At 37.5% G+C, this 121,189-nt stretch overlaps 5 protein-coding genes across 8 annotated transcripts in view; 1 reads left to right on the forward strand and 4 right to left on the reverse strand.

Moving 5' to 3' along the window:
* The window catches only part of npas1 (neuronal PAS domain protein 1), a 37,464-nt gene extending 3,437 nt beyond the window's left edge, over positions 1-34,027 (forward strand). The window contains exons 2-12 of the mRNA XM_027148075.2: positions 5,510-5,682; positions 9,336-9,574; positions 20,686-20,753; positions 22,330-22,419; positions 26,039-26,213; positions 26,426-26,538; positions 27,296-27,492; positions 29,260-29,366; positions 29,838-29,985; positions 30,775-30,887; positions 31,638-34,027. Of these exons, the coding sequence (XP_027003876.1) occupies positions 5,588-5,682; positions 9,336-9,574; positions 20,686-20,753; positions 22,330-22,419; positions 26,039-26,213; positions 26,426-26,538; positions 27,296-27,492; positions 29,260-29,366; positions 29,838-29,985; positions 30,775-30,887; positions 31,638-32,596 (2,304 nt within the window). The 5' untranslated portion in view covers positions 5,510-5,587 and the 3' untranslated portion in view covers positions 32,597-34,027. The remainder of the gene's footprint in view (positions 1-5,509; positions 5,683-9,335; positions 9,575-20,685; positions 20,754-22,329; positions 22,420-26,038; positions 26,214-26,425; positions 26,539-27,295; positions 27,493-29,259; positions 29,367-29,837; positions 29,986-30,774; positions 30,888-31,637) is intronic.
* A 5,751-nt stretch (positions 34,028-39,778) lies between these two features.
* Positions 39,779-46,678, reverse strand: tmem160 (transmembrane protein 160). Of its 2 annotated transcripts, XM_027148139.2 has the most exons (5): positions 46,419-46,678; positions 46,263-46,277; positions 43,346-43,370; positions 42,333-42,425; positions 39,779-41,873 (listed from the first exon to the last, which is right to left on the reverse strand). In XM_027148139.2, exons 1-5 carry the CDS (start codon positions 46,623-46,625, stop codon positions 41,572-41,574), a joined length of 642 nt encoding a protein of 213 aa, XP_027003940.1. In that variant the 5' UTR covers positions 46,626-46,678; the 3' UTR covers positions 39,779-41,571. The 2 variants fall into 2 exon arrangements, with proteins under 2 accessions (XP_027003940.1, XP_027003941.1); XM_027148140.2 differs by lacking the exon at positions 46,263-46,277 and having other exon boundaries at positions 46,419-46,674.
* A 6,856-nt stretch (positions 46,679-53,534) lies between these two features.
* egln2 (egl-9 family hypoxia-inducible factor 2) lies at positions 53,535-79,303 on the reverse strand. Of its 2 annotated transcripts, none has more exons than XM_027147885.2 (6): positions 79,079-79,303; positions 77,308-78,517; positions 58,521-58,640; positions 58,198-58,334; positions 55,618-55,685; positions 53,535-54,595 (listed from the first exon to the last, which is right to left on the reverse strand). In XM_027147885.2, exons 2-6 carry the CDS (start codon positions 78,376-78,378, stop codon positions 54,543-54,545), a joined length of 1,449 nt encoding a protein of 482 aa, XP_027003686.1. In that variant the 5' UTR covers positions 78,379-78,517; positions 79,079-79,303; the 3' UTR covers positions 53,535-54,542. The 2 variants fall into 2 exon arrangements, with proteins under 2 accessions (XP_027003686.1, XP_027003687.1); XM_027147886.2 differs by lacking the exon at positions 79,079-79,303 and adding an exon at positions 78,831-79,036.
* Positions 79,304-88,891: 9,588 nt separating this feature from the next.
* Positions 88,892-97,110, reverse strand: pitpnaa (phosphatidylinositol transfer protein, alpha a). The gene is made up of 12 exons (XM_027147139.2): positions 96,953-97,110; positions 95,360-95,390; positions 94,496-94,644; positions 94,289-94,380; positions 94,064-94,071; positions 93,785-93,859; positions 93,499-93,582; positions 92,400-92,477; positions 92,168-92,278; positions 91,826-91,948; positions 91,438-91,506; positions 88,892-89,879 (listed from the first exon to the last, which is right to left on the reverse strand). Exons 1-11 carry the CDS (start codon positions 96,967-96,969, stop codon positions 91,459-91,461), a joined length of 816 nt encoding a protein of 271 aa, XP_027002940.1. The 5' UTR covers positions 96,970-97,110; the 3' UTR covers positions 88,892-89,879; positions 91,438-91,458.
* A 2,291-nt stretch (positions 97,111-99,401) lies between these two features.
* Positions 99,402-120,678, reverse strand: slc43a2a (solute carrier family 43 member 2a). 2 transcript variants are annotated; one of them, XM_027147120.2, is made up of 15 exons: positions 120,520-120,678; positions 117,788-118,017; positions 114,084-114,312; positions 113,916-113,971; positions 113,724-113,800; positions 109,094-109,186; positions 108,682-108,815; positions 108,248-108,450; positions 106,511-106,654; positions 106,083-106,100; positions 105,690-105,816; positions 104,705-104,837; positions 104,309-104,382; positions 104,093-104,216; positions 99,402-103,164 (listed from the first exon to the last, which is right to left on the reverse strand). In XM_027147120.2, exons 2-15 carry the CDS (start codon positions 117,945-117,947, stop codon positions 103,003-103,005), a joined length of 1,734 nt encoding a protein of 577 aa, XP_027002921.1. In that variant the 5' UTR covers positions 117,948-118,017; positions 120,520-120,678; the 3' UTR covers positions 99,402-103,002. The 2 variants fall into 2 exon arrangements, with proteins under 2 accessions (XP_027002921.1, XP_027002929.1); XM_027147128.2 differs by lacking the exon at positions 106,083-106,100.
* Between the last annotated feature and the right edge of the window lie 511 nt (positions 120,679-121,189).

The raw sequence follows: 121,189 nt of genomic DNA on the forward strand, positions 1-121,189 counted from the left end.
GTGTGTGTGTGTGTGTGTGTGTGTGTGTGTGTGTGTGTGTGTGTGTGTGCATCTGTCTGTTCTTTTACTTTTTATCGTGGCTATGTTTATTATAATGATGTATATGAAATGTGTTTATAAACTGACCTACTAAATATTCCTTAATGCCTTAAGGAATATGAAGATTTCCACTGAATGAGTTTCCATTCATGAAAAAAGAAAGAAAGAAAGAAAGAAAGAAAGAAAGCTTTAAAAGGCTCAAGAGCATTGAATATCAACAGTGTTAGGCAAAGTTTGAAAACATCTGCTTTTCTTTTCCTCTTCCACCCATAAATATCCGCAAATATAAGGCTGCAAATGTTTTTTTTTTCCACTTGTGCGAGTTACTGTTTATTCACTGTGAGGGGAAAAAGACAAGATCAGGAGCTCAACATGCTGATTGGTCTCACTCACTGTCCATTGCATCACCCTCATCATATCTGCAGCTGGTCAGGGGCGGGGCAGGGTCATTTTGATCTAATCGAACTGTGTATTGATTCCATTAGATAATTAATGGTGTAGGAAAAGCAAAGCCGTGAGCTCCAGCCCTGGAGAGATGAGGGGAACCTTGGAGAGGGGAATGATTGCGAAGCGCCAAGGTCGGGCATGAAAAAACATAGGAGTTTGCTCAGAAAGACAAGAGGACAGACTACTTAAAAGAGCGAGATAGTAAGATGGACAGTGCTGACTGATCAGTAGTCAGAAAATATAAGATCCCACCTGACTTTTAATGTATTTTAGATGAGAAGAATAATTATCATTAGATATTTTTCATATCATAAAGGGATTTACTATTTACTACTATGTTGCATCATTTTAAATGTGATGGACAAGTCATGGATCTTGGCAGCTTTGTGAAGGAGCTTTACTTTGGAGGCTTTACTTAAATTTTCTTCTTCTAGGCTCTTAAAGAAGAAGACATTATATAATAATGAGTAAAGATTTCGATTCAAAAAATACTTTTCACCGTACAAAATAAGTTTTTTTTAAATAAATATGTTTTGAAGGTGATTAATCTGGTGTACAAACCGTTGATTGGTAATACATATTGTATGTGCCATATATCTTAAAGAAACAGGATTGTTTCCATCTTCAGATTTATACTAAATTTCTGTTTCCATTTCTGATATGCGTTTCTCTTCCCATAGTCTGACCGTACTTAGCTTATCACCTAGCTGGATAAAAAAACTATGGCATATGTTGTGTCTTCTGTTTATCTATTCTCACAGCATTGAAACCCAGCTACCCAAATTCATAAAACATAATGTTAGTGTAAAGCGTCCAGTTAAATAGTGAAGGAACAGACAGCACACAAGAAAGAGATGAGAGGAAAGTGAAATAGGAAGCATGCGCCTGAAAGAGAATTGAGGATTTGTGATAGGTTGATTGAGTATGATCCAGCTAACAGGGGAAAGTTTTGTTAAGAGTAGTGATGTGAATGGAAACAGATGGGGAATCTTTCTACTACATCTAAAAACATTTAGTAGTCACTCAGCATAGGTTTAATATAGCATTTGGTACCAGTCAGTAAACCAAATCCTATATTAAACCTTTGCTGAGTGACTAATAAATGTTTTTTTATCGGCCACAGTGGACTGTAAGCTCACTTCAAACCATAGTGACCTGTTTACATCTAGTTCAATGAACAACAGCAGTAGATCAAGATGAGTTTTATTACAATTTAGCATAAGCACCACTGTTGTTACATTCTTTCGATGCTTTCGAAGTCTTCAGTAAAGTGCAAAGAGAAGAGAGTGTGGAGAAAGATTTAACAAGTGCTTTATTTTACATGATCTGACTGTACTCAATCAGCTAAAAGTGAAATGACCACCTGAAGGTCAAGGTCCTGAAAAAGTTTCCACAGCTGGCTGAAAATCTGGTGGTCATCTCCATACAAGTGTGTGTGACATTTAAAAAACAAAATGGCAACGTAACATCTGGCATGTAAATATGGGGTGAATAACATTGGGATTTGTTTGTGTGTGTGTGTGTGTGTGTGTGTGTGTGTGTGTGTGTGTGTGTGTGTGTGTGTGTGTGTGTGTGTGTGTGTGTGTGTGATTGAAGCTGGATTGCTGCATTGTGTTCGTGCGAAGTGGCTTTAATGTGTTCATTTCCTTGTTTGGCCTCTCTGAGGGGTGGGGCGGAGCATGCTAACGAAGCTCTGACAGCTGGAGGCCCTAATTAATGATCCCTTCTGAAAACAAACAGACCAAGCTCTGCCAGACATAAACCCTGGCCTCATCCCCAACCGTTGCCCCGTCCTCAGTGTGCTTCTGTGTTTCAGCCACAGTGAGAACCCACCGGCCACAGAACCTGCCATTACTGCTCTCAGGGCCAAGAGTTTAAGGCACAGTGGACATTTTAATCTTCAGAAAAAAAAAAAAAAAAATAGAACAGCTTTACTCATTATTTGACAAATATCAAAAGAATAGGAGCAAAACCAAATTATACAGTGGTGGCAGTTTTGACCTAGATGTATAAAATACACTCAGACTCAGAGGTGCTGGTAAAAACAAAGAAGTAAAGATAATAATGTATTTTTCTGCACAAAAAGGCATCTTCCATACAGTCTACACAGTGAAGAAGCAAATTCTAGTGTTTCCGCTCACCCTTTTCTACCCCAGGTGTGGGTGTGTTCATGTTCATGCACCCTCCTTGGTTTCTGAAGATGTTTCTCTTTGAGTTATCATCTCAGACAGTCAGGCAAGGCCACAGTCCATTTTCAGTTCTTATCAAGCACATGCACACACACTCCCAACACTGGAACAGAAAGTTTCCATCTTTCCAGCATGTACACAGGCAATAGCTGGAACAAGGGCCTCTTGTTCTTTCTCCCCAGTCTGACACACGGAATTTACTCTAAAAGCACATAACAATTATCATATACAAACACTCATGACATTTAAAGTTTCTACCACTACTGTATATATATAGTGTAATCTGGATCACACTGGTGCACATCAAATTTAGGCTTTTACATGCATAAATGTTATTATTATTATTATTATTATTATTATTATTATTATTATTATTATTATTATTATTATTATTATTATTTAATACCCATAAATCAACCATAGACATGTGCAGGATGGACAGAATTATACATTATAAAAATAGCAAGTTATAAGATAAGAAAAGTTATAATGAAAATCATTTTCAAACTAGATTTAAAACAAAAATAATTTTACAAGATACACAAAACGGTGTTTAATCACATCATGTCAGGATTTTATTCTAAATAAATTTTTGCCTGTCTAAATATTCTTACCCCAGAGGATAGAATTTAAAAGGCTATAATTGAGCACATGTTTTTGAGTGAAAAAAGGCAAGTGTGACTTTGTAATTTATCCATGAAAAGAAAGAATTCCAAGTTGCAAAAAAAAGAAGAAGAAGAAGTAGCAGGATTGTATTGCTACATAACGATACAGCAAACACAAACCGAAGACATAATCGACTGAAAAAGTATTAAAAGATCATTTAAGGACCCTTTCACGATTTAAAGAAGACAGAAAGAGCCATAGCATAGACATACACGTAATAAAGGAATACTTGAATGTATTTTATCCAATTTCTGTATCATTCTGGGTGTCATATTAGTATCCCATCCGAACAAGTGTTTATATTGCTTGTATGTAAATGACACTTTTGACATTATGTTTGTCTTATCTTTGGTGATCAGCTGCTTCAATGTTTGCTCATGGGTACGTCTTTGGGTGCGTCCATTTGTATAGAATATGCATAGTGACACAACCAGCTACGAGGTTATAAAGTTAATTAAATGATTATGGAGGAAGGCACCTCCGCTATGTCTAAAGTATTAGTAAGGGTGGAGAGAAAGATTTTGATGATTAGATGGAGGAAGAGATAGACTAAATTCCAGAGAGGACTTTGATAGGGTTGATAACGAGAGAGAGTCGGAGAGAGAGAGAGAGAGAGAGAGAGAGAGAGAGAGAGAGAGAGAGAGAGAGAGAGAGAGAGAGAGAGAGAGAGAGCATTTATATTATCTTACTTTGATCCTATCAACATTCACAAAAGAGAGATGTCATAGCTGATATTTTCATAGCTTATGCCTTTGTAGTTTCAGTGACTTTTTCAGTGAAAAACAGCAGTCAGATATGGCTAGTAAAAAGCTGTAAATTACACAGGTTTAGGCAACACTTTAATACACGTTTGTTCAATTGTATCAAAAAGACACTTTCTTCACTTATGACATGAGTTCAAGCTTGACTTTGCCTCATTATATATTCACTAATTGTAATTATCTCAGCAGTTGTTTGCAAATTAGCTAACTACGTACCTTAGTCTTAGTAATTTGAATAAGAGCACTAAATGTGTTTACCACACAGGAAATTTAGTTACATGTCTAGAATGTTGCTTGAAGGTGTGATGCTAGCAAGCTATAATGAACTAGATTGGTATCTCACTAGCTACAGCTAGCATAGTCAATCCTTTTCTTTGTAGCTAAGCCACTTTGTGAAGTAAATGCAGGGTCACATTTGAAATTGTACTTTTGTCTGATAGATATGTATTTCTTCAGATTGCATTTGCTGTCTGCTCCCACAAGTTCGGTTTCACACGCAGATTCAATCAGGTGCAAAAATTCCTCATCCACAAAGATTCAGTGGTCCCCAGGCAACTCACCAGTAAAAACCTCTGGTCTGTCCTCTATCTGAGGCAGTGTATGAGCTACTTAGATCATTAACCACATCATTTCAAACCACATCATGTATATGTTCTTATTTAGTCTTTAAGCTTTTCCCAGTCACGATGAAGCAGATAGTCCAACGTTAAGCAGCTGCTAATGCAGGTTTAGCTGGGTTGAATGTCAGGTCATAGATTTCATCGACTCACACCAGAGGTCACACGGATGTCTGTGTGTGTCTATGCGTGTGCCAGGTAAGGTCAGAGAGGTGATGTAAGTCCAGGGCTTTATGCCAGAGTGGTTTAGATCAACGATAGTGCTGAGTGGCACCCAGGGCTGGCCAGAGGGTAGCGAACACTGGTGGGGTGACACCAGGCTGCTGGAGGGCAAGCCAGCCCTTTAAATGTCATACAGACTAGCCAAACACTGGGGATTCCACTGAAATGGCACTAGAAACTCTGGAAGCTGGACCAGATGAGTACGTATGGGTGTATTTGCATTATTCGGTGAGATATTTTGAGGGTTGCTGATGTTAAATAATTCATACGTGTATTGCAGGCATTATGTATTAAGATCATTTTGAGAAAAAGGTCTTTATTAGATCTCACACTTGTGCATGTCATGTACAGTAAACCCTGTAAAGGAGTTTTGTGTGTCTGTTTCTATAAATATTATTTCTGTTCCAAACAGATAAAATATATCATATAAAGTAATATAAATAAATTTTTTATAGAAAGTTTTGGACAAACAGCCATTTTGAACTAGTAAACAAAAAAATATGGTTGTGACTTGATCCGCTAACCCTTCTCTTCATCCCTCTTGTCTTCCATCTCCTCATTTGTTCAGCCCCTCTGCGGGAGATCTGGGTCTGACATAGCCTCGGACGATCGCAGCCTGCATTAGCGGCGGCGCGCGTAGGACAGGATGGCGGCCATGCCGTTCGTCAGTGAGGGAAAGTGTGTTAGTGTGGAGTGGGATTTCCTGCAAGGACTCCTCGCCAAGCCGCCCACCCTACCCTGGTGAGACAGCGTGTTATATATTTATTAATCATGCATGAATAGAAATTATGCATATGCATTTCTAAATATTTCTGCATCATTTCTGTTTGCAGTTACAGTTTAATCTATTGGTAAGTCCAATAAATATGAATGTAAACTTTATATACACACAAATTACAACTGGTCCTATAAATGATCCTTCAACCGGTGAGATCAGAAGCATATACAAAAGATAGAAACTAAACTGCTTAAAGATTGAGATGTTCATATGAATTGTTATGAATTTAGAAGCCTGAATTTTAATCAGTCCAATAATATTAATAAGAAGGTGAAATAAAAAAATCACACCTCATCAAAACCAGAGAGACAACAGCAAGACATGTCAAATAAATGCTCCATTTATATATATATATATATATATCTATATATATATATATATATATATATATATATATACATATATATATATACATATATATATGTATATATATATATATATATATATATATATAAAAACATTTGACCACAAAATGCACTTAAATTAATAATCAGGTTTTACTGCCAGTTCTCTGGGGTAAGTTACATTCAGAACCCCAGATCTAACAACACAACACAGTCAGGCCAAAATACAATGAGATATAGTGCATGTGCATGGATAAACTTCCCTCTGTACATGACAGACTGTGTTTCGTTCCATTTGTGAGACATTAAAGAAATTTCTGTGGAATTATTAACGTCGCCTCGTCTGTAGGTGGATATAAAACTCAGCGTAATCGATGGTGCTGTATTGATTGTGCCTCTCCAGAGACGTTCTGGTGTAATAACGAGATGTTTTAAAGGGCTCTTTCACACAGAACGCTTCTGTTTTAAAGGCAGTGAGAGAACACAGCACAACTGTTGTTAGTAAACAGAGACAAGAGACAAATGTACAGATTAATAGACACATATTCTTACTCACACACAAATATGCACACAACATGACATTTTTTGTTCCCTTAGTTCTTGGATTCTGTCTAATGTATACAATTGATCAGTGTCAGTCTTAAATTAAACTAAATTTTAACACATTCTTTTGTCACAATACGTTATCTGGTATTTAGACTACTATTCAGCTATCATGAAGTTATAATAAAATAATATAAGCCTTATAAAATAATCCCTGTCAGCGGTGCTCTGATCTCTAATCACCACTGAGAGGATTATTGTTCATGTGCACTTTATATAAGGAATAAAACTGTTTATTGGAATCAAATCATTCGCAAGCTGATGAGTCAATATTACCGCTATGAGCAAACTTTAAATGAATAGGCTAATTTTTCTTTTTTAGACCTTAGTTCTGTGTTGTCTTACAGTATGTACATCTGTGGCTTTATGTAGCACCAGGGTCCCGGAGGAACGTTGTTTAATTTCACTATATGCTGCCTCACGATGTGCTATATGTGGTGGAAATGACAAAAAAAACCTTCTTGACTCTTGACTTGACTTGACATCCTGAAGCGTTTTATTCCTCTTATACAGCAGCAGTTTGCCAGTGCTGAAAATGTATTTATTTAAAAAAACGACAGGTCATACCTTTTATTGCTTTATAGTTAAAGCAATAGCTGTCACTCCTTCCAAAAACACTAGATAAACACTTTATTTCATGTTTATATCTGTATTTATGAACAAATTCCTTTACCATAACTCTTGTTATGATAGAAGAATTAACACATTAGAAACATGTGAAGTTAAACAAGTTAAAACAAAGTGTATTTATCTAAAACTTGCAGCCGGAGCTGCTGTTTAACAAATCAGCATTTTGCACCACTGTGGTATCAACAGACACTGAGATTCATATTCAACATTCAGATTCGACATATTGTTTTAAGTCAATTGTAGCATTTTAGTATTTTGGCCCTGACTAATAAACTATCAAGAAGGTATAAAGTACAGTATACTCTGCACCAGGAAGGCCTTTATCCTGTAGGCAATTAGCACATACCTCTCTTTAGTGTGCTTTACCCATCCTTTGTTACACAATGCTATAAAATCTGGACACTCTACTAGAGGAAGAATAAATAACCTTTCACAATCCAGTCAAATCCAGATGACTTAATCAAAAATCTAACCTATCATTTCTTCCTGCCTGAATAACCTTACAGATCACACATATTCTGTAGCTAAGCTCCTAGCCACTATTTACAAATGAAGCTTTTTTGAAGGCTCATTTATTTTTCCTTTCTTCTCTATACTCATACTGTGAGACACACGCATGCACGCACACTTCTTTTCTCTTTGAATTCCTCCCCTTTCTCTTTGCTGTTACATATCTACAGCCCCCCCAGAATGAGAATCAATGTCACAGACATGGGGTGTGTGGAGGGGGGGGCATGTCGGCTCTTTCTTCCAGCACAGACACAAATTGTGGAGTCGCCGTGACAACATAATTCCCCCCACTCAGGCCCCACTGTGGGCAGGTCGATACCCAATCAGAGTGACAGGCTACCTGGCCTACCTCTCAGATGCTCCTTCTTCTCCATTGATCCCTCAATCAAGACTTGAGGTTTGCTACCCAGGAGGCAGGCTGTGAAAAGAGCTCAATGTCTGTATTCTTTCAAAAAATTAACCCCTAGAACTGATCCAAGACCAGCCTTTTCTGCAGCTTCCTGGTGTAACATCAGCAAGCCTTAACTGACGAGACCGATCTCAGTTTAGTGCAGGGCTGGAACAAGGCACAGCTAATGGAAACAGGCAGAGAACAGGCTGATCGCTCCCTCGCTGCCACTGTAGGTTAGCTCTGCTTTCTCAGCCTCGACCTGCTCCTGAGTGCTGAAGTATAGAGGAATTGTAGTGGTGTGAATTCAAAGCACTCTCAAAACAAAGGCTGAGACAAAAGCAGCAACAGCTGGGGAGCAGGAAATGTGTACATTTTGATACCACCTTCATTCATTTTTGTTGTTATTGTTGTCATTGATCTCACTTAGTGACCCTTGAGTCATTTAGAAATAAATCCAAGTATTTCTATGAGCAACAAGCTTCCAAATTTCTAAATGGGAAATATACAGTCCAGGGTTCATGTCATGTGGAAAAAAGAGATTATATTTCCCTTAAATCAATCTAAAACAAAATAAAACATTATCAGAATTCTCAATGAAGTACTTAACAAGATCCAAGAAAGTAATATTGTAGAATTCATGTTAAATTTTTCATCATGTAATAATGTTAACATCAATGTAATAATGGTTTGTTTCAGAATGTTGGTTAGAAAAGAAACCAAAACTGTTGTAACAAATCTTGTAGGAACACTCAAAAACCTTAGAAATGTTAAGTGTTCTTAAAACTCAATAGTTGCTAACACTATGTGATTTAAAGAATGTAACTAGCAGGTTTTCTCATTTAATGGGCTGTGACATCAGTTTGTTTGTTTACTTTTACAATTTATAAAATCTGAGCTGAATAAAGGTATATGAACCATTTTAACTTAATCTTAAACGCCATCTAAAGCACATCTAATCACAACTAAGATTTGTTCATTCTTGGTTAAATCATAGAATATGTTGTGTTTTTTTTCCAGAAATTAATTCAAATCTAGCTTCTAACATTTGTTTAGAAAAAAAAATGCCTGATTTTATTCTGCTGCCCACAGAAATCACAAACTAATTATATCCTGACTTCCACTTTCTCCAATCTCTCAGTTTACAAAACCTGCGGAAAGAGAAGTCCCGCAATGCAGCTCGTTCTCGTCGTGGTAAAGAAAACTTTGAGTTTTTTGAGCTGGCCAAAATGCTGCCTCTTCCCGGTGCCATCACCAGCCAGCTGGACAAGGCTTCGGTTATCCGACTGACCATCAGCTACCTGCACATGAGGCATTTTGCCAGTCAGGGAGACCCGCCCTGGAGCCCCCTGCTGGAGGGGGACAATAACTGCAACAAGGGTGAGCACTGACTACAACTCACAGCTCTGATTTTCATAATTAGGAAATTTGCGGTGTAAAGGGAAAAAAAACGAAAGTTATAGAACTAGACAGTTTTTCTAATAAAATATGTTTTGAAGTTTTATACACATTTTTCTTATATTAAAATGAATACAATTAATAAACATTTTTTTACAAAGGTATACTGAAACCTGATTTATTTATTTATTTTAGACTTTATGATGTAATGCCACTTGCTAGTTTCATAATCAATTAAAACTTTTCTGAGATTTTCAGCTCCATGTAAATTTAATCTTCCTTAATAGAGCTTCATTTCTCAACGACTTCTACATCCAAGCTTGATCATTAATCTCATTTCATACCAATTTTTATATATTTATTTTTAACTCACTGGCAGCAAATGCTGTTTTTTTACACAAACAACTACCTGCTCAAACAACCAGAAGTCACGTTCAGACACATTTCATTCACTTGCATCAATGCAGCTGATTTCTGTCAGTCTGAAACTCCATCATCCATCCATCATCCTCAGTGATCATAAACTGTCTATGAGCCATTTTTGAAGTATAATAAGGAATCTATATTTTGTCTTTTATCTTTTATTTTTTAGAGAATAAAAGGTAATGAATCATTTGTATGTGCTGCTTTGCATTAACATGAAGAAAAACTGCTTTCAGTAAAATATACATTTAATGCGGATATTTGCATTAAAAAGTCTCTCCATGTGCCAGCATGTAGTGAAAGAAAGTGAAATGTAAATATTTCAGTGGAATTATTAACGGAAAATACAAACAGAATTTCAAAATATCTTTGAAATTGCCATGTGTATGAGGCCCTTATTGACAATAGCATCAATCAGAGAGCCATTCACATACAAGAGCGCTATTAACAGCGGAGGTGGCTGAGAGCAAGCTGCAGCCAAACTCAATTCTAACATGACAGTGGCAGGCCGTCGATGAATACAAATGCGTTATTAATTTAAATTATGAATTTAAATGGAATAGGCTATTATTGTCTTATAGGTCGCCTGTGTATGTCACTGGGGATACTTTCACTTTAAAAATTGCAGAGATTGTAGAGTAGGGAGATGGAGTTCAGGCACACACACACACACACACACACACACACACACACACACACACACACAGTAAGAAAAGTAATTGAGATTGCGCCACAGGAGTAATCACTTGCAGTCATGCGGAGCTAAATACGGCTCATCTAAAATAATGCATTTACTGGTTGACTCGCAACTTTAGGTGGCAGAAAAATATACATCTAAATCTGTTTTTTTTTTTTTTTGGAACAAAAACTACAGTCACTTTCATGTACTGTTTTTTGTGTGTGAGGAATCATTTTTGAGACCATTTGGCATCATGGTCTCATCCTATTCAACTTATTGTTCATTTCATGCTCTGTAAACCTCATCACAAATGTGAATTGAACAATGGATCTGAGAGCCAATTAGCTGCTTCCTGTGGGCAGATATTTCTCAGAGCCGGCCGAGCTGGACAAAAGAGGGAGAGTCTTTGCTGAAGCTTGTTAACAAGTGGCCGGACCAAAGGAGTCTATTTATGTGCAACATCTCTGTTTTACTCTGTGTGTGATCCTCATTATGTCTGTCGCATTAAAGTTCCACACAGCTGCTACAATGGCCAGACGTTGCTTTCTCCCTCTGTCTCTCTTTCTCCCATGCATCCTATCTATGCAAACAAAATGACTGGTGAAAAAGAGACTGCACTCCAAAGGAGGAGGAAATTATCTGTGCAATTTGTAATTACGGGCATTAACTATGTAACGAGCAGAGCATAATTACAAGGGTTGCTTAATTGCTATTATTACAGAGGTGTAACAGCTTAGCTGCAATTAGCAGTCCGCTTGCATGGTTGTCTATTCCAGTGTTTCTGAAAGAGCGAAACCCGACTGTGAGACTCTCTCTGTGTGTCTGTGTATGTATGTTTGTGCGTGTGTGTGTGTGTGTGTGTGTGTGTGTGTGTGTGTGTGTGTGTGTGTGTGTGTGTGTGTGTGTGTGTGTGGACGACTGACTAAAATCACAATGTAAGCTAACAGTGGTGGCTCACTTATCCTCATTATCACATACCTACCAACACTTGATCTCACAGAAAAAGGAAGCCGTGCTTAAAGAGGCAAAACCAGGACCGCATGTGCTCAGTCACTATTAACGCATGCTGTGCTTCATGTAGATGCAGGGACAGAGGGACAGTTCCAGCACATAGGGGGCAAAATTTCAGCACCATGCATACTGTCATATCCGCACACCACTTGGACCATTTTAGTTATTCAGTTGAACAACCAGTAAAATGGCTTTTTATACCCTGCCACAACACCAAACATGTTTTCCCCTGTTGCTGTCTAGCTGAAACACAGACTCATACATAACAGATTCAAGGTCTAGAAAAAGCCAATCATTAAACAGCTGAAAAGATGTGTTCTTGCTTGTCAATCACATTTTTCATATTACTTATACATAATAATCCTATAACTATAATGACACAAAGGTCATTATGACTTGTCTGTACTAAAAACAATTGTCATCCCATAGACAATATGACAAACTGGTCCAGATGCAGAGCCAGAAGTATTTCAGCAGACTGAACCGAGTATTTGGAAGATGACTGTTTGGAAGATCTCCACAGCGTTACACATTTTCTTAATATGAACCATCGGCTGAAGCCGATTCTGTGTTTTGGCTGTTTTTGTAAATTATTTATCTAAAGACAGCTACAAGGCTTGGGGCATTAGGTCTTTCTATCTCTTTAGAGAGTTTACACAGACTTCCGTTGATATTTCATTCTATTTACCCTTTCTGGTCTGATTAGTGAACTGACTGTGAGGCTTATTTTAAAAAAAGTTGACGATGAAAATCTGACCAATCTGAAGCACCACAATGAAACAAAATGTCTAATCTATAGCCATAAATTAATCATTTAAACCAGTTAAATGCTGCCCAGTCATGTTATTTGTTTATGTGGTCTTTAGTAAGAAAGGAAACTGGACCTGAACGATTTTTGGCATGCAGTTTAACCTTCATTTGTTAAAGCTGTATTACATTTTACATTTAAACCTGTGCTTCATTTGCATATTGGAGCATGATAGGTTTTTTATTTTATGATGTAATAACCCTTTTTGGCAGCACATTATTTTAGTATTTTCTAATGATGATGGCATATCTACCTATTTCACTAATACTATTTTATGATATTAATTCCATAGAGTTGAGGAGACACCACCTAGGACTGCAGCGAGAAAAAGGGAATAGGATTTAAGCCGATATGACCTTTACCCCACGCTGTTACGTGCACTTAGGTACTTGCACTCTGTGGTGATGTATTGTGATGTAGTGCATGGGTTTGCCAGCAGTGTAGTGTAGGAGTGTTATAACAAATGGGACACTCCTGATGCATTCTTTTTATGCTCTCACCATCTCAGTTTGATAAATTAATGCAATCTGTCTATTGGTTTCTGATACAAATTAGACGTTTAGTTATCAACAGTGTAATATATACACAATATTGTATCGTGCAAGAAAACCACAAATAAGAGAATGATGATAGAATGATAGGTCTAGATTTTGGACTGTTAAACACATAAGGTGTTTCTATGGTATGATTGTTTGGTATGAAATCTCACATAGACCGGTCAGCAGAATGCAGATAAGATTATGAATTATGGTTGTCAGTAAATCATAAGTAGGGAAAAAGTAAACCAAAAGTAGGGAGTGTTTTCCTCACAGGAAACATTCCAGGAACAATTTCCAGCATGTTCCATTGAAGGACGTTGGACCAATTTTAATTTCTGGGCTATAGTTACTAGAAATGTACAGCTCCAGAATAGACACTTTTCTCTAAAGCATTTGTGTAGAGCTTTCTATATCAAACGTTGCTCAAAATGGCCAATTCTCCAAAACTCGAACTAAAGTTTTTTTCAATATCTCAGGCAGGACAGAACAACCAACAGTTTCGAACATTTCTTCAGTGCTTTGCTTGAAGCAGTAGGTTAAAACCATAGCAGATGTATATCTGGTTTAAATAAGGAGTAAAACATAACAGGACATGCTGCTGTGAGAAAATAATCAACAAGTTGTTTAATGAATCTTATGGATAACTTTGTTAGACCAGTGTACTCCTGCTCTTTCCTGCAGTTCCTTCATCCAGGACCAGGAAAAAGACCAGGAGATGTTTTAAATGTTAATTTATTTATAGATCTATTTATTTTTACAATCTTCAGATGTTTCGAACTTTTTGCTGAGTCTGTGCCCACTGTAAGCTCAGATTCTTGTTCTTGGCTAACAGGAGTGGAACTCTGTCTTCTGCTGTCATAAGTTACCCAGCTCAAGGTTTGTTGTGCAGTGGATTGTGAGATATTTTTCTGCTTACCACTATTGTAAAAAAAATATTTGAGTTAACAAAGCTGTTATCAACTTTAACTAGTCTGACCATTTTCTTATGATCTCTCTCACTAGCAATGAATTTATGCCTGGTGAACATCTGCTGTTTTATTTTGTGCATAATTCTGTTTAAACTTAGAGAAGGTCCTAGGTATAAAAATGTGGTTTAGCTGCAATATTATTTCTAAATAGTATTTCTACAATACTCAAGCTTGCCCCTCTGGCACCAAATCCATGCCTGGGTCAAAGCCACTGAAATCAAATGTTTGATGTAAATATTAATTGAAGCTTTTGGCCTGTATCTGCATGAGTTTGGATAAGTGATGAGCAGGTACACCGGTGTTTCTATTGAAGTGCTGGTGATGAAAATCTAGAATGTAGTGACACTCTATTATATATATATATTTCATTCTAAACAACATCCTACACAATAAAGAACAACTCTATTCACAGGCAGTTATATATTTGTTTAGTTGCTGTTTGTGTTGTTTAATTAAACTGTGATTATAGTTCCTGCTATATCTTCAGCAAACCAGAAACTCCTCCAGTAACATTCTAGTTCTTATTTAGAACTCTCTTATCTTAAAAGGTTTAGGGATATTTATAGAAATTCGCCTTTTCAATGATGTTTAGCTTTAGTAATTTTGGGTGAGGTTTTTCTTTAATTTAGCCCATAAATGTGTAATTGGTCTTTCCTCATGGCCTGACACAGTGGAGAACCATGACAAAGCACAGCTGAGAGGGGACTGAGCGTGATGCATGGCTGTAATTCCACTGCAGGAATGTGGAATCGGGTGCAGCATAGCCCCGGTTGTCCCCTGGGGCATGATGTGTGTAGTGGTATCCCCCATCAACCTCACCACACCATGCACACACAAATGCACACTGGTGAGGTGGGAGGAGGCAGAAAGAGTGCAGAGGCAAAGAGGGGGAGGCGGGCTTAGGATCGGCTTTTGTCTGCTTCCCACGTTTCAAAGCCAGTCTTGAAAAATGAATAGACAGAGGAAAATCAATTGCATGACCTTCACACGAAGTGAGAGAAAGAGCATAAGAGAGAGAGAGAGAGAGAGAAAGAGAGAGAGGGGACTGTGAAAAGATAGTTAATGGCGAGATTGGAGGCGGTTGAGGGGTGCAATTGATGAGGAAGATAAGAGGGAAAATATTGTCTAAGATGTATAGAATTCTCTTTGTGTGTGTGTGTGTGTGTGTGTGTGTGTGTGTGTGTGTGTGTGTGTGTGTGTGTGTGTGTGTGTGTGTACACACAATGTATAAACATACTGTACCTAAATCATATATATATATATATATATATGTGTGTGTGTGTGTGTGTGTGTGTGTGTGTGTGTGTGTGTATATATATATATATATATATACAGAGAGATAACATAAATATATGTCTAGATGATAAGCTTCAGTGTCAGGATCCTGAAATTTGGGAAATTCCTGAAATTTGTATACATCACAAGAAATGGTCTCCAGGAAAAAGATTTCTGGCTGTCATTCTCAAATTATAGCTGATCACATGATTAACTCATGTCACCCTGACAGAGGACACCCCTCCAACTCTTCCTCTTACTTCCTCCATTCTTTTAAATCCACCTTTATCTTAAGTTTAATCTCGCTACTGACTTTACATTATACAGCAGTTAACGAGGTAACCTATTACCTGTTGCCTGGTAACCTGATAATTGGAAAAGCGAAAAAAATAAAAATCAGTCCTGATTTTCAGTTATATCCCTCTTTAGTCCCAAAAGGTTTACCTGGAAATTTGCACAAAAGTACACAGAAGAGAATGCTTAAAAAAGCCTCAAATGAAAGTAAGCTGCAGTGAAACCAACAGCCTTATTTTAATCTTAACTGATCACACTTTTGCTCTGAATATCTGCTGACAAGGTGACAAGCTGTAACTCAATTTATGTTCTATGCTAATGTGTAATATCCTTTTCATGTCAATCAATATAATATGCAGATTGGAAAATATGTCAAACCCATTAACAATCTGATTTCTGATACTTGTACCTATTTAATCATTTGTATTATTAGCTTAAAGGCACTTCAACTTTTTTCCACCAAAGTCACAAGCTGCTTTGGATAAAAGTGTGGCACTCTAGGAAAACCCATCGACTGTTACAGTGACTGAATTCTGGCAAACAGCCAAAAAATACAAAAAACCATGTGCCGTAGTGAAACTGACACAAGCCTAATCAATTCAGCTTGTAATTAGGTACTGGGTGTCAAAATGTTTGCTATGCTCCTGTGTCTCAATTAAAATGGAATCTTCAAATGCATTTTTCTCCCGTTTACAATGTTATGACATCAGATATGATACAGACTTTACTATACTTATAGACACTATAAGTTCAAACATTAACGTACACCTGACCAATCGATTCAGTTCAATGTATTTGTTTAGCACTTTTAACAATTCACATAGTCTCAAAGCAGCTTTACAGAAGAATAGAAAAAGAATAGAAATAGATAAATAAATCCATAAAATTAAAGATAAAAATTAATTTAAAAATATTCATTTAAAATACTACAAATCTGTAACATATATCTCTAATGAGCAAGCCAGACATGATGGTGGCATGAAAAAACTCCATGAGATGATATGTGGAATAAACCTTGAGAGGAACCAGACTCAGAAGGAGCCCATCCTCATTTGGGTGACACTGGACAGTAAATAATGTAAATGTAAATAATGTCCTTTCTACAACAGTTTATAATAGTGCAACCAAGAGCCCCTTACGAAATAATGTGTCAGCGCAAACTCTGAGTTCACCATGTACCCAACATTAATTAAAAGATTGTTGATAATCACGATCACATCCCATTCCAGATTTAGTCTGGCTTTGCTGTTATAATAACCTCAACTCTGCTTGGAAGGCTTTTCACTAGATGTTTGAGTGTGGCTCTGGGGATTTGTGATCATTCAGCACCAAAAACCTTAATGAGATCAGGAACGGATGTTGGGTGAAAGGCTGAGAGGAGCAGTCACTGTTCCAGTTCATCACAATGGTGTTCGGTGAGGGTTGAGGTCAGGGTTCTGTGAAGGCCACTTGTGTTCTTCCACTCCACCCTTGGCACACCATGTCTTCACGGATCTCACTTTGTGTGAAACGATGTTGTCATGCTGGAATAGGTCCTCCAATATTCCCAGTGATGAGAAATTGTAATGCTATAACAAATAGCCATTCTATAACAAGTCATTCTAAACAATTGCATGATTCCAACTTTGTGACACTTGTTTGAGGATGTATGTATGGGTGTTGGTTCAGTGTCCACAAATTTCTGTCCTTAAAATTCTGTAGAAAAGCCTGTAGTAGAAAAAAATCTAAGAGGCCGACTCCACTTTGAATGATTACTTCTCTGCTATATGAAAGGTTTGTCATTTATTAAAAAGGACTCATTTATCACGGCCAACTATAGCACCATGTATCCTTGTGAAGTTTCTTCACACACAGGCCTGAAGCTGTAGAAGATACAGATATTGTGGAATGTTGAATGTGGGTTTGATTTTTTTAATCTCACTTTGCTCCTTGAATGGACTTTCCCTCTCAGTCTCTGTGCTGTTACTGACTTTCATCCAGTCCCTTCTCCACATCCCCCAACACACACAAGCACACACGCTTTAGATGCCCATCTTCCCTAATGCTCAGCGTTTAAAGTGGCAAAGGCTTTTAAGGGACGTTAATTGCACTCAAATTATGTTCGACCGCATAAGGACTGAGTTTACGATGGAGAGAGAGAGAAAGCGGGGAGGGCACGAAGGGTGGCTGAATGAAAGCATAATTGCGCCAGAGAAGGACGTTGTGACTAGAGTCTCCCTCTCTCTTCCCCTTTCTCTCTCTGTCAGTCTCTTTTGGTCCCTATAGTGGGGGTGGGTTAGGGAGGGAAGTGGTGGTGATGGTTAGGGCATAATGAGCACCTCCCTGTAAAGAAGTTGCCAGGGGATCAGCCTGCGATTCCTATCAGCCAACTAGATTGAGCAAACTTAAGTGAAATAAAAGGCCAGTGTCACAGTTCCCATAGTAACCTCCTAACTTGGTTAATAGGATCTGGGCTAGAGGAAGGGTGAGAGAGAGAAGACAAAGTCATATGAAACAGAAGGAATGAAAGAAAAGAAAGAAGCATAAGAGGGAAAAGAAAATTTGCCATAGTTTTCTAGAACTTTAAGATAAGTTGTTACATATTTAACAAAGATATTGTCTTATTTGATCAAATTTCTAACAGTTTTTTAAAAGCATGGCATATTTTAATATTTATAATGACTGTAATGGTATTCTAATGACACTACCACAATATTTGTATTGATTAAAAAATATGGTTTCATATTGAATCTATCTTTGATATCAAAGAAAGTCAAAACAATATTTTTTTTTACAGTTACTATTGCCTGGTTGTATAAAAAAGAAAAGTTACATAAAATCTTGTTAATTATTTATGTGATGTTGGGTTTGGAATTAAGTAAATCACAAAAACTTATTTAGTGTGTTGTGAATGACCATAGCTGTGATACATTATACATTTCAAACTTCATAAACTGTATGATGGAACCTTTCTCCATCTTCACCCATATTTGATTAGAGTTTTGTTGGTTTTCTCTAAAAACAAATCTGTTTTCTTTTTTATTTAAAAATTATTTTTATTCAAATTTCAATTCAGACAATTCTCCTTTGAAATAGACTCATTCTAATCCTCTTCCTCCTCCTCATCATGTTGATTTACATAATAATCATTGCTCTGTTTTTAGTTGTCTTTTGGTAAACAGAAACTCACCCATCAGACAACTTTCATGACTTATGCTCACCTCTTTATTTGTTATGTTAAGGCAGCATTGCTCATAGCCACAGCCCAAACTGTGTATTTAGATTGAGGGTGCCTGAGAGCCAGAATGGGAACAAGTAGTGCTCTGTATAGCACAGCCCTCTGTACACACATCGAGGTGATCCTGGCCTGGGTGTGAAGCCCCTTTTGAGGCCACTGAAAGGACCAGACTCATTGATATTCCTGTTCTCAGTTTAGGAGGGGGACATCCCACTCTGACACTATGGCTTTGTCCGACAGTTGCTCCTGTGCTGGATTTAAGAGTATGAATGTGCATCTCTGTGTGTGTGTGTGTGTGTGTGTGTGTGTGTGTGTGTGTGTGTGTGTGTGTGTGTGTGTGTGTGTGTGTGTGTGTGTGTGTGTGTGTGTGTGTGTGTGTGTGTGTGTGTGTGTGTGTGTGTGTGTGTGTGTGTGTGTGTGTGTGTGTGTGTGTGTGCATTAGACATCCTATCTTGTAGCAAGAAAATATAATAAATGTCAGAGGTATCAAGGAAACAGCAACATTGTCACACTACAGAAGCACACTGTCATCCTGTACTTTGGAATAGACACACACACACACACACACACACACACACACACACACGTCTCATTACACCACCTACTGTGAAGACAGAAGCAAAGACAGAGCTAACACTTTGTAAATGAAAGGAGATGCTTGCTCGTAAATGTTACTTGTCGGATTTTCCAATTTGTTTGCAGTGTCATGACAGACACCCCACTGAAGCAGGAAGCTGAATAAGCATGTGGGTTTGTCATCTCAGTTAACCGTACTGACTCTGAAATACATTATCATTGCTTTCCCACTGTGTCTACATGACATGCAATAGAGTTGCTCTGTTATCTAGAACAGTGGTCCTGTTATCTAGAAAGTGCGAATCGAGACACCCCAGGAGTCTATGACATATAGACAGGGGTTTTGTCATATTATTATTACTTTTTATTATTTTAAATAATTCTACACCAGTGGACATTTAGTATAGTTATAGATGACATTTAGATATTAGAGTTTTAATCTTAATTCGGTTAATGCTGTTTAGTTGACACAAATGCTTGGAATCTACACTTTATTCCATTTTGTTTGATTTCTGCTGCTGAAAAGTTCAGGAATAAAATGTTCTGAGGGAAAATTGAAAGAAATACTTTCATGCATTTAAACTTATTTTGTTTTTTAATGACCTATAATAGTTCTTACACGTTTAGAAAAGTTTTTTTTTTCTAAATTATGTTGAGTTTCTAAATATCTATACAATACTGGAGTTTTTCTTTCATTTGCTGTTGACTTTTATTTGCTGCATTTCTGAAGAAAATCTTTACTTTCACTTTAATCTTAAAACACTACATAATTCTATAACCATACAGTATATTTGTAGCTATAATGTGACTTTTCAGCATCAGGTATCATGAATGAGATCTAAATCTCTTTCTTGCTGTAAATGTACACTTGTTTGTAGTTTTCCTATGCTAGCTAACATTTCTGAGATCCGTAAATCCGTTAGTAAGTTTTAGCTTCCTTGGAGAAAGGAGCTCTAATTTACCATCAGTAAATGAAATCAGCTTGTGATTTGAGGCAGATGTTTTTTTCATAATGAACCTTTCTTTTGAACCTTTTAGTTTCAGTGTAAGTTAAGAATTTCTACTTCAGTTATTTATCTTAAGTAAATTTGAAAATGTAATTTAGTGTTTTAGTTTAGTAATATAGAATAGATTAGAATAGATTAGATTAGATTAGATTAGATTCAGGTTATCTGTTATTTTAGGCGTTAAGTCTGTAACTGCGATGACATGTGATGATAAATTTAGTTCATAATTTTATGCAGCTCTGCTTATTTCTGTGTCTAGTTTTTGTTCTGATCTTTGTGTCTGTCCTGCTGTGTAGTGCGAAGAAACAGTCACTCACTGGCCACTGATATATTTGAGCAGCACCTGGGAGCACATCTATTACAGGTAAACTCTCAACATGTCTGAATCTACTGATGTTTCTATTTGGTTTCATTTACCACCTTTTAAAACCCCTTGGTAGCAAGTCATCAATCTTTATTTTTACTTTGAAGGTCAAGAATTTACTAGGACCACTAAGTGTTATGTACAGTACTAACACACACATTTATAGTTATTGCTGTGACAGCAGGGAATATTAATATGTCTAATAACTGTAAGCCCCAATATCAAAGCAAACAGTAGAGTGCTGTATTAGATACAGTTCACAATTTATATAAAAGAAACTTTAAAGAAAGCTACATTAAATACCAATGATATTTTTAAACGAATAAAAGATCCATACAGTCTTCTTGTTTAAACTGGTATTATAGTAAGTCAGAATTTCGACAGACTATTTAAAAATTCTGTGATAAATCAAGAATTTAAATTATATTGATATAACTCAATATTTGACTATTTGAATATTTATTTTAATATTTTGACTTATAATTTTTTTTTTAGATAAGTCAAGAATTTAGATAATAAGTCAAAATTCTGAGATTATAAGTCAATATTTTAATATTCTACCTTTTTTTATTTAATTTTTTTTATTTTTCTACTTGGTGCATTTTTCATTAAATGCAGGCTTTTAAAAATGTGTAGGCTTTTCTCATATTGTTGGATGTACTGCACTTTCGAATATTTTATTTCACATAATTAATGATGTGACAAATTCTGTTTGGCTTATCAAAAAAATTCAACAGACTATATCATCAAACATAGAAACATAGATTTCAATTTCTCTTAAACATCACCCAAACCTTCACTTATGTTTAAAGCTAAAACTGAAATAAATAACCTGTAGTTTAAAGAACCTCCAAAAAAATGTGTTGAAAGGAAACAAAAGCATAACGTCTGCAAAAGGACATGAAGCAGAGACCCCACAGAAATCAAATTAACGCTTCAGGGAGCAAAAAAAAGTGTGTCTCTTCCTTTCTCCTCCTTGTCCTCTGTCACTAATAACTACATAATTGCTCTTTATTTTTTTATCGTGTGGTTCAAGGCAGCTCGCCTATCCCACAATTCCTGACCACTCTCATTTGCATAGCGAACGAGTCCTATGCATAAATTACCGCCACTTCAAGAGTCGCCGCCAAAACAGCAGTCATTCTCCAACAAAGTGGCCACCTTCCTTGCTCACTTGTGGATGCTTGTTATTACGATTAATATTATTCTTTGAAGGAGTCTCTTAATGGGGTGGCTGTATACCTTTCAGTTTTATTTTATTTATTTATTTATTTTTATTTGAGTCGCACACCACTGTGCTTACTGCCACTTCTCTGAGCAGATTGCAGTGGGGGGATTAGTGTCTGATGATTAGTCTGACAAATGAATCAGAAATATGTGCCCCTGGCGTTTTCCTTTAAAGATTATTATATAATATTTAATTGTAAAACTGTCTCTATCTTTATTTGTATATTCAAAGGAAATAATTAGTTGTAGTAAGAAACGTTTGGTTTTGTATTTCTTCCTGAATTGTATTGTGTGTGTATCAGGGTACATTTCGGTGTCTGGAAATCTTCCTCTTGTTTTCTTTCTGCAGTCTCTGGATGGGTTTGTGTTCGTGGTCAGTCAAGAAGGACGTTTCCTCTACATTTCTGAGACTGTGTCAATTTACTTGGGTCTCTCACAGGTTAGACACACATACATGCACACACATACACACACACACACACACACACACACACACACACACACACACACACACACACACACACACACAAATGGTTGTCTTAACACTTACCCTGTGAGTTCTGTCTGTAGACAGGTATCTGTTATTCATGGGGTTTTGTGCAAAAGAGAAAAAGAACTAAACCTTAAGGAATCTCTCTCTCTCTCTCTCTCTCTCTCTCTCTCTCTCTCTCTCTCTCTCTCTCTCTCTCTCTCTCTCTCTCTCTCTCTCTCTCTCTCTCTCTCTCTCTCTCTCTCTCTCTCTCTCTATCTCTCTATCTCTCTCTCTCTCTCTATCTCTCTATCTCTGTTATATGCTCATTCACCAGGTGCTCACCTCCTTTGATTGCCTGTGGCCTCTTGTACAGGGAATGTTAAGTCCTGCCATTTCGCCCAGATGCATAAATAATAACAGTAATTACTCGCACAGCAATCAAAGTGTTGCCCTAGCGAGCCGGGGTCTGTCTCGGGAGCAAATCGATAGGCATCTTAAAAGCTGCATTGATTGTAAGATGTAGAAACACACACACACACACACACACAGTCTGTGAGGGGGATGGGAAGACAGATAGTGAGAAATGTGGAGAGCCAGCGAGGGAAAACAGATATGTTTAGGAGGAGGGATTGAATAGCGTAGAGGGGAAAGAAAATAAGTGATTGCTCAGAGTGAACTTATTGAGTGGGCGTAAAAGGAGGAATGGCTCACTGATTTGGCTTTTCTCCTGTGCTTTTGTTTTAGTAATATGTGTAGGTCATCCATTTGATAGCAGATTACTCAGATAGGTTTTAGGACCATGGCAGTTTATAGCTTTGCCATGCTTTGGCTCATTTGGTTATGTTTCAGACAGCACAGTGAGTCTGGACATCTGCGAGAGCAGAATGCATTAATAGAATAAGCTTTTTTTCCCTATTATCCATGTGCAGATGGCTCAAAATAAATGCGCCACTCTTCTCAAACATGGCAATCCCTCATCGGTATTTTCGCCTTACACGTTGGGTTGAGACAGAATGACAAACATGCTCAGACATCAATTAATGTAGGATCTGTTTGAGTTCGAGATCGAAATTGATCATCAGTAAGCCTGAAATCTTGTATACTCCCCCTACTCATGGTTAATCCCTGTTGACCTTTTACTAGCCCATAGGGTTCCTTAGGCAGATTAGGCCGGGTCAGGCACCTTCAGCTCTGGGCCATGTCCTCTGCTGCCTGTGGAGATAATTTGGCTGCACTCGGAGCTCAAAGAATGAGGTGCAGAGGTGGATGAGCTCCAAGAAAGAGCTTCAGCGGTAGTGGGGGAGGTGGAGGTCTGGGGCTGAGCTGCTGCTCTTTTCGCATCTCCTCTCAGCCATGCCAGGGAGGTGGAGCAGCCTGGACAGGGTGGGGAATTGATCCGGGCCTGGTTAGTATGCGGCACCTTCTCCCTCTTCTCCACTCCTCTTCCTCTCCTCTTCCTCTCTACTCTCTCTCACTCCCTGTCTTTCTATCTCTCTCACCCTCCATCTCTCCCCCATCAGTCAGCGCCAAACTGAAAGTGTGTTGTGGACGACTGCCCGGACGCCTCATACATATTAAAGACACTGCTATTATTTATATCATGTCCCCCCCATTCTAACCCAACCCCATCACCACCGCCGCCTTCTCTTTTCTCTCCTTATTCCTCTTACACTAACTAAAGTCTTTTCTCTCATCCTTTATTTCCTATTGTATCTGTTACACCACCCAGTTTTCCTCTCATCCTAACTCATTCTCTGTTGCTCCATTTGCGAACGGCAGACTTTTTAAGGTGGAACCTTCTAGAATCTACACCTAAACCACCTTCTCAAAGGCTGAGCAGGACAGATTAAGTCCTCCAAGTCAGCTCTCTCATGCCCACTGTCTCTATGAAGTACCTCCACCGTTTTACCTCTCAATTAGTGAACACACGCTTCCACAACTGTTATCCCTCTCAGACGCCCACTCCTCCATCACTTTTTTCTCTCTCTTTCTTTCTTTTTCCTTGTCCGATTTCACCCAACCGGCTCCTTTTTTTCGTGGGCATTAGTGTCCTTGAAGGCCGGCGGAAAATCCTATAAAATCCTTCAGTAAATGGATCTAATCCTGTAATAAATGGGTATGTCCCGCAGACAAGGGTGTAAGGGAGAGACTGGCTTTTTATCAAGATGGAATGAAATCTGACCCATGCCATTATTATTTTTTTTTTTTTGATCCAGAAAGGAAAAGGGATCAAGAAAAGTATGACTTTTATCATAATCTTACTCTTATCTTAAACTTTTGAAGCATTGCACTTTGCAATAGACAGAAAAAGGATGGGAGAATGCTTTAGATTTTATTTCAGGTGTTGGCTTTAATTCAATTCTTTCGAGCTGCTGTTATAGGAAATGTGCCAGGAGGTTCTATAACCCTGAGTTATTATGCGCTTTGACTTTCCTTATACATTTTGTAATGTACAGCAAATAGAATATTACATGGAGGTCATGCGATGGTGTGGTTAATGATTTATGTGAGAGGTTTCTTTTATCTCTGATGTTAGTTGTCACTCCAACTTAAAAATTGTGAGTGTGTGTGTGTGTGTGTGTGCCTGTGTGTGTTAGCTTGTGTGTGTATATACATGTGAGTCTGTGTACTTTAATGAGAAGTTCAGAATTGTAGGTCAGTTCTGAAAACAATATAAACCATGATGCAATCCTATGTCTTTTTAAAAATGTACTGTTTTATATAAAAGAACATCAAACAAACAAAACATGTTAAAGCTTCGTATACATATACAAGAGAAGACATTTTATAAAAACTTTTTTTTAGACGAGACACTGTACCTTGGCAAATGAGTAAGATTTGTGTGCCTCGGAATGGTGTGTGAGAGTCTGTGCCAGGTGCCATGGTCTGCGGTTATTAAGAACAGCAAAACTGATGGGATTTTCAGACTCAGCAGTCTCTCATACTCTTACCTAAAATATAAAATGCAACAACTTCAGCAAGAGTTCAGAAGAAATCCAGCCAATGCAGGACAGGTCGCTGATAAATGGAGTAAAAGACGACTGACATTAATTGACAGAAAAGAAGTGTACATTAAAAGGCTGGAAATGTGAGCATATACACTGCTCTGACATTAAATTAAATACCACCTGTCCCCTTGTGCTGCCAAAACAGCTCTGACCCCGACTCCATAAGATCTCAGCAGGTGTTCTGTGGTATCTGTTACTGAGATGTTAGCAGTCCTGTAAGTTGCACAGTGGAACCTCCATAGATTAGACTTGTTTGTCCAGCACATATTCAGAAACCCCACAAGACCTGCTGGTTCAGAGATGCCCTGAACCGGTTGTCTAGCCGTTTCAGTTGGCCCTTGTCAAAGTCGTTCACATTCTTACACCTGCTCATTTTCCTGCTTTCAACACATCAACTTCAGGAACAAACTGTCCACATAGTGCCTAAAATATCTCACCCCTTGACAGGTGCCTTTGGTGACAGTGTAATGAAGATTATTGATGTTATTTACTTCACCTGTCAGTTGTTTTACTGTTATGGTTGATTGGTGTAATATTTTAAAACTCTGTAAACTCACTGTGTGTGTTTGTGTTTTTAGGTGGAATTAACAGGCAGCAGTGTTTTCGACTACATCCATCCTGCAGACCATGTGGAGATGGCAGAGCGGTTGGGAATTAAGCCACACCTCCGCTCAGAGGCAGGCTGTCAGACTACCCAGGAAAGTGCTTCAAGTTCCGCCTCCACGTCCTCATTGGCTGGCACACCTGAACCAGGTAAGCTTTCAATTAGTGAATTAGTATTGTTTTAGTTTGTTTCTCTTTACTGATTTTTTTGCCCTACACTCTCTTTATGTGTTAAATTGTTGTTTGTATATTTACAAGTAGACACATTATAGTAAATATCTCAGGAAAGCTGCCAGACAGACATGTCGTGCAAATGTGGTATTTATGTGTGTGATGATATATTCTTGTCATTTCTCCTCCAGCCCCCTCCAGTCCTCTGTCATCCGGAGATGAACCAGCAGAGCGAGGTTTCTTTGTCCGGATGAAATCCACTCTTACTAAGCGCGGCCTACATGTCAAATCCTCTGGTTATAAGGTGAGTATAAGCTCTCATACATCCCCAGTTTCCCAAATTCACTGTAGCCTGAAGATCATTTAATTGCCTTAACTCACAGTGGCTCTCTGTATAAGTTATGAGAAGGATATATGTTGCTCTTTATGTGTTTTCGTTAAAAAAGAAACTCATAGTTGAACTCATCGGGTAATAATTCAATCATTCATATGTCAGGTGCATCAGGACTGACAGGGAAAACCATGTATACTGATTGTGTGGATAACTTAAATACATAAATTAAATCATAGAATCGATTTAAAGATTCTTTTAAATCCATCAAAATAAGTATCTATGTTTAGTTATAATATCTAGATTTATAGCAGAGCATTATTGAATTCCTCAATATGATTGGTGCTTAATTTTCTGTAACAGTAGCTCTGTCAGGTTTATATTAATGAACGTTCTCTGATACATTATTGTTTCTATGGAAACTGCTCATTCACAAAGACTTGTATGGCTTGTATTGTTTAATGAATAATAATCGCATTTGCTATTGTTGAACAAAGAAATACATATAATTATTGATACGGTGAATCAATGTTTAAAGGAGTTGATTATTTAACATTTATGGAAGGAGTCTCCAGTGTCAGCTGCCTAGTAACAGACAAACTATTAAACCAATAAAAAATATCAAATATTCAATATTCTCATACTCTGCTTTTTGTTCTTTTGTGGTTGTGTCCTCAACTTTGATATATTTAGTTATATTAACTGTGGTTCTCAATTAACTTCCTGTCAGGTGATCCATGTTACTGGGCGGATTCGCTGTCGGCCAGCACTGGTTCCAGGCTCTTCACGCTCACTCCATCGGCCATTGGGATTGGTGGCTCTTGCACACACCCTTCCGCCATCCACTCTTAATGAGGTGCGCATGGAGAGTCAGATGTTTGTGTTTCGTGTCAACATGGACCTCCAGATCACCTACTGTGAGAACAGGTAAGAACACTGATCTGTCTTTGTTTTAAATGGCTGTGAAATATGAGATTAGATAAATGCTGTACATCTAATGTATTGATTTTTCTTTAGAATTGCAAAGTCAACTAAAATCAACTAAAATCATGCCCTAAATTAGCAAAACAAACACTGATTTTTTTTTGCGCATTTGGGTGCAAAAACACTGAAAATACCCATGAGGTACATATCCTTAACCTCGCCAACTTATTCATTTCTCACCAGTTCAACTTAATCAAATTTATTTCCCAGTACTATATTTATTATGTTACAATAAATGCACAAGGAAGTTTTGTGGCAAACCTAAACCTACCAGCCTTCTTATACCCAAGGATTCCTATATATTTATTCCTTTATGTTTATTTATTTATTAAAACAATAACACCTACAACCAGTTTCTCCGTTTTAAACATTCTGCACCATGTAAAATGGAAATTTCAGGGAAATTCAAATTGACAAAATAGCTTGTTATTAAGTTATATGGCTTTCGTTCTTATAAGAAACTGAATCATACAACTAAAAAAACAGTAGGTAAAAATTATTTTAACCTTAATCTAAAGACTTTTAAGATTAGGGTTTCATATTAAAAGGGTAATCCAACATAAGGACTGTGATCTAAAAGCTTTGAGAAACCATTTTGTAGAGATTGTAGTTAGTGAAGATAGATAGTGTACAGTAGACAGTAAAATTGAAAGAAAATTCTTAAAGAAAATAATAAAACTGAAGACCTCTTGATGTATATTATGCATCCAGGGGGGTTCCTGGACCCTGCTGGTAGAACTGCTGACATAGAATGTTAATAAAAGTCATCCTGCAGAAAACACACTTTTAGAGTTAATTCAACACCTGCGATTTTGCTGTGTGGACGACTAACATTGAATCAGCTTGGATCTAACCACAATTTTGCCTAGGGAGTAGAGATTAGTAAGTTGCTAGATGGCTAAAATTTGATTATTCTTTGCTTGGACCAAGCCTTTGTCCTTAAGGCATGTGTTACAAATACAGATGGCTGACATATTAAAAGGAAGACCAACATAGTGACTTAGTTAGGTGTTTGAGCTATATTGAGCAGTGTGCCTTGGCATATTTTGTACACACCTCTGGAAGTGAACTGGAGGGATGATCAGCATACTTCTAAAAGATATCCCCTCAGTTAGTGTTCTGATTATGATGCCATTTAACACCCCACACCAAAATCTCCTGTAATAGTTCATATGGCTTCAGATCTGTTGACTGTGAAGCACAGTGGTAGCTCAAGTGGTTAAGGGTCTGGGTTGTTGATTGGAGAATTGGGTATCAAGTCGCTGCACTGCCGCTGTTGGGCCCTTGAGCATGGCCCTTAACCCTCTCTGCTCCAGGGGTCTGACCAGAACCTCCAATGTTGGAATATGTGAAGAAAGAATTTCACTGTGCTGTTGTAGATGTGACAAAATAAAGACTTCTATTCCATAGTATAGTCTTTAAATCATTTATGTGCCCATGAAACCATTAGTGAACTTTGTGTCCTGTGGATGGTGGAAGGTTCGTCCTGAAAGTGACCACAGAAATGTTTCAGTTCACTTTTCAATAGAAAGGACATAAGTCAGAAGAACTTTGCATTGATTTGCAGTTACTGTAAAGAGAGAAGTTGACCCAAACCTTGGCAGCAAAACAAAATGCCACCAAAGGATTCAATTCACACCCTTGTGTTGCCCCACCCATTTATGCCTGGTTTTCTTTCATTTGTCATCTGTTTTTATGTTTTTAATGCAGGATCTCAGAATATATGGACTTGAGCCCAGCTGAGGTGGTGGGACACACCTGCTACCACTTCATCTATGTAGAAGACGTAGATATCATCCGACAAAGCCATGAAGACCGTGAGCCTTTCTTTCTTTCTTTTCTTTTTTTTTGTCCCCCCCCCCCCTTTTTTTCTTTTTTGTCTTTTGTACATTTGCCTGAGTCTCAACAGCTTATAATTAGAAACTAATAAAAATACACGGAAAGCAGATAGCAAACACAAAGACCAGCGATAGTCTTTGTAAGACCAGACGTGGGATTTAACAGATGGGAAACAAAAGTTATTACAGCAGCGCAAAAAAAAAAAGAAATATCAGAGAAGATGACGAAAATACTGACAGTTTGATTATACAAAGGCCAGATGCTCTCGGTCTCACTCGTTATCCAAAGCAATGCAAAGAAAAGCATGAAAGAGTCCACAAGCAGTTTTGTCAACAGCGCCCCCTAGCCATTATGAGTTGCATGTTAATTTCAGTGAGGTGCCTGAATTCTGTAATCCTGGGATGATTTTTGTGCCCATACCCTTTTTGTTAATGTGTGTGTTTTATCAGTGCTGAGGAAGGGTCAGGTTGTGACTGGTTACTACCGCTGGCTGCAAAGGAGAGGCGGGTATTTGTGGGTTCAGTCATGTGGCACTGTGTCCATCAACCACAAAGCACCCCATGAACGCAACGTCATCTGGGTCAACTACATACTCAGGTCAGCTCTCTAATGGCTTAATGGGAGATTTTTGTCTGCCACTGCGTCTATTTTATTTAAGAAGAGGGTCATTGATTGCCCTCTTATTGAGTTTGCACTTGTGTGTGTGTGTGTGTGTGTGTGTGTGTGTGTGTGTGTGTGTGTGTGTGTGTGTGTGTGTGTGTGTGTGTGTGTCTTTGGGTAGGTGTGTACGTGGGTATGCTTGAATATGTAAAAAAAAATGCTAATAAGCTCAAACAACACTTAGTCAGTTGTGAGTGTATGTGTGTATCACAAACGTGCACACACACACATAAAGCAGACAATAACCAGACGAGCAGGCTGAATTACAATGATAATTGGGCTGGCGATATATAATTACACCAAATGGATGTCAAGATTTTCTGACTGAATGGTGTTTTAGTTAATTAACACTGTAATTATGAGAGCTAATTAACTTCTACAGCACCCTGTTGGAGCAGCACTCTTAACAAGGGCTTTAAGTGTATTTCTGCATGGAAAGGAGGTGTGTGTACAGTGTGCATGAGAGACAGGGTGGGGGAGTAACGTGATTTAAGCCTCTCTGTCATTTGTGTATACTGTGGAGAAAAATACATGTTGTCTATTAATTGCTCATATCTCTAATGAGTCATTTAAGCATATTTAATCATGGGAGCAAAAATGGCACCAGTAATGTAACCTGATGTTCATAACTAACAAAATAATAATTTAAACAGACTATAAACAAGTTTTCAAAATGTATTTTGAACTTGGAATATAATCTTTTTGTTTATTTTACTTCTCGCTCAGTCGGACAGAGATGCCCGACACGCCACTGGATTTAATACAACTCCCAGAAAGCCTGAAAGCCGAGCGTCTTCGGGCAAGCTCTTCCACTCGAGAGATCTCTCCAAAGGCACATGGTATGGCATGTAATTACAAATATGTGCATATACATGAACTCCACTACCGGACTGAACCATTTTTCTACAACTTTCCTACCAGTTTTAAAACTTATACCTAATACTAGAATTAATTTCTCTGAGCTTTCTATGTCAAGTTGTTGGCAGATTTTGTGCAACCCATTTACTTGTGTAAACATGTAATTGCTGTCTTTACTTCTAAAACACCTAATATTGTTAAATTACCAACATTTAATAATCTAAATTACAAACATTAACATCTTTTGGAATTATAATTTTTTTGAATTTGTAATTCTATCTATTGATACTGTAGTTCAAACCTACTGAAGCAAAAAAGGATCAATAAATTAATTATTTATTTGTTTAGTTATTTGTTTATTTTACACATCTTGAGCAGTATTTTTGTGTAAACTTTATAAACACATATGTACAAATATTAACAAAGTTAACTTATTTTTGTCAAAGCAATGCACATATATTGAAAATATTTAGTAAAACAGCCTAGGTCTATGTTATATCTTAGTAAAAAAGTTGCCATCCTCAATGGTTTTGAGATGAAATAGATGAAAACAAACCTCTACTTTACAGTTTATGTACAAAAACATAGAATTCCATGAAGGATAATATTGTAGAGCGAAAGATGATGAAGCAGTTTATTTCATTACTGTTTATTTCACCACTGTATAAATCATTGCAGTTTGTTATAAAATAGTTGAAGTTAAAATGATGTTCACTCTCTCTGCTTTGCAGGCCCGAATGGTGCCCACCCGACCAAGGGGGGAGCTGGACGAAATGAGTCTGAACGCAAAGGGAGAGACTCTTACACTCACACTACTTCTAACCAGTCAGAAAACAGGAGGAAGAGGCCTCACCACTCCAGCCCTGAAAATACACCTCCACAAACTAGAAGACAACTCGAGGTGTTCCGCCATAGAGAGGACAGCCTGTCAGGCTCCTCAGACTCAGCCAGTGACAGTGAAGCTGAAGAAGAGGAAGAGGAGGACAAGGAAGAGGAGTGGGAGCACAACGGCAACAGCAAGAGAGTAAAGACTGAAGTGGTAGCTTCTAAGAAGAGCAGCGAGTTGGGGAAAGTCCGTAACGGTCGTGCTGTAATCCAGCAGCTGAAGAGCGTCGTGAACAGCACTGCCAACTCTAGCATTAAATCTGAGCAGGAACTGTTGAATGTTGGAATTTGCTCAGCCACTGGAGGGCGTTGGAGCAACACTCAGTCCACTAGGGGTATAAACGGCAGCAGCCCCCCATCCCAAGATTCCGAGTCAGTCACCACAGAATCTCCAGCTAAGGGTCTCTTCAGCCCTCCATCGCCCATCTCAGCTTCACCCCTGCCTAGGGAAGATCGTTCCCTCCACGGAGGCCGTACTCCTGATTACGAGCTTCTTCAGAGACTAGCTGCGGGTGGAGCAGCCGGGCGTGTACTGTTCCACCCTCTTGCTCTCGGCCCTCCAGGGCCTCAGAGCCTTTACGCTCCGAGCACCATCCGCTACGCCCCTCCAGAGCTGCCCACCAGCCATGCTGAAGGGCCACGCCTGGACATCGCACCCAAATCACCTACTTTCTTTCCACACCTGCAGAGAATCGCCGCTCTACCACCCTTCAGCGGCTTCTCTCCTTCAGAGAATCCCTTCGCTCCATCTCTTCCCTTCTGCATGAACGGACTGAGAGGAGCAGCAGGGACAGATGAAGACTGAGAAAAACAGACTGTAAATAAGAGAGAGAAGAAAGAGATAGGTAGCACAACACTGAAAAAAAAATACTAAAGGAAATGATAGGGAAGGGCTGCAGGCTTGTCATAGTCTTCCCAGCATCCTTTCCAGGTAGCTCATGCATTTGCACAGGTCTTCCTCTCTCTGGATATGCAGGAAAAGCCATACTGTACAAATGGAGCTCATCATACAGACAGACACGTTCATCTAAGGGAATATTTACAGGAATCAAAAGAAATGGACTGTGGAGTCCAACAGAATATCAGGACAATTGCCAAACAAGAAAAAAATCCTAGGCTTAAATACGAAAGCACAGTCCCTTCATGGACTAATCACAACTAAGCCTCTTTTACAGATTTAAACACTAGTGTTTTTTTTTCTACAAAACATGCAGTATTAGTCACTTATTCTCATGAGCATACAGGAAATAAATAACTCCAGACAGTGTAACCATGTTTAAACTATTTGATATTTAAAGACTGCATACATGCAAGGCTCCAAAGCCCTATACACATATTGTGAACAAATTTACTGTCATGAACTTTAACTAACCTCTTATAGGGATTTAGGGTCATTTGGGTGGGAGGGTAAAAACACTGTCTTTCATGATCATCTATCATGTCCAAGCACTTACGTTCAAGCGTCTGGCTTTGAATATATAGCACTTCATTAATGACCACACTTTCCATTTTTCTGTAGTGTATGAAAAAAAAAACAGTTGATATGACTGTGGTCAATAAAAAATACTTTTTATAATAAAATGGAAAAAAATAAATAAATAAAGAACACAGATGTGATCACTGAAAAGGGAACGTACCCAAGTGGTCAAAACATTAAGATAAAGGCATACTACACTGCTCAACTGATATTCTGTGTGCAGATTCTTTGTTAGCAAAAAGGGATTAATCCTACCATTTTTATGTCTGTGCCAAAAGATTCATTTTTAAATGTAAATGGCCATAAGTTTTCACTCTAAATGATAAGCCTTTTGTGTTTTACTTATTAGTGCACATATGTTGTGAGGGAGTGAGTGAATGAGTCAGTGAATCACTGATTGAAAAAGTGAGTGAGTGATTCAGTGAATCAGTGAGTCAGTGAGTGAGCGATTGAATTACTGAGAATATAAGTGAATCAGTGAGTCAATGAGTGATTGAATGACTGAGTGAGTCTGTGTGTGTGTGTGTGTGTGTGTGTGTGTGTGTGTGTGTGTGTGTGTGTGTGTGTGTGTGTGTGTACCTTATTGGAAGGACACACACACGTTTGTTCTATGTTTCATGAGATTGTGGTCTCTTTAACTTTTTCCATCACTGTGAATCTAACCTTTTTATGTTGAAATGTTTGTGAAAACACAATGGTATCAACAATAAATGAAAATAAAAATCTGTAAAGATTATTGTAATGATAATACAGATGACAGATAATAAACTCTATTCCTTTACTGGAGTGTTTTTTACCTTATGTTTCAATAAGTCTATAGCATTTATTCACATACGAATAAACTCCAGCTTTTAGGAATTATGTTTTTATAATATATAGATATTTGCCAATAATTATCTTCATGCTTTACTTACCTTACAGGAAAAGAAAGTATATCTAATGAACAGGTGTTCTTAGGTAGTAACACAAAACACCTAATCATTATAAATCTACTGTATTATTAAATACTGTTTCACCCTGTACTTTGTCAACACATCCAGCCAGAACTTGAATACACGTTAGTCCTGCTGGGGTCAAACACTCTATACTTTATTTACCACAACAAAGATTCCAATTCACACAAATCTTAAGCCGGGGGGTGCACACTGAGATTTTGGCCGTGATTTGGTCGTCTGAGACGAATTTTGAAAATCCTAAAAGATTTCTAGAATCCTAAGGTAAAATCTGTAGTCTTCGATCGCTGGTTTTGACCATCACCGACAGCCGATTAATGGCCCTTACGATCAGTTGTTTGCTCTGAATAAGTTCTGGCAGTGTCAGAAGATTTCCGCTACTTACCTGCAGATGACGCACTTAACGTGAAAACTTCAAACCACCTCAGGGAAGCTGTCGAAAGAGTCAGAAATATGAACAGCACTAAGAGAAGCACCCTGTATAATACTGCTTCCCCATCCCGTTCCCTCTCCCATTCATTGAATTGACTTTTCTACCCTGAACATTTTCTTCAACCTTAATCCGATTTTTGCTTTATTTGAGAAAGCAGAAGTGTATTTTTTTTAAGGTGGCAACCCTATTGCCCTAGCAACAGCTCAGACGGTTACAGCTACAGATAAACCACACATGCAGACAGGTCACAAATTAAAGGTAAAACCTGAATAAATTTGTGGAGAAACATAAGAGAGTTTAGATGTTTTTGGAATTTCTTCTGCTGCCGTGGATCGAGTCCGCTTAGAATGAAGGATGACCGCGAATCAACCCAAAGTTCCTCTGACTGATCACCTTTATCCCATTTATCCTGATGGGAGTGGTCTCTCGCAGGATGACTTCACCCCAATCCACGGACATGGAAGATCTTTAAATGTTTGATTAGAATGAAAATGATACCATATGTGTGCTATGGCCTTTACAGTCACAGGATCCTGCAGAATATGTGTCAAGTTTTTTTTGTCACGTCTATGTGTCAGGTTTTAGGATTTCTGGATCATACAAATGAAGAGCTCAATTTATAAATACTAATGACTGAAGAATTCTTGAGCGTTCTTCGTGTTTATCGACTGTCCTTATGACTGCCTTTAGGTAATCAAATTGATAGTAAATAGGTTTTTGTACGTTTTGCAATACAAGAATAATCACACCTACACTATAGATTTGCTAGAAATTGTTGGAAAAAAAATATCATCCTGGACTTGTCAAGATGGCAGAACACAGAACATCAAAACAAAGAACATGGTAGTTAATTGAATGTAGAGTCAGAGAACTAAAGTGGCCAGTCTAACTCCAGTCACACAGCTCTAGTGTCTGTCATTTCATCATCCTCTACATGAGTACAGTGATCTGAACAGCACTGGTGTTAATCTACATATAGATTTATAACTCTCAGCTTTGAAGCTTACTCGGTTAGAAGCCCGCTGTCAAAGGAACGGGCCGCAGGGTCGAGACAAAAGGCGGACAGAGTGATTGAAACGCGAGGCATGCGAGTTATGGCAGTACTGTTGTGTTGTTTCAAGCAACCCCAGGGAGGGGCTATGACATTGAAGACGGGTTAAGTCCTGTTTTACATTCAAGTGGCAGGCCCCAGTTCATTAGTGTGAGGATCATTCCCTCCTGACGACTAAAGGAATTGCATACTAAAGAAGTAGAGTTGTTGGGTAGAAAAGGCGAACGACGTGTCACGCTCAGTGTGTGTGTGTGTGTGTTTGGGTGTGTGTGGGTGTGTGTGCACGCATACAATAGCCAGTGTCAGTGAATTCCTTTAGAAGAACATCCTCTTCACTCACATGGTGACAATCCACAATTGTCTTGATCAATAGGGTAAAGATGTCTGTTCTGTGATTGTCTCATTTTGTCCTCTCAAAGTTTCAAAGTGAGCCTTAATTTCTCTCTTCATTTTTTTTTTTAACCAGGCTCCAGATGCAGACCCTCATCTTTTATGAACTCTGGTCAGGTACAGCTGGGAGTGTGCGGTCTGGCCAGAGCGCGTGTTTGGGTGCTTTGCCCTTTAGCCGTGCGGAGGCCCCCGCAGACTCTCTGCATGTCAAACAGAGCTGCGCAGTCAGATGCAGCCAAGGGAGGGGTGAAAAGAGAGAGGGAGATATAAGAAGACAAGGCTGCGGGCCCAATGCTGCACTGAGACACTCCCAGAATCAGTAACGAACCAACTGCGCCAAAAGCAAGAAGTGGGACTTATAGGAGTTCTCAAATAGGGAAAGAGGCAAGAAGTGCAGAAGATTGAAATGAGGTCTGGAAAGCAGAACTGCTGCTGTAGTGATGCTACAGGATCCTGATGTGATAGGGTTCAGAAGATGAGGTTTGCAGTATACTCTTTGCCAAGCAATGTTGGGTTTCAATTTTTTGTTTTGTTTCTCTGTTTTTCCAGACAATGATTAAAAAAAAAAAAGAACTAGAACTAAGGAAAGAACTAAGGAAAGAGCAAACTCCAAATTCCCTAATACGTTCATACGAAACAAAGCATCAACAATGTTTTCTCTCATGCTAATCTTCTGTCATTTCCACTTTAACAGGTCGCCCAAAATGATGAGACCATCACACTTGCTCTGTTCACTCTATAGTCCTGTTTATGTACATATTCATAGCCTCATTATGTAAAGCAAATAGCACTGAAGGTCATGCATCACCAGCTTGTAATCCCATGATAACCAGCACACACAAAAAAACACAATGAATGTCATTTGGCAATCCATTTTTTTTTTGTTTTTAATAAGAGCTGCAATTTCTATTCTTTTACATTCTGCTGTTAATAAACCGCTTTTCTAAGTGATTGCTGGTGTGAAAAAAAAGTTAACTATAAGCCGTTTCAGTGCTGTGTGTATGAATGTACGCTACACGACGAGCAAAATAAATGTATAAATATGCAGTCCCATTTCTGGCTACACAAATAGCCTCATATATGTGACAAATTAAAAAAAAATAATAAATGCTACAATTATGCAGAGGTCAATCTTTCTGCTGTGACACAAACGTCAAGATGTCCGAGAAAGATTTCACTTCCATCATTGGCTAAATCCTAATGGGGGGGGTTCACTTTACACTACCGGCAGTATCTAATACTCCTCTTAATCTTAAAGAGCATCCTGAAATGTGGAACAGGGCAGTATAAGTAATAACAAGATGTCTAAAATACTATGAATATACTGTGTCTAACTACAGAAAACTAAACAAAGGGAAAAGAACATTTCCAAAGAATAAGAATCAAGAATCAATGGTTTTTAAATGATCACTGATCAACTGTCAAGCAAGTGGAAGAATGTTTCCCTGATTGAATAGCATCTGTACAACATGCACTAGAGCACAATAAGTACTCATACTCTGGAGTAATCATACATGTGATTATAAACAAAGTATGTAGACATGGTGTGCTGTCAGTGTTACCAGGCCCGGCAGAAAGGTAATGAAGCTACATACAAACTGTGCGAGTAATTACTCTAGCTTGACTATAAAAAAAAAAAGAAGTACAACAATGTGGTAATATATTCTATAAAGATTGATTCTAAGCCCACGCTTATAAAAGACTGACAAAAAGGTCTGACCACTGTGTTTTGTCAGAGCAGGCTGTGTCACCTCCATTAACATACAGCTAATTGAATTAAATAAGTTCAGCTCGGAGGAATTGAATTAAATGTTTTAAAGAACGTGTGTAGAAACGTACGGGTGAGCGTCAAATACGAGGTCTGCTTCACCTGAATACGGCTGCTTAAACAGAACAGAGGAAAAAACTTCAGTTAACACGATCGAGCTTTGAGATGAAACAACACAGCGTTTCATTTCTCTGCATCCGTCTTGTGTTTTTAATAACGTCTGGAGTGATGAATCAAAATGCTCACGAATAAAAGAATGTGTACAGTTAACAGGTTAAAACTGGAAACACACGAATGAAACCACACGCGTGCAAAATACATCTGTGTTTATACACACACAAAACCGTGTTAACTTATACATTTTAAAGACTACGCTTAAATGATCCACCATGTCTAACCTCATCTGGTGATGGAAACAACACTACGTCCACACTCGAAATAATCTTGCTTCGATCACCGGCATCATCTTCATCATCCTCATCGGCCATCGGTCTCATCACCTGAGGTACAATCACTCAATTGTAGATTTGTACATCATCATCATCTTCTTCATCAGGGAAAAGATCACCGATTAATCTGGTCTGTCCTGTTAAAGTGAAAATTCTCTTCTCTTCTGTTAGTCCAAAATGCAGCTGCTATTGTTCTCACTAAGACAAGAAAGTATGACCATATAACCCCAATTTTATCATCTCTACACTGGCTACCTGTTAAGTTTAGAATTGACTACAAACTGCTGCTACTTACGTACAAGGCTCTTAATGGTTTAGCTCCCGTGTATCTAACTAGTCTTCTAACACGTTACAATCCTTCACGCTCTCTGAGATCACAAAACTCAGGACTTTTGGTAGTTCCCAGAATATCTAAGTCTACTAAAGGTGGTAGAGCGTTTTCTTATTTAGCTCCCAAACTTTGGAATAGTCTTCCTGATAGTGTTCGGGGCTCAGACACACTTTCCCAGTTTAAACGTAGATTAAAAACTCATCTCTTTAGTCAGGCGTACACATAATACATCCTATAGTATCATGCACCAGTACATCAGACCAGCCAATTTTTATGAACAGCAGATATGTCAATCCCTCTCCACTGCTTCTCTCTTGTACCCATCCCGAGGCATCCAGACATTGTACCAGCTCCCAACGTCCTCTGTGGGATGAAGCCTTTGGACGTCCACTGAGCCGAGGCCGACTCTAAGAATCCTGAGACATCTCCAGTTAGACTCTGTGATACTAAGGAGATCAGAAGTCCATGATCCTTACACCAATACAACATTTAACTGACTGTATATTACAATCACACCCCCAGTGTCACCCATATGAGGATGGGTCCCCCTTGAGTCCGGTTCCTCTCAAGGTTTCTTCCTTTACCAATTTAAGGGAGTTTTTCCTTGCCACTGCTGCCTGAGTCACCTCAGACTTGCTCATAGGGGAATAAATACATACACACTGTGAACTATATACAACTAATAATAATCTAGAATTTTTATTCTGTTAATTCTTATTTCTTTTATTATTCGTTATTTCCTTTATCATTAATTATGTTTACCATCTGCTCTATGTTTATGTTCTGTAAAGCTGCTTTGAGACAATGTCTATTGTAGAAAGCGCTATACAAATAAACTTGACTTGAATTGAATTGAATTTGGATGCAGTGAGAGCACAGGGGCATCACAGACAACTTGACAGCTGGTATCGGATTACAGAGTAAAACTAAGATTAGACTCAGTCTCACTGTGGCATGTAGCTAAACAACAACTTGATCGTGTTACTTTAGTTTTAGTTTACTTTATATAATCTTTAAGCAGACTGACTCTATTTCTCTCTTCCAGCTTGTTAAACCGGGGCTTCACCTGACATGCAGAACTAAAAGATCTCAGCAAGCTTGTAAACAATCCTGAATACAAACATTTCCAAATCACTTCTGGAAAACTGTTTAATTGTTTTCTTAACTTTGAGATATTACAAGCTTAAAAACACCATTTTGGTCATACAGCAATTTTTTTTTATAACTTGTGATTGTTTCCCAGAATATATGTACACTATATGGCCAAAGGTTTGTGGACATCTCACCATCACACCATATGTGCTTTTCTTTATTTTTTTTCCTATTGCAGATTTGTTTCCATTTCTTTCCCTCCTCTAATACCCTCTACTAGTCTAGGAAGGATTTAACTAGATTTGTGGGGATTTGTGATCTTTCAGCCACAAGAGCATTAATGAGTTTAGGCACTGATGTCAGTTGAGGACGTCTGGGGTGTTCGGCGTCAGACTTAATCTCAAAAACGTTCAGGGGGGGTTGAGTTCAAGGCTCTGTGCATTACACAGACTCAAGTTCTTCTATTCCAACCTTGGCAAACTACGTCCTCATGGAGCTCACTTTGTGCACAGACGCACTGTCATGATGGAACATGATAGCGCCTCTTAGTTTAAGTTAAGAAAAATGTTAATATTACAGCATACAAAAACATCCTATATAATTGTGTGCTTCCAAATTTCTGGCAGCAGTTTGAAGAAGAATCAAACATGGATACGCTGGTGGGGTGTCCACAAACTTTTGGACATATAGTATAGCTGCAAAGTAGCTGACTATGGAAGGGATAATGTTTTATTATTAAAGTCAAAGCCCATAAAAGCAACAACAGAAACTCTACAGACTAAAGCAGGCAGCCATTAGACGCACTTTACAAACTACACTCTTAGAAAACAATTGTCCCTAAAGGTTTTTTTTATAGTTACATGTTCTACATAGAAGTGTCTGTAAAAGGAAAACACTCTGAAGAAGGCTTCTATAGAAAACATATGAGTTTGAAAAAGGACTTTAAGGACTCCAGATTTACCCTTTTTTCCATAACAGTGTAAACCAAAGCAAATAATAAAAGTTAAGTATCACCAGTGCTTCTTAATTATGTGTAAATCCTTTGTCACTGATTGAGAAATATTTTGTGTGATTTTATAATTTATTCTATTATGTAGATATCACTAAACTTTTACAGCCCACTTCAAAACTTGTGGAAGTCATGCCGATGTCTTGAATGTCAAGTTCTTTTAAAGTTGCTGTATGTAATTTTAAGTGCTTCTCTACATGTTAGCATGCGACAGTTTCATCACTTCATGCTTCGGTCTACATTTTTTTCCAGCCCAGATATTAGCTCTGACTCGTGACAGACATCACTACTGCGCTGCACATATTCCTTAAAAGGGAACCGACAGGTCAGGCAGACGGGAGCGGGAAGTCTGTGTCTGTGCTTCACAGCAGCTGCAATATCCAAATCAGCCAGTAGAGTTCTCTAAAAATGACAAACTGCTCCTTTAAGGTTGTTGTTGTTTTTTTTTAAATCAATTAAGCAACAATAACAATGCACCTGCCTTAGAAACTGGAACCACAATGAAATTATTGAATATTCCTTTAAGTTATAAGTTTTAAGTGCTTCACATAGATATAAAACACCTTAGAATATGTATATACACACGCACACATACACACTGATTTATCTATATTGCAAAGAAAAGAATACTCATGACCTTGTTCCTTGTAAACTCACACCAGGACAAAGACCAGTTTATAGTATAACCACAAACGTCCATGTTCTCCTCAACATTAAAACAGACTCTACTGAAACTTAAGGTATGTTTCATCTTTCAATATTTACTGACAGGATCAGAGCTCGGATCCTAATGCAGAACTCCAGGGAGTACTGTAGGAGTGTCTTCATTACTTCTCTTGGCCTCTCTCATTCATGTGGCGCCGGTCTCGCCGAGCCTTACATTCTGCACAATCGCCTCCATCGTTACCACCTTCCTCCTCCTCGTCCTCGTCATGGATAATTTCTACTTCCAGGCGGCCGATGTAGAGAGAGACGGCACACAGCCAGAAGAGGGCAGAGCTGGACACCACGGCGGTGTGAAGCAGCACGGAAGGCAGAGAGAGCAGCATGATTCTCCTCAGCGACAACAAACTGGCTATGTAGGATCCTCCGCCGAACGACACACACACTCCGCCCAGGATGAAAAAAGCTTTAAAATAAAAAAAATGATATAATACAAATACAAAATATTAATATAGTTTTTCTTTATTTTTGACGCAAGTTATGCAATATAATAACAATTCAATACGAATCTTAAGTATCCAGCCATGTCGAATTCTTAAATATTTACATCTACTGTGTGACAGACTCAAATTAACATCCACCACGCGTCACTGAGATTTAACAAAGAAAATAATAAGTGTTGATACGGCCGAGGCTTTCTCCAAGGAGATGTTTATTTAACATTCATGGAATAAATTTCCAGTGTCAGCGCTTTGTAATACTCTGCAAGTCTTTCCTCTTATGCCCTAGAAGAAGGCTTTTCAATTCCCCAATAGCATGACAAGCTGATTTTTTTTTTGTCTTATTAAACTTAACAGAGAGAAAACAAGGTCAGTAGTAGGAAAGAAAGGGAAATAAGATGAATAGGAGAAGTAATAAGTCGTACCATATCCTGCTTCTCTTCCTACGTCACTCTGCACAAAGGCAATAACTCCGATCCCGGTAGCAAGCAAACCGTTTCGGAACCAGGACAGAAATCCTGAAATAAAACCCAAACTTTTAAATGCACTTCATACATACGATTCCAAGACTACTTTTTAAGGTGAGACAAAAAAAAAAAACACAGCTAGGTTTATTCAGTCTCATAAAATTGAGCTGCTATTATTATTATTATTATTAATAACCATGACTTGAAACAAATGTGTTCTGCTCAACATACTTGAGATCGATTGCTAATTAACTCTTGTTTTTGTTGCGGTTTTGCTGTAAATGTAAATGGTTTGTAAATGGACCTAATTACCAAGATGTTTGTAACTATCCAAATCCAATCCAGTAACATGCCATTACTGAGAATCTCTATTTTTCCTGAGGTATAGAAAACTTGTAGGATTATTTCTAACAGCGGGCAAAACACCAACAGCACCAAAGACTCCAATTATTAAGCCAGTAAATAAATGCTGAGCCAGTCGGTGTAAAGTGGGTTCAAATAAATAGGAACCCATTTCAGGACATGGGAGGAATCTGTACATGACAGAATTTGGTGCATATCCGAATGAACAGAATAGAAGCCTTTATTTTTGTCACATATGCATTACAGTGCAGTGAAATTCTTTCTTCACATATCTTTGGAGGTTGGGGTCAGAGCACAAGGTCAGTGCCATGATACAGCACCGCTGGAGCAGAGAGAGTTAGGGGCCTTTCTCAAGGGCCCAACAGTGGCAGCACTGAGGCTTGAACCCTGATCCTCTGATCAACAACCCAGACCCTTAACCACTTGAGCCCCCACAGCCCACTACTAGAAATGTCTACTAGATTTATTTAAAAAAAAAAAAAAAAAAAAAAAAAAAAAAATTAAGAATCTTCATTTTATTGAAACTCTTTTAAAGAATACAAACTGTATTGTTAAAACAACGCTGGTTATGAGACTGCCAAGTGCTCATGTTAGACAGGTTCACTCACCAGTTTCATGTGACTTCCTCAGTATCTGTGAAAAAAAATCATAACAAAAAAAAGAAAAACAGAACATAAGACAGGGCCAATGCAGGTATAAATGATGAGCATCTTATTGAAGTGTAAGTGCAAACAATGACAATATAATACACTACACTACAGGACAGACACATAAAATAGTGCTGATGTGTAGCTTTCTGTATCTAAAGTATAAAACCGATCTTAACGAAACTTAATGAAAACAAACACACGATATCCTACAGTACTTTCAGCGGTCACTCATCAAAGCCGGAAATCTATATGCGTGTGTGTTCTTAATATTTCCGGTTTGAACGATGCTTTTAGAAATCACTTTGAGTAAGAAATCTTATACGATATGATTTATAAAAGCATTACTATTGAATATGCAAATAACAAGTAATAACATGATAAATAATAACTAATAACAATTGACACGATTACTCACCTGTACTTTACACTTCACCCACTTTACCAATGCCATGTTTATAAACCTTTTAAATGCTAAGTACAATAAATTCTGTACTCGTGCATACATTTCAGTAATAAAAAAACAACAAGCAAACCTATGAGCTGTGTGCTGCATGTTGACTTACTTACAATGCAAGTCATATTTGTTCGTCGGATATTTTTTATCCTTTTATTCCTTCATTCATAAACTGTAATCTGTTTTGATAGATGAGGTTCTAATTTCACTCCACATTATAAAGATGCTAGAGAACATCACTGAACATAATTTCTCCCCATTTGTCTATAGTCTTCATTACTGAGTACTGTATTTTTTTACCAGCTTCTATTCCCACAAATCTCAAATGTAATATATGCATAAATTTGACTCCGGATGGTGGCACAGCAGGGTGTGTTTCCACCTGACAGATCAAGGCTTCTTGTTTTGATCTGAATCTCAGGTTACAGTACGTGTAGAATTTCTCATGTTATCTCAGTGTCCATGAAGTCTTCATTGGGTTCTCCGGTTCCTTACAGAAACATGTCAGTGGGTGGATGTCCTACAGCAATGTGACTTTAGGGGTGAATACAGTGCCCTGTGATGGACTGCAGTAATATTCAGTGGATAAACTCCACAATGCATCCACCCTGAATCAAGTGAATGAATCAGAACCCTGCTACATTTTCAGGATTTTGCAGACAGTGACTTAAATTTTTACCTCATTGTATACAACTGAGCATCTAAGAGTCAGCGGCCCAGCAATGTTTTTGTGTATTGTCTTGTGTGTATTCTCTTGCATTTTTTTGTACTGCACTGTCTTTCTGTATTTTGTCCTGCACTGTCTTTTGTCCTGCACTATCTTTCTGTATTTTGTCCTGAACTGTCTTTTGTCCTGCAATGTATTTTCTTCTGCACTGTCTTTCTGTCTTGTTGTCTTTTGTCCTGCACTGTCTTCCTGTATTTTGTCCTGCACTGTCATCCTGTATTTTGTCTTGCATGGTCTTCCTGTCTTTTGTCCTGCACTGTCTTCCTGTCTTTTGTCCTGCACTGTCTTCCTGTCTTTTGTCCTGCACTGTCTTCCTGTCTTTCGTCCTGCACCGTCTTTCGTCCTGCACCGCCTTTCTGTCTTTTGTCCTGCACTGAATTTTTCTGTCTTTTGTCCTGCACTGAATTTTACTGTCTTGTCCTTCACTGTCTTGTCTGTCTTGTCCTGCACTGTCTTGTCCGTCTTGTCCTGCACTGTCTTGTCCGTCTTGTGCTGCACTGTCTTGTGCTGCACTGTCTTGTCCGTCTTGTGCTGCACTGTCTTGTCCGTCTTGTGCTGCACTGTCTTGTCCGTCTTGTGCTGCACTGTCTTGTCCGTCTTGTGCTGCACTGTCTTGTCCGTCTTGTGCTGCACTGTCTTGTCCGTCTTGTGCTGCACTGTCTTGTCCGTCTTGTGCTGCACTGTCTTGTCCGTCTTGTGCTGCACTGTCTTGTCCGTCTTGTGCTGCACTGTCTTGGCTGTCTTGTGCTGCACTGTCTTGGCTGTCTTGTGCTGCACTGTCTTGTCTGTCTTGTGCTGCACTGTCTTGTCCGTCTTGTGCTGCACTGTCTTGTGCTGCACTGTCTTGTCTGTCTTGTGCTGCACTGTCTTGTCTGTCTTGTGCTGCACTGTCTTGTCTGTCTTGTGCTGCACTGTCTTGTCCGTCTTGTGCTGCACTGTCTTGTCCGTCTTGTGCTGCACTGTCTTGTCTGTCTTGTGCTGCACTGTCTTGTCCGTCTTGTGCTGCACTGTCTTGTCCGTCTTGTGCTGCACTGTCTTGTCTGTCTTGTGCTGCACTGTCTTGTCTGTCTTGTGCTGCACTGTCTTGTCCGTCTTGTGCTGCACTGTCTTGTCCGTCTTGTGCTGCACTGTCTTGTCTGTCTTGTGCTGCACTGTCTTGTCTGTCTTGTGCTGCACTGTCTTGTCCGTCTTGTGCTGCACTGTCTTGTCTGTCTTGTGCTGCACTGTCTTGTCTGTCTTGTGCTGCACTGTCTTGTGCTGCACTGTCTTGTGCTGCACTGTCTTGTGCTGCACTGTCTTGTGCTGCACTGTCTTGTGCTGCACTGTCTTGTGCTGCACTGTCTTGTGCTGCACTGTCTTGTGCTGCACTGTCTTGTGCTGCACTGTCTTGTGCTGCACTGTCTTGTGCTGCACTGTCTTGTGCTGCACTGTCTTGTCTGTCTTGTGCTGCACTGTCTTGTCTGTCTTGTGCTGCACTGTCTTGGCTGTCTTGTGCTGCACTGTCTTGGCTGTCTTGTGCTGCACTGTCTTGTCTGTCTTGTGCTGCACTGTCTTGTCTGTCTTGTGCTGCACTGTCTTGTCTGTCTTGTGCTGCACTGTCTTGTCTGTCTTGTGCTGCACTGTCTTGTCTGTCTTGTGCTGCACTGTGTACACCAGGTCACACAGATGTACTTTATGTATTTAAGGCTACTTACTGAGACACACGGACCCTAGAAACCAAAAGGTTTTAAGTAAACACTATTAGATATGAATGTGGGACAAACAGATAAGCCGTTATATTACTGTAATGTTACTACATGTGAAAGCGGACGTATATTAATGCAGTGTATTTATATAACGCTGTATATTACCAGCGCATCCGCCTTGTCTAGCTCGGTCACTTGTTGTTGTGTTTTTCCCCAAACTCCTTTCTCCGTCATCCAGCGACTCGGTGCTCGGTGGATCCGCCGCCCGGGACTCATCATACACCGCGGTCCGGTGACCGTCATCATCCTGCTGCACAGCGGAGACACGCTGCGATACAAACGTCCGCACAACCACCAGCTCAGAGACGCCATGACTGACCACAACAACACCTTTCTTTCACCTCTGACCTTTTCGCCTTCCAACGAATCCGTGCAAGAGGCGCGCGCTGTGTTAAAGTCAACAGAAAAACAAACAGCGCCATCTACAGGCCACGTGTTTATCTGGGTGTTTTTAATGCTCAAGTAGCTTAAACATTTATAATTCCTCAATACACACAGTCTAAACTGTCTATTATTGGTATAAATATATATAATTGGTCGACATTTGACAGACATTTTCTCCATATTTCAAATCAGAAGCCTGTTTCCTAAAAAGTTCCTGTTTTAATGGGATTCTGTTGTATAATTCCAAACTATCTTAGCCTTCAATTGTGTGTATTTATAATGGGGGGAAACATATCTGCATTCAATGTGACTTTTCCCATAATTATTTGTAATTCATTGCATTCAATTTTTGTTTAAATAAATAGGTTTTTAATGCAAATTAAGGAATAATGGACAATGATATTAATATTGATATTGGGCTATTATTATTATTATTATTATTATTAATATTAATATTATTATTGCTTTTACTGTTTTTGTTGTTGTTGTTGTCTTGATAAACAATACAAAATAATATTTTTACATATTTTCATTATTATCGTATGAATCGTGCACAATTTGAAGGAAGAAAAATAAAATAGAAAATAAACAACTGTTGACACTGTTTACTTCTGGTACTTCTTGGACTGAATAGCAGTTTTCTATCTTTTTTAGACCTTTTGATTTTTGGATTATAGGCCAATCAAAAATCATCAGAGTGGTGCTTTATCGTTGTTAAGTATTGACTGTTCAGGTTATCACCCGGTCACATTCCTCTCTGAACACTACATTTGACCCTGGATAAGAACAAAAACACAAAGATTAGACAGTGGCTATTTTGGAAGCATACGTGTTGATTATTTTCAAAAATTGAAAGGTCACTGGGAATGTTTGTGTCACTGTTAACCTTTAGATCTGTTGACCTGTTCGTAAGACTGTGTATCTGTGCATGCTTTAAAAACAATGTCTTGTGTAGTGGGAGAAAGTATTAGATGCATTCAAGGTTTTGGTTATATAGATAGATTTTTTTTTAATTTTCCATATACCCCAAAATCTGAACCACCAGCTCAAAGCCCAACCACCTATACAAATAAACTCGAATAGAATTGAATAAATATTGTAATGTTTATGATGTATAACTGCCGTTATATTATATGTATTATATATGGTTTCAAATGTTTTTGATAGTATTTCCTATCATTAAATAAATTTTGATTAACAAATTGAATTTTTGGTTATGATCTTAAACGGTTTTGTATCTTTCAAAACTTTGACCATATACACTCAACATATAATCTCTGAGTGAGCAGTTCTGTGGGTGGAAATGCCTCGTTGATAAGGCAAAAATGGACAGATTGTTTTGAGCTGTCAGGAAGGATATAGCAATTTAATCATCAGTCTTTATAACAGTGTTGAGCAGAAAAGCATCTCAACTTGCACAAAACATTGGCCCAATAGAGAATGGGCTACAGCAGCAGAATACCACATCAGGTTTCACTTCTGTTAGCCATGAACTGAGATCTGAGGCTGTCATGGACACAGACTCACCCAAACTGGACAGTTAAAAATTAGAAGAAGAAAAAACAAAATCAACAGGTATATTTTCCTTTCAACTTTCCTTTCAGTTTTAAACTGCCCTGATTCTGAACTGCATAAAAGCAGTGTACAGTTGTTCCTATTAAAATGAGTCATGCTAAAAGACAGAACTACAAAGAGTTCAAAATCAGAATGTCGTAATAAAACTATATGCCCACAAGATGGTAATGTTTACCAGCTAAACCAAATAAGCATCTGCAAAGAAATATACTGTATGCTTGTGTAGTTTAGCTGTAAAACTTACTAAAGTTTTCTGCTAAATAAACAAATAGCATATTAATAAAGAGATATAGTATAGCTTTAAATCAGTCCTCAGACTGATTTAAAGCTATAATTTATTTCCAGTCAATATAACATGGATCTCTTTTACCCATAACATTATTTAACATTCTATCTGTTACTATATGATATTTGTCTAAAATTAAACCTAACAGGTTTTTCACAAATTCACAAGAATATCATTTTTATTTGTCATTTCTTCAAACAAATTGTTATCAATATAAGGCCAGTGACTATATTTTTCTTTTGTCATGGCATTCACTTCTGTTATCCTGAAAGCTTGAGGCAGAAAATTGCACCTTCAATCCACAGAAAACTACTAATTGAAAATATTTCTCTTAAACTACAGTAATAAAAATACTTGAAACTTGAAAATAAATTAAACTTCACAATGTTTCACAATTATTCCCTTATGGCCACTGAAACTTACCTGTTTTCCTGTAGATCAATTAAGATATACACATTTGTATATAATATGCAAAATTGTCATTATAAACTTTATAAACCTGACTAATTACAGTAAAATCACATTAATGAGTGAAAATGATTTAATGTGTGTTTTAAGATGATCTGCATTTATGAAATTTCACATGTCACTCCTATCCTAATATTTAGATATTACAAAGGAATTTCCTGATGTCTTGATTACGGTTAAATTTACAATAGATTTTATTTAGAGCTTCCTTTTAAGGTATTATCACGATGAAAGAATAAATCATTAATATTTCCTCACATACAAGATCTTCTACTGAAGGTGTCATAACAGTTAAATAAGTATTTGATTTCTAAAAACATCACAAGTCAAGGTTTATGGTTTTATTAATTATGTAAAATGTTTAATTATATAAAGCATGTACATTTGGAAATAATAAAATCAATAAAAGATTTAAATATGTAATAAGTAAGAATATCAACAGAAATAATATAACAAACATATTATATTATATTATATTATATTATATTATATTATATTATATTATATTATATTATATTATATTATATAGGTCAATCAAAAATCATCAGAGTGATGCTTTATCATTGATAAGTATTGACTGTTCAGGTTATCACCTGGTCACATTTCTCTCTGAAGACCAAATAAGATAAGAACAAAAACACGAAGATTAGGCAGGGGCTATTTTGGAAGCATACGTGTTGATTATTTTCTAAAATTGAAAGGTCACAGGGAATGCTTGTGTCACTGTTAACCTTTAGATCTGTAAGACTTTGTGTCTCTGTATGCTTTAAAAACATTTAAAGTCTTGTGTAGCTCTGTGTGTGTGTGTGTGTGTGTGTGTGTGTGTGTGTGTGTGTGTGTGTGTGTGTGAGAGAGAGAGAGAGAGAGAGAGAGAGAGAGAGAGAGAGAGAGAGAGAGAGAGAGAGAGAGACCCTACATGTGTGTTTGTATAGTTTTTTTTTGTAAGTGTGTGACTTCTTCCTGCCTGCCTCTCTGTACTGGAGTCCTTTGTCTCTGTCTGCTTTTTGGCACTCTTTGGCCCCCACTCCTGTCCTACCTGATGATCCTTTAGCGTGAGGAGTGCAGGGAGGAAGTCAGGGAGTCATGGGAAAACAGCAAGTGTGTGTGTGTGAAGGAAAAGAATACACATCTTTGATGTGTATACTGTGTAACTCCCAAGTCGTATTCCACATTGTCACGCCACTGTGCAGGCCAATCACAGAGCACACAATGTATAGTCTTTGGACTCTCTTCTTATGTAACTAATACACGGTATTAAAAAAATCTGACTTTTAAATTTTTTTAAACCATGGTCTTGATTTTGCCCATGAATTTTAATATAATATAATATAATGTAATATAATATAATATAATATAATATAATATAATATAATATAATATAATATAATATAATATAATTGTTGCTCATTTGTTGGTGCATTGAGTCCAAAGTCAATTGTTTTCTCTTGTTCACAGACAACCCAATTCTGGGATAATAAGAAAAGAACAGAAGCTTGACATTACACTGAAACTGTTTTCGCATCTCAGCTGGTTAGGACACTACGATCGATTAAGATACAGCAGCCCTGCAGCATATAGAGATAAGGGCCTTGCTCAATGCCCAACTGTGGCAGTTTGAAGTTATTGGAGCTTGAAGCCTTAATCTTCCAGACTGTAACCCAGAGCCTTAACCACTGAGCCGATGCTCTTCTGCCTGAACGACGTGGACCAGCAGTAGAGTATTTACACAGTAATTTCAGCCTTTAATCTTTTATTAATGTGGACAACGGAGCAGTATGGATGGTGTGGATGGAAGCTGAATGACGAGGCACTTATTCTGGTCTTAAGAACAGTATGTGACTGCACTTGTAACACGTCATTAGCTTCTCTCTAGTCCTCTGCCTCTCTTCGAGCTCTCTCCGGGTTTCTCTGGGTCTGCACATGCCCTTCCTGTTACTTGGGTAACCAACACATAGCTGGTGCATTAGGGGGAAAATATGGACATTATACTAATTCACTACAATCTGTTATTGTAAATTTGAATGTTACGGATGTTACACAGCCACTGAGGCCGTCGCTGATTTGCTGTTTTTTTCTTCCAAACTACGTGTTCACCTGGTCCTTCTCATGCATATTCAATATGTTTGAGGGTAGCTTGGAATAACTTTTCCAGTAAAACCTGGGAAATTACCTTGAGAGAGCAGGCAAGGCCAACACACACAGAGACACACATACTCACAGAGACACACTCAAACACACACACACACTCACACAGAGACACACATACTCACACACACACTCACAGAGACACACATTCTCTCTATCTCTCTCTCTCTCTCACACACACACACACTCACACAGAGACACACATGCTCACTCACAGAGACACACTCAAACACACACACACACACACTCACACAGAGACACACATGCTCACTCACAGAGACACACTCAAACACACACACACAGAGACACACACACACACACACACACAGAGACACACATTCTCACACACACACACACACACACACACACACACACACACACACACACACACACACACACACACACACACACACACACACACACACACAGAGTCAGCATGATGAAGGACCAGGAAATTTCCACTCACTGTCAGTGCTCACACCGGATAAGGAAAAACACTTCCTGTTTGTTGACACATTCCAGAAGCCGAACCTCCTGCGGCATGCTACGGCTAAGACAAGCAGCATTTCACTCATTTGGAACTATCTCTCTAAATGTTTAATCATTATAAGAGTTACAAAACCTCTGTCAGCTTGCTTACAACGGCAGCAAGGAATCTTTCCTCTCATTTCCATGAGGCAAAGCGCCTAGTGGTTCACTTGCTGAGCGCTGCAGATAGTATTTATGAATTTTATGCCTCTTAATGCTATGCCTCTAATGTCATGTACAGGACTTTCCTGTACCCATACTGTGTAAGTCTTTTCTAAACACTAGCACTGTTTACTGAGTCCAGCATCTTTGAATTTAAATTTTTGAAAGTCTTGAGAAATTTTCATTTTTTTCACATTTGGAATGTTAAAAGAAAGCTCCTGAAAAACAATCAGTGTATTGTCTCACTGATGAAAACACTAGCTCTTAAATTCCTCTAAGGTTTATCTCAAGTTCATCTCTGCTCGTCTACGTCTTATCTTCTGAGGGTTAAACAGCACTCCAAACAAAACAGTCAAACTGATTTCAGTCCTAATGACACCTATTCATCAAAGCCAAGCCTTAAAAGGATCAAAATTAATTAATTAATAAAGGTCCGTCTTCTTTTCTGATTTTCCAGCTTTTACAGACGTTTCAAGAACATTCTGCTTCCGAGAGGCAAACATACAATGAGAAAAAAAAAACATGAGAATCCTTTTCATGCTGCAGTCTGTTACTGTAGAACTTCCTCATTTTAAAATAATAATAAAGTTTCAGGTTAAAGCAGCTTTACTCAAAAAAGCTTCAAAAGAACGTTTAAGAAAAATGAGTTCTCTAAATTGAAATGAAGTTTATCTCCAGTCTTTTTTTTTTTTTTCATTTTTTTTTTTTTAGCTGAGATTAAAAACACAGATTGATGGAAACGTTTCCTCTTTCCAAATTCTTACAAATGAAGCTGCACTTAGACAATAAACAGATGAGAAAAACTCCATTTCCCTTTTTACACATGCATTCATTATTTACAAAAAAAAAACACCTGTTTAAATGAAATAAAAACTGTTTAAGCATTGTGACAGTTTTGAAAAGCATTATACAATATAAGGCACAGAAGTTAAAATGTACAAAATCAGACATGTTTTAATTAAATACTGCAAACTGAGAAAAATAAGCAAATTCCTCCTTTGTTGAATATTGTTTAAAAATTGTGTATTGCATTTTACTGACCATTTCCAAGAGCAGTCATATTTGAATACGACATTATCTGCAATAAAGTGCTTGTTAATTATCTGATGAACACAGAAAAGCCCATTCTCTTTCCCACTCCATCACATGTCCAGTTTTATAATATTATCAAATTAAGGTTTTTAGAGGAATTTATTTTATTCCTCTGGATAAAACTAAGATTATTTTAACTAGTTTCTTAATCACATTCTCTTTTTTTCTTCATTTTTTTAAAATGTACACAACCGGAATGCATTTATTCTTTTAGTAATGATACAACACCAATAGTTAATAATATATAATTAACTATCGTTTAAGATTAAGATTAAACCTGTTTGAACATGTGATCCTGTATTAGTTTTTTCTTCTTATTTTATAACACAAGCCACCAAGACTGCATGGTGGGACATGTTCAGTTTCCACTCAATTTTTTCCACCTTGACAAGCAGCGGCTAAAGCAGAAAACATCTCCAGTTAGGCCGATAAACAGACCCTTAAGTAAGGGTCTTTATTGTCATTGTGCTGTTTCAATGTGATCACACTTTGTGTGTAATACCGTTGATTTAGCATTTTTGGGAAATGTCAACATAAAACAGAAAGTCTATGCTTGATTAAAATGTACTCTGTGGTCTGAATGAGATGTTACTGGATTTGTTTAATAAGAGATTGTCAGCTCCCTGGTTTGAAAGATGACTCAAGTTCAAGTGCTTCGTCATTAAAACAGAGTGGCCTTTTAAAGACATGCGAGAACACATCACTCTGTCTGTGCTTCTAACAAGAGAAGGACGTTTAGTTGGAAAAAAGAAAGAAAAAAAAACAAAAAACATTACAGGCATAGCCGTGAAATCACAGCTAACATTCTCACTATAAAATACAGCTGTAAAAATCAGTCAGTGAACCCTGTTTTGACCCTTCTGCTGTACAGACAAGCTCAGTACCAACAGTCATAAGGTTCCCTGTTCGCTCAAAAACATCAGGAGTGTAAAGTTCACTGTGTTGTTTTGGGTGTCGGAGTGGGTGCAGTTCACAGGGGGACAATAACACTGCTTGACGTTACCACTGCTTTACTTCAACTAATGATATGGTCAGGACCGAGTCGGCCAGTCGCTCGTTGTCTCCGCTTCTCCTTTCAACCCTCATAGACTACTGAAAAAGAATGTCTTCTCCAAGAGGAAGTGCTAATTCATTTAAGGAGCAAAGAGATTGATTTATTACAATGAAGAAAAGAAAAAACCCCAAAAAAAAACGCTACGTACAGAAAAGGGCAAAAGTACAGTAGTGATCATTTTGTAATACATTTTGGCAATTTTATTTGCATAATATTCTCAAGTTTAAGCTTTTCAGTAGTGGCCAAGTTGAATCTGACCGACAGAGTCACTGCTCCTCCATTCAGCAGGCATCTTCTGCGTGTAATTAGCCTAAACTCTTCTCTATCCAACGGCCAGAAATCCACACTGAAGTGTATCTGAATGGTCAGTCCCAGGCTGACAGGAGTAGGGATATTTTTTTGTAATTGTTGCCTGCATTAGCTTCACTGGTTGACCTGTTCCTTGTGTCTTCCTATTGAATCAGTTGTTCAGACAGCAGCATGGGTAGGCACATACATTGGAAGGACACACCGGGATGCCTGAGCTGATGAGGATTTATTTATTATCTGCTCGACTGACAGGCACTTCGACTCCCTTCTGTCCCTTAGCTGTAAAAAGAAGAGATATGAAGATGTTTAGCACAGAAACAAGAAAAACAAAAAAATTGGTTATAATTATGCTTAATTGAGGATCTGGAACTTTCTAATGGAAATAAAAAGCTGAAATCTTCTGAATCGGATGTCTACGCTGGATGAGATTTCTGCTTTCTGCTAAACGCTTACACGTGTAGCATAATAAAAATACTGAACACTAAACACTAATATATCAAAAGCATTTTCAATTTAAATGAACATAAATTATGCAGTTTTTATTTAACATGAATGATGCAGACTTTGTAACATATGATATCAGCTCGAGGCAAAACTACATCAGCACAGCAAACCTGGAGAAAGACTGACATTATTATTTGCTGTATTTCATATATAAACTATAGAATATTATTGCATATTTTATTTAGAAGTCTGATTAATCAGTTCTGTAGAAAAGCACTTACTATGCAGCAAGAAAAGGAAATTTTACACCTAATATTGGACACTTTTTTGAGCACTTAATAATTAAGTATATAAATAATAAATAAGCACTTTTTTTTAGCTATAGCTTTTACAGTTTTAGTGTAAACTCTAGCGTTTGTTGTGTTTAAAAACACCAGGACCCCAGCAGTTTATGAAATACGCAAACCCACAAAGCCCATCTGTAACTAACAACCATGCCACTCTGAAGACCTGGATCTGCAGGATTTTATGCAATGTGCTACCACATGTTTGGCTGTTTGGATATCTGCATAAATGTGCAGTGACAGGTGAGTGACAGCATATATATGCTGTTAAAAGGTCTATCAAGTTCCTCAAATGTTCTTGAACTGGACCTGATAGATAAACACAACTTTGCTCTGCTTAACAGTGTTTGAAGTAAAAACACATCATGGTGTCATTTTTTTCTCGTGTTTCACTGCTTCACTGACTCTGTACCTGCATTATCATTTAGAAACCAATACAAAGAGTGGCATGCTGGTGTCATATCATAAAAGTCATGCTATATTATTTTAGTAAAGCTTTTTTTTGGAACTTACCTAGTCTGTACTTTTCCTTGGCTTTGGCTCGCTCTTTCGCGTCGAAGTACCAAACTGTGATGGCGTATCTGTGACATGAACAAACAAACGTGGTGAGACCTGCAATTAAGTGCCTGCATGCTAGTAAGTAAACATTTCAGAAATAACTGTAAAATATACTTTGACAAAGCTTCTTTTAATACATTACAACAATGTGTTTGCTACACTGCCTTTGTATATTTTTGCTGAACGGAAGATGTGATCGAGTGTCCGATGTGACAAAAGGCAGAGAGGAGTCTGATGCAAAGCAGGGTGAGGTCTGCATGTAGAGAGCTACGCTGCGAGGTAGGTTTAAAATTGTTAAGCTTGTTTATTCCACTGTCTCGCTCTCCGCACTGTGAGATCTGCTGCTCTCTCAGGAAAAGCGTATTTCCTGTGCCCTGCCTCCCCCCCAAGCTGTCACTGTTTCATACACACTAGACACCTACATTCTTCTCAGCCACCTCACTAGCGTGTTCACAAATAATAAAACCTATATATATATATATATCTGTATATATGTATAACTGTATATATGTATGTATACACACACACACACACACACACACACACACACACACACACACACACACACACACACACACACACACACACAGATATATATATTAGTGCTGGGCAACGATTAAATATTTTAATCGCGATTAATCGCATGATTTTTCTGTGATTAATCACGATTAATCGCAGCATGCGCAAAATTCAATAATGAAATCAAAAGTAGGGTATTGTGTAATTTTATTCTTTCAAAGTACTGCTGTATGAACAAAAGTGCAATAACATTTGGTTTGTCAAAATTTTAATTAAATAAAGTGCTTTTTTACAGTAGTTAAAAGTTAGTAGCAGTTAACACTTCTTGTAAATCTTAACTTAAACATTAATGTAATCAAATTAAATATAACATTAATGTTTAAATAAAACATTAAAACATTACTGTTTTAATAAATAAAACATTAACTTTCTGTTTAGTTTGTTAAAAAAAAAAAAAAAAAAAGTCCAGAACCTCGATCATAACATTATAACTGGCCCCTTCTGAGCAATTTAAGTGATACTTCAGACTCGAAGAACTCAGATGATACGACAATTTATCTTTGCAGTGGTTACAAATAGCTTTAGTTCTATCAACTCCACCGTGTGGAAGAGGTTTAAATAAAAATGTCTATTTAAGATTTCGGTACCTTTCTCCATTTTTCTGTCCGCACCAGATATTTTCTGTTTCGCGCTGTAGCTCTCTTAGGCACACAACAAATGCTTTCATTGGTGAGACGCGTGATGACGCTCATCCCAAGCAGCCAGTAGCCTACTGATAAACATCCCACCCCTCCTGTGACCCAGACTTTCTATGTATATTCAAACGCAGTGAGCAACGGACTTTCAAAATAAAAAGTATGTTAACGCGTGATAAACTAATTGTCGGCGTTAATTAATTAATGCGTTAACGCGATAAAAACGCGTTAACTTGCCCAGCCCTAATATATATAACAAATTAGAACATAATGAAACTAAAACCAAAATGTATAAACATATCCAAATAAAATTTGTCCAAATTACAATATCCAAATTGTATCACAATATCACAATTTATTTTCACCCTTATTCACACACACATGCACACACACACACACACACACACACACACACACACACACACACACAAAGTGCACATATGCAACACAATGTCAATTTCACATTTTCATCTAAGATAAACAGGGCACTAAGCAACCGCTCACTTATGTATATTTTCTCTACACCGGGCGCCATTGGACTTTAGTTGCTAGTGAATTTCACTAATTATCTAAAAAAGACTGGTCTGTGTATTACATTACGTACCTGAAACCAATACTGAAGCACTGCTGGGTTTATTAACATTAGACTAACTATAATACTATGTAAACCAATAGCCAAGATTTGCCATTAATCCAGCTGACACTGACACAATTATTACATGATTCAAAACTAGTAGCAAAGAACACTATCCAACTGGCTAACGTTAACAAACTAAATTAACTATTTCAAATGAAAACTGAGGACAGTATATACAGTAAACTCACACTTAATTAAAAAAAAAACAACAACACTGACTCAATTCGCACTCGAAGGTCAAGCATGAAACAGCGTTTTTTATCTGGCTCAATGAAAGACCAAATATTTAACAAGACAAGATAAGACTTTCTAACTGAGAAACACTAAAACACCTTTTAAAACACATTTAATTATGTTTTATGGAAAATTTAACAGCATAGTATTAACAATTGAAACGCAAAAATGTGAAAGTGTGTGTGTGTGTGTATACGTGTGTGTTTGTGAGAATTAGCATGCCATGCCTGGCTAGGTAAAAGGTTATGAAAGACTTGTGTCAAGAGGAAGAGTGTGCGTGTGAGCACATTAAAAAAAAAAGCAGTCAAAGATTACAAGGAAGTAAGAAACGTGTGATATTGTGTGCGTGTGTGTAATGTGTGTGAGAAGTCAAGCAGCTCTGATGGTGCTCCCTTCTGTTATAGTCATACAGTATGCTGACTGTAAAGCAGTACAGCTGAGCCAACTCACCGAGTAGAGAAGGCCGGCTTCACTTCGTGAGGATTTCTCCTGTCTGACCAGAAAACAAGCAGGCGGTCAAAGAACGGCTCGATGTTCGCGACGACGTTTCGGCCCTCGGGGTAGATCTGCAGTAATCCTCCATGAACCTGAGCCACACAGACAAAACCACACAAATAGATCACAAATGCTGCTAAGACCCAGAAATCAACAGAGGATTCTAATCATCTTTATAATGTTTTTGCTGATTTATTTGTTGACTATGTAATTGAAACTTCCTCAAAACAGCAGGTTTGAGTTCAGCAGCTAAAGGAAGAAAAAACATTATACTGCACCTTCACATCCCAGTTCTTATTCAGATAGTAGATGCAGGTAATGCAGCGTCCATCTCCGTTTGGATTATCCACGTGACGCACGTATTTCGTGCCGTTGCCAGGGTAACACGCCACCATAGCCTGAGGAGGAAAGCAGAAAGGTCATTCTGAGTAACAGTAGCAGACTAACTGTGGGTGAACAAAACACCAAGTGAGCCTTCTTATAATCTAATCTTTTTTAATCCTGTATTATGGTTTTTGTAATTTACTCTCTATGGCATAAAAGGATTGTGCACAGGTCTGTAAATCATTTTAAGATTTGAAAGATTTAAAGTTAATTTAACTTCACAATGTGTTTAAAAAAGAAAGGTGTGGAAAAAATTAAGATTAATTTATATGCGTTACAATTCACTCTTGAATGATAATTAGTGCACAAAATGACATTTGTGGGGAAATAAATAAATAAAGCTAAATAATTTCTAATCAAATAAATAACACACTCAAGCTGTGATTATGATAGTTAATAAAATGTCAATTGAATGTCAATTTAGTGCCCTAATGTTTTTATATGACTACAAATTTAGATTAATAAAAAACTTTGCATTATTAAACCACAGTTTTCCTCTTATATAAATCGAATGGTTGTCACATTCCTTTAAAAAAATACTGCGTTCAGATTTCAATCCAATAAACAGCTTAAACCTTCACAAATTTATAATAGAGGAAAACAAAATCAAATAGAAGTGTTAAATGATTAATAGCAAATTGTTGTAACTACACAACTGCATAAATGATGCAAATGCATTATGTAAAAAAAATTAGTCCCTTAGGTGAAAAAGGGAGATATGGCTAAGAAATGTAAAAACATAGATATTAATTGACTTCTATCATGCAACTAAAGTTTCATATCAATTTCAAGATAATATACATAATATACAGAAAAGATGTAACGTTGCACGTGTCAAGAAAACACCACAGTTTGTTTTAATGTACAACTTCGGTGTACAGGACAGACACAAGTTACCCAATGATCTCAAACTCAGACAAGTGAGCTGTGTTGGGTTTAAATATGGTTCATGTTAGCAGAGGAGATAAGAAAGCAGACTCACACACACACACACTCTCTCTTTCGCTCTCTCACAGAAACACACACACAAACATTCACCTTTTTCCATTCATATAAAATTAATACAATCTCAGGCTTGATGACATTGAAAAAAAAAAGTATTTTCAATTTGCTGACTTTACTGCATCTAAAAATTAGCATAACTTTGGAACATAAAATAGTACTATGTATAGCAAATAGTGCAAACAATATCTCATTCATTCATTCATTCATTTTCTACCGCTTATCCAAACTTCTCGGGTCACAGGGACCTCAGGCGTCATCGGGTATCAAGGCAGGATACACCCTGGACGGAGTGCCAACCCATCGCAGGGCACACACACTCTCATTCACTCACGCAAATCACACACTACGGACAATTTTCCAAAGATGCCAATCAACCATGCATGTCTTTGGACCAGGGGAAGAAACCGGAGTATCCAGAGGAAACCCCCAAGGCACGGGGAGAACATGCAAACTCCACACACACAAGGCTGAAGGGGGAATCAAACCCCCAACCCTGGAGGTGTGAGACAAACGTGCTAACCACTAAGCCACCGTGCCCCCGCAAACAATATCTCTTAACCAAATATATATTTTTTAATTAAAAAAAAACAACACACAATATCTCTTTTACCACATATTATGCTGTTACTATCTTTGCACAACTCGTGTTTCTTTCTCCACAGTAAATAGTGGCCGTGTCTCCTTCCCTGTTTAGCGCAATGTCAAATTGATGTGACTACACAACTGGTATGCAGTATAATTCACTCTAAATAGCTGTATGATACTGTATATATAAATATTGACTGGCTATACAGTTTGCTGTTTGAGAAAGAAAATATTCAACACTCGACACAGTTAGCTGCCTAGCATTTTACAAACATAAAAAAAATGGGTGCATTCTATTCTTTCTTTGCTACAAGCTTGTTTTTTTATATCATTTTTGAAAATTACATTCTCAATTTGAACATCATGAAAATCATTTTAAAACATTAATTTGTATTAACTGAAATCCTGAAATCCTGAAAATCAACCAGCATTATCGAAAACACAGGCAGCTTTAGATGATTGTGTCTTTAAGTGAAAAGCCCTGCTCGTCCGCTTTCATGCATCTCCATGTCACGAGAATAAAGAGTTTGTATCGGACCTGCTTGGCTGCACGTGCACCTCAGCTCTGAGCTAACGCTGCCTTAAGCCATGAGTCTCCTGTTGCAGGTTGTACTACTTTCTTTGCCAGTGGAAGCACTTGATAGAAAACCACAATTCACAAGACTCGTAAGCTGAAGCAAGTACACAATGCTAAAATTAAAGTTAGGAACATGTTGTTCTGTTGTCTGAAGTTCCCTCAGTTTATTTGTGGTTCCACAGCCACAAGAATTACATGAACATTAATACAAACCTTAAACTCAAACCCGAAATTAATACAAACTGCAGTACTGCTATACTAATAATACATGCAGTGCAAGGCATTCATTTGATAAACATTTACATTTACGGCATTTAGCAGACACCCTTATCCAGAGTGACTTACAACTGAGCAACTGAGGGCTAAGGGCCTTGCTCAGGGGCCCAGCAGTGGCAGCTTGGCGGACCTGGGGTTCAAACCCGTGACCTTCCGATGAGAACAATTAGAAATGTTTTAGGAATGGAGTTCAGTTTTCAAACCTAGTACTGATCAAGCACAACTTGTGCTCCCAGACACACGGCTACAAACGCTGATGTCTAACGGTCTAATATATTATGGGTTAGGGTTAGTAGGATTCATGGTGTCCAATAGGTGTGAAATATTAGTGTGACTGGCATGTGTACAATATGAAAACCATTTCCCCTTTCTGTGTTTTATCTTGTCCTGTGTGAATCAATCAAAATTTCAACATACAGTGATCCCTCGTTTATAGCAGTTAATGGGAACCGGAACCCCTCGTGATAGGTAAAAATCCGCGAAGTAGGATTGGCCCTAAGTTTGACCTTTTCACTGATGGTCATCATCTTCCCCTTCGGCTCACTAGAGGAATCTTTCGCAGGGGCAAGGTGCTTAAGGGCTTAAGGAAAAGTTAATTTCGAACACAATACGTGAGACACAGTTGACAGCGTGAACGAGAGTGGCGAGATACAACAAGGGAAGAAGCTGGGAGAGGATACGATGATGCGCAGCCAATCAGCTCAGATCTCGCGCCGGAAACCAATCATGTGCCTTGTCTGAGTGCCCGTGGGTATGTACAAAGCCTCTGAGAGAGTTTTTCTCTTTGTCTGGCATCCTGGGAAACCGTTTTTATTTTAATTTTATGATGAATATTTTTGAAAAATCAGCAATGCACTGAGGCCACGAAACTTGAACCGCAAAACTTGAACCGCAAAGTGGCGAGGGATTACTGTACATCTTTTTGGTTTGCATTATACCTTTCATTTGCACTATTGGCTTGTGTTTAACTGTGTGGTCAATTCCAACAATTCTGACGTTTGTTACGTTCATGTCACTTTAGTGACTTCAGAGCAAAATGATGGAGCTGTAACTTCTCTTTACTCGCTATAAACAATACCGCAAAGCCTTTACTCTTTAACAGGAAATTTAATTTTTTAACTATGCTGCATGAACCAAACACACAGTATCTAAAATCAGCTTCTGAAATGTAAAAACATTTCAATTGCAACATATTTACCTCCACATACAGATGCTGTATGCACTAATTCAACCAAGTTTTCTTACAGACACATCCCTATCTCTGAAACACGGAGCTCAAAGAAAACCCAGATTCCCCACTCAAAATTACAAATTTATGCTGGCATTAATGTGTGTTCAACTCTATTGTAATACTGTGACGGTTATCAGACATTACACTTGACCTTAACACCCTTAATTGCTACTAATAATGTGTGTCTGTTTTTCTAAAGCATCATATCTAACATAATATAATAACCATCCATGAGGCTTCTTGTATATTGCTAACCTTTTAATCCATATTCATTACGACATGGCATGCATCAGCAGGCATGCACGAAGTAGACTCTTGGCATGGTGCACTTTTAGGTAAGGGACATATCATCAGTAAACTGAGCCATCAGGGTTCCTGCAGTAGCTGGCTGATTTGGAGATAGCGTCAGTGCTTTATCAAGCCCCAGAGAAAACGCATGGTGCCTTCCCCACCCAAACAAGCTCTCACTGTTATTTTAGCTGTGATCACGTATCACCCCCTCACTGGTGCAGCTGAACACACCGTCCACGTATTGCACAAAACCTTCTGCTTTTCTCCATGTGTATGGAGTCAATTTTGCATTATGATGTTTGCTCACTTGTCACTTAAACAATAAAGATCTTGAAAAGATCTTGAAAATCCACTGAAAAGTCATTTGCTACAGTCAAATTTTGAGCAAGTTTGCTGACCGATCAGTTACAACTGCAATATGAGTAAGAAGCTACAGCCATCTGCCATCTACCAACACTAGTTAAAGGCTGGATTAAGGCTGGATGTCAGGATGATGTAGTCAGGTACTTGCTATGACTAATACATAACCGGTGCTAATCCTTTACATTCAAGAATATAGCTCAGTTGTGTAAGGAAAACAGAGTTAATAAAGAATTTTAAACAGCTTATGAAATCAGCTAACATAAGCAAAATAATATGACTGTTTTATTTACGTTTACTTTTTTGGCAAGTAAGACAAGTAACAGCAACTTGAATAATCTAGTGGCTGGCACATAGGCTACAAATACGTTAAAAAAGGCAAAAGGCATCTTAAATTAATACCTCCTGAAGTGTCTGCATATGAGAAAAAAGTCAAAACATAGGCTGTTTTATAAATCTATTTACATTCACTGTCAATATATGAACTAGGCCTTTGATGATTAAAACGCAGCAAAATAAAAACAACGTACTTGTAATCGTAATCAGGTACTTCGTCCTTTTCTCACGATTCTCTGATCAGATTGTCAACTTCTGTGTTTAGACCAAAGAGCTTATAAATAACGTTTAATGTTCAAAGGCAGAACGGAAAACCTGTGATTGAGGACGATGGATACAGAGCTAAAATTAGTAGAGAAAAAAACGATCCACAACAAATATGTAACAAATCTTGGAGCAAAGTCATATCAACAAGTGTGTGTGTGTGGTGTGTGTGTGTGGTGTTGTATCTTTTTTTTTTTTTTTATAGTTCTTAGATATTATTCAATCCACTAAAACCTAAGAAAGCCAAAGAAAAAGAAGTAGACCTCTGGAGTGCTGAAACCATTACAGGTCACAGTCGAACCATTAGCAGATGATGATATGGCTTCATAAACATACAGTGACATGAAGAGGTTCGCTAGAAATACTGAGGAAATACACAATACGCTTGTGAAGTATGTTGTATCCAAAGTGATCCATCAAATACTACCAAAGCGTAATGTTTGTGTAGACGGCATCAGGGTTAATAACCGAAATGTTAAGTAAACCTCCCGCTTTCCCTTAAAATGTACAGTAAGTAGTCAAACATGAATTCTCTTAGCATATGAACACTGTGGTATGTGTAAGAGTTTAATACACAGGCAGGAGAATCCTGACAGAAGAACACAATCTCATCTGTCCCAGTTCTGTCTCTGTTGACCCCTCCATTTTGTATACTGTATGCCAACATGTCTCCCCCCCCCCAACCCCACTTGTTATCCTTGTCTCATTTATGTATTTGAACTCTCTATGTTTCTTTGTGTGTCAATCAGGAGAGATCATATGATGCACAGATTTCCTTTGTTCAATGTCGTGTTCTTGTCTCTCATGTGTTCAGCTTGCACATCTGGACTCTGATTACAGATGTGCATCCGGTATGCTTGCTGTCTGGCTGCTTTTTGACCTGTCTGCTGTACAGATTACTGAGTACTGGATTATCGCAAATAAACAAGCACTGACTCCACACTTTCAGACCTCTCTTACAAGCAAGGCAGCATGTTCTATGATAACAGGGGGAATCACTTTAATTACTTCCAGTTACATGAAAATGAGTCTCAGCAGCTTGAACCTTCACTTCAAGCATCAATACAGCAATCTAAAAAGCATCAGTACTGGCAGGTAACAAATAAAAGGAAAAAACGATGAAAAGTGATATAATGCTGCTTTTCATGGATTCACTGAATAGGAGGGGGGGGTGCACCTTACAAAGGCTGCATTTTATCCCCCTTAATTTATTATAGACAATTACTTAATTAGAGAAAGCACCGATCTGACACCCAGCATTGGGTGGATGAAGGATCAGATATCGTATCCTGTAACAAACCCCAAAGTTTGGAAATGGATTTAGAAATGTAATTTTGTTTTAGAACTGGAAACATTTACATAGAGACTTTTTTTTTTGCTTGGAAATAATTTTGTGTGAAAGAGAAAAGGGCTTCAGTTAAAAAAAAATCCCTATGAGACAGGAATCAATATTGGCTGAAACTCAAGGTTTCAGCTGTAGAAAAGCAAGAGTGGTGTCATGCTCTTTCTACTTAAAATAGACGATCACTCAAGAAGTCATATGATCAAAAGGTCTGACTCAGAAAAACTGAAAACTCGTGCATGGGAGTCTTGTTTGTGAATTACTGGAAATGACACCAGTGTCAATATCATGAAAAAACTGAACAATTTTAAGTAATAAAAGCTTAACCATTGTAAGTACAACTGTCTCTACCATCAGATATATCATTTACTCAACAAGATGTTCTTAGTAAACAGTGTTAACAGTAAACCATTTAAACACGAACAGCTCATAACAACAAGAGGGACAAGAAAATTCATCCATTCTTAGATTTATTGCTTATTCTCTCCTTAAAGATTTTCAATCAGTCATAATTTACTGTTCTCTTTTTAAAAATCAATCACCAGTGTAATCATTTAAAAGATGATGTATTTTAATGGCTTTGCATATTAAAGTAAATATTAAAAAAAAAAAAAAAAAAGCTATTATACACGTACAAAAACACGTCTCGGAGCAAAAAGGCTTAAAAAAAAGGTTTAATATATTTAGGTTGTGCAGAAACAGGTTCTAAATCAGTTGAATGTTTTATTTTATTTAAAAATACGATTCAAACAGTATTCATATGGTGAGGCCACTAAAATTCTGTTTGAAAACCAGCATGGAGTTACACTAAACTAAGCAGTGTGGGCTATAGAATTCATAACGTCTTAAATTGTATTGAATTGAATTGGTGTTTGATTCTAGTGATTCCCACACATACTAGAAGTCTTGCAGGTGTCGTGTAAAGATAATGATTTAGGAAGAATTACACACGCATGTACCTGGGATTTGGGAAGTACTTTCGAGAGATGTGTACAGATTCGGACATAAAATAACAACTAGAATTGAACAAACAGGACGAAGTGCTTCTGAAACTTCCAGATATTGACTTTTTGTGTTTTGAAGCACACAAGGCCCAGTACAGAGGTATAAATGCATGGAGAATAAACAGAAGTGGAAAACTCTTTCATCTTATTTAGAACATGGTGCTTTTGTAAAAGAACCCTGACTGCACACATTTTGTGCTGTGATAAGAATGGAACAGCAAGTATGACACGGGAATAAAATAAGTCCGTACAAATACAGGGACACGGGGAGTGCTGCTTGGGGAAGATCTAACAGCTCTGTACTTTCAGAACATTTGGGACAGTAGAAAAGTGTCATGAATCAGTGACAGTCCCAGGGTGTGTTAAAGACTACTCTTCATCTCATATGATTTGCGCTCTGACAGTCACCTTCTATATTATACACAAAAATGCCATGTTTCATCATTTCAATCTTTTTGTTTCCAACATGTTCATTTAAACCTGTGACACTTTGTGACATTGGAGTCACATCTTTAAGTTCATTTCGTCCTAAAAACAAATAATGGAGGCACCTTTAAATAATATTCTAAATATTTTGGACAAAATATATATTTTTAAATGTCTTGCTTCAGGTCTATTTGCTTCTACTACAGCAAATTTTGTTGTAAGATTCCTGCATGTTTTTTTTTTAATATATGTACTAATATATAGCTCAGATATCAACTGTGTTGCATTTTAGCAAGGTAAATGATTATGTTATATTCTTTCATTTTATATTAATTCCCTTAACTAACTTTAAGGCATACATACAAACAAAACTTCAGCTTTAATACACCATAAAGAACATCAAGAAAGGACTGTAACTGCCAGTTGTAACTACTGTAAATAATAACACTTACTTTAAACAATATTAAATGGAAAATCCACAATGCACAAGCTGAACAACACCTTAATGTGTTTTGTTAACGTATATTTTGTCATGCGTTTCAACAAATGTCATTTTAGCTAATACATGTGTTAACTTATGTTAATGAAATGTATTCACTAAATTTGCCATGCTCTCCTCCAAACTGACATAAGAACTGTGTTTATTCTATACATGGCTTTCACGTCTTTCAGTTCAGTCGAGGTTAAGTCACTTTTTTCCATTTCATTTTTCTGTGATTCAAGTCTTTCCTCTACGTCATCCTCTTCATCATTAAAACTAAGATATTTTGCAGTTTATTTTCAGCAAGGAAGTAAACTGTTTTAAGTAACCCTTTCAATTTCTCTTCTCCCTGCAGGTGCACAGTTTTATAACATTGAAAACAGGGAGAAACACTCGGTCACATCGTTCTACAGTACATCCACTCATGCACTTGATTATCATTGATTAATCATGATTCTGATATCAAAAAATTTGTATCTGTGACTTGCTCTGTTATTTCAAGTTGTTTTGATTTTATGCACTAAATGAATAAGGAAACTCAACTTCCCAAAAACATCATTATTTTTATCTATCTATTTTTACCTATGACTTTTAAGTTCTCTTAATTATTGAAGAAATGAAATCTAAAAATTTACAAGGGTTTTTTAGATTTAGATTTATTCCAATTAGCAACACTTTAAGTAAAATATTATGTGTAGTATGTATACAAAGCATATATGTATATTCGTGTCTTCATGCAGTCCAAATATAGATTGAGTCATTAAGTGTTGCTTTTATTTGTTTGAGCCAACATCACATCGCAAAAGTATGAACATTTTAGTTCATATGGGTATTATTAATAAGAAATAAAATTATTTATTGAACACTGGACTTTATCATGCTGTTTATCAAATTAGAATACGCAGTGTGGAACACGTCTGGAACAAGAAGGCTGGTGAAATTTCCCCAAATCGCATATTTACACACTATTTTACAAAATTTCCAACGAGATTAAGCACACTTCAAGAGCCCAGTGGATGCACTTATCCAAATTAGAAAAGAAAGTGTGTAATGTTGGACACCTGCAATGCTCACAGATTTGTTTATATAGCAGAAGAGGGGCAGGGTTACCAGGTGCTGACACGGGATGAGAAAACATATTCAAGATGGGTTAGGATTCAACAGTGGACCAGACAACTTGCATGTCTTTAACATTACCCACTTTGTTTGGACGTTCGATATTATAAATATTCATTGCATCTGCTAAAGCTAGTGGCTTCACGTTATGTACATCTGACATCATTTGCCATGGACTGTTAAATCAGCTTACACTTGTGGTTTTATATTTATATATAATAAAAACAAAATTTGGAGACAAAACTTCCCTTCACAAATGCATACATTAGGTGGGAGAGTGCATAGTGTGGAATAGTGTACAGTATGGAATCTGGGATGCAGCTTGTGCGCCATATCTGGCCTTGTGTCTGTCTCGTTGTCACACACTGCTCACAGACAACTATTCTCTCAACCCTACATGCCCTACAGCTTCCAAGGCAATTTCACAATTCCCTTAATTTTTTTAGAGTCAGCTGGTTACTAGCCTGGTTGAGACTTTGGTGTGGTTGTGGCTTTCAGAAGAGGAATCCCTGTGACTCAGTGACGCCAAACCGCTATAAAGTCAAGCAGCCGGCTTGCTTTTTCTATCCAAACATCACAGAAATGACTCATTTCAGAGTACTTTAGTCACTGCCTCCTACTTAATGCGGAAACCAGAGTTTCACTCTGAAGGTCATTGCAGGCTTTAAGAGGATGAGGATGTATTAGGAAATATGTAGTCCTTCTCATGCAGTGTGAAAACTGACATAAATTCAAAGCTAATAGTGTGCTGACATTTGAATGGTTTTCCAGTTATACTACTGTACTGGTATAAATGCCATCTAATGACATCACCTATGTTCCTGTTGTTTCTGCATGAGTAACCGTCAGTTTAATATGTGATATAACTGACAGTGTGCAGCACTCAGCGAAGAGAGGATGAGAAAATCGTTAAAGCGGTAAAAAACTTCCCGTCTGTCTGTCTCTCTCTCTCTAACACCACCCCCCACCCACTCCCTAGCATCAACCTATCCTATTTGTCTGCACTGGTTTACAGTCATATATGCAAGGAGGGAAAAAGTCATTTAATAGTGTTATTGTGCTAAGGTCTGGCGTAGGCAGAAGGTGGGACGTGCCATTGGTGATGTTCAGGGTACGGCGGCCTCATCCCAACCTCACCTTCTGCACGTCTTGTTGCCAGGGAAACCCAGGAGAAATATTTTTGCCAACTAGCAGGAAAGGACTCGATAAGTCACCAGAGCGAGCAAAATGGGGAAGGGAGGAGGATTGAGAGGATTAATAAAAAAGAGAGAGAGAGAGAAAGTCAGGGAGAATAATGTGGGAATGAGAAGGCAACCGCTTGCAAGGACTAGCGATTCTGGTGCAATGATATTATAGATTAAGCCACAACACTATCAGATTTTCTCATTTTGTCACATGCTCTTGTCTTCCTTTCCCCTCTCTTACACTCAGCAGAGATTCCTCTTAAAATGTTTTAAGCCAGAAATCATTTTAAGTGTAAATAGTTGTTTTAAGGAACACCTCAAAACTGATTTATTCAATAAACATTGTTTTATTTCGTTCATGTTTTGAGTTGCTGAGCTTTGTATTAAACCCATTTGATGCATGTGTCCAGCCAAACTGGCTAATGATTTGTCTGAGATGTCAATTAACTCAGCTAGAAATTTATAGAAATTAGTTCCAACTGTGGTTTACCAGTTATAATTTACTAGCAAAAAAAAATATAAATTGTTCTGCTGTAGCCCTCTTCTACTTAATGATAACTGACATATTATTGTCACTTTGTGCATTTGCCTCTGAACCAGGGCACAGAAGTATTATAGTCATAGTATTATTGTGTAATTTCATCTAAATGAAAGAAAGCAGCTTTTGCACATACAGAGGCATGTCATGATTTCTTATGTCTAGTGTGACATTAGGAATGGGAAAATCCATTTAGATGCCTTGTAATTCTCTCCTGAATGATCTGACCGACACAGCATATTAATACTGTTATCAAACGTTTACATAAGATCAAGCACAATTGATTTCCCTGCTCTAATAACGCTACTAAATCCCTCACATGCTGCAAAGCGGTTTAGAAAACTGCTGCATATTTTGGAACTTATAAAATATAGTGTAAATATAATACAGTGCCCCATTCAAATGATGCAGAATGACTTTTTGTTTTTACGATCACACTAGAAAGACACAAAAGTGACAGATAATTATTCCTTGACAGAGTGATAAGCAACATCTGAAATAAGATGTTCTTAATTTTATGCTAATTAATGGAGAACAGAGTAAAGCATCAAATTCAAACCACCGGCTTGAATTCTTCCTCTGCTAAATTATGCATTCTGCAAATAAATCCCATCTACTGCTTAATATAAACAAATGTAACAAAAACTTAAGGGTTAGTAAACCTAGCAGTCAAATGCAAGCTTTTACTAAATGTCCATAGAGATTTTTTTAAAAAAAAAAAATTTTTAATTAAAAGCTTAGTAGGACAATTAATTGTTTTTTTCTGCTGAGTGTAGATACACTATTTATGGGCAAAAGTATGTAAACACCCATATGTATATCTGCCCTAAACTGTTTGAAGAAAACAAGTTGTTTATCTTTGTGCTGTTCCATCATGAGCACACATTAAGGCCCATAAAGACATGGTTTGCAATGGAAGAGCTCAAGTGTCCTGCACAGAGCCCTGAACTCAACCCCACAAGTTTGCTGATGAAAAGGAAAGCTGATGCCTTGCACCAAACATGACTGTCTGAACTCATTATCGCTCTTGTGGCTGAATGGACAATTTGACACAACCGCGTTCCAACAAAGTGTCAGTTATTAGAATATCAAAGGAAATCTATAACACAGTGTCCAAAAAGCATGGGTGTGGACACGGTTATATGATTGTGGACAATTATCAGGTCTCCACATACATTTGACTATATAGTATAGCTAGAACAGTTTACTAAGCTGTCAAAAAACCTACTGCAAAGCCTAGCATGTAACATGTAAATGAAACAGTGCATGTCCACAGTAGCGGTCGCTGTACACCCACAAGTGACACAAGCAATTTGTCAATTGTCAGTAGGGTTTAACCTAGGTTTATTAATAGGTAGTGCTTGGATGTCAGTGACTGTAGTGTAATATATATAAATGTATGGCATGAATATTTTGGAGAATAAATATTAAATTGAATTATTGAGTGTAATTCAGTTAATTTTTTTCAGGGAGCTTTTAACAATGTACATTTTCTCAAAGCAGCTTTACAGAAATATAAAAATTAAAAAATAGAAAAAAACCCACACAAAGTTTATTATTTTATTATCCCTAATGAACAAGCCAGAGGCAACGGTAACACAGAAAAACTCCCTGAGATAATATGAGGAAGGAACCCATCCTCAGTAGGGGGCGGACCGGAGAGTGTGATCATTTCCTTTCTACAACTGTATGTGGTCAAGTAAAATTGTAACCAGGAGCTTTTGAGCAACATATGCGTAATGTTAATGGACATTTATATGAAGGCGCCAGTAATTGTGTAACGGACTGTATGGCCGTCATGTGTTTGAGGAATGCACAGTGGGCATCATGGAGAAAAAGGAACTGTACATACTGGCATGACACAACTAGCTCAAATAGCCAGACGTGCGTCATAGGTGCAGTTCCACTCCTCTCTGTCGATGTGGGCTGACTGGCATGGTGGAACACACACAGCATCTGGGTCAAATACGTCACCATACACAGCTCAACCTTTCTTTCTCAGCAAATATGTTTGCTGCTTGGCATGCAGAAAGTGTGATAACCTTCAATTGCACTGTGTGTGCATCGTAAAAATAGGCTTGTTTGGTTCATAAAATTACTACAATCAATGTTGTACAATGTACTTGTGAATAGCCTGCTACGTGTCCTTTTTTCAAAGGACAGGAAAATAAACGTCTCGTCTCGATTTGATAATTGTTTACTCGAAAACGCAAATACACAGAAAGAGCAAAGTAACATTACTCAAGTAATATCAAAACACGCTCACTCATAAGCTGCAGTGGCAGCAAGAATGCATTGTTTTGGTTCAGGGTTGCAGGTACATACTGACAGAAATCTCTAAAAACCTGAAGCTCTGATCCTGAGAGCTGATAGGAAAGGTGCTGCGGCACTACAGACTGCTCCCTGAATAAAGAAAAACATTCAGAGCGCTTAAAACGAGTGGACTTAATTACATCATTTCACCCTGCTCACAATTTCGTTCCAACTCGTTCTGACACGGTCAAGATTAAAGCTTTGATGTCTGCCATTGTTTACGACAATCCGTATTAGTTGAGTAACGCGTAAATAAAAGCTTTGTGTCTAGGTTATGAAAAAGCACTGCAATACAATAAGTTATTAAACCTCTGATTTTGCATTAGGTTTTCAAGAAAAGATCATATAGAGACCTCTGGGCTCTAACCAGCCCACCTATCCTAATTAGCCTCAATGTAGAATTAACATGTGGATACATCTTCAACTTCTCAATTTCAGTAATGAGGCAACTAGGACTGCACAAAGTAATAGAGGATATGCAATGAGACTTCTTACTTTCATAATTCAGCCATTACTGACTATTATAATGACCCACAAAATTGCCAAACACAGCTAGATAATAAATTAGAAGGTTCTAAATATCTAGTCATGGTTAAAATAACAAAAATAAATAAATAAACAGCAATAGTGATAGCAGAGATTCAAACTGAACTTAAACCACACACATCTCATTTTTGATCAAATGTTTCACTTGAAGACAGCAAGCATAAGACTGTGTGTGCGTGTTTAATGGCACCAAAATATGAACTGGAAACCAAAGCAGAGCAAAATAGTACTTGAAGACCAAGCTTCCTAAAAAAATCTGATCTCTCAGTGTTTCTCAATAAGTGATGTTTCATCACAACATTGATGCGCCAATTGCGAGCAGTTCAGTTTGTAACAAATCTCGATTATTTGTACTTTGTTTATTTCAAAACTCAACACGTCAGACAAAGAACTTTTTAGCCATCATCACTCTCCATCTGAATTCCTTGAATAGCTCTGGGTTTTAGCCTGTAATAAACAACCATGCTCTTAAAAATAGCAACCCTGTGCTTTCACAGTCTTCTTCAAACCAATATTGCTCTTTCTGCATTTACAAAAGTCTAAAAACGTAGGCATTTTGAAAAACAACACTAGGACAAAAACTCCACCAGCAAGATGAGTTTACCAGCCAAGCATCTCTTCTTCAATCATCCAAAACACTTCCTCAGACTTATAATAACAACCTCCCTACATCATTCATCAGAGTCTTACAGCTGGCCTCTCAAACAGTTTATAACACCGTTTATAACATCTTTACCAATAGAAAAAAAATGTCAAATACACAAGTTTACACCCTGATCCCTTTTGGGTACCTACCATCCAGCAGCCTGCCAAGTTCCTGATTCATTTCCATCAAGAGACCACTCTTCCTCTCAGCATGACCAATCTTCCTTTATACCCGTGTACTAATATACCTTATATCCGCCAAGTTATAATAATCCTAGACGCAAAAAGAATTTATCCTTGATAACCACTTAGGGCAGAGGAAATTGTCTGTCATGTCGAAGCATAATGTAAGACCATTCTGATACACAAGACTATAAAGTAACTGCTTCCTCTTTTAGCCATGTACACTCCCTGATTTTCTTCTTCACCTACTCAGACAATGACATCTACTGTATGGAATTCTCAGATATTGCAGCAACTCCAGAACTGCTATTATTCATTCCAAAATCACTTGCTTAAGTCATGCAAGTCTTCATCATGTGGGAGTAATACTTGCTGTCCTTTTGAGGGCATGAATGAACAGGCAGTGTCATTCTTATTCCCTCGTATATCGTATACTTCATAGTCAATAAAGACATTCCACTTTGTGACCACTTTGTTCACTACCACACTACCCCAAGTCTCAGCTTTCACCCTACCACTTGACAAGTTCATTAATATCTGCTGCCATTAATATCAAGAAAGTATTTAACTTCAGGCCTTTTCAAAGAACTTGTAGATCAAATTTTCAGAATGTAACATCCCCAAGAGTTTATCTCCCAGGTGAAGATGAAGAAACAGAAAAAAACTGCCTAAAACTGCAGCCCAAGTTCTAGTTGCACTCCACTCCAGTTTGTAACAGTTGCACAATTGCTCTTCATATTCATCTGTTAGAGGAAAGGTTCTGCACTTTCCCCACATTAAGCTTCATTACTGTACATCTTAAACAGTGAGCGGGAAGCCATCTAATGTTTGTACTGACTAGAAAGAAGTTGGATTTTAGTTGTAGAATGGGAAAAATAGAAATAAGAGCATATTACTATTTAAAAAAAAACACTAAAACATTATATCGCCATTTAAACCATTTTTTTCTCTGGCCTCTTAAATCTGCGAGAAAAAAAATTACTTTTGAAAAGACTGCGAAACTTTGGCAGACACTACACTGGCCTACTGCTGTAAATTTGTATCCTGTATTTTTATCCTGTAAATTATTTGAGAACCAAACACATTTTAACAAAAGATCATTTAGGGGGTTTTTACACCTGGACACTTCATGCGTTTTCTGTGATCCGATATCTATCCGATCGTAAAAAGACCAGGTGTAAATGCCCTTCGAAACGGTTTCGAGACGGATATAAATCCGATCGCTCAAACCACTTCAGGAGGTGGTCTGGGACGCGTTTCAGATGAAACTGGACAGGTGTAAATGCATGTGGTTGTTCAAGCCACATACGTCAGTGCTATACTCCTCCCAAACGGAAGTACGTCGCTCACAGGTGACTCACGAGTCGTGCATCGCGCCAGAAACAAATATCTTTTCCCACCAGCGCTGGCTCCGATCTTTCACCCAGGTGTCTCGTTTGGTCTTAAAATGCACTGCTGCCACCAGCGAAAATGCAGCAAACAGCAAATGCTGTTTTTTGTAGCAACCGCATACACCAAAGTGTGTTCCATTTCAATTACCCCAGAAATGAGGTAAAATATATTTGTATTTTGGGCGGGAGTAGAAAGATCGGATTGATATCCGATTCGCCAAGACGCATTTATGTGGCCTAATGTAAATGGAACAGTCTTAACAAATCAGGTACAGTAGCTATCGGATCAGAGAAAACACATGAAGTGACCAGGTGTGAAAAGGCCCTTAGTTTAGTTGTAAATTTCAAAACATAATCTCCTTTATCTATAATATACAGCGTGTCCAAAAGGTCAGGAAGTAATGGGAATATGTTGAGCAAATATATGGAATTAGAAATATATAGAACAAAAATACAAAATTGCTGATCAAAATGCAAAAACATATTGCAGCTGAGAAAATGAATAAAACATTAAAATAATAAATGCTTTAAGAATAAATAACAATAGGTTATAAATAGGAATATAAAAAGGTGTAAAGGTGTATGTTATTTTTCCGGCACTGACTTTTCAGAAACGATGCAATGTGAAAGTGACTACATGTCTAAAACAATGTCTAAAACAATGTCTAAGAAAAACTGTATGAAAACAAAAAATAGAGCTGACAAATATTTACAGAAAAAACTCTTGCTAACTTCCTATCTGTCTTATCGTTCCTAGCTATCTAATTATATTTTTAATAGGTGCTGTTGTGCTGCAATTGTATTTGTGTGACTTTCAGGGTGAAAATCAAATCATAGAAAGGCTTATATACAAAGATTAAATATTCTCTACAAAACTGGAAACAGTATCATTCCCATTAAATATATAAGACATATTCTTTACATTATATATGTGACCATATTAGCTAAGGAACTTTCTATATAACCAAACAGTAAATAAATGTTTTACTACGATCTCTGCTCTTTGAGACTCTGAGGGCCTTTTTACACCTGGACACTTGATGCGTTTTCTGTGATCCGATAGCTATCCGATCGTAAAAAGACCAGGTGTAAATGCCCTTCGAAACGGTTTCGAGACGGATATAAATCCGATCGCTCAAACCACTTCGGGAGGTGGTCTGGGACGCATTTCAGATGAAACTGGACAGGTGTAAATGCATGTCGTTGTTCAAGCCACATACGTCAGTGCGATACTCCTCCCAAACGGAAGTACGTCGCTCACAGGTGACTCACGAGTCGTGCATCGCGCCAGAAACAAATATCTTTTCCCACCAGCGCTGGCTCCGATCTTTCACCCAGGTGTCTCGTTTGGTCTTAAAATGCACTGCTGCCACCAGCGAAAATGCAGCAAACAGTAAATGCTGTTTTTTGTACCAAAGCGTGATACATTTCAATTACCCCGGAAATGAGGTGAAATATATTTGCATTTTGGGCGGGACTAGAGAGATCAGATTGATATCCGATTCGCCAAGACGCATTTATGTGGCCTAATGTAAATGGAACAGTTTTAACAAATCAGATAGCTATCGGATCAGAGAAAACACATGAAGTGACCAGGTGTAAAAAAGCCCTGAGAAATTTGGTCTATATCAGAGCCCCAATATGTATAGCAAGTATATAAGTTACAGTTTGTGAGATGTTTAATGATGTCTTTTTTTACAGAAATTCATAGACACAAAACACGTGTATACAGCATGAAACGCTATGACTGGATTATAATCTAGTTTTATCTGAAGGAATATTCCACAATTGTTCATCCGTGATTAAACCACGAAGAACATTTTCACCACATTACTATCTACTAACAAAAGTAATGAAAAATTGTTCACTCACAACTCACATATAATGGAAGTTTATGGGCAGGCTTTAAGCGTTTATTCATTCATTCTTCATCGTTTTTGCAATTCAAAAATGGGACTTCTTTTTCAGAGAAGATAATTTATACAATTAACTCTATACTGTTCTCTAATTAACATAAGTTAGGTAAGACTACATATCTTCAGTAGCACCTTATTTTTCATGACTGTTTTGTTCTTTTTTGTTAGCCTGTTACAATTTATGTTTTTTTTTATTTTTTTTTATCGTTACATATTTTATTAATTTATGACAAAATTTAATATCTACCCTTAGGCTTTCAATATCTGTGAGGTTTAAGAAAACAAGCTTTTCTCAGGTCTGGGAAATCTGTTTAAATTTCTTATATAATAATCAAATAATTATAACATATGTGATCAAACCAGCTATATGTAGAAGATGAAGAAAAGGTTTTAAACCATAACAGAATCTCTTTCAGGAACTAGGTTTAATCGTGCTCTGGATAAGATCTGTCATAACACATGACAGGTCTCAGGCAAGTGACCTAGTGAAAATTCAGCTGACTTCCCACATGCTTCATACCAAAGTGGTTTATTTGCATATTGCACAAGAAAAAATGCGATGTAATCAATGTGCACACGTAATGCAAACAGTTAACAGAAGGGACTGGACTGCTCTCTACATCCAGACACTGATATTTGACTACTGATACACATATAGGCCTATAACTTACCTTAGTACGGCCATTAATTACATATTCCCCAAGCTGGCCGTTTGCTGAACTGTGCATGATGGCTTCGTCAACATGAGCCATGAGAACACCAATGGCCTCACAGCCAGGTTCTCCACCCTCCACCCAGGCTATCTGATCTCCACGGATGTTCTTAGATGGGATGCTCCTCTGGCTCACCAGCTGTCCTCCACAAAACTTCCCACTGTGATTCAGCATTTCCACCTCCTGCAGCACCCGGTCACCAAGTTCTGGGCCCAGAAAGTTATCCCTAACACAGATGCCATAGTATTTCATACAAGGCACTATGTAGAGCTGGGCAATACTCTCCATGGACCAGGTGGCTGCAACTCCTCCCGCCGGCGGGACAGAGGGCACCCCAGCCGACCCTGGAGTCTGGGCCACCACACTGTGCCCATTCTGAAGGACTCCTTCAGGAGAAGACGCATCCTTCGAGCTGTTACAGTGATTCGTGTGCTGGGTGTTACCTGCGAAAGGCCCTGTGGACAGTGTGCTTTTCACCTTTTCTGTTTTAGAGTCATTTTCTAGCCGTCTCCTTTTGCAGTCGGGAGGCGGTCTGAGGTCTTCAGGATGCTTCGGTGACCCCGAATCCGCTCGGGCTTCATCTGAAGCCCCGTAGATGAGCTCATCATCTCTCAATCGCTTACTTCTGCATTTCAATTCTCCATTTGATCGCTTTACAAGGAGGGTGGAGTTGTCAGTTGGCCGCAGGGTGCAGACGGCTGGACCGTTGGGCGTCTCACTGGGTCCATTCTTCTGCCTACAGGAATCTGCTTGTAAAGGAAATCCGTTGTACTTCCCACCTCGAACCTCCAGTGATGATACCACCTCACCGTTGGTCTTCGGTTCCTGCTTTAGAGCAGAGACTCCGGATTTGTGCGTTATACCCCCCAGTAGCTCGGCCGGGGCAGACGGGCTGCAGCAAGTGGCCAGGCCCATGGTTACGGCTGCAGAGCTGAAGCAGGCCGTTTCCTTCCGCTTGGAACAAACGCTATCGGGTCCGTGAGACGAAGAGCTTTCTTTTAACAAGTCCCTACTGTCAGAGCTCTCCATTTCATCTCGTCTGCTCCCGGATGCGCACGTAGCTCACGTCCGATCCTCATTTTCTACCCAGTGCTTCGTGCACATAGCCTCTTACTGCACAACCGGCGGCGCTGTTAGTGTGAGTCTCGGAGGAAAATGTCTTTTCAGGCTGATTGAGAAAACAGAATCCTGATTTAGTTAATCACATCGAGATATAAGGTCATATATTAAACGAGTGAAAAATTACATTTAGGTTTAGAAAAAAAGTAAAAAAGAAAAAACCCTCAATCGCAACTAACACACTTTTACCTCCGGTTAATCAGCAGTGAAATAAGCTCAATGATCTTAATTATACAACTTCAAGCCTTTAAATAAAAGCGCATTGGCTCTTTCTCAGTTACTTTCTTGTACAAGTTATAGTCCTGGCTTCACAAATGAATAACTAACACACAAATGACAATAATCAGTGACCAACAACAAACCTGTTCTGTAAAACTTGGACATTTAAACATTTACAGAGACTAGAAGAGCTAAATGTATAGCAGGTTCAACATTATGTGCAGTCTATTATCTCAAGTATATTAGTGAGTAGAAATAGCTTTGAAACCGATACCGAATAGACACATTAACGTATTTACAGTATTACGCTAATGTAAAGCTAATGTATGCTAACTAGCCAGTATCTAAGATACGTGTAAAAGCCGTTAGGGTTTGAAATATAACCGCTTACCTCCGCACGCTCACTGCTGTATATAACGACCACCCGGCTATCACACAATTTAGGGCACTACGGAGATATTATTTCGGCTGTCCTTTTTCACTACGTAGTGCACGACATAGGGTGTAAACGCCATAGTTTCTCGACCTATGTAGTGTACGTATACAACGTGTAAAGTGTCGTTAAAGATAGAGCCTGCGCGCGTGTATCTCCCCCACCGGCCCCTCCCTCTTTCTCTCTCCATCAGCGCCTCTGCAGCTCACACGTGCGCACCGACCACGTGACAGGGCTCGCGCTACGACAACAACAAATAAATCTTCATATTAGGCTTTTAGAATGAACAATAAACTTAAATTGTAGTATATATTATCTTGGATCAGATTTTCCCCCCAACTTTATTGTGATGTTGCAACTAACAAAATGTAAGTACACAAACTAGTAAAATTTCAGGGAGAAAAAAAAATAGGAAAATTAAATGCAAGGTGTATAAATAATAACAATAACTAACACCTTAAACTGAGGCTTTTTGCTTGTAATAGCACTCAGTATTCTTTACTTTCATAAATGCTCCGGACCTTGTGCATAGCCTTTCTCATGTCAGTTCACAAGTATAGGATAGATCTGGTCTCTAACTAGACTATTCCAAAATGCTGAAACTGTGTGGTTTCTTCTGAAACCATTCCTTTGTTGTCTTGATTTTGCACTTTTGGTTGTTATCATGCAGGAAGGTGAAATGTTTCTTCATCCTCAGCTCCCTAACAGAGGTCTGCATGTTTTGTGACAACATTGATTGGTATTTCAAGCTATTCAAGATTCCCACTTTCATGAATAGATGTCCAGATCCAACTGAAAAAATTGTAACCCAATAGCGTTATTCTGCCACAGCCATGCTTCACATGATTTATCTTGGTTTCACATTTTTTACATCACAAAAAAACGGTCATTTAACAGGGGTGTGTAGACTGTTTATAGCTGCTGTAATAGAATATAAATATAGTTCATGTTATATAAATATAATTATAAAGTCATATAAAAGGCCAAAAGTTGAAAATGAAATATGGTGTAGCCAGCAACAGGATAACTATCCAAAACAAATAGAATCTATTTTAAGAAGAAACAAAAACATTACAGGTCTCGCAAACAGACCCCAACTAAAGAAGGTAGTGCATGGGGCACTTGAGGGGAATTGGTTTTAACAGATATATCAGGAAAAATGTAAGGTCAATTTAACAGCTGAAATAATCAAAAAGCTGCTCACAAGATAAAACATATGTAAAAATGTTAAGTGAATTTGTATTGTTGCTAGAAATAAATTTGTGTCTTCATTATTTTGTTAGAAAAGATTTGTTTAGAAACCTATGCAATTTGCTTTAAAACTAAAAACGGCCTCCTACAGTTAGGTGCATTGGGATCAAGGCTGACGCCAAAAGGGGACTCCAGGAGGAAAGACTGAGAAACACTAATGCAGGGCAAATATCAGAGGCTTCCCTCTCTCTCTCTCTCTCTCTCTCTCTCTCTCTCTCTCTCTCTCTCTCTCTCTCTCTCTCTCTCTCTCTGTCTCTTTCTCTCTCTCCCTCTCTATCTCTCTCTCTCTCTCTCTCTCTCTCTCTCTTTCTCTCTCACACACACATGCGCACACACATACAGTATACACACACTAGGCCATCCAATCAAACTAGTCACATCATATTCAATAGGCTATTTGTGTGAAGAAGCATACACACCCTATGTCTACCAGCATGTGGCTTCCTCTCTGTCTTTTTTCCTCTATTGTGCAAAAATAAGTCCATAGAACAGAGAAAATGTCGTAAGACAGTGTGATGTTGGACACCTCTGCACAAACATATCAATCATATCCGAACAGAGTCACATCAATAAATCATAGATTTATTTCTGGCAAGACAGAAGGACAGAAAAACACATGAAGCTAGAATAAAGCTTTCTGATGACAAGATATCTTTGGATGGTCTTTCTGTTTCATCGTGTAGATAATATTACCTGGATAGAAATTTCCTCTCAGAAATGTTGCTAAAATAAGAAATATAATGTCACTACATGATGCAGAAAAACTAGTTTATGTTTTTGCTACCTCTAGGATGAATTATTGTAATGTCTTACTGTCTGGATGTTCCAGTATGCACATACTGTAAACAAGCTCCAGTTAGTTCACAATGAAGTTTACTTACTAGAACACTAGAACAAGTTTACTTACAAATGCATGCATATCTATCTATCTATCTATCTATCTATCTATCTATCTATCTATCTATCTATCTATCTATCTATCTATCTATCTATCTATCTATCTATCTGTCTGTCTGTCTGTCTGTCTGTCTGTCTATCTAGGGATACATTTAAAGATTTTACATTTATATGTTGAATATTTCAGTAAAGCCGCAACATTCATTATTCAAAGCATTAACAAATAAAATTAAATTGAATTTATTCGTGATCTACTTATTGACTGATTATTTACAAAAAACAATTAAGTCCTCTGTAACATTAATAACGTCATGGCAACACTAATGTTTTACAAAGATATTATCTTTATGAGTTTATAAAGGTATTAGTCTTTGCATGGTGCATTGTAAATGAATCATCAGAAATTTGACTCCATAAACAATATAAATCTTAGTTTCCTGCCTGGGTGTCTCTCTTACTCACAAACCTGATTGCTCAGCATTGTGAGTCAATTTCATACTGTTATTAGCTTTTTTTTAAGACAAAGAGAAAGTAGAAAGAAAGCAGACTGAATTAGACAGAGAGAGACAGAGAGAGGGGGGTTGGTTCAAAGGCAAACTGTCTGTATTAATTAAGACTAACCTACTTATAAAACATTATAAAACACATAAATAATGCATTTTTTTAAAACACAATTTAAATGACATTGAAACCAGGAGTCCTTATATGCCTAGTTTAGTGCACTATAGAGACACTTAAAGAGACAGTGATTAAATACAATAAATACAAAAGGTGTTTTACAGTTTAATTCAGCAGGTCAAGTAATATTGTTAGAAAAAGTGTTTACAGCACTGGCATTTTGTACTGTAGCAAAAAAAAGCCTTTTTTTGTATAGAAGCTACAGTATATATCGTTTCGGATGTTTGTAACATTGTTATAGCATTATTATAGATACAGTTCATACATTATGATTACAATTTTACATAGAATACTATCTCATCTAATTTCCTTTCCTAAATTTTGATAAAATATTTGATAATGATGTGCATTCTTGCATACTTACAGTATATACTTCACCTGGATAAAAGCTAAAATATGAGGTATGGTTCATTCCTTCTGATACACACACAGGCCAGTGAACGGAAGCTAGGACAGTGGAAATATTTTCATTTTTATTGGTACTTGTTAGAAGCCTAGTGGCTGCATTTTGTACCATTTACAAGTGTGACAATGTTGACTGGCCAATCCTGAATTGGGGAATTGTAGTAGTCTATACAGGAAGAAATGAGAGCACATCTATGCCTTTTAATTTAGCAATGGCTCAAAACAAAATAGACAGATAGATAGATAATAATATTTATTATTAAAATATTCAATAATATTTAATAAACAATATTATAGCTCAAATATTAGGAATAATTTCAACCATTTTTTCTTGTTTTTAAAGAAATTATACTGTTCAATTCCAGAAAATGTCTAAATTTCAGATGTCGGGACTCAGTGGTGAGTCCCACTTGTTGATTCAACACAAGACTGTGTCAGTTCTGGAGTCCAAAAAAAACAAACCTCACAGAAAATGTGTTCTTATAAAATAAGCAGTGCAATGCCATTTGTGTGGATAATATTATATAATACTAAGTGATAGAATCACCTAACATAGGATCTTGACACTTTCATTAACTTTGTGTGCTGCCAGATCATTTGAAATATCATGTAATCCTTTGAAAATATCTGTTTGTTTGTTTTTTTTATTTGTTTTTACAGATAGGTAAGGTAAGTACCTTACGACTCAGTTGCTTATTTGATGATTGTTGTAAATTGTTTATAGTTTTATAGTCTGTGGTATTTGAATAAAATATGTAACATACATGGGCCAGAAACATTATAGCTAGAAAATCCCAACTGCTGTTATCGGTTTCAGTGTGCCATAAAACGTTTAATTTCTGCGCAAGAATTTTTGCTGAATAAATTTGCATTAATTCCCAATTCCTAGTTTACAAGAAACTAATCTTTTTGGGAGAAACTCCCAGAAAGTACTTGTTCCTGAACATTCATCTGAACAGAACCAATCCTGTTGCAGTAGATTAAAAGATACGAAGCATTTTGCATTATTGAAACTGCATGCTACTGTACCTGGTATTTAGGTAGAATAAATTTTTTCCACTTATACGTGATATTGAGGTTTTTTTATTGACCCCCATCAGCTATACTTTACTGACCCCAGTTTAAGAACTACTGCACTGAAATAAGCCTTTCATGAGAGACTACAAAGAGTCAAATTCATGTATTGCACTCATTTGTTATTTAGAGTGAAGCTACACAATGACAGTGTTCTCTGTGTGTCTTCAATCTGTGTTTCTTTTGTGTGGAAAACAAAACAACAGAATTTTCTTTGTAAGTTCAGACAATATAACCAGATATTCGATCTTAACCTGATTTCTGAGAACGACTGTATTTCAGTTCAACGTGCGATGGTGACTCATCCCTTGAATGCCACATAATTCAATGTATGAAACTAACAGTTCTGAGACTCTACAGTTCCTGGCAGTGCCTGAGTCACTGAAGCTGTGAAGACAACTTTCAAACAACAAACAATTGTATGGTAATCCTCAGTAACAGAAGTGTTTCTAAGATCAATTACATGAGATATGTCTGTGATTAAAGCTAATTTTTATCAAAATAAATCTAAATTTTTTGATAGCTTTGCATGTGCAATAAAAACATTGTGAGTGCAATTAAAATTTGAATTTATTCCCAAGGATGCAGATGGTTGACATTTAAATGAAGTATTATTATTATTATTATTATTATTATTATTATTATTATTATTATTATTATTAATAATAATAATAATAATAATAATAATAATAATAATAATAATAATAATAACAAAGTAAACAGCCAATGGATTACATTCACTTTTGTTTATCTGGCAGACATTACCTTGGAGAATCAGGGAAAATACCATCAAATCATAGAGCAATTAAAGAAATATTATGGGAGGGTGTTAAAAAGCTTTTACTTACTGACCATAAATGAGATCATTGTAAAAAAGAACAATACTGATTCTAAACCTTAAGTGAGAAAGAGTTACGATTTAAGTGCTGGTACTCAAAAGTGCCATAAAAACTCATATATTAAAATAATAGTCAGTAAATCTACAGGTAAGCTTAAAACAAGCATAACATAACTTAAAACCTTGAGAAACACAAATAAATAGACACTTGTCCAAAGAGAAAATCATGCTGAGAATAAATCAAATAAGGTCATGTTTACGTTCTTTGTTTTATATATTACACTGTAATTGCATACAAAAACACACAAATCAACACAGAAAGTCTACTCCCTTAAATATTTAATCTAATTTACTATTATCACTGTTTTCTTTTGCGCATTTGAATGCATCACACAAATTACAAAATGTTTTTTTAAATATGTAAAATGGAAATTTGTGTATTTAATAAAAAATAATATAATCTATAACATTCATTTCCATATATTTACACTTATTTATTAATAACCACTTTATTAGGAACACCCATGACTGCTCATTCCTCATTCCAATCGCGTAGCAGCAGCACTTTAAGAATAGGATATGGGATGTGGTAGCTCAGTGGTTAAGGCGTTCAACTACTGATCGGAAGGTCATTGGTTCGATTCCCAGGTCCACTAAGTTGGCACTGCAGGCAAGATGCCCTGAGCAAGGCCCTTAACCCTCAATTGCTCAGTTGTATACTGAAATAAGAAAAATGTAAGTCACTCTGGATAAGAGTGTCTGCTAAATGCTGTAAATGTAAATATACTCCCAACAGCTTCCCAAATACTCAATGCAGCCTTCCTGGCTCCATCTACAAAAAGTCACTGAAATCATATATTACTCAATTGTGTTGTGTTATGTGAACATTAACTGAAGCTCGATGAATTTCTTCATTGCACTGCTTCAGCTTAATTAGCTGATTGGATGAGTAGGTGTACATGTGTTCCAATGAAAGTGGCTAGAGAGAGTAGAAATGTGTTCTTTTTTTAGTTTTATAGTATATGGTATAAACCCATAATAAAGATTGGCATAACAAAACGGAGTTAATAGCTGTAATTAGTAGCCTATAAACACTCACACAACAAAGCAGAGTCGAGGATGCCAAAACTAAATATAAATAGGCTTATCTTATCGCTGTTGGCTGGTCCACCCAAAAACCATGGAGTAAATAAAGAAAACAAATCCATGTAACTACTGAAGCACAACACCAATACATATGATTGGAGCTGGAAATAAAGTGGATTAGGACGCAGCTTGTTGAGAATATGGTAAACACACAAAATGCAGAACACATGCATATAGGAATATAAGAATAAGTGCAAAATACAGAGAAACAGAAAATATCCAGTGTGGGAAACACCTGCTCACATCTGATCACACCTGTCGTAGCTCAGTGGTTAAGGTTCACTACTGATCAAGACGTCATAGGTTCCAATCCCAGGTCCACCAAGCTGCTAATTCTGGGCCCCAGAGCAAGGACCTTAACCCTCAATTGCTCAATTGAAATAAAAATATAAGTCACTCTGGATAAGGGTGTCTGCAAAATGCTATGAATATAACTCCTACCAGCCCATGTTTTCTCATCATGTTTCCGGAGTTCCACAGAATCAGCTGGCATGGTGCCTCATGTTTTGGTGAGGAATTAATCTTAGTCACCGGGTGTAACCTACAATTTCTGGGAAAGAAACACTTGCATTCTGCTTATATAAATTATCTATAGGGTTTAATTTATTCAATTTATTTCAGAAAGCATTCCATGTATGTATGAGTCTGATGTTTGTATCACGTGGTTTGTAAAGAAAGTAATATGAAACATTTTTAATCCGTAACGACATTAATCCGTGTGTCATGTACGTCTTGCTTATAATGATCAGTAGGCTGGAGAGTTATAATTAGAAAAGCAGTTTGTTGGTGCAGAGAGATGACTAGCAAGTAGTGCCAAGGTCATCGCTTTCTAGGCAGCTGTGCTGAAATCCCCCAGCATGCATTGCGCTGAAGAGTGCAGGACTGCACGTATCCAAAAATGGCTTGTGCCCCAATCTGATACTTGCTCCCTTCACTTCCTGCCTTCACTTAACATACATTCTTACCTACATAACTTGAGTGACTGCTGGACAGGGTGACAATAACGGAGCTGTACTGTAAAACATCTGGCATTTTCCAAATTTGCCACATCTGGTAATTGGACATATGCCAAAGAGAGGATAAACTAAATTCCCAAATCGAGAAAAGACGAGGGATAAAATAGAAGCTAAAATTAAATAAATGAGGTATAGGCAAATGAACAAATTGAACAAAAGAGTTACAAGAGTTATGACCAATGCTCTCAAAGTGGGGTCAGTGATATGTTTTATTTAGTCACTTCTCTGGAAATGACATTTCTATTTCTATTATTTTCTAGAGCTAAAGATGTGCCTGCCTGAAAAAATCTTAGAAATACCAATTTAGATTCAGATTCTAATAAGCAATAAATGCTCCCAACTACAAATGTGTTTAAAACAAATACCACTGTAGACTAGTAGACTATTGCTTTTTTTTTTGCAAGCTCAGTGACACTGTGTGTGTGTGTGTGTGTGTGTGTGTGTGTGTGTGTTACTGACTAAAACAATCCATCTATATGTTTATATCGTGATATCCATGAAAACAGAATTAGCTTAATTGTTGGTGATTATATTTTCCAGTAAACACGATTCTAACATATTTAGTTGTGCACTTGTGTCCTTCCTTGTAGTTTCACTACTCCAAACAATATTATTTCTTTATAGGTTATTTGCAAAGACAAATATTACTAGTTATTTATACACCAGGTAATTCTATCTGATTCTCAGTATGTAAAGAGAGAAGAGCTGATGACTAGAGCGAAGTGTTCCAGCATTAAATAAAGACCTCAGTTCCTGAAATAGCTGATATTATACTGATAAATGTCACAGATAGTGATACATGCTTATAATCCTGACTGCAGTAAATATTTGTACAGCATACACATTAAATCCTGCCTGAATAAACACTTTAAGTGATACGTGCACTGCATCATGAAAGAACATATTATTATCATGCACTTGTTTTTTCATGCTTAATGAACATTTTTGTGGGATTCAAAAGTAAGAAATGAATCAATAAACCTTTATATGAACTAAGTAGAAATTAAAACTGCAGATAATAAAGCATAATATTTCAAATTGACCAAGAGTTCATTCGTATTTAATCTCTCTCAAGTGTTCACTAAAATATATATGTATAAAGGATAAAATGTTTTAAATAAATACAAAAAATCTAATCATAAATATCTAAACATGAGGATATTTTTTATGAAACATGTTGTTCATCCTCCTAGTGCTGTTGCCCTAATCTGTGAGAAAAACAAGCATAAATCCGTTTTGTAACACCGAAGACAAGCAAATTTTTTATGAACTTATGCACTTTTTGCAAACTCATATCACAGATCAGGAGATTTTTTTTTAATTACAATGAATTGGAACAAAACTTTCTGCTCAGAGAGAGGAAGGAACAGGAACTGTGGACTACGGTGTCATCTTGTGGCTCTAAACAGACATTGCTCTATCAATAACTAATAATATATTCAGTCAACATTGCTGAAATCAAAAAATGCTATCAGAAACTGGTGTCGTTGTAAATGATTGTCGGAATCAGTTTCGTAATTCAGTTTCTTTACAAACAACTTATGAGGGATGAAAGAAGCCTTTCTTCTTAATCACCTGCCAAATAGTTTGTTGCCTTTGAAGTGGCATCTAAATGTAGATTTAGTTATGTAACACACACAAAAAATGCTATAAAACAGAATATGTCCACCCATGATCCTCTTTTTTCTTTCCCTGAACCTGGTTTGTTATTTTCTGGCTCCCTAACCCTCCTCTATACAGGATATGGGCATTTTCAGCTGTGTCACTGCCTGATTTATGCTGGTTAGCACCATTTTAACATATTTTCAATTCTTACCCATGCTGATGAATAACCAAGGGTGTCTGGCTTCTCATGTTCTTTCCAGAGTGAAGCAAGAAGACAAGGATGACATGTCTGACTCAAGGATTTCTAAATATTCAGAATTCCTAACACTGCTAACAAGTTTAGTCCTTGTTGTTACAAAGTTGTATGCATAAAACCCCACATAATAAACTTCAACCCCAAAAGTAAAACAACTTATGACTTTACTCTGAGGGTGTTGCATTCCCTGATGGGATCAACTTTAAAAACTAATCAGTTCATCTGCTGATTACACTAATGATTCTCAATAAATCCTACAAACATTTAACCGCTCATTGTTGAGATATCACACTAACAATAATCTCGGACAGACAACATTTGGTTCCCAAGAACGAGTAACAGTGCCAATAACTGACATTTGACTTTATTAAAAACATTTTTGGTAAGGCTTTGTCATTTTCTTAGAATAAATTCACATTCATGGAAGTCATGATTTCTCATATTTGAGATAAAGTCAATTAACCACATACATTTTTTTCATAACCTTTCCCATGGGTGCCAAAAATTCTGGAGTTTATTGTAGCTCATTGTGCTGTATAATAAGTTAGTTGAATACTGACACTAAGACAGTTTTAAACACAGCAACAAAAACAAAACAATACATATATAAGTCTGTCATTTTATTGATCCATTTCAAAATCATGATAGAATTTCCAGAAGAGTAGAAAAATTGTCAGCCCTACACAGTGTTTCATAAGCCCAGAAATTTTGACAAACTGTAAAAACACCCAGTGAATAAATAATCTCTTATGTGCCCCAGGTTAAAAAATGAGGCAAAAGTAGACAAATCCAAACATTCAGACCAAATTTAAAGTGAGTGCAGCACTGAAGTGGTGACAGTTACAATAAAGGCAAAGTCACATCAGTGCTAAATAACCTCATTCCCTTAAACCCAGGATGCATATTCAATCAGGCTGAGGTTACCTCATGTAAACACAATTACACCATACTGCTTACAACAACCATTTTCAGATGTGTAAAAAGTGGTGGGTCACGTCATTAGGATCAAGTACTAGCTTGAAACCTCCTACACACAGTCACACACATACAGGGTAACCGACTTTGTCACCCCTAAGGCAGCTTAGGAGCACACAACGGTGGGGGAAATGTAGCTGAAAGAAATAGATAGAGCTAAACTAACTAAAGAAACCAAGGACAAGAATGGTGTTACAGTAGTAGTGTCAGTGCTGATACAAATTGTCAGGGAAATAATATCAATAATAATAATAATAATAATAATATTAATATTAATAATAAATTATTATTATATTTTTTTTAAATGAAAAGAAAAAAACTCTAGTTTTCTGCCAGCTCAATAAAAACGTGGAGGAGGAGGGGGTGTCTGCAGTGATGAAATGTATATTTCTAAAATAAAAGCAGTGAACCTTAAAAATAAACTTGAATAATCAGTATTAGAATTATATATTAGTGTAGAAATCAGTTATAAGAGGTTTTTATGGTGATGTAGAGGCTCTGTGCTTAGGGAAGAAGGACTTGAGGGAGGCACCATAGTAGTGGAGTGGATCAAGAGGTAGGGCATCCTCTCGAACACCGCCTGGGACCTGAACAATACTGCTGCTCACTGGGCAATAGCTAAAACACACACACACACACACACACACACAACAAAGTGACAAAGTTATACAAGTATATGAACAATTAAAATACTCCTCAAACCATTTTTTTAATCATATGCAGAAGAATTAGGTTTGAATGATTTCTTTTTATATCCTGAGAAGGTACAAAGAAAACAGCCTGGGCTTTGATGAATTCATTAAAAACCAGGATATTTGAATATTAATGTCTAAATGATACAAATATTCCATTTGGAAGCACACAAACTCCTCCTACCATCCCTAATAACTACCCAAATCTATGAACATATATCACATGCTCTACTACATCTCTATTTTTAGCCAAGTAACATAGTAAGAAGATTCCATGCAAACTTTTGGTTAGCATTTTCTTATCCTCTATTAGTTTGCATGGATACATACAAGCAATGAGGCTTCCAAATTTCATGAGACAAAACAAAATAAATGACTTCTTGTGTTAAGAATGTTTCAAATTGGCCACATACAAGATTGATAATGAGAATAATTGAAAAGTGAAATCTACGCGTGTACGAGTGAAACCTACGGGCCTCTAATGGTATGTTACAGAACAATCTCAACCCCAACCAAACACATACTAGTCACTGGTCCTGGCTTTAACACCCAAACTCATTTTCCACTACTGAAGATTTCCACCTCTTGACATTAATGAGTATTTTCATAATGTTCTTCTTACTAATTGTCTTTTATAAAAGTTATTGGATATTGAAGGTCAGGGCTGATGGGGTGACTGACAGCTGGAAGCTTGATGGTGTTCATAAGAGAGTCATGTCATGTTCTGCATCAAAAAATGACAAGATCATCCTAAACATTTGATAAAACAAAGTAGCTTTAGTTCATAAGTCAATTCATTTACCACCATTTTTTTTTACTTTTATAGGTAGCCTATAAAAATAAATACAAGACAGTCTGCTTTGGATTTGAGCTAAATGCACCTAGCATCCATTATAAAAGTTGGATAAAAGTTGTATACACTCTATGTGCTAAAAATAATATATTAAAAAAAGTGCAATAATTTTTCATTGTTTGTTTGTTTTTATCAGTGTGACAGTCATACTGGACTGCGTGCATGCTAATATGTCAAGTCCAGTGATACCCATAGGACCTGTGCAAGTCATTAATAAGTGAAGTCACTTAAGTGGGGTGTCGGTGAGCATAGACGTCTCACTGATGCCACACCTCTCTCTTCTACTGCGCAGACTCCGTCTCTAATTTCCATCTCCTGCGTAAGCAAGCAGGCACCTCCTATACTATCTTTTGGCTGAGCTGTGCTGTCACGTGTATACACATATCTAAAGTTAAACAAAATAAAAAGTGATATTTGTGCTGTATTAATATATCTGACAGAATCCATATAATTGCAGTGTCTCCCTGCTGGAATCTCCAATATACAGACACTGACACCATAACCACACAGTCAGAAGCTGACTGATGATGATGACTAGAAGCAGTTAAGATGTCTCTGTCTGCCAGTGATATGGTGCTCAGCAGCAATTACTCTCCCTGATGCCAGTAATTAGAAGCCTTACTATACTCACAGAGTGCCAGCTGCAGGGCCTTTACTCATCCGAGGCAGACATCCCTTTTACTGGGTCCTTTTCTCGCATCTAAAGATGAGGAAAATAAAAGACCCGTCAGATTTAGTAGAAATAATTCCTTAATATAATTTTGCTCATCCAAAAAGACAACACTGACTCTGATGCTGCACTATTTTGTGCTGTAATCATTTACAGCAATACTGAAATCTAAACGTTACTAAAAACACAACACAAGATGGCTTTTTAATTTTTTTAAATAAACATACAACTTTATAATAAAAAAGCTTTGTTAATAATATACAGCATCCTTTCTTCTGTAGAAAACAAAAAAATACATCATCTATGTATCAAATTTCCATCAGTTAAAAGCCATTGAAACACAATGCACCTTATCAAGTTCCCTTTGTGTCTCCTCTTCCATCCGTCGAATGTCGTCCATTGTCAAGTCAATCCACCGGTCAATCCAGCAGAAGAGCTGCCTGTGGAAGTTGGTAAACAAGCGCTTCTCTTGCTAGAATTCACAGCACACAAAAAAAGAAGAGAGAAGTGGTTGGTTTTTTTTCATATATAATTCTGTAAACGAAACATTCAGCCTAACTATTCAAAACAAGACATTAACAGTTAAATTAAGAAAAAGAACACAGTATCCTGTCTGAGAAATACATAGCATTCATGCAGTACAAAAGATGGCAAAAAGATGTGCAAGTACTTCATTAATCCAGACTCATACCTTGTGGATGAAGTTTTCCACTTTGTTTTGCAATCCAAACCACTTAAACTTGATAGTGACAAGTTTATAGGCACACATGTGAGGACAGTCGGTCTTCTGAGGAAGCTCTTTCTATATTTGGATTGGACACGGGTGAAAAAGATGTTAGCTAGGATGCAGAATGGTGGGTGTGATTACTAATTTCTAGAGAACATGGAATAGCTAGAAAGACACTGAAATATGTTATACGTACTCGCCACTGAGGTCCTAATGGTCCTCTTCCAGTTTTTGTTGACTTGAAAGTGGCTGGATCCTCGTCAGGTTTGTAGTCCTAGTTTGTAGTTTTAAATAAATAAATAAATAAATAAATAGTTTAAAATAAATAAATGACTTTCTGGCAAATAGTGGAACATGAATCTGCTATTAAATTTCATTACTTTGTTTAGCAATTTGTTCTTCTGCTGACTTGTTCTGTTTCCTACTGAATATGAGAAGTATTATCAGCCACTACGATCATTTCAAAACAACAGCTCTAAACACGGTCGGCGATCTTCTATATTCCTTCTTTCCCAGTATTCCAACCTTTCACACACTTTAATGTGGAACTTATTTTCATATGCAAAAAAAGGGGAGACTTCATGCAGATAAGCCAAGTGACAGAAAAAACCCCCCAAAAAACACTATGGTGCTTTAGACAAACACTTGCATACAACACATTGTCTATTTATAAGATGTTTCAGTGAGTCACAGTTGGAGATACGGGACAACACACATCTGTGGTTAGGACTTTATTCCAAACATATTCATGAGGAACAGTACAACGTCTTTGGAAATTTGATGGCTCTGTGTATGCAGGTTGAATGGTGATGGCATAAGGCCTGTTCTCACCACCTGATCTGCAGTTATTCTGAATAATATGTAGGGCCTTGATGGAATAAATAATTGAGCATTCACTAATTTAAGGGAAATTAATTAGTTAGTTTTTGCATTTTTTCTATATAACATTATATAGAGGAATTCACATAGTTGTTTGTGATTGTTGCGTTCAAAAAACCTTGATTTTGCAGTGCGAGTTTTTTTTTTTGTAATGCAACTTTTTTGTGTTTCTTTTGTGCACTCATTTTTGGCCTACATGAACCCAAGAGGGATTCGCCTGAATGTGCATTGTGATAATGGCACATGATGCAAATCTGGCTCAAATCTGCAGAATATTTGGGGTATTTTGGGTAAAAACTGAAGGCTCCTCCAATTATTGCAACTTTTGCCTTATTATATGTGAATATCTAAGATCACTAAATTGTGAAATCCTGGAAAGACTGGTATAGGAAATAAAATAAATCCAATTTGCTCACCTTGTCTTCTACCTGACTCCTGTCAGCAATATCAATGTAAACAACCTCGGTCTTCTTCCATGTGTCTGGATCAAGTTTATGTACCTGCACAAATGACATTAAAAGATCAGGAACACAGACACTGAACATCTGTTTACAAATTGTTTACATTTTCAAAAAATTCCTCCATATGAATGAATGCACAAGTTAAAGCTCATATGATTTGTATCTAGAGTGCAGTTAAAAGCTTTTAGGTGTATGAACTGGTCCAGGTATATTTAGCTTCATTAAATAAGTTTCCACTTACATTTTCTTGGTCACCGAAGTCAGGCTTGTGCCACGTCTCAATCATGATCATAAAATTATCCTTCATGTATTCATTCTATATGGCAGAGAGAAACATAGAGAAAGAAATGGCTGTGACAAAAACTCTGATCTTTTCAACTTTTTATTCATCAGCATTTATAAGTCTGTTCATTTTTATTTTACATAAACTCATTAGTGAAGAGGATTCACTTAATTTAAAGAAAAATGTTTATTTGTGAAAATCAACAACTCTGGGACAGTCCATGGCTAAGATACTTACTGTAATAACTAAAGGGGTGCGGAGGAAGAACAGCACATGGAAAGGAAACAAATCAGTTTAACAGAAGATTTGTGAGGACATTTTAACCCATCAATATATTGTGCATGTTTAAATGACCACACGTAAGTGCATTTGTAATATATACATAAACTGAGTGAAGATGTATTTATCACTATTTGTGAATTGCCAAACTGCTATGCTTAAATGTGGACCAGTGAGACGTACCAGTGCGACAGTATGGGTAAGCATTCCAGGCCTTCTCGTGGACTTTCAGAGCCGATGATGGTGCCAGCATCCTCACAAAGCCTGGCACTTTACTACAGGAGGCAGATCGAGAGAATGTAAACAATGAGAAAGAGTGAGTAAATCACTTAGGAAATACAACCACTGTGATTAAGAATCCATGCATAGTCTTGAAAGTGATGTGCATACCTCTGCAAGTGGTAGATCTTATGTGTGTATTGCCCCTTCTCTCCATCCTCCTTCTCATAGGGCTCATTCTTCAGTACCTCCACTCCTTCTCCTCCTCCAGTCTCGTTCTTACTGGCTTCAGCCACTGAGTAGAGCTGGGCCACCTGGTACTGCAGAGCAGAAGAGACAACACAGTTCCCTCTACGTTCACACAGTACATACATAACATGTGTGGGTTAAAACACAGAGAGCCCAAAGATGTAAATTAAATTTATTTTTGGAATAACATGAGCATATAACACACAGGATTTGGAGGAGTTATTCCCCAAAACCAAAGCAAAACATAAAACCATAGAAACGTCAACAACTAGAAACACGTAGGTTAAATAGCTTTTCCTCCTCATAATCTAATATTTATGTTGATTTATTCTTGCTTGTGAAGTTATGAGCCATTTTGTATTTTGGTTTCGTGTAAACATAGTTAATATCATTAGTTTTCTAAAAGTATTACAAGAAGCAAATAATAGACATAAGGTATAGTTTGCTTATACAGCCATTGTAAAAAGAATAAAAGACACACAATGCACTAGAACAAGGTTAGAATTGATTAAATTAGTAAAGTTTTTTTTTTAAGCATGTGATTAGATAGCACTGACTTTAGTCTGTCATATTGCACAACAAACTAAAGCTTAAGTGCACATTGAGCACAAATCAGCTGGATATAATAAGCCTGTCTAATACTGTATATCCCACAGAGGAACTTCCCAGAGTCTGTGTAGACCAGGAAAACTTAGTCACACGGTCAGCAGGAATCCTGCTCTGCTGCATAAAGCACAAAAAAAAGGTCTATGGGTCTGGAAGAGTTAAAGGAAAAGTCACACTTACCTCTTCAACAGAAATGGGAAGAACAACTCGGCTGAAAGACAGAGGACAGTTTCAGTAACAAAAATCACTAAAGACAGTTACATTTTTTTTAATCTAAGTGTTGGAATAAAAGCAGTTATTGCAATGTGACGTCCTTTTAAATAAACTAAGAATTTAAAACCAGCCTGTATGAAGTGGAGTAAAAACATCCAGTAGAGCTATACTAATTAAATATACTGGAAAAACCTGAGTGACATTTACAGCATTTTGGCAGACGCCCTTATCCAGAGCGACTTACATTCTCTTATTTTTATACAACTGAGAAACTGAGGGTTAAAGGCCTTGTTCAAGGGCCCAACAGTGGCAGCTTGGTGGACCTGGGATCAAACTCACAACCTTCTGATTAGTAGCCCAACACCATAACCACTACATTTACATTTAGCACACACCTTCATCCAGAGTGACTTACAATTTATTTCAATTTAATTTTTAGGGTTAAGGGCCTTGCTCAGGGGTCCCGCAGTTGACCTGGGATTCGAACTCATGACCTACCGGTCAGTAATCCGACACCTTAACGACTAGGCTTCCACATACATAAAACAAATATGATTACAGACATTTGTACTTCATTTCTAAGGTGAAAAAAAAGAATTTTGTTGTTTTAACGCCCTACATTGTGAGCTGTGTCAACATTAAAAATGGCATGTTGGGGCTAATCATGTAATGAACACGTCAAAGTGTCTCACGCGCTCAGTAAACAGTACACGCAGTGACGCAGACGTGTGACTTACAGGTCAGCGACACGTGAACGTCACGTTCATAGAGCATGGAAAAAGCTGTGAGAGTCACACAGCGGTTTAACTTCATCACAGTCAATAGACGTAAAAAAAAAGACATTTTGGACAGAATGCAGTGATTCATTCATTTCAGCTACACAAACTAACTGAGGTAGGATTAAAATGGCGAGGTAGCTAAGAGGCGGTAATGTTAGCAGTTAGAAACTAACTTCCACAATGGAATATGGGCGACAATGTCAACTGCTTCATCGTCATTTCGGCTTTAACGTTAGACTTGGGGGGAAATCCTACATTTAGAAAGGGGTGAATTAGGAGAAGCAGGTAAACTAGTCAGCAGGTAAACTAGTCGGCAGGTAAACTAGTCAGCAGGTAAACTAACCAGAAGGTAAACTAACCAGCAGATTAACTAGTCAGCAGGTAAACTAACCAGAAGGTAAACTAACCAGCAGATTAACTAGGCAGCAGCTAAACTAACCAGAAGGTAAACTAACCAGCAGTTTAACTAGTCAGCAGGTAAACTAACCAGAAGGTAAACTAACCAGCAGATTAACTAGGCAGCAGGTAAACTAACCAAAATGTAAACTAACCAGCAGATTAACTAGTCGGCAGGTTAACTAACCAGAAGGTAAACTAGACAGCAGGTAAACTAACCAGCAGATTAACTAGTCAGCAGGTAACCTAGCCAGAAGGTAAACTAGCCAATCAGAAGTCATCCATCTTTTACCTCGCATATCTAAAGTTACATTTCTATAACAGCTTTGTGGTTGTTGTTTTTTTTTTTTTTTTGCTCATGTTCTACTACTTTATCATTACTTACAATTCCTTAATAAGCATCTTCTCGTACTCGCGGCGGCGGCGGCGTCCTTAACATTCGAGTAAAACTTCCTCCAGCGACTCTTTCGTCCGCCTTCAAGAGCTTCGAGTTCCTGCTTTTCTTATTTCTGAACATTCATTTCCTGAAAGATGTCGAAAGGGCGTGGCGTTGTCACGGCAACCACTCCCTCGCGTAATCGAAACCCGATCACGTCTCGTTTTGTGATTGGACACAACACCGAGGAACCGGATCGCGGGTGATCAAGGCCACGCCCCATTACGTAACCTAAGCAGTGGCTGATTTTACTGAAGGTAAATAAATGGCCGACAGATCCAGACCAGTCCTCTGTCTCAGTCGATAGGACAACTTAGGGTTTTAAACGCGGAATTCTGGTTCCACGTGTTTAGAGAACAGAAAAGAGTTACAGGGTGGAGTGCAGAAAGCAGCAGTTCAGTTTAAACTCGTCATTGATCCCAAACAAGCCTTTCCGGTGTCTTTGTGTCACAGAATAAACACAACAAACTGGTCTTCCTCCATTCTCACTCCATGGTGAGGAAGTCTGCACCACACATATTTTGGCCTTCATCAGCCTGCTGTGAAATTACGACAAGGACCACATTTACATTTCTGCCATTTAAGAGTCAAGAGTCAAGAAGCTTTTATTGTTATTTCAACCATATATAGCTGTTACAGTACACAGTGAAATGAGACGTTTCTCCAGGAACGTGGTGCTACATAAAACAAAGACAGGGCTAAAGACTTAGTAAGTAGTCCTAGATACATAAAGTACATCTGTGTGACCTAGTGTACACAGTGGAGGACAAGACAAAGACAGACAAGACAGTGCAAGACAAAAGACAGTACTAATAAAAAATTACAAGACATTACACAAAAGACAATAGACAGAACTTGCCGACCAGTGTAAATACTGTATGTTCAGACACTGTTGCGTGTGCAGAAATACTGGAATGAACAGTATTATAGCAGCAGTTACCCGAGATATTGTTAAGGATTGTGTAAAACAGCAGATGACTGAAATGTGAGACAGAATGTGCAAATAGCAAAAAAAAAGTGTGCAAAAATAGCATGCAGACAGATTGATGAATATATATTGGAAGTGTGTTATTTAGTGTAGGTCCGTACAGTCGATGTGTGTGTTTAACATATACCCTTATCCACAGTGACTTACAACTGAGCGTTAAATGGCACCTTGCCATTTAACTGAGAAGTGGCACCTTGGTGGACCTGGGATTCAAACTCACAACCTTCTGACCAGTAGTCCAGCACCTTAACCACTAGGTTACCATGTCCCATTTAGTGGTGTATCGCTAAGATAGTTTGTGGTTTAAGGGACATGTTTATGGCATCATGAATGCTAAGTACACTAAATCATTCGTTCATTCATCTTGAGTAACCGCTTTATCCCGAACAAGGTCAAGCGATATCTGTGCAACCTAGCACAAGTCGAAAATACACCCTGATATGGAAGGCATGCCTTCAAACCATGCACACACATTTTCACACATGCGTCCAAACCTAAGAGCAGTCTATTATTATCAATCAATCTAGCAGCATGTTTCAGTGCCAGGAGGAAAACAGGAAGACACACAGAAATGGAGAGAACATGGAGCTCTGGAGCTGCGATGCTACTTGCAGTGCCACCATGCTGAAGATCCAGGATGTGTTAGACACAGGATGAGTTAGCTTATAAATGTTTCTAAGAAGATATCAAAACCCAAATATATACTCATATTTGCAATTTAAAACCTTCAACAGTTCTTTAGATATTTCTCTGAGGCAAATTCCTAAAGTTTTTGAATAAAGTAATTTTCCCTGTCATAAAGGGTTCCAAATAAAACATTTTTATGAAAGGAAAAAGTCTTAAATACCAATGAACCATTAAAGGACCCCTGAAGAATCAACCGTATTTTAATGAAAAAACAAATAGTTTTTATTTGAACTTAAAATGTTTGAAATGATTTCCATGGAGTACTAGTTAGACATTTACAGGAAGAGACTTAATGCTCTTGTTTACCGAATATTAATTGTGGACATGCTAACAATATTTAAATTAGTATTTTTCACTAACATGTTCTCAAAATAAGTAAAAATGAAACTGCAATGTATTCCCATATACCATACGGTATTGTTTTACATATGCTTTTTTCATTTATTGTGCTAATAATTCTGAATTTGACTATATGTAATGCAATATTTGCTTAGGTATTCATATCTAAAAAAATATTGTATTTCACCGACTGATTAAATGTATATAGAACTCTGATATATTAAGGTAAATTTTATATTATTAATGATAACATTTCGCTAAGTTCAAACCATGAATTACGTTAAGTCTGATTCAAAATTGTAAAATTAAATCATCCAATATTGTGATGTACAGGACAGGCATGTATGCACACAAACTGACATATGGCACATTTTAATAGAAAACTGAGTTTTGCATTTAGATTTATTTTCCATATATTTGATTTTTTTGATTAAAATAATTTAAAAATCAAACATGTGCTGAATAGTGATATACATCAAAGTAACCAAATGCTGTATAGCGGATTGAGACAAAATCTTTCACACATAACAGAAAAAAGGCTTATAAAAGATGAAAAAAGTAACAAAATAGGCTACAGTTCAATGAAGTACAAAATACAAGTTGAGGAAAAACATCGGTGTTTCACCTGATATTACTTTCCACACTTCAGAATCCCAAAATCATGTGTCCTTTATCTGCTTCTATTAGTTATCAGTCAAAATAAGCAGGAGCAATCAAACATTTAAAAACCTACATGTACACATTTGCATTATAAGGGTGAGCAATTAAGGTATGGCAGTTTAAAAAAGTGCATTTTGTGTGTGTGTGTGTGTGTGTGTGTGTGTGTGTGTGTGTGTGTGTGTATGTGTGCATTGTGGGGTAGAGTTTGGGGGGTATTAAAGTTGTAGTCCCACATTCACTGTGCTGTATTACAGTACTGAATTAATGTGAAATCCCATCAATTATATCTAAACATTTAAGTCTGTAAAAACCTGTTCAACCAGGTCACACACATGCTCAATACACAGGTAATCTCCTTCTTTAGTACAAATTTCTCTGAAGAGAAACAAACACTAGGGTGTAAAAAGATTTAACCTGTTTCTTCACACAACTCAAAGCCATTCTACTAAAGTCACAGTGAAACATCTCAGGAAAAAAAAATCATTGATGCTGTGTTTGGCCTAACTTTGGTATAATACAAAGACTGAGAAGTGCCATATATTCAGGTGTACACTCAAGTTGATACCTCAAGCTGTCATCTGTTTATATGCACAGCAAAGACTTTTATTTTTAATTTTGCTGATCTATCATCCTTGTGAAATTCAAAGTGCAGTAGTGCCACTTTTTAACCACAGCACTCATTTACTTAGGCAGTAGAGATGTTTCTCTGTGACAGTCACATCATATGATGAATCACTACACAGGGTCTTAGAGCGGTGACTATCATATAACTAACAGTCGACAGGATATTCATTTGAATACGAGTCATGAAACTATAATATGCTTTTAGTAAAAAGCTTATCTCAAATAATTTTAATAATTCTATATCGCCCCGTAAACTGTTGAGGTAAATAGACTGAAATGAGAACACTGAGTGCCAAACGCATCTCAGCCTTACAGTATTTCAGCTACATGAATGTGGGACTTGAGTTGAGATACAGCATCATTTCAAGCACCTCTCTTTTTGATTATCAAAGTAAATTCAAGTTTAGCCAAAATTCTTTTTGCCACAAAGCGACTAAAAAGAGAAGACACCCTACGTTTGTAAGATTGTTTGAAATAATACTTGATTATCATGAAAATAGTATACCTGCTCTACTCTGTTTAGGATCATTTAGGTAAACACAGAAACAGGAAAACACCCAGCGCCCTTGAGCACAACGATGACAGACTGCCAACTAAACACTTTGGCTGGTCTCTGTATAGAGAAGGATTACAGCACACATCCACTCTAAATACTAGCAGAAGCAAGCTAACTCCCTAATCTTTATCCAACAGTATGATGTCTCTAATTTGATCTCTTTCCTAAAACACAAACTCATCAGATAGAGCAAAATTGAATGGGGTCATGCTACTTTGCTGGTAAAAACACTTGAAGAGTTACTCAGGTCTGTTTTTACCACAAAAAACAAACAAACAAAAAAACACAATAAAAAACAAAAATGTACAATTATAATAACAACAATTATATCTAACATGACACAACAAGCTCTATAACCGAATACTAGATGAGCAGGTTGGTGGAAACGCACTGACACATTGATAACCGTACAATACATACAGTCTAAGAACTATTCAATATGGTGTTGCACATTATTGCTGGTGAAAGTTCGGTGTGTTGTACTATGTGTGATTTTCTACCATGTCCTTAGTGACTTATTTACTGTCAAGTAGCTGTTTAAAAACCAAAACAACTTTTGAATAATATTACTACTGCAACAATCTGATAATCTTAAACTAAAATATATTGCAAAACATGCCACATGGCAAACTATGCTTCTTCATTGCTAATTACCAGATCAGGTCAAATCATATACTATCAGAGATCAAATGCTGCATCTTTAACAGATCTTTAAAAAAAAATCTTAAAATGAAGCGCTATTTCTTTCTAATTAAGTACATGCAGCATGTTTCAGATATGCTCCATTAAGGAAAAGCTGCAGTCTCATGACCATGCTGTGTTCTGTGTAGTAAGTGCGGCAACATGATATCGATATTGCGACATATTAATATCATGATACACTTTTATGAGTATTGTTAGCAGTGTCAAGCAGTGTCTGTGCTTCTTCATTATTGCTGTAACTTAAATACTTTAATTTTGAGTAAATCTCTGAATATTTCATAATATGACCCTACTGTCATGTTAAATCTCAGCAAAACTAAATATAGTTATATAAAATAAATCTTTTGGAGATTTCAAATATCGCAATATGATATTTTTGTCATCTTTCCCACACCTAGCGTGTAGCATGCTGCGGTATCTGGCCTGGTCTGCATTCATAAAGTATCACAAAGCAGGAGAGTTCGGCTAGGACCTGTTTTTATGACTATAAGAACGTTGTAAACACTGGAGGAACAAGAATTTCAGTTACTTGTCAAGTCACGTAACTGAGGTTACAGTAAAAATAACTGGAAATATTGCAATACTGCAGTCTGAAAACAATTGCAGCAGTCATTTTCTCTTATGTAGTTTAAGCATGCGGTCCAACTGGAAGAGATCATACTGTCCTAGTACTGTATGTCTGTATATCTATAATACAAAGAACAGGAATATTAGATAGTAAGATAGCATGTCTTTGTGGAGTTTCTTCTCTACTTTCTTCTTTCTTTGCACACTCTTGATGTGTCAAGCCATACTGTAGGTAGTGTGTATGTGGCCCATGTCAGTTATATTCAAAAGTACTACGAGCTCTTTGATAAGTGGTTATTTATGAGAGGAGCACCAGTGCAGGTAGCATCACATGTGGTGCCTTGTTGATTCACAGTGTTCATTAACTAGGAAAGAATCCAACTGAAACTATATTGTTGGTATCATCGCTATAGAATCAATATAGATCAGGCTTGCAAAATGAGGCAAAATATCGAACAGAGATTAGTAAAATACTCTCAGTAAATATTGTAATCATACCTAAAAACAAAGGTATTATTAGCTGACCTGGCTTTTTTGCTCTAGGAGAAGCAGATAGATGGAGTAGCTAGATGCTAATTCGAAAGAAATATTTTCCAGTAAACATATGCTGTTGTTTTACCCAGAAAATCTGGTACTGAGAGTACAGTGTGTAAAATTTTTAAGGTGGAACACTGTCACTTTCAACTGTCTTTGCTGCTTTGCCTGTGTGTCTTTGTGTTTCTGTTTGTGTAAGAGTAGTGGAACATGGCTAGAGATGGATAAGGGAAAAAGGATAGTTGAATTACACCGGTTGCAATTTTTTATTCCTCTCTCATTTCCTCTCTGTTGCGTCGTGGTTCTCAGCCTGACTCATGCAGTTCATGTGTGAGCCCATTTTCAGACAAAGGCCTCTTGGTTGTTGCCGTTGTTGATCTTGAGACAGATCTTGGGGTCGTCCTCCCGTTCCCGTTTTTCCTTGCGCAGCTGTTTCCCAAAACAGAGCAGGTAGCCAGGGAGGCAGAAGCCCAGCATGCTGAGACCCAGCAGGCCCACATTTACCTGCACACAGCACACAACATGGTCATCAGTGAGCACACATTACTGTTCTGCATTCATTGTGGATGTGGCTAGATTTCTAACGTAAACAACAACAGAACAAGGTCACAATCAGAATGCCTTAGTATTCCAAAAGCACTATAATTAAACTACATTATATTCCCAGAGCACTATATTATCAAAGAGCTATAGTCTTAGAGCACTATATATAACAACAACAAAAAAAATCAAGTGATTTGACAGATATGGCATAAATTATATAATGGAATATTAAGGGTATAAAGGATTAAGAGTGAAAATGGCACTTTCGGAAACTGGGCTGTTTCCCATAAAATGTCATTAAGGCAACATTGAGCTCTTGAAATAAAAGGTTATGTCTTAAATGTATCAAGAGGGAACACAAGGCTGTATGTCTCTCCTGGGACATAAGGAACTAGCTGCCTGTCTGAGTAGATTATACAGTATATTACCTTGCTATAATTAACCTCAGGAACAAATTAGTATATGAAGACACTGGCAAAAAAGAAACAACTAAAGAACTAAATGGGACAGAGTGTGTAAATGATTTTTAATCAATATTTTTAAAAATATAATAATAACCTCTCACCCTCTGAGGAGTCATTCGCGAGTCCAGGCTTACCTTCCTCATGCTACATAACTACACATTTTTCCAATTAGTATTATTGTATTTTCTGAATATTTCATTAAAATGATGTAATATTAAGTTTAATAACATTGAACATCAAGCCTGAAGTTTAAAATAATAAACAATAGTGCTAATTAGATATTGTGGTTATAGCTGATTATTGGAACATGGCTATAGTCACGTGTGTGTGTGTATGTGTGTGTGTGTGTGTGTGTGTGTGTGTGTGTGTGTGTGTGTGTGTGTGTGTGTGTGTGTGTGTGTGTGTGTGTTTGCTGTAGTCCTCACCCAGAGAGGATCTCCCTTTAAAGGGCCCATCATGACCATGAAGAGAGGCTGCTGCAGAAGAGCAAAAAGAGCGCTGATCAAAGACTGCAGTCCTGTCAAACTGCCAAACTGAGAGGAGGGGTACCTGAAGGAGAGATAATACATAATTTGATAAGTCATAATCGGTTTTCAAGTCCACAAATGGGCTAAGGTACATATCAGCACTAATGTACTCACACAGCAGCATATAGGCCTCCTGCAGCAGAATGGATAAAACCTCGCACGATGGTGTGCAATATAAAGGAGAAAATCTAAAGAGAGAGCAAGAGTATCATCTTCAGATTAGACTTTACATAAAACCAGCTCCATATCCTGGGTGTGTGTGACGTTTCTGTTTCCTAAAATGGTTCCTGTAATGAATAAATAATGCATGCAAGAACAGTCAGTACCCTGACATGGGAATAAAAGATTAAATTCATCCACAAGGGGTCACTAAAATACTACACAACTCCTATAGAAACAGCTGCAACGACTGAGCTGCTTTGCGCCCACTTCCTTTCTTATGGATGTGTGGTGCAGGCTGTGAACGATGAGGTAAACTATGAGGTTAATGCTGAATATAGTGCAGTTTACCTGCAGAGTAAGATTGGCGATAAGGCAGGTAAATCCGAAGCCCACTAGCAGCAGGTTTGTGAAGATAAAGGCTCTGGTGGCATTGCTGATCTGCTGAATCTGCCTATCACGCTTCTTTGGCTGGGTGGGGTCTCTGAGAACAAGAGAGAAATACAGACAAACTGATTATGGTAAAGCATCAAGGTGCAGCTACATATCTCAGCATCTGCCACAGTTCATGGATTATGTAAAACATATATGTGACAAGATATCATCCAAATATGTTGGAGATTATTTCTGTCAAGCTTTTAAAATGTTTCACTTTAAATATTTGCGTTTACATTTAAGGCATTTTGCAGATGCCCCTATCCAGAGCGACTAACATTTTTCTTCTACAGCTGAGCAATTGAGGGTTAAGGGCTTGTGGTCCTGGGATTATGAAATCACAATCTTTCAATCAGTAGTCTTAACCACTGGGCTACCACTTCCCGACTATGGTACCATTTAACAACCAGCGGTGGTTGTAATGAAACAGAGCCGCAAAAACACCACTAACATTTGAATATAGTATTGTATGATAAAGTAATTATGTGTGATTTGAATTTAATTGCACACTTACATGTGACATTTGATATTTGACCGTTTAGAAAAAGGAAACTGCTTTAAGAGTCCATAAAGTGGCATGTTTTAAATATTATGATATAACACACACTAAAAAAAAGCCTGATATTGGATATTAGGATTCTTTCACATTACCATCCAATTGTATCCACACAATCTGTGTCCAACTTTGTCCAAATACATTTTTTTATTTTAGATTTTATTTTAGTTTACACTGAATTACAACTTATAAATTTTATTTATTTACTTTAGTCCTAAAATGTTGGGAGTTGCTGTGCTAGTGTTTAACATAAACAAGTCACTATGCTAAGGATAGCTAATGCTATATACAAATAAACCCACCTAATTTAACTAGCAAATGAAACAGCAACATTCGAACACTCACTTGGTGATTTGCTTCTCGTTCTTGTCCTCACACTCTTTTAATCTCCAGTCCATGATGTAGCCAATCACTGGAGCAGTCAAGAGGCAGAGCAGCTGTAGCACACCAAAGATAGAGGTGTATGTGCTCACTGGGAAAGAAACACAAAGAACAAAACACAGTAAGCATCAAATCCGAAGCTCATTCATCTATGGCTGTATCAAATTTATCTTGACATAAGTGTGGGTGGATGGATTGTGAAGGCAAAGCTGCGATACAAAGCAGAATTTCTAATCCAAGCAGGAATCCATTTGTGTTTTATATGACAATATCAATTAGCATCAAAGTTAGGAGGATGTGGAGGAGCAGGAAGACAGAGAATAAAGAACGCACATACAATTTAGCCTGCAGTCTTACCCACTTCCATCTTTTCCACTGAGAAGGCATTAGCAAGCATGAGGACACGCAGAAAAAGCAGAGAAAACACATCGAGAGGAGTTAGAGCATGAAAAAGCCAGTGGAGATAATACACCTTCTCTAAAATGAGCCACACATTAAAATTTGAAGTAGTATGTCAATTCCAAAGAAAAATTAGCTACAGTGGCCCATCAGGGAAAAACAAGTGTCACAGAACAAATGCTAGTGTCTATAAAGCTGCAGTCTGTAGAGTGTAGCATTATGCTATGCATTACTTATTCACAAACCAAGCCAACTGTGTTTCTTGCACATTCACATTACTGCTCTTAATTTTAGTGTGAGTTTTCATAGAAGATGTTAGTCAATGGCATTCGATCATTAGTCAGCACTCGCTGGTGCAATCACAAGTAAACTTTTTTTATACACACCTCTACTGAGGTCTCTGTCAGTAAACGACTCCAGGATGCTGTTCATGGCTCCCATATAGAAGATGAGTCGCAGCTGAGTGACACACATGGTGATGAGGCTGAGCAGGAAGATGGGGCTGAAGACACTGCGCATGAATGACTGAGCTAGAGAAAAAGGAAAAAGAAGAAATCTATTTCAGACCTTTCATCTTACCTATGAAACAAAATTCCTCACAGGTAAATTCGGAAATATGACTTTTGATCCTTCATCTTTGTTGGTGAAGTATAAAGCGATAATTTTTCTTATCATGTTTTCTCAGGTACACCGAATGGAAAAGTACTGCAGCTTGGTCACGTTGACCAAATGATGCTGAGGCCATACATGTCAAATGGCAGGAGACAGGCAGAAATGTTTAATTGATCACAGCAGCCTCTGTTCAAATGGAAAATAATTCTACAGGTGCTTGGATGGCTGGTAATGTTAATGGCAGCATAAACCGCATGGTCCATTACAAGCTGGAAAATTTATCCTGTTAATAATAAGCCAGCATTTGTGCTGTAAACCTGCATTAACCAGCAAAGAAAACCAATTTATTATCCTGGACACAGCTGTGGTGACTATTTATTGCTCAGTATTTCAGGAATTAAAAACCCTCCCAGAAAACACACACAAACACACACACAGAAATTGAGAGCTTTGTTGATTCTGAACCCTGCTGTAAGGGATTATCCCTAGGATTTGATCAGTATCAGACTATCCTTTAAAAAACAATTACTGCTCACTCTCATTCTGCCTGTCTCCCCACATCATTTGCCAGCCAGAGCTTCTTGTACTACTGTGTGAATCAATTATATGTTCCATTTAGCATGAATGAGACAAATGTGGGACACCCATTGTGAGTTAAAGACCCTCACATTCTGGGTGTTCATCACAATTTGGACCAATTGTATTGTACAGATGTGGGTTAGTACAGCCAAAGTACACAGAACTCTCCCTCCAGCCCTGACACACTGGCTCCTAGTCTGAATAAAGAAACACTCAAGAGCATTATTTATCATTAGCTAGAGCTTGCTTGCTTACACCCCATTTTGGTCTGGGTCATGATTTGAGCTGTGTGCATTAAAAAGAAAGCCATCTTAAATCACACGGGCTTGGACAGCTTGCTGGCCAAAGGCTGTCCCTCTTGTCCGTCTAGACTAATGTGAGCTTGAATACGGCTGCCTGCTAGAATGAACAACTGATTCGAAGCTTGACTGGCACTTAAACACCTTTACTAACTGTTTATGTCAAGAATGAAGTCGAAAATCTGGACTTGCATTCAGGGCCACTTTAAAAAATGTTATATTAATAAGTATCTTAGCAAAATATCTGAATAAAGGCACATTTATGTGCACAACTGTTCTTATGTAATTATTACACAACATATAAGATTTATAAGCCTATTTCTAAACATTTGTACCAATAGTACACCTAAAACTGCCATGTACATATGTAGATAATAGATAATTTTGGTTCTTTCTGGATCAGCAAGGAAATGGAAAAATTAACAGATTATTATCTCAAACAAATGAATAAGAAATTAGTAACAAATCATAATATATAAATGAACATTTGCCTGTACATTGTGCTTACAAAGATATTTGTTTTGTAGTGAGTAATGCTGGTTAAATTGCATAAACTGCTTATGGAGTCCTGCCAACAGCAAGGTGCACAGTATAATCTCTAAGTAAGTCCATATGAATATATATGACCCTTACACTCCTCTGTAGACTTGCACTGCACATCTAGGTCAACGGTGGACAAGCAGATCTTATTTCCATCCTGCGTAGCCAGCATTTTGGGTTGGTTTTTCATAGAGTTCCCCACACTGAGTCTACGACCCACAGTGGTCACCTGCCTGTAAAACTGCTTGCCTGTGATCTTATGGTCAAAGCCCAGCCAGCTGAACTTGATCTTCACACTAATGGAAACAAGAAGCAACAAGAAATTGAAACAACTGAATGATGAACTGACGAGACTTATAAGTGAGCAGAAGTGGATCTGAATCTGATAAATTGCTCTATCTATGTTAACGCTATCTTTGTAAGCTAACAGCCATAATGATCAAAGGATCAAAAAGACCTTCTTTTCATTTGATGGGTTGATAAAACAGACTGAGAGAGATATGTTGTGTTTGCAAGAGATCACGTACGTGTAGTCCATGTCCTCGGGTCCAGGAAAGGGCTCCAGGGGCCAGTTAAAGAAGCAGTTGATGAAGACAAGGCCAGCACAGCAGGCCCAGACAAGCAGGATGGTGATAAAGGCCACGCCCAAGTCATAGATCACCTGTGAGTATAATAAATATAAAATCAACCACACACAATGTTACATTACTGTAAGGGTTTACTTGTTCTGTTGATATAATGTAATTTGTGGAATTTCTTCAAAATACTAAAAATGCTTCAATAAGTATTCTAATCAACAGTTAAACATTGTATATACAATATAAATTGACAACTTAAATTGCACAGGTGTAACAGACCTTTCACAGTGTGATCTGAGGAAACAATAAGATGTGTGACAGCTGCCATGTTACATCACCCACGTTGCCTGTGGATCTTTACCTTAATGCCTGGAAAAGTGACAGCAGAAGAGGCATAGGATCCAATCATGAGTGCAATGAAAGTGGAGCGCAGATCTCCAAACATGTTGGGAAGCTGAGAAACAAACAAAAAAATGGCATTAAGGGACATACAATAATGTTGGTATAACAATTCATTTAAATGTTCAGAAATCCTTTAACTTTAAGCTAAGGAACCGGCTTATGACAAAATATTTGGCCAAGGTATTTAATATTTTTATTTTCCAAAGAATAACATAAATTAAAATAAAATAATAACATTATTTACATCTCCTGACAATTACATTGGAAATTGGTGTGTAAATCCACCTAACATTTCACAGTAATTTAACAGAGCTTTTCTCAACACTTCTCTCAGAATCACACAAACAAGACACATTGTTCTAGATAATTAATAATCTTGAAAATGTATAAATATTAAATCAGTGTAACATTTGCAGAGCAACATATGATTTGAAGGATGGATTTTGTAGCATATCTGACTTGGAGAGAAATATCTATCATTGTGTGTGAGTGTGTGTGAGTGTGTGTGTTAGGGGGTTGATAGGGAGGTCCTTATGAGCAGATAAAGGATAGAGGATAGAAGAGATGAGTACAGACTGTTCTGTACCAAACCACTGTCATGTGTCCTGCAGCTAAAAGAGGAAAATACATAGAACAGATGAAGTGTAAATGTGTTGGAAAAACAAGCTCTGATTTCCACTCGTTCTGAGAACACTTGAGAATCTAATGTACCACCATTCCAGCCAAACTAACAAACCCTGAAAATGTCATAAGATGCATACCGCCTCACTGTTCTTAAAGTCATGGTACTGTTTTTCCAAGAATTTACACCCCCATTTACCCCCACCACCCCATCACACAAAAACAGCCGGCAGGCAGGAACGAAAGAGCTGACTGAAGCCCAACCCAGACATCATTCACTGCTCTAAATAGAGGAAATGTCATTCCCTATACATAAAAGCCCAAAACATCCAAGAAGACACAAGCAACAACAGAGTCTCTCTCTCTCTCTCTCTCTCTCTCTCTCTCTCTCTCACACACACACACACACACACACACACACACCGAAGTGTCCTGTGGTCAGGACCTTACACAGGTAGCACAGACTCATCCAAAACATGTCGATGACAGAGATTGTTTCAACGCCACCACACCAATGTTTTCCTTATTCCACAATGTCATAAGAACAAGGATGACTGTAATAACAGTTCATTTATATTTTTAATATCTATTTCAATATGTTCACTAATGTACTAAATCACAACACATGTATTAAAAAAAACATATATCAGATATATGAAAACTCATGCCTTGTTTTTGTTAGATGTGCAAAACACATATAAAATTGCTCTATAATATTGTAACTGGAAGTTTGCCTTTTAGGAGTTTCATGTCCTGTACACCTTGCATTGCACAAGCATGGGAGATGTGATGTGATGCAACCAAGTGTACCTTAGCTTTAAAATAATAACTGAGTGGAGAGTGTTATTTAAAATATGCGGTCAGTTCAAATAATAATAATAATAATAATAATAATAATAATAATAATAATAATAATAATAATAATCATCATTTAAAGGCAGAATGTTGTCTAATGCAGCTATGTTCCAAGAAAACGTGATCTAAGGGGACAGTTGATTATATCTCCCTAGAAAAAATAGTCTTCTGTGGAGCTCAGATTAAACATGACTTGTTTGGTACTCACTTCATGTCTTTGCTATTTTTCGGTTAGTCTGAAAGCTGAAGCATACGTGTTTATGAAATTTGTCACCATGTTTAACACGAGAAACACACTCCTCGATTAGGTTACTTTTTCATTTAACAGAGAATTATTTATATTCATAAACATTATATCATGCCGCTCTTTGGAGTTGTCTCAGCTGTAGCGGTTTGCTATTTTTGTAAAATGTGTAAAAATGTGGGAAAAAAAGAATACAAATTTGTGTATTTAAAATCTCAATTATGTTGACAATATTGGATCACTTGTATTCTGGAAATCAAACACGCTCCTGCGCATTGAAATGCAAAGCACTTGCTCAACAGCACTGTCAAAAAAATGTACAGATGGCATAACAAATGAATTTTCCAGCTTGTATAAAAGTAATTTCAGTGCCTGCCTGCTCCACTCCCTTTGTACCAAACACAAATGTACAGCAAAGTGCAGTTTCCTTTAGACTTCCATTTGAACAGGGGGGATTTTTTAGAGCAGAAGAGAATGATTCAGACACAAAACGGTATTGTGTCTCTCACGCTTGCCACAGAGGGCCGAGAACTACAAAGTAGGAAATGAAATTAACACAGAAATGGAAGAAACTGGTATGAACTGAACTGAGTCAAATCATAAAACAAAATGTTATCACAACAGCCTCATGTGTATGTGCTGATAGCACAGAGTAGTATATATAAAAGCACAGCAGACCAAGAAAATTTGGTCCAAACTTCATCAGTGTGCACCCGATAGCAAAAAGTGACTGAGCAAATAAACATGACCTTCAGATCTGTACCAGTCTGTGTGAGCAGATGATAGGAACACCATCTCTGATAAACAGCGCCCTGTTTACAGGCTGTTCTCAGTTTCGGCATGTGTGTGTGTGTGTGTGTGTGTGTGTGTGTGTGTGTGTGTGTGTGTGTGTGTGTGTGTGTGTGTGTCTGGAACTATTATTAATCATCCAGCTCCATCTTGCTTCATCCGCCAACACTGCTCTCTCTCTTAATCCCGACCCACCCTGTTGCATTAATCTCTTCCTCACTCCAGAGCCAAACCGGTTTTGTGAACCAAAACTTCCTTTCAGACTGACTCTCTGAAGAAGATTTGTCATAGTGCTCCATAGTCTAGATGCTATAATGGGTCTCTTACCTAGTCGATGAGGAAGAAAGGAGGGAATTTAATGAAATTGCAAGAAAAGGACGAGGCAAAGTAGGGCGAGTCCATAATCCTGGATATATCTGAGTCAGTTTTAATAGAACAAGCCAAGGGTGTTAGGTGAGCATTACATACTTAGACACCCTCCTCCTCCACCTCCTCCTCCTCCTCCTCACTTGCTTATGCCAGTTACAGTAGTAGGCCTTGTGCTGAGTAAGCACATAGGAACCCAGAGGGAGAATGAAATGTACAGAGATTATGAGGATGAATGAGTAAAAAGTATAGGGAAAAAACTAAAGATTAAAATTATTATATGTATTTAAGCAGTTATTCTAGTACTTTTTTCAGTCCTACTGTAAGTTTCCAAATTTGAGCAATAAAATCATTTCACTCATTAGGTAACTACAGAAAATTTAGGAACGAATGTCAGTTCATCCATAATTACAATATACAAATCACATGAAAACCAGCAAAACAAGGAAGCTCCAGTACGGAAAAACGTAATAAGAAAGAAAGAAATTCCTGCTGAGTCTTCAGACCCTGATCAGCTGTGTAAAACCAACAGTTATTTCAGGAAGCAAAAGGTGTTCTTACTAGAATCCAGCAGCTGCAACAACAAAAATTACAAACTGCACTCTTCCATAGCAGGATCTAACATGCTTGTTAGCACTTTCTTTCTTCCACCGGTCTCACACACTTCCTCTAATGTAAACAATGCAGGTATACAGCTGTAAAGCCACAAAGTATGACATAATAAAAAAAAGGCAGAAAAAAAAGAACTGAAAAAAAAGACCCCTTTATGGTGTCAGGTGACAAGTACACTGTGAACTTTGTGGTCTGTGTCAGTGCAAGTACAATACAGGAAACAGCACATCTGGGCGTGTTTGTTAACGCTCTCTGACTAGTGCTTTACAAGTTTCAGTCCGAATTCGCTGTAGAAATGAAGAAAGGAAAGCTGTACTATAAGCTGAGCAAACTTTAATGTTAAAAAATTGACGTTGATATCTAAACCTCTCAAAAACTCTACAGGATTTACATGCATGACTTCCTCAGACAGATATGAGAATGAAACACAGCTTGGTTGTCTGTGCCATTCCTTTGGAGCAGAACTACAGGGAACACTTTGTTCATCCAAACAATAAATCATACTGATGTCTTTTTTTGGTCCTTGCTTGGAGCTTAGAGCTGATGCAGACAGCAGATAAAGCAGAGCACTGAAGATCCCGTGAGGCTGCAAAAACTAATAGCACCGAAAGAAGGGGTATTTGTATCCCTACATAACAGTACACAGGAAACTAGAAGAGGTTCCTGGAGGTTGTCATGTGAAATGATAAAAAAAAAAAAAATGAACTAGGCATAACCCAAAAAAGTTCAAATGTATGTGGCTCCTCTTGCCTCAATCACAGAAAAAACTTTACACAATTAAACTTGTGTAATTTTACATTTTACAATATACATTCAGGTTATTACAGGTCTGTAATATCTAAATTAATAACTACATATAAATGAGAAGGATTAAATCGTGATGTAAACAGGACAATAAAAAAAATAAAGAAAATTTCTACACTAAATTTCTATTCTGGTAGAAATCCAATTCTAGGCAGCAACATCATCAGGACTATTTTGTTTGTCTAATCAGCGGTCTGAATGATCATGAGCTCCCGTTGTATGTCTTGCTCCCATGGTGCCATAATGAAATTCAACACAGGTACTTAGGATCAAAGCTGGGATAAATAATGGCACTTACAGTGAGGGAAGTGAAGGTCATGCACATGCCCCCGAACCCGTTCAGTGCCAGAGCAAAGAAGATCAGGACTGAGAGATCTGCAAGGACCAGCCAGACATGGTATGGTATAGATTAAATGGTCAAACGGAGATAATGGTAAGTGTTCGTAGCAATGAGTAGTACTGTTTTAAACAAGCAAGTTCCTATACTTACTCCTCGGATCACTGGCTCCATGAGCCATCATGAGACAGGAGATGGCAAAACTGGCACTGCAATCACAAAGATCTTAAATTAAAGGAGTTCTTACATTTGCCGAGTTTATTAGAAAGATTTCCGTCTTGCATACAAATAAAAACACTCAAATCACTCTATATTTCTTACCTGCCAACCAGGCGAAGTTTCCGCGGCCCGTACTTGTCCATGATGATGCCCAGCGGGAGAGTTATGGCACTTAGAAGGAAGGAGCCAATGGTGAAGGCCAGATTTAGCATCTCATCCTGTTCTTTACAGATGGGCCAGCCATTCATTTGCAAGAACTCTTCACTATTGTTATCTGGGCTTACTGTGGCTCCTATACTCTTCTCAGACGCATTCTGCATTGTATTGTTGCCTAAAGAAATACAACAAAGTGATCAAACCAAAAACCCAGCAAAACCAGACAATTACCAAATAATCCTGTAGTTGTGTGTTTTTATTATAATTGTAATTAGGTGATTCCTGACACGGTTGTTTAGTGGTTAGCACGTTCTCCTCTACATCCTTCGTCCTGTGACAATCATTGTTAAGGTCAATATGAAAGCAACGTTGTTTAGCATTTTTTGTTTCTGAACAAAGTTTTTATTCATACATTCCATTTTTCAGCACCACCCCTGAATACTGTTATGCATTTACCAAAAATACTGCAACTGGACCTATTGTGCTGAGACTGTTGGCCTAACGGAGAGGCATTTTAGTTTTTTCATGCTTAAAGTACTTTGTGAAGTAAAAATCTGCCCTTTGTTAGTGCTCTCACTCTTTCTCTAGAGCCTTGGTGAGAGAGTAGCCAGGAAACAGGCAGAAGGGTCAGGCCAAAAGGCACAGCCTCAGACCATGTAAACAACAGGCAGTAATAGAACGACCGGTATCCTCCCTGAGACTGAAACTTAATACTTACTGTGAAATTTAGACCCATTCATTCTCACTTGCATTGCCATGTTGTTCTTAACTGTCACCTAGTCACAATCACCTTTTGGCTTTTTAAACAAGTCCTTGATAATTAATTCCATAAAGTGCACACAATGCAACACAATGGGACGATTCAACAGCCTTAAAAAAGTAAACGAATACAAATGTAGTGAAGTGGAGCCAAGGACGGCACCTGTTTATGCAGTCTGTGGGTGAGGGTCCTGCTTGTGCAAATGTACAGTAAAGGACAGAAAGTCTTTGTATTTTCTGAGAAAAAGACTTTTTTTGACTGACAGACAAATAAGACACGCTTGTTAAGCAAGATTGATTTAAGGCAGCAAACAGATGAAGCCTCATGAAAGTAACTGGAGAACAAACAGCATCTGGGATTTAGTGACTCTCACGGAGTAATATAAAAGGTCTGAGGCATCAAGTCAATAGCAAAACGCGGCCTGTGGTAACACTGATCAAACTCACATCCAGTTCAGGGTCTGGTTTGAAACACACCATAATTTTACTTCCCTCTTTGTATAGAGCTGGTAGGAAGTGAGAAAGGCTGATTATGCACTGCACAATTTGTTTTAGGTGATCTTTGGTCTGTCACACACAGACTTCATTAGAAGGATGCAACATGGCTGTTAAACCTAGATTCTTGCCTGCTATGTGAGCATATACTGTATATAAACCAAGATGCTGAAAGGGGAAGGTGAAGGCTTCACATGTGACACAAGATCATAGTGATGAGCTAGATACAAATCCGTGCTTCATCCAGTCATGTGAAATGTGATGAAAATCACTGACACAGTCACAGAAACTGAACACAAGCAGTTTGAGCAAAACTAACAAGACTAACAAGACTATTATGGTCATAATGTGTATGCTTCTATAGCTAAAAGATTAATAAGGGGATGGTATGATTATTATTGGAAAATAATTTATTATTTTCTAATAACAACATAGACAATAACAACCGTTACCATATCAATGATTAGATATTTTGCTTCATTAAACAACTGCATATTTTATCTGTTTATTTTTAGCCTTCAATTATGCCACACAGGTCCCTGTAAATTAGAGGCTACTAAACTAAAATAATGTATTACAATGAAAAGGTAATAGAAAATTAATCTACACTTTATAACTAATCTATATCCATGTCTGAGACTAGAGAATAATGGCTGACTGTACTTTTTTCTTTTCTATTAAAAGAACCATTAAAGAGCCACCTTTATGTCTATATCATTCATCCATCATTCATTCATTTTCTACCGCTTATCTGAACTTCTCGGGTCACGAGGAGTCTGTGCCCGTCATCGGGCATCAAGGCAGGATACACCCTGGATGGAGTGCCAACCCACCACAGGGCACACACACACACACACACTCTCATTCACTCACACACTACGGACAATTTTCCAGAGATGCCAATTAACCTACCATGCATGTCTTTGGACCGGGGGAGGAAACCGGAGTACCCAGAGGAAACCCCCGAGGCATGTGGAGAACATGCAAACTCCACACACAAGGCGGAGGCGGGAATCGAACCCCCAACCCTGGAGGTGTGAGGCGAATGTGCTAACCACTAAGCCACCGTGCCCCCCTATGTCTATATCAGTGTGAGGGTAAAACTAGCTATTTCTAAAAGAGTAGGCTTTAAACATGACACACTGTCTTCCCTTAAACTTAACACAATTACTATTGCTATTAGCTGGGTGATAAATGTGCTACTAACATCTCAGCCAAATGATGATTGGGGGAGTCTTTTTCACAAGATCAGGGAGGAAAGTGATGGCAATGCAGAAATTCTCAGTAAAGTATTTACACTTTTTAGAACAAGAAAGCTTAGAAGGGAGAACCTGACCAATGAGCTCATTATTCATCAAGACAGAGCAACATTTTTAACAGACCTGCAAGTAGTAAAAAAAAATGACATTATCTAAAAACAATTAAAAAAATAAATCTGAAACTGACGTTTTGACAAGAAATATTAATGTATAGTTTCTCTAAAATCAAAACATTTTTCAGTAAGAAATGTTCATAAATCATGAATTCAATAGGGTTTATACCGGTGAGTATTAAGCTTGTATGATATATAATGTGGGTCTTCTCTCATGTCTAAAACTTGTCTTTTCTCAGGGGATAAAGGCATTCTTGTACCAGGTGCACTACAAACTGGAAGCAATACTTTCCAAAAAAATAAAAAAGGTGCAGTTATAGAAAATACATATCTGGCAGGAGTAAATCATTAATATTAACCACCCTGTTGATCCAGACATTTTCAGCTGCATTGAGTATCATGCTATACTAAACTATGCCAAATAGCTTGTGCTTTATTGATGTGTTTGCTCTTTCCAGATTTGCTTTGTGGGTAAGAAAACATTATTCAGAAGACATAAATACTTTAATCCTCAGCCAACTTGTACTGTATGTTCAGCAACTTCTATCTGTAACTTAGAATGTAAGAAAATCCAAAGCAGATGGGTGTAGAAAAGCCCTCAAGTTTAAATCCAGCCTTCTCTGCAATGACTGTTATGCAATATATATTTTCTAGACCTCTTTGATTGCATTTTTTTCAGTGAAATTGCTTTTTTGTGGAACATTTTACATTATGTGACGTTCAGTCAAGCCATGATGTGTTTATTACAAATAGCAATACTGTATCAGACTACAGAATAAGATACTGTATAGCACTTTAAAATTATTGGAGTGATGGAAGTAATATTGTGCAGTGAATACTGATTCATTCTGACTGATTCTCTAAACTGATTAAGGTAGCTGAATGCTATAAAAGTCAGCCAGGTAATGAGAATAGTCTGATGCGAGCAGGCTTCTCCTCTTAAATTGTGGGTTTCTTTGTTGTCAGATCTTTATCCTGCATGTAGCATACTTGTGATTCATGTTTATTAGCTTGTTGTTCTTACCTGGTTCTTTGCAGAGGGTGGCGTAAAAACCCTCTGATTTCAGCATGATGAGTAATGAGCCCCATCCCAGAAGTACAGCAGAGAAGAGCAGACTCTCAATCACCGCTGTCACTGCCATCCACCAGCGGCGGGAGAAAGCTGTGGCCAGAGAGGGGGCCATGTCTCTGGACGCTGTGACACTCACACACCAGCTATAAGAGCAAAAGCTTGCAGAGATTTGATGATTAAGCCTGGAAAACACAACTTGTTAAAATCAAGAGACAGCCATATAAACCACATCTTTTTGAATAGCATGTGTCTTTGTATTATCCAACTAGACAGCATATATAATATATATATATATATCACCCTCTATATATATATAGCATTGATGATCAAGTTGTCTCTGACTATCATATATTGTAATCTACAGTAGGAGTCATTTTTGCTCTTTGCACATGCTGTGTCACTGCTCTAATACTGTGTTCATTCCAATATTTCAATAATACTGTATTTACACTGGTCAGTGCTGTTTGTGTTTGTCTTGTGTGTGATGTCTTGTATTATATTTTGTCTTGCACTGTCTTTCTGTCTTGTCCTGCACTGTCTTTCTGTCTTGTCCTGCATCGTCTTTCTGTCTTGTTGTCTCGTCCTGCACTGTCTTTCTGTCTTGTTGTCTTTTGTCCTGCACTGTCTTTCTGTCTTGTCCTGCACCGTCTTTCTGTCTTGTTGTCTCGTCCTGCACTGTCTTTTTGTCTTGTTGTCTTTTGTCCTGCACTGTCTTTCCGTCTTGTCTTGTCCTGCAATGTGTACACCAGATCACACAGATGTCCTTTATGGAGTACTAAAGTCTTTAGCCCTGTCTTTGTTTTATGTAGCACCTTGATCCTGGAGAAAAGTCTCATTTCACTGTGTACTGTACCGTAACAGTTATATATGGTTGAAATAACAATAAAAGCTTCTTGACTTGTCTTGACTTGATTTTTGACAAATATAATTATTATACAGGCATAATTTGGTATTCACTTGAAATGAGTCATGTTCAATCCCAATCTCAAATACCTTTAGGAAGTATCATGTCAGTAATACTATGTGCTATTAGATGAAAACTTATTGTTTTAAGTGCTGTTATGTGATGAAATGTTAACACTGTGCTTGGTCTAGTTTAGGAAAGTGCATATTCATCTAATGTACTAATATAAATAATGTATAATATTCATAAAGCTGAATTAAAAGTAAAAATGGGAAAAACATCTGGATCCTTTAACAGTTTGTGTTTGGTGCCATGGTCATATTTTCTTGTACCATAAAATTCACCAAATTTGCTTAATATTAGCAGTATATGCTCATTAATGTTCACTTATTTTATATGTGTGGTATATTGTGGTTAAAACCTCGGCGTTTTTCTGTCCATCTGTCTCTTTGTTCCAGTTCTATACAAAAACAACTCTTATAAACTGAGCCCTAAAACGTGCTGTAGATTAGCTCCGCCCATTAACGCGCCGAAGAGCGATTTGATTGGATGGTGATTTTTCCTGCTTCTTTCCTATTGGATAAACAAGAATCCTTTAGCAATAGAAGTTCCATGTGAGATTGAGATCAAGCCGGTTTGAACCAGCGCGGCGCGAGACTACACTGATTTTTCTTTGTGCTCGTGTGCAATTATTAATAATATGGTGATCATTATTGTCCGTTTTATTAGATTTGACCTGATTTTGAAATGCGTACATAGGTATATATATTGTGTATCCTTACGGGTGAATTGGTGTTATAATAATATAGCGCTTTATTTGCATCTTTTGTAAAATCGTGCGCGTGCGTTTCCCCCCCAAACAATAACAAAATAACAACAAATACCCAAAAAACCTCGATTGCGTTGCAGGTTAAATGCGGTGTTCTGCGGAAATGTTCAGCTCTGAAACTGGTCTGAACTGGACAGAGTAATGTGCAAACCCCCCACCAACACCACCACCTTGTGTATGCAATGAATAGCTGTTTGCAGAGGATGATGGACTCTCTGTACTTCCTGCTTTGAGCACTCTACAGTCCTTTGTTGGCTTTGTATTACTGTTATTCCACAGTTGAATTCGAGAAACACTCACGACTAAACGTCTTGCTCATGTACCACAGGTTGTCATGTTCATGCTTCCATCATAACATTTTCTCCAGCCCTGTTTTAAGGATCTCTTTCTACCATCATGAATGTAGTTTCTCTCTTACAGTGCTTAAAACCAACAAACCGACAGAAAACATACAGCAAAACATATGCACTATATACATGCATGCTTTTGAATCTATTTATTAATCGTCGTGTGTTTATATAAGCGTTTTTATTTATTCATTTATTTATTTGTATGGCTTATTATAGAGGGATCATTTTACCTTGTATACAATGTTGCAGCCCAGGATTCAACACGATACACAATTTTCACAACCTTACACATGATATATATATGTCTTACCAAGCTGTCATCAGCAGCATCATATAATAAAACTAAATCCTTCTGCTATGTTGATCATCTGTTCTCTTAAACAAGGATGCTCAGCCCTACAGTCTGGGCTATAATACAAATAATAATAATAATTTAAAAAAGCTAACACTTTGCAATTTCGTTTTTTATTTATATCGGTGTGCTAGAAAACAATAAAACTATGATGCTGGATGTGTTGTCTATAACGCAGTCTATAAGCATTAGTTAGTTACAATACTATAACTTGCTGCAGAGCATCCTTATAATAAACAAAAATCATACCTGATTATTAGTGTTCTTCACCAAAATCCTGCTTTTTTCCCGACCTGCAGCACTGATGTATGAGTAAATGTTCAGATGTAGCTATTTTTTTTTGCTTCTTTGCATTCATACATTTTCTAACATCAGAGGTTCCTGTTTTTATATTTGCACCGCTTGCTACATAAACAAGACAACTTCCCGATTGGCTGTGCGCTGAGCTAGAGCTGAACGCAAGCCAATCACGAGCGAGCACTCATGTATATGTATAAGCTTTCTCTGTGTCCCATATAAAAGAGAATTCTGTTCAGCAGTTGTGTTTTAAGGTTGTAAATGAAACCTCTCTGATGTCTAAAGTTGTGGAACATGTTGTTTGTTTCACTGCCCTTCTTTTATACCTCTGTGGTACATACAGTGCTTCAGAAGAAAGATGTTCTCTTTGGATCTATATGCAAATTAAGCTGTTGATGATAAAAAAAAAAAAAAAAAAACAAACCAGTAAATAATAATTATACTGCAATAATAGTTGGCATGTATCCTAAATTTATAGTCTGGAATAAATTTCTGACAATTAACAAAAATGATGATGAATGATAAACAGGTTACTAACATAGTAAGGAAATATTCTTTGTTCCAAAACTTTGGAGACAAGGAATAATAAACCAAATAAAACGCACACACTCCCTCTGGTGGT

Source organism: Tachysurus fulvidraco, chromosome 11 (assembly GCF_022655615.1).
Source record: "Tachysurus fulvidraco isolate hzauxx_2018 chromosome 11, HZAU_PFXX_2.0, whole genome shotgun sequence".
NCBI lineage: Eukaryota > Metazoa > Chordata > Actinopteri > Siluriformes > Bagridae > Tachysurus > Tachysurus fulvidraco.

Coding starts and splice junctions, on each gene's coding strand:
- slc43a2a (XM_027147120.2), bottom strand. CDS start 117,947: ATGGCCCCCTCTCTGGCCACAGCTTTCTCCCGCCGCTGGTGGATGGCA. Junction 108,816..109,093: donor TCACTTTTCCAGGCATTAAG/GTAAAGATCCAC, acceptor TTATACTCACAG/GTGATCTATGACTTGGGCGT. Junction 104,383..104,704: donor TCGCCAATCTTACTCTGCAG/GTAAACTGCACT, acceptor CTCTCTCTTTAG/ATTTTCTCCTTTATATTGCA.
- pitpnaa (XM_027147139.2), bottom strand. Junction 94,645..95,359: donor TTCCCATTTCTGTTGAAGAG/GTAAGTGTGACT, acceptor TCTGCTCTGCAG/TACCAGGTGGCCCAGCTCTA. Junction 93,583..93,784: donor ACTTCGGTGACCAAGAAAAT/GTAAGTGGAAAC, acceptor TCATTTGTGCAG/GTACATAAACTTGATCCAGA.
- tmem160 (XM_027148139.2), bottom strand. CDS start 46,625: ATGGCGTCTCTGAGCTGGTGGTTGTGCGGACGTTTGTATCGCAGCGTG. Junction 42,426..43,345: donor GAGGAAGTCACATGAAACTG/GTGAGTGAACCT, acceptor GTTTTATTTCAG/GATTTCTGTCCTGGTTCCGA. Junction 41,874..42,332: donor AGGAAGAGAAGCAGGATATG/GTACGACTTATT, acceptor TTTATTTTAAAG/CTTTTTTCATCCTGGGCGGA.
- egln2 (XM_027147885.2), bottom strand. CDS start 78,378: ATGGAGAGCTCTGACAGTAGGGACTTGTTAAAAGAAAGCTCTTCGTCT. Junction 58,641..77,307: donor TAATTAATGGCCGTACTAAG/GTAAGTTATAGG, acceptor TTTCCTCCTCAG/GCTATGGTGGCGTGTTACCC. Junction 58,335..58,520: donor ATAAGAACTGGGATGTGAAG/GTGCAGTATAAT, acceptor TGTGTGGCTCAG/GTTCATGGAGGATTACTGCA.